Source organism: Onychostoma macrolepis, chromosome 01, assembly GCF_012432095.1.
Source record: "Onychostoma macrolepis isolate SWU-2019 chromosome 01, ASM1243209v1, whole genome shotgun sequence".
Classification (NCBI taxonomy): domain Eukaryota; kingdom Metazoa; phylum Chordata; class Actinopteri; order Cypriniformes; family Cyprinidae; genus Onychostoma; species Onychostoma macrolepis.
The window spans coordinates 29947671-30082642 of record NC_081155.1 but is presented as its reverse complement, the minus strand read 5'-3'; the positions used below and the strand labels follow the sequence as shown (position 1 = coordinate 30082642).

Here is a 134972-nt window from a genome sequence, read left to right as displayed (position 1 = left end):
GAATAAGGTACACTTAAGAGTATACTTTTATGAATTAAAAAAGTGCCAATTTAGTCCCAAGAAGTATTGAAATGCTTAAACCTATACATTGTACATAGCATTGATTTTAGTGTATACTTACTACATAAATTGTACTTGGAAAATATACTTGAACTTTGCTCAAGTTTACTTAGTAAAACGAACTTGAAATATACTTCATTTTGTAAGGGTACTTCTAGTTCATAAGAAATAACTCTACAAAATAAGGTTTGGGGGTGCAGTTGCATTGATGCTATAGAATAACTAAATTATAATCTAAAAAAACTTAAAACTAAAAAAACTATCTGAATTTTTAATTATTACATTTTTAATAATCTAATTTAAATTTAAAAAAATAAAAGATTTCATGGATGTTAAAGGTTCTTTATGGAACCATAAATACAAATAAAAAATTCTTTATATTAAGATTACTCTCAAGTGCAATGAATGTAGTTTGTAAAGATTTACATAGATATATTTAAATTCCTTACATGTTGATGATAATAAGTTATTACATACTCAACTTACTATAAGAATTTTTATAGCAACATATGTAAGATATTCATTCTATTTTTCCAAGAGATTCATTGATTTATGAAGTGTAGTAAGGCTTTCATTTGGCAGCTGCATAATTCATTCTTTGGTGAGTGATGCTGGGGTATTTATTCTTTTCACACTCACGGTCATCTGTCATCTGTCAGTTTATACAATATGCCCAACATTTTTCATGTATATCTGTGTGTGTGCATGTGTGTAAAGTCAGAGTGAGAAAAATTTAGAATGATGAAGAAAATGAGAGGCAGAATGAATGAGAGAGAGGTGTTGAGTGAAACTGAACTCCTTGTAGTGGGTCTGGTTCATGCATCATTCATCACTCTGTAGGGTCCAGTTTTAAGCCACTGAATGGGACACACAAGCAACCCTTTCTCGTCACAAGATAGTCTCTGACCCCACATCCTCCTAGAGAAGCTTACCGTGGGACATTGAAAATTTTGAACCTGTATTCATAAATGTTCAAGCAATACATTTTATATATAAATGGAGTGTTTATGTAGCAATGTTAAGGCACATAGTGAATTCTTTGGATCTTTCTTGTCACCTGGTTTACTGGGTAACAGCTTCTCCTCAAGTCCTCATGGAGAAATTCCCCTAAGGCTTCTAAAGGTCAGAGGTTCAGAGGCCCCCCATTAAATACAGGTTAGCTGCTGGGGTTTCCCATCTTTGGGATCCTGCTGGGAAGAAGTAGTCATTTAAAGTCTTGTTTCTAGCTGTAAAGTGATAGCCCTTGGTCTCTAGGACGATAAGACAAGTTCTGCTCTCTAGGAGATCTGTGTCCTCCATTTGCCCCTTTGTTGTGTTTATGTTGTGTGTATGTGTCAATATATTCTGTCTAGCCAGAGTGGAGGGTTTACTATACTGATTACGAACCAGATGGTGTCTTCTAAAGTTTGCATCAATCATAGTCTCATTTTATGGGAATGATAGACAATTGTGATTTGTCTCTTTACTTTTGCTTAGTTACATAGAAATATCTTGGGGAAAAAAACAATTCAAAATAAATCAGATCAACTATATAAATATTCAACAATCAAATTTGATCATATTTATTTTAGCCCCAAAAATATTCTTCTGATCAAAGTTGTTATTGGCAAGTAAGAAAAATTAGCAGTTATTTTTAAAACTATATATAAAACAGTTTATCAACTGATTTAACATCAACTGTTCGATTGTTAAACAATCGAACATCAACTTAAACTTGTGTCAAACAGCTCTTAACCTTTGTGGGTCTGTGGGTTTTCTTAAATCAACTATCACCAAAATTACATAATGTTTACAATAATCATGGTGAAATGTCATGAATGCAGTTTTAAAACCATTTAATAATGGTTTATTATCAGATTTGCTTGGAACTTTTGAGCCATTCAGAGCAGAATTGATAATGTCAGAATTAAATTGAGGTAGCAAACAGGATGCAGAATTGACCCTTCGCAAAGACCCACCCCCCTTCATTAAAGTTGCTATGTCCGACAAGCCATCTTGCTCTTACGCCACACATCATGTTCTCATGCAGTGAAAAATACATCATGGAGCAAAGAAGAAGCTGACAATGTACCGACAGACAAGACAGAGCAGGTTACTTTAGGTATGTAACAAAGTCTCAGCTTTCAAATTTTGTCATTTTTTAAAGCAATTCAAACATTAAATACCGTTTTATGGCTATTTAAAGTGCCGTGACAGATCCTTGTAGAGCCTCAGTTCAAGCGGCACTCTACCACTTTACCTGTTTTAACATGAAATAAACATGAATAAACATCAGAAGGTATTTTGTTTAAACTGCGGAAAGATTTTTCAAGTTTAAATCCACCGACGTTAATCTACTTGTCAGACAAAAATGGCATATTCGGCATTATAATTGGTCAATAAAATATTTTATGAAACATGTTGAACTCTAAACCTGCTAGAAAATCAAAGCCATAAATCTAAACAAGTTGTGTTTCAAATTTGAGGTTGATATCTCAAAAAATTAGCTTTCAGTAAGATTTTGTTTGGATGCTGTACCAAATTTTCCCCTTTAGATGCCAGCAAAACTCTGGTGGTTGGATTTGTGATTTGCAGTAGAATTTTTCTCTCTCAAATATTACAAGAACACACACACGCACACACACACACAATTTTTTTATGACACATACAAACCACACTCTGACATCCATACCAACACACCCACGCAATTATATCTGCATTATTTATCCAATTGGCTCTATAATATGCAGAAGCAGAAAACAGGAATAAAGCGAATATTTGCTTTATAGGCCAAACCTGAAAGAATGGTACCATCTGGTAAAAATGAGTAAAACATTTAATTTTGAAGTGAAAGTGAAAGCCTATTAACAAAAATTGCATAATTTTACAGTTAAACGGCACTAAGATTAAAAATAGCGGTTTTAATGGGTTTCAATGGGGACATTTTTGTCCAAAAGGTCCTGAGTGTCAGTCCTCTGTCGTGTGTGTCATGTGTTCCCTTCCTCTTGTGTCCATATTTGGTCTTGTTCCTGTCCTTGTTAAGTGTGATTATTAGTTAAGTCTTGTCCAGCTGTGTTTAGTCATATTCAGTAATTGTCATGTGTATTTAGTTCCTGCCTGTTTAGTTTTCGTTTGGTCTACTCGTTATTCCCCGGTGTTCCTGTCTGTGTCTGCCTTGCCTTGTCTTGCTCTGTCCTGATGTCATTATTAAAGACTATTATTTTGAAGTTTATCCTCGTCTCCGTGTTCCTCGTCTCTGTGTTCCTCGTTCCTCCCTGCTGTGTGCACCGTGACACTGAGAGGAACTTTTTTGTACCTAGTGCAAAATAAATTTATTAAAGGAAATGGGGGTGAAATAGTAAAACTCCAATAAAAATACACACCTGTGCCAAACTTTTTGCACCTGCCAATAACACAGGCAAAATGATAAAAAAAAAAACAAGACTGAAAAGGACAAAAATGTCCAAAAGGTTGCACAAGGGTTAAGTATGTTTTGATAAACAATGTATGACTAAAGCTAAAGGAATAGTTCACCCAAAAATGTAAAATTGCTGAAAATTTACTTTCCTCAGGCCAAGTTTATTTCTTGATAGGGACAGATTTGGAGAAACTCCGCATTACATCATTTGCTCGCTATATTAGATCCTCTGCAGTGGGTGCCATCAGAATGAAAGACTAAGCAGCGATCATCACAATAAACCACAAGTAATCATCAGTTAATGTCTTGTGAAGTGAAAAGCTGTGTGTTTGTAAGAAACAAATCCATCATTAAGGGTTTTTTTCAATTTAGACCATTGCAACCACTTGACATGATATTTTCAAATAAATCCAGTTCCCCATCAGGGAACTCAAGCTGCGTCGAAACGCTATGGGAACACCTCTGCGTGACCACGTTGTGAAGCACATGTGTAATCAGTCCAATGGAGGAGTGAGACATCACGGCCAAGCTGACGTAAGTGACACAGAAACATAAGAGCGCATCTGGAGCAGGTAGCGTGTTGTTGTGTGTGTCTGTGGAGTGTTTACTCAAGCATTGTTTGCGAGTCATTTTGCCTCTGTTAGTAAGTTATCAAAATGTCAAAGTGTAAACAAAAATCGCCTACTGATGCTACCCGCACAAGGCGGCGTTGCAAGCGGTGTGAGAGAGGACGGAAGCGCGGTAAGCACGGTAAGCGTGGAGGTATACGAGCCAGGCTAAGGGCTAACCCCACAAGACTTGCTCTTCCAACACTCATGCTCTCAAACGTTCGTTCTCTGGAAAACAAACTGGACTTAATTCAACTCAGTCGGTCTACACAGCATGAGGCAAGGTATTGTTGTGTGTCTGTTTTCACTGAAACATGGCTAAACGACAACATCCCGGGCTAACCTGCTACCGAGCGGACAGAGATTCATCACTGTCTGGTAAGACTCGCGGGGGTGGCTTGTGTGTGTACGTCAACAAAAAATGGTGTAACAATGCTGTGGAAGTGACAAAACACTGTTCATCACTGGTGGAGTTTATGTTTGTGAAGTGTCGACTTTTCTACCTGCCGCGGGAGTTCCCGGCCATTGTTATTGTCGCGGTTTACATCCCCCCGTGTGCAAACGCTAAAGACGCGCTTTGTGAACTGTACAGCGCCATCAGCGAACAACAAACAAATAACCCTGATGGCTTTTTCATCATAGACGGTGACTTCAACCACTCAAACTTAAAGACAGTTTTGCCAAAGTTCTACCAACATGTGAACTTTGCAACAAGGGGAAATAACACACTGGACTTTGTTTACACAACAGAAAAGAATGCATACAAATCCGAACCCCGCCCCCACCTCGGGTACTCGGACCACATCTCTGTTATGCTAATCCCAGCATACAGACTGGAACATGTTTAAAGAGGCAGCCACCTACAACAACCACACAGACCTGCGGGAGTACATTGAAACTGTGACTGCTTACATCAAAAAGTGCACTGATGATGTGACAGTCACCAAGACCATCACCACTCGCGCCAACCAGAAACCATGGATGACAGCAGAGGTTCGTGGGCTGCTAAAGACCAGAGATGAAGCTTTCAGATCAGGAGAGCAGGGAGCAGCCCTCAAAACAGCAAGAGCCAATCTGTCCCGCAGCATCAAAAATGCAAAATGGTCATATGCTCAAAAAATCAACAATCACTTCACAGACTGCAGAGACACACGGAGTCTGTGGCAAGCCATTCAGACCATCACAGACTACAAGCCCCCGCCACAGGCCTGTGATGATGACATATCCCTCCCAGATACACTCAACCACTTTTATTCACAGTTTGAAATGCAGAATGACACACCTGCACAAAAACTGCCCACACCTCCCAACGACCAGGCGCTCTGTCTGTCTCCAGCCGACGTAAGGAAGACCCTATCTAGGATCAACCCACGCAAGGCTGCGGGTCCCGACAACATACCTGGCCGTGTACTGAAAGACTGTGCTGTACAGCTGACAGATGTCCTAACAGATATCTTCAACACCTCGATGAGCCAGGCAGTCGTCCCCACATGTCTCAAATCCACAACAATCATACCGGTACCAAAGAAATCAACTGTGTCCTGTCTAAATGACTACCGTCCCATAGCACTGACTCCAATCATGATGAAGTGCTTTGAGAGGTTAGTCATGCACAACATCAAAACCAGCCTCCCCAACACACTCGATCCGCTCCAGTTTGCATACCATCCAAACCGCTCTACGGACGATGCAATTTCCTCCACCCTCCACCTAGCTCTTACCCACCTAGAAAACAAAGACTCTTATGTTAGAATGCTGTTCATTGACTTCAGCTCAGCATTCAACACAATAATCCCACAACAGCTCATAAATAGACTAAACCTGCTGGGCCTTAACAACTCCCTCTGTAATTGGATTCTGGACTTTCTAATCAGAAGACCTCAGTCAGTCTGTGTCGGCCACAACACCTCGAGCACTATCACACTGAGCACAGGTGCCCCACAAGGCTGTGTGCTCAGCCCGCTGCTCTTCACGCTGCTGACCCACGACTGCACTGCCAAGTCCAGCTCCAACCACATCATCAAGTTCGCTGATGACACAACAGTGGTAGGTCTCATCAGCAACAACGATGAAACACACAACAGAGAGGAAGTGGCACAGCTGGTGAAATGGTGTGGCACTAACAACCTGTCCCTCAATGTGAGTAAGACAAAGGAGGTTGTGATGGACTTCAGAAGAAACTTCGGTGATCACCCCCCACTGACCATCGACAGCTCAACTGTGGAGAGAGTCAGCAGCACTAAATTCCTGGGGGTGCACATCACAGAGGATCTCACCAGGACCACCAACACCATGTCACTCTCCAAGAAGGCACAACAGCGCCTACACTTCCTCCGCCGGCTGAAAAGAGCAAGTCTCCCTCCACCCATCCTCACCACTTTCTACAGGGGCACCATTGAGAGTGTGCTGACCAGCTGCATCACTGTCTGGTACGGGAACTGTACCGCAGCAGACCGCAAGACCCTCCAGCGGACAGTGAACACAGCTGCAAAGATCATCGGTGCCCCTCTCCCCTCCATCCTGGACATTTTCCTTACACGATGCTCCAGCAAAGCCAATAGTATCGTGAAGGTCTCCACACACCCCTCCCACAGTCTTTTCCAGCTTCTACCATCAGGAAGACGGTAACGGAGCATCAGAGCCCGCTCTGCCAGACTGCTCAACAGCTTTTTCCCCCAGGCTGTGAGAGCCCTGAACTCAAATCACCCCGCCCCTCTCTGAACCCCCATATAAACCCCCTACCTCCTGAAAAATGGACCATCTGAAACTTATGGAACTTTTTTTTTTTTTGTGCAATCGAAGTGTGCTACACACAGGTGAGTGGGCCTGTACAAACCACCTGTAGTAGCAGACTCTCCTCCTCTATGCGCACTAGTCACTTTTCACACACACTGCTGTGTGTATACAAATCCCACAAAAAGACTCAGTAATATATGTATGTTTACATGCTCATGGACTACAAATCATCCTGCACTGTTCCCCAGCCAGCTGCTGACTCACAATGTTTCTCTTCGCACATGTACAGTATTTATCTGAAGCACTCGTATAGTTTGTATAGTTTGTATTTTTTAGTTCATGTATAGGTAAAACATTGTTTTATATATAGCATATTTATAGTCAAAATCTATCAGTAGGATAGTTGTGTATAGGTTTATATTGTTTTACTTCATTGCTGTATGCCTGTATTTATGTAGCACCATGGTCCTGTGAGGCACGACATTTAGTTCCACTGTATGCCCCCGCATGTAGCGGAATGACAATAAAGCTCAACTTGACTTGACTTGTTTTTTTGGGAGCGGAGCACGCACGGCTAGATCTTGAGTGAGGTAGCCGTGCCCAGTGAGAGCAGCTCCCACTGCGTGTGCTCCGCTCCGCTCCGCTCCTGCCTGACCTTGTTCGATGAAAGTGTGGTGGAATTAGCAGAGGGATCTGAGATGAGTTCGTCCTTTTCTCGGTCCTCTCTCACTAGATCCACAGCTCCCTTTCAGGAGTCGGAAGCATGCTCTGCAGTTTCTTCCCCCGGGGAGAGAGTCAGGCACTTCGTCTGTTATCCTCCGAGGAAGTTGACGTGATGAGCTTCGATACTGAGGAGACTGTGCACTTAAAGCTACATCAGCACTAGTGGGTGAAGCTTATGTGGCAGCAGGTCAGGCCTGGGGCATGTCTGCACTCTGTGGCAGTGTTGCAGGCATACCAGGCAGACCTGCTTAAGGACCTGGAAGAGGGCCAGGAGGCGGATCTCTCTTTCCATGCAACCAAAGAGACGGCCAGAGCCCCAGCCACAGCCATCATCCAGCTCCTCGTACCACCAAGCTCAGAAGCAGAGCATTGCTACTCATGCTCCCCCAGCATTCTCAGCCAGTGGCTTCAAGAGAGAAGATGGATCTGCAGACTGTCAATCTCTCACAGAAGTACTCGGCTAAGAAGGCCTGACGCCACGAGTGTCAGGCTTTTGAGGACAGACCCCTCTGGGGAGGTACACGCCTCCTCCTCCAGTGCTCTGTTAATCCTGCCACCTCCGGTCCTTTAGGGCACAGCAGTCTCCAGTAACCCTAACCCTAAGCGCCCGGCAATGGTACTGCACGAGAAAGCTCATCACCTCCAGCGGGGGCACTACAGTTGTCAGCCTGGTCGTTCTCTGCCGGTCATCCGCTTCAGGGCACTGGATTGACTACTCTAGCTGCCCCAGAGGCCAGCCTCGAGAGGCTAGTTCCCTTAGCAGACTGTTTGGCAGTGTGAAAACTTCTGCCAAATGTCTCACAATGGGTCCTGCAGACTGTAGAAAGAGGCTAGAGAATCCAGTTTGGTTCTCGCCCGCCCCGTTTCAATGGGGTTGTCCTCAAACCAGTGGGCCCCAAGTAGGCTCTGGTAATGGAACAAGAAGTAGACATTCTTTCGAGAAAGGAGGCCATAAAACGTGTTCCTCCTCCTCTCTCAAGAGTTTCTGGGTTCTACTTCATCATTCGGAAAAAGAAGGGGGGGTTGTGTCCGATCATAGATCTGTGTCTGTTGAACTGCGCTATCAAACTCTTTCGAGGACTGGTTTGCCATGATAGATCTCAAGGACGCATACTCAACCTTCCTCAACACAGGAAGTTCCTGAGTTTTGCTTTTGGGGGCAAAGCATATCAATATCGGGTTCTTCCCTTCGGCCTATCATTCTCACCCCGCAATTTCCTCAAGTGTGTGGATGCTGCCCTGACTCCGCGGCGACTCCAGGGTATCCACATACTGAATTACATCGACGATACCACCCTCGCCCATATGAAAGAGCTGGCGTTGAGGCTGAATGCCAAGAAGAGGGTGCTTTCTCCAGCTCAGAGAACCACATATCTTGGCGTGGTGTGGGATTCGACAATGATGCAGGCATGTGTGTCTCCTGCTCTTATTGAATTGATTCTCACAGCCATAAAAAGAGTGAGAGAAAGCCAGTCAGTCACTGTCAAACAGTTTCAAAGACTGTTAGCTCTGATGGAAGCTGCATCTAACGTGATACCTTTTGGCCTGCTGTACATGAGACCTTTTCAGTGGTGGATCAAGACCAAGGGGTTTGCCCTTAGGGGCAACCCACTTCACATGATCACCTGGTGATGGCTTTGTGCCTTAGACATGTGGAGGAAACCTTGATTCCTTTCTCAAAGCCTGGTGTTGGGGGTTCCTTGTCGTTGTGTAACACTAACAATGGACCGGAGCCCCGCCCGGAGTCATGGAAACTGTGGGGGTGGCCTCAGCTCATAGCTTCCGGTCTCTCCACTGAGGTTGTTGAGACCATACCCCAGTCCAGAGCTACCTCAGTTAGGAAACAGTAGGCTTTGAAGTGGAAGCTTTTCACTTCTTGGTGTGGACAGCGACTGCAGAACCCAGTCAACTGCCCGGTCAGTACAGGTCTGGAGTATCCTCAGAAGTGTTTCTCCGCAGGGTTATCTCCCTCCATTCTGAAAGTATACGTGGCAGCCATAGCTGCTTACCATGCCTCTCTGGGTGGTCAGTCATTGGGAAGAGACCCACTCATTACTCATTTCCTCCGTGGCACTGTGAGGCTGAGGTCTGCACAACATTCTAAAATACCAACCTGGGACTTGGACGGCAGTTCGATAGGACCTGTGCAATGCCCCCTTTGAACCTTTTGAGGAAATGCCAGATAGGTTCCTGACATTAAAAACAGTTTTTCACCTTGCTTTGTCCTCCCTTAAGAGTAGGGTACCTTTAGACACTCTCAGTCTTACCTTCATGCCTGGAATTTGCCCTTGGCATGGTCAGAGCCTTCCTCCACCATAGACATGGGTATGTCCCTAAAGTGTCCACCAACATGCGAAAGGTTCCCTGGGCACCAAGCAGAAGCTGAGCAGGTGGGTGATCGAGACCATCACACTTGCCTACGAGGCCTCTTACCGCCTGTTACCTCTGGAGGTCAGGTCATACTCAACACAAGGTATGGCAGCCTCTAAGGCCTTTACTCTGGGAACTTCCCTGACAGACATCTGTGATGCGGCAGGCTGGTCCTTTCTGCACACATTTGCCCACTTCTACAATTTAGACCAGGCTTCCTCCCCAAGTTCTCAAGTCCTCATATCCTGAATTGTGTTCGCCTGACACACACTGGACAGGGAATTTGTCATTCTGGTGCAGTGGGCATTCTTGTTCCCAAAGCATTTCGACGCAGCTTGAGTTTCCTGATGGGAAGTGTCTCGGGTTGTGCATGTAACCATGGTTACCTAAGGGGAACAAGATGCTGTGTCTCTCTTCCATACTTTCTGCTTCCCTGTCAGTGCTACTTCAGCCTATCAGAAGCTTACATGTGCTGCTCTGGATGCACTTTTATGCTTCCTGGTCACTTATGTTACCCCGCCCTTGAAGTCTTGCTCCTACATTGGTCTGATTACACATGTGCTTTAGAACATAGTCATGCAAATGCGTTTCCATAGTGTTTTGTCTCAGCGTCTTGTTCCCCTTAGGGAACCATGGTTAAATGCGTAACCCGAGACGTTTTGTTTTGTAGTGTGAATTGTATGTATTTTTTAGGCCCTGGTCAGTTGTGTTTTTCCAAAGAGTCAGTGCAGGGTTAAAACCTTTCATCAGACCAGTTTTGAGATATATAACCTTCACCTTCAGCATTCATAGCTGACAGCAGGTTCTCATTAATGTGCCCATGAGAAAATGAGAGCCAGCTTGCAGGAGTTCAGCATCTTACATCTGTACCTCTCCAACCCATCTCTCTCTCTCTTTCTTCAACCCCCTCTCCCTTACTCCTCACTATTTCCCTAACACATTTTTTTATCAAGATTCACAGGTCAGGCCACTGCCACAAATAATTAGAGGACGTATGTTTTCTCTGGCAGGAACCAAGGGTCCTTTGATAAGTAAAAACCTCTTCTAGCGTAAGTTCAGTTCTTCAGCACATTTATTTCTTTACATTAAAGTACTTTTCTCTTTTCAAAGAGGAAAGTCAAATAACAGGAAAGTATGTTGGCTCACACGAACTGTAAATGCAGACAGCAGTTGTTATTATAGGGTGAATATTTTGTTTCCCAAAGGACACACAGCATTCATACTTTCATGATTGCACATTTTTCTCATAACTATTTCTTTGAAATTAATATTCGGTCTTTGTGGTAAAATAAATAAAATTTCCGATAATACAATTCTGTAGACTAGACAGCACAAGAATCATCAAATGAAATTTTACTTTTGTGACACTAAAATAGATTCACAGTAAGTTGATATTTTTAAAAAAGGGTAACTTTTTTCAAGGACCAGAAGAAGATACATGGGTCATTGACATGATGCTCCTTTTGTTGTTGTTGTTTTTGTTGTCCGGATCTATTAATTTATTCAAAAATACAATTAGTATATATTTTAGCAAAATGTCTTCACTGTTTAATATAAAAATAAATAAATAAATAAATAAATAAATAAATAAATTTTGTCTACCAAATCATAGTCATGTCGTGTGACTAGAATGAAGAAACATGCAGAAAAGAAAACATTAAACAGAAAATGATATCACAAAGAGGATCCCTATAGACCCTCATGACTGTGTATAAATGTTTTTCAAAACCATATGAAACCAACATGAATGCAAATATTGCTTTTCTAACAATGTGGAGCGTGTTTTAAATAATTTTTTATTTTTAAAATCCATTTCATTGAACACTTTTTTTTGTCATTAACTGGGGATGAAGCCTAAAGATTCAGCAAGAGGGCATTAATGCTCATGTGGACTGTGTCTCCCCTGCTGGGAAGGAAAAGGGCAGTTTAGAGAGAGAAATAAGCTGCAGCCCTAACAAGCTTGTTAGTGTCAGTCCCAGCTCTGCACAGCTTGAGCTGAAGAATTCAATCACACAGAACATGTATTAATGTAACTGAAGTTCCATGTAGTCACACAGATTGTGCTTACATGCTGTAATTCAAAAATACCCCTTACCAACACATACAGAGAACTGGGAGGTAATTGAGTCAGCATGTAACCAATGGCAGTATAGACTGAATGACTAATGTGGGAAAACTTTGTCTGCATGTGTGAGTGAAAGTGTCTGTTTTCTAATTCAAAAGCAGGCCTATATGAGCATAATTCAATGCATCATATTCTAGTGATTTATTTCGTAAATTAAGTCAAAGTCTGGCCCATACTGAAAAAAGTGTGTATGCATTGTTGTTCACTGGTTAGTGAAGTATGAAATTACGTAAACACGAAACAGGGACTTATAGACATGTTTTCACAGTTCAGAAGTAGTACCAGGCCTAGCTATTTGTTCTTGGCCCACAGATACATACTCATACTTTTAGCTTCCCTTCAAATTATTCTGAGAGTTTAGTATGCAAGTGTACAAATATCATACACTAATATCAACAGTAAAAAAACAAAAACAAAAAAAAAAAAAACTGTTAACATTTACAATAAGATTTATTAACATTAGTCATCCTGAACTAACAATGAACAAATTGTTACAGCATTTATTTATCTAGTTTAATATTCATATGTAAATATACCATTGTTCATTTTTAATTCATATTTTATAAAAATAATTATATTTGTTCTTATAATTGTCACCATTAATGTAGAACGGTGTTTTGTGTTGCATTTTCTATTATTTAGATAATCTTTATTGCATTATTTTAGTGTCATGTATGTTACCCTGATTATGTTTTGGCCATGTTTTATGGCTAAAAGCATATGTTAGCATGGTAAATTAACATTATATAACTTATATACGGTGGTAATTTGTAAAATATACAGGCACTATGCCATGCAGTAATGCCTGAAACATTGTCAAATTTTTTATTTAGTTTTTACTGTGAATTTCTTGTATCCAGCACTGTGTTTTTTTAAACCATAAATTTAACAGGATACTTTATACACATTAAATAATGTTAAAGGAACACTCCACTTTTTTTGGAAATAGGCTCATTCTCCAACTCCCCCAGAGTTAATAAGTTGAGTTTTACCGTTTTTGAATCCATTCAGCCGATCTCCGGGTCTGGCGATAGCACTTTTAGCATAGCTTAGCATAGATCATTGAATCCGATTAGACCAGTAGCATCGCGTTCAAAAATGACCAAAGAGTTTCGATAGTTTTCCTATTTAAAACTTGACTCTTCTGTAGTTATATCGTGTACTAAGACCGGCGGAAAATGAAAAGTTGCGATTTTCTAGTCCGATTTTGCTAGGAACTATACTCTCATTCCGGCATAATAATCAAGGAACTTTGCTGCCGTAACATGGCCGCAGCAGGCGCAGTGATATTACGCAGTGCCTGAAAGTAGTCCCCAGCCAGGTACCTAGTTATAATATAGCTGGGGACTGCTTTCAGGCGCTGCGTATCACTGCGCCTGCCGCGTCAAAGTTCCTTGATTATTACGCCGGACTGGGAGTATGGTTCCTAATCATATCGGCCTAGAAAATCACAACTTTTCATTTTCCGCCGGTCTTAGTACACAATATAACTACAGAAGAGTCAAGTTTTAAATATGAAAACTATCGAAACTCTTTGGTCATTTTTGAACGCGATGCTACTGGTCTAATCGATTCAATGATCTATGCTGTTATGCTAAAGTGCTATCGCCAGACCCGAGATCGCTGAATGGATTCAAAAACGGTAAAACTCAACTTATTAACTCTGGGGGAGTTGGAGAATGAGCCTATTTCCAAAAAAAGTGGAGTGTTCCTTTAAATATGTTATACAACTTGTTGAAAATGTATTAGTATATAAGGAAATTAACACTAACCTAGAACAACAAATGCTATAAAACAGATTGACTAACTAATGGTAATGTATACAACCCGAATTCCGGGAATATTGGGATGTTTTTTTTTAAATTTGAAAAAAATGAAAACTAAAAGACTGTGAAATCACATGAGCCAATATTTTTATTCACAATAGAACATAGAGAACATAACAAATGTTTAAATGGAGATATTTTACATTTTTATCCACTAAATGAACTCATTTCAAATTTGATGCCTGCTACAGGTCTCAAAAAAGTTGGCATGGGGGCAACAAAGGGCTGAAAAAGCAAGAAATTTTGAAAAGATTCAGCTGGGAGAACATCTAACCACTAATTAAGTTAATTGACATCAGTCTGTAACATGATTAGCAATAAAAGGGATGTCTTAGAGAGACAGAATCTTGGGCAGAGGCTCTCCAATCTGTGAAAGAGTGCGTAAAACGTTCCTCAACGTCAAATTGCAAAGGCTTTGCAAATTTCATCATCGACAGTGCATAACATCATCAAAATATTCAGAGAAACTGGAGAAATCTCTGTTGCGTAAGGGACAAGGCCGAAGACCTTTGTTGGATGCCCGTGGTCTTCGGGCCCTCAGACGACACTGCATCACTCATCGGCATGATTCTGTCATTGACATTACTAAATGGGCCCAGGAATACTTCCAGAAACCACTGTTGGTAAACACAATCCGCCATGCCATCTGCAGATACCAACTAAAGCTCTATCATGCAAAAAGGAAGCCATGTGTGAACATGGTCCAGAAGCGCTGTCGTGTCCTGTGGGGCAAGGCTCATTTAAAATGGACTGTTTCAAAGTGGAAAAGTGTTCTATGGTCAGATGAGTCCAAAGTTGACATTATTGTCGGAAATCACGGCGTGTCCTCCGGGCTAAAGAGAAGGGTGACCTTCCAGCATGTTTTCAGCGTTCAGTTCAAAAGCCAGCATCTCTGATGGTATGGGGGTGCATAAGTGCATATGGTATGGGCAGCTTGCATGTTTTGTAAGGCACTATGAATGCTGAAAGGTATATAAAGGTTTTAGAGCAACATATGTTCCCCTCCAGACAACGCCTATTTCAGGGAAGGCCTTGTGTATTTCAGCAGGACAATGCAAAACCACATACTGCAGCTATTACAACAACATGGCTTTGTAGTAGAAGAGTCCGGGTGCTGAATTGGCCTCCACATCTTTCACCTATAGAGAACATTTGGCGCATCATTAAACGAAAAATACGTCAAAGATGACCACGAACTCTTCAGCAGCTGGAAACCTATATCAGGCAAGAATGTGACCGAATTCCAACACCAAAACTCCAGAAACTCATAACCTCGATGTCCAGGCGTCTTCAAACTGTTTTGAAAAGAAGAGGAGATGCTACACCATGGTAAACATGCCCCTGTCCCAACTATTTTGAGACCTGAAGCAGGCATCAAATTTGAAATGAGCTCATTTTGTGCATAAAATTGTAAAATTTCTCAGTTTAAACTAGGGGTGTCAACGTTAACGCATTAACGCATGCGATTAATCAAAAATTTTTAACGCGTTAATATTTTTTAACGCAAATTAATCGCTTGATAAGGTTTGACCCCAACTTCTTCCCGTCATCGCAGCGCAGAAGGTTATCTATCATTGTGTGATGAGGGTACAGCGAACCAGTGTTGCCAGGGTAACGGCACAAGAGGGCTATTTTGAAAATACAGTTGCGGGAAAAATTACAGAGCCGTGGTTTGCAGTTTTTTGGGCTGCTTTTAATGTACTGCGACCACCCCAAGGTGTATATAGACAAATAAAAATTAAAATAGATAATTTTACTAATGTGTATTATACTTGGAATGTATCCCTGGCAACTTAAGAACGGAGAGGCGGTTGTAACATCAAACAACGTGAATTTCAGCCAGAGCACATGTTAAGGCTTTTACACAGCAGAAATAAACATGACAACAGCCAATATAGATTATATAAGATAATAAACACACGATTAAGATAGGATATGGTCTGTATGTGATTTTTTTTTTTTAGGCGAATGTGTACATCAGAAATGCTAATTTGAGCAGTGATATAAAAGGCTATAAATAACATATTTTAACAACAGTAAACAACCAAATTCCACATGTGATCGCAAAAGGAAGTTATTACAAACACTCGATGGTGGTTTGAAGTGAGTTCTGAGTAAAAGTGTACTATTAATCTGATAAACTGTCTTATGTAGCATGATGCTAATGTTATCTCTAATGCAGCTGCAGAACAGGTCCAATTCTTCTTCATAATGCATTTTGTCATAATACTTCACGTAAGGTCGCAAGAAATGTTTTGTTGTATTTATTTAGAAATACTTTTGATAATAGTTGGGTAAATGTATACTGGGATTGAAGCAATGTGGCTTGGTAAACGTGTTATTGCCAGTATAAAGGCTGATAATGGCTGAATAAAAACAAAAGAATAATGATAAAAGAATAATAAGGATTATGTCTCATACCTGGCGGAAGTGTGAAAGGTTCTGTTTCCTTAAACTAGTTTGTCAGGCATTTCTTTTTCAACACATTTACAGGTAAAACCTAGTATTTTAAATTTGTAATTAATCATGATTAATCACAGTCCATGACTGTGATTTACGCGATAAAATTTTTTTAATCGATTGACAGCACTAGTTTAAACATTTCTTATGTTATCTGTTCTATTGTGAATAAAATATTGGCTCATGTTATTTGAAATTCTTTTAGTTTTCATTTTATTCAAATTTAAAAAACGTCCCAACATTTCCGGAATTCGGGTTGTAGAACCCCATAGTACGAAACACTCCTAACAATGAATTTTTTTTTAAATATGGTCTTTGTCAAAGTATGTCACAGTGAAATGTTCTGAAAGTGGCGTTAGACATGCTGATACACAAATGTCTGTGACCTCTCGCCTGTGTGTTTTCATTGTGATGAACCCAAGCCTACGGGTGAAGAGATCTCAGAGATGTTTGTGAATGACTGTGCTCCTTAAAGGGTTAGTTCACCCAAAAATGAAAATTAGCCCATGTTTTACTCACCCTCAAGGCATCCTAGGTGTATATGACTTTCTTCTTATAGATGAATGCAACCGGAGTTATATTAAAAATGATCCTTGCTCTTCCAAGCTTTAGAATGGGAGTAGGCGGGTGGTTTTTTTTGTTCAACAGTCCAAAAGATGTCAAATAAAGTGCATCCATCCATTTTAAAACGTGCCTCACATGGCTCCGGGGGGTGAATAAAGGCCTCCTGTAGCGAATCGATGCGTTTTTGTAAGAAAAATATCCATAATTAAAATGTTATAAACACTTTTCAATCACTTCCGCTGACTGTCATACGTGCAAGCTGTTCCAGACGGAAGAAGAAAGTCATATACATCTAGGATGCTTTGAGGGTGAGTAAAACATGGGCTAATTTTCATTTTTGGGTGAACTAACCTTTTAACATATTTTACTTGAGATTAGCTCAAATCAGGTAAATCAGAAATGTAACTAAAAAAACAAAAACCTTTTAACTTACCAATTTAACCAATGTAAGAGAAATTGAGGAGTTCTCTATTAAAATGGAGGATTCATAGCTGTTTCTCCCTTTTCTATATCTGTTTCCTGAGGTGATGTGCTTACAAGACAGTTTTTCATAGAATAGTCTGGAATAGTGAATGTCAAAGTTCAACAAAATCATCCACTGCATATAGAGTGTTACAGGGGCTGCCATGTGACCCAAGGTGACCCGGGGCATTCCAGAGAATGTCTTTGTGGGTAAATAAAGCCTGGCATCCATAGGAGTCTGCCTGGTGGCAAAAAGGGTTTACAGGCATCAGCCAAATGACCTGGTGATACATGAGGCAAAGCAGACACGCTGTAACCCCCACCTACTGTCTCACACATGTGCGTACATTTATTCCTACTGCATTTTTTTCAATGACTGTAATGCATTTAAACAAAAGCTACATTATACTATGACAGTAGCATAGTTAATATGAACTAACAGTGAAAAACACTTCCAAAGCATTTATTCATCTTCGTTAATGTTAATTTCAACATTTACTAGTACATTTTAGGCTGTATCTGTTAATATTATTTAACAGACCTGAGCTAACATGAACTAACAATGAAGAGTTGTAATTTTATTAACAAACTTTAATAAAGATAAATAAATATGACAACAAATAACAAATATAATATTAATAGTTAATATTAATTAAAGCATTAACCAATGTTATTAATGTAACCTTATTGTAAATTATTACCAGTGTATTGCATTTTGGTTTTAGGTTTAGTTGTTTTTGTTCTCTAGATGGGGCTGCTGGGGTTTGTAGGACTACATTAATCAGACTAATATAATGGCAAAGCTTTTAATCTATTATGCCCCAGATAATATTGTTTTAAAGGGTGAAAGTATGAGCAATTTACAGAAAAATATCTTTAACCAACAGAAATGGAGGAAAAAACTCTCAAGATAGAAATCTATGTGGAACCAGCTGTATCAAGTAAATAGGAATGTTGCACGCTCTCTGGAACATGAAATAACAGGCAAGATTGTAATCAAAGAAATTTAGAAAATAAGCAATTCCCCACAAATGAAAGACAGGAAGATACAAGAAAAATGTTGTAAAGTTTGAAAAGGGGATAGTTTTACATCTTGGAAAGCAAAAAAAGAGGCTTATACATTTTTCCTGCTGTTATTTTTAATGCAAGACACATGCAAAAACGTAAGAATGGACTCCACTTTAAACAAACAGAAAAATGCAGCCTATGTTGCTATACCATCACTGTCATGAATTTAGTTGTAATGGGTGCTAAGATGTGTTAAAGACGTCGTGGTTCATTGCCGTTTTAGAACTTGTGAGCCAGACTGAACTCGTAAAAATACTTTTGGTCTGGGGACATTTTCCTCTAATCTTGGGTCCAGTGTTTTGTAATCAATGTTCATGTTAAGTGCTATCACAAGGTCACCCTTTTCCTCTTCTGTATCATTGCAAGTCAAATGTTGCACGTAATGAAACTTGCTTTCATCAAGCTGCTGCTGCATGTTGAAGTGTTTGAGGCAAAGTGGCTGTCTGATTATTTTGACAAGGCATGATGAATGATTTTGCAGTGGCTTGAAGTCCCATAGCATGAAGGCTTATGGGAGTCTGGGTAATTTCTTTGTTGTTTTTCGTTAGCCAGAAGGCTGCATTTTTAACTAAACTTGGTACATATGGGTAGTATGACAAAAATTCATGCATGAAATATTAAATGTCATCATTTAATCATTTTAAATTCAACATTCAACATACTTCAACATACTATTTACTACATACTTACTCTCCAATACAAAATGATAAAACACAGCAGTAAAAATGTCTACTTTAGTGACCTTACCAGGAGGACTACATTATGACTCCTTTTTTAAATGTCAATGGCATATATTCAGCATTAAGCAGCTTGGATTGACAGATAATATTATTCCTACTTAACCTAAAGAAGAACATGCTACTATTACAACTGGCATATATCCAACAAGAAAAGTTTAAAACCACTAAACTTTGTGCTTTTTTAAACGTGTTGCACCTGCAGCTTGTGACCTTTCAAAGGAATCTCAACATTAAACACATGACTAAAATGTATATTTAACAATATCTATGATCTAAGTACTTAAAATTATATCAAAATTCTGTTAACATTTACTCATGTCATTCCATATCTGGCTTTCTAAATGACAAAATATATTTTTTTCGTTTTATACAAGCGACCAGCAGTTGAAGTAAATCCATATTACTCAACATTACTCAAATCAAGTTGCTATTCTGTGTATTAAAGGGTTAGTTCACCCAAAAATGAAAATTCTGTCTTTAATTACTCACCCTCATGTCGTTCCAAGACCCTCAAGACCTCCGTTCATCTTCGGAACACAAATTAAGATATTTCTGATGAATTCCGAGAGCTCTCTGACCCTCCCATAGACAGCAATGATCCTTACATGATCAAGGTCCAGAAACGTAGCAAGGACATCGGTAAACTAATCCATGTAACATCAGGGGTTTAACCGTAATTTTACGAAGCTACGAGAATACTTTTTGTGCGCAAAAGGGAAAAAAACAACAACAATTCGTCTCCTCCGCGTCACCCTAGTGCCATTTTGCTTCAAATCACATCTGAATTACCCTTATTTGTGAACAACAGTAGATATTTCAACTTTGTGTATCACAAAAACTTGACATCAAACCTGTTCATTTAAATACAACACTACTTTGAAAGCTGCAGTGGAGGGGAAGATTTTCAGTCAATACGGACTTAATGCATAACATTAATTTTTCTTAACAATACTTAAAAGAAAGCCTTGCGCACAAAAATGAGTAGCACTTTCGAGAATGAGATTAGTCATATCAGTAAATTAATAAAAGCTGTTTTATTTTACATGGAGTGTGTCACATATGGGGAGCAAACTTGATCTCAGTACCAAAAGTAGGGTCAGAGAAATGTTGGTGCAAGAAAGCACTATTAACATTCTTAGTAGACCTTATGAAGAACCTTCAAAAATAAAAAGTTTATTATCACTTTATTAAATATCTCTATGGAATTGTAACCTTCTCATTTATATACACTCTTAAAAATAAAGGTGCTTCAAAAGGTTCTTCACAGCGATGCCATAGAAGAACCATTCAGTCAAAGGTTCTTTAAAGAACCATCTCTTTCTTACCTTTTTATAATCTGAAGAACCTTCTTTCACCACAAAGAACCTTTTGTGAAACAGAAAGGTTCTTCAGATGTTGGAGGTTCTTTATGGAACCATTTAGACAAAAAGGTTCTTCTGTGGCATCGTGAAGCACCTTTATTTTTAAGAGTGTAGTTTTTTTTGAAAATTAAAATGGATATAATAATTTGCCGTACTTAACCATCTGCATGTTATTAGAGCAGTGCCAGTCAGAGGCGTTATACCCATTCAAAGTGAGGGGGGATTTTTGAGCCAAGTGGATTTTGAATGCAGCTTCCAAAAGACAAAAAATAGCCGATTAATATTTTCAATATTTAATACAATCACACCGGCGTGATTAGAACGTTCAGTGCGTCATATCATCAGCTGCTAAATTCAAATCTGCGTTCGCTGGCGCTGAGCCAGATACAGACGCGTTTGTACAGCACCAATCACACACGATTCTGTTGAGCTTATGAATGCAATGACCAATCAGATGCGTTCAGATGAGTCATCGCTAAAATGCCGGTGTTTTCTTCACTCCCTCGCTGACTGAATACCTCTTTCTGGCAAATTCTCTCGTCAGAAACAACAAAGTGCAAATGTGTGTACGAATATGTAAGTAGGATATTCATTTCATAGTGTAAATTTGATTCAGTGATTTTAATGGGAGTTTTTGAGAGTACTCTAGACTGTCAGTAAAAATGTTCTTTGATAATGTAAACGTTCTTTGATCTCTTTCTGTACAATGAAAGTGTTATGATTAGTAGCCTAACTTACAATGTTTTTATTCACATTAACTTTCAATGTTAAATTCACATTAAATATAAAGCCAGTCGTATTAAAATATGTTATGGCATGACACCCATATCTGTTAATTAAGTAAACAGACAGGTTTTTATGCATAGTTAATAGATTACATTATTAGGTTACTTTGACCATCGCCCACTAGATCAAATAACATAATCTATAAAGGTGAGAATCAAGATATTTCATGATATAGTTAATGCGTTTGGGAATGTTTCAAATAAAAAGGAAAAAAATAAATAAAACATGAGTGCTGCTGTGGCTGCTGTGTGTCAGTGTGTCACATGACAACCCGACCAAAAAAAAAAATAATTTAACTACACTGAAAATTTGTTTTATTTAAATAAATATTACTTAGCACAACTGAGTCTGCCTAAATACACTAATTTATACCTACAAAATGTTTTATGAGTTAAATCAGATAAATTGCTCTCTAAGGTAACAATTGAAGGTTACCTCTTTTCAGTGTAGTTTACATTGTAACAAACTCACAAAAGATAAACCTAAAGACAAATATAGCTACACATTATTGAATATATAGTTAAAATATAAATACTATATTTGCAAAAGTGTTAGAATGCCGTTTACATTCTCAGAGGTAACTGTGATCGGGAGCCAGTGTTTGTGTCTGTACGTGTGTGTGCGATCTGTATTTGGTTAATGATGTCACTGTCTGATTGAAAGTTGGCTTGTCTCACTGCAGTTCCTGGCCAGCCAGATGTGTTTTATGCTTTAAAGTTGTTAAAGAAAACACAATAAACTCTTATTAAACTCTAAAACTGTTTTGACTACATTATTTTGAAATGACAATATAATCCGAAATGTATTTATTGCATACCTACCAACTACAGAGAAATTATACAGTTTTAACAGTATATAACACCCCACTGATTAGAAACCCTGCAAAGATCAGACATTTTTATTATGAGACTCTTTGTCCTAGTTAACTTTTTCCATTTCAGTCAATTCAGGCTAAATAAATAAATGAATCGATCACTAAAGGCCAAGAAATGTCCTGAATGAGTTATAAAAAGTGGTCTGGACTGAAATGCCTCTTTCTCTCCGTCATGGACATCTTCTAATGTGACCTGTGAAAATGAATTATGGGTTGAACATGCTGGACTGAGTTGATAAAGAAAAATTATGCGCTGATCTGTGTAGGATGACATGACAAATATGTTATCTGACCCATGTCTACAATACACTGTATGTTGTCATATGTAAGGCATAGTAAAGACTGAAGAAAAACAATACAAATATCTTGTGGTTTTGCTCTAACTGTGACTTGGAGAGGATTTTTAGGTCTGAATCACAAAGTAAATTTAAATAAATAATATATCATTCTTTTCAGCTTATCAAACCATTGGAAACAAATGTTACAAGGCAGTATTTGCACTATTAAGTTGCGGTTTTGCTCAATACCTGTGATTTTCTATAATTGTGGCAGAAAAAGAGTATGTTCACCACCAGAATTTTAATGTAGGCTCGAACATAACAGATTTAACCCCCTGTACGCTGCTGAAAAAGGCAGCAATTCCAATGAGAAAGAACCGGAGAATGCATTTTAGTAATAACTTATAAAATGTTAATTGCAGGCCTGCTGTGAGCTACGAGATTGTTAATTTATGGTGTATATGTTTTGTTGAAGTCATCAGCCCACATTATTTCAACTTACTTTTTAAATAATCATGTTTAACAGCAGAATGTGTGGTAATAAACTATACATTACCTGTCATGCTGTACTGAAAATCCCACGAATCAGAGAGTAAATCATGTCAAAAGAGCTTGCAGGGAATGCCCCCTCATGAACCAGAAGCTGTGTGATGTTGCTTTAAATCAGCATGGCTGTGACTGTGATCACAAATCACCATCATTAACACACAGACCACTTCTCAATACTCAATACTATTTTGAATTAAATACTAATATTATTTATGTAAAATATTATTTATTGAACAATAATATTTAATAAACATCAGACATTACTATCCGCAACGCGACACCGTGATGCGACAGAATCAATCAAATATCACAGCCAATCAGAAGCGTGTGTGGACGGGCTCTCTCTGTAAGCGCGCTGCTCTCACAACGAAATGCATGTTCATAATCTAGTTCATAAATATTAAGCCTTTTTAACATTATTAAAAGTACACACTGAGTGACTCATACCATCTTTGTTATGGAATACACTCGTTGATTCGCAGTGAGTTCACAGTTTTAACGTATATCTTTGCTTTATTTTATTTTCAAGATCTGAGGTAGGCTACTGTCTGTCAACAATTGTCTGTTGTTGCTTCAAGTAGGCCTATGGCTATAAATGCCATGCAATATGATAGTCAAACTCACATTAGACACTTTTAACACTGAATAAAGCACATAATCTGTACCTGAGATTATAACTGTCATTAGTTTGTGGGTCATTCTACAGAAACATCCACTTTTCTGTCCCTAGACTTTAAAGAAATATTACAATTGAAATACACATTAGGGTTACAATTTTTTTATATTTTAAAATGAAACAATATGTTATTTGAACAATTAAACCTTCCTGAGCCATCAATGTGGCATTATTATTTTTGATTAATTATATAGAATTCCAAGTACCACAAAACTGCTTGTCCCCACAGCCATGTACAGCAGGAAAGTGCTTTATTTCGAGGTCAAAAACAGGATTTTCTACCATTTAAAATACAAAAGTCTATTCATAACTATCAAATACATGATATAAATGGCATAATAAAACAAAATGCCAAATAAATATTATAAAATATATAATGAAAACAGTGGTCCCCTGGAGTTGTGTCACTGGTGTTACCGCTTAACAAAAGTCTTTTATTTTGGAATAAAAAAATCACACTGATGACATCACTCGACTTCCTCCTTCCTATTTTCTAAACATCTATGAAAAAAGGCCCATATTTAGTCCACTGTTTCTTTTCAGTTATGATAAATTTTCTCATTTATCTCATGATTTCATATGAAGCTTTTAGTTGATGTCACTGGTGTGACCTATTTATTGTTAGGGAAATGTAAAAAAAAACTATAATACAAATGGATTAAACTACTTCATTTAGTCAGTATACCATGATTGACAACATGTGGCTTGATACCTTGCAGCAGACATTTTGTAAAATGCATTTTTATGAAAATTGTCACTGGTGTTACTGTCACTGGTGTTACCTTCCTTATGGATAACACCAGTGATGATCAGTATATCAGGTCTAATGTATGTCACTGGTGTTACTGTCACTGGTGTTACTGTGCTGTGTTACTGAGTTACTGTACTGTTTTTGTCTGTCACATTAAATAAATAAAACATAATCTCCTTATTTCTTGCATTTTCATTATTTTTCTGTAACTCTGAGTACATCTGCTGAACATTTTTTTTTTTGAAATAATATTTCATAAAAACTTTTAATATTGCTAAAGAAGGTAACACCAGTGACAAAAATATGGTCTTGAAATAATTGCACAAAAAAGCTAAAAAATATATAATTAAGCTGTCATTTATATGTATTCATAAAGTCAAAAGGTAATCTAATAATGTGGTCTAAGTTTAAATGTAAAAAAGAAAAAAAAAATGTTAAGACATTTTGCCATACCAAGAGTGGACGTTTCTGTAGAATGACCTTTGTATGTTGTTGTTCCAGCTGCGATTTAGTGGAAATAGAAATGTTTCTAAAATAGAAATTTTGAGCGTTTCTAGTTAGGACAAAAACTAATTAACCAATTAACATGGAAAGATACCTTTTATCGCGTGTCGCGGCGTCGTGTCGCGTGTAGTTAGGTCACGGTGTCAAAGTTATATAAAAATATAAAATTATGAAACTGCCTTCTGCCAAAATTATTTGCTCTGGAACAAATAATATACTAAAAAGAACAAAAGATCACCTGTTAGATATACCTACAACAAATTATATTTCATGTTTAACCACTATAGAGATCAGAGCCAGTGGCAAATTCCAGAAGATCTGGCTGAAGTAAAGCTGCTCTCGGCGGGTTCATGAGCGCTGAACGACCGCGGACGCCCTGGAGCTCACATCTCCGAAAACGTTGAAGCAAATTTTCAGATAAGCACTCTCTTAATAAACAAACCGCATATTTGGAGTTTAAACAGCTACTTGCCTAAAAACTCTTAAAACTACATTCCGAGACACAACAACATTGATATTTCTAAAATTATAGTGGGTTTGGTTGTCCACCATGACACTTGCTGTGAGAAAAGATGCAAGCAGAGTATTACAAATGGTGAAATGGTGAAAGACCTCTAACTTTCCACCTTCATACTTTTAAGATATAGTGTTGCTATAGTCAACAACTTTAATTAAATACTTTTATGTTTTACCTTTATTTTTTATTTAATTATGTCAAGTTCTTACACTCCTTCACTAAATCTTTACTCCTTCACTAAATCTGAATGTACATGGTCTGGTACCTTTGACTTTTTTTGTCTGATTTTATCAAATACTTTTATGCTTCAAATAAAAGTTTGCAATGTTGTAATTCACCTTGTAGCTGGCTGGCTTAGTTCGTGGCTTAAAACTGTTTAGTGATTCCTTTTAAAAATCCCAATCTGAAAAAATACTTCCAGAACCAAGGCTGCTGAAAAAGTGGATGGAAACAGGTGCAGTCTGTACTTACTCTACAGTTGTCAATGCTGTTTATTCAAAACATGTAATACAAATGATACCTGTAAATTGAAAGAAAGCAAATATTTAGTTTTTCTCTTTTAGACATCTGGTTTTAACCGTTCAGAGACTTGGTTAAGGTGGTATGAAGGATATATTCACTTCCTAATTACAGTGTAATTCAAAGCATTTGTTGATTTAGACTCATATATATTGCTCTTATTACTAGATTCTAGGAAATTAGTTCAATTAAATGCAACATTGACAGCTATTTGCCTTTAAAGGCAACAAAAGTTCCAGTCCTGACACAACTTTGATGTTACATAAACAAACTTACAAAAATAAGAATATCAGCCTGAAAGAAAAACCACTGTGAACACAAAGCAAATCTCAAGGGAAAAAGAAATGACGGAAGCATGTGAGCCAGCAGTACACAACATCACCTTATAGTCTAAAAACACTACCATTCAGTAGTTTGGGGTTGGTAAACTTAATGAATACTTAAAGAAATTAATAATTGTATTCGGCGAGATGCAGTAAATTGATCAAAAGTAACAGTAAAGACCTTCATATTGTTACAAAGAAATTGTACAATTTAGAATATATTAAAATAGAAAACAGCTTTTTAAAATTGCAGTAATGTTTTGTAATCATAATATTTTAACTGCATTTTTGATCAAATAAATGCAGCCTGGTGATATAAGAGACTTTAGTTACTTTAGTTTAGTTATGAGTTAGTTTAGACTTTAGTTTAGTTACATAGTAACACTGCTTAAATAAAAAATCAATGCTAAGTGGATCCACTGAGGGCTTGTTTGCACCAAGGTATCACATCTTAAAAACTGTACGGTGTAACTGAGGTGTTTGAAACGTGATCCCATAGCAGCACAAGGCCACCGATAATGTGTGCCAAAGCTGACTACATGTTCCAAGGCTCTGTTTAGTCCTGAAGTCTTTTTACAGAATGTTTTGTGTAGCTTTATTGATTCCAGGCATAACTAAATTTGAGCTGTTCATGTGTGCAGAAATGAAGAGTAATGTAGTGAACATGCGCTGAACTTCACGGCATCTTTGCATTAATAAATCTAACTGTTTTATGTTGATAAATATTCTGAGTTCACATTCAGTATGAAAATGATTTTCCATTGCTTAATGGAAAATTAATTTACAGCAGGAATCCTGGTTTATGAACCAAATCAAATTCATATTATGATCAAAGTCGTTAGCTGTCACAAGATTTATTGGTTGAACAGTGGTTTCTGTAGCTATATTGACTTATTCAGTCAATAAATATATGAAGTTTGTTACTGAAGAACAAAGAAAGATCTGGGTTCCTGTGTGGGGTCGCTAAGCCATGCTTATGTAACACAGTGCATGTGCAACCAATCAAAAAATGAACTTCCTCTCCATATAGTTTGGCTCTGGAGCATGTGGTAAATTATGCCCTTGTTTCACCTTCTTTTTTGTTTAAGTCAGAAGCTATTAATGATCAAGTACATCATGAATTGCTTACGATAACTGTATCTTTGCTTTCAAATGCAGCTTTTTGCTTGTAATTGGTACTTCAAACAAAACTCCTATGATGCATTTGCATAAGTGATTAATCCCGGCCCAGCTGCGGTCTGATGCCTCTACATGCCTTTGGAAGATGAAACTTGTTCCTCATTCTGCACCAGGTCCCAATTGGGATCTGGCAAATGATTCCTGAAGTCACCATGGGAGAGCTGGAACAACTTGACCTATACTGTATGGAGTCTGTGACCCTCCGTAGAACATAACATATGGATTGTTTCCTGCCTAATTTAGGCATTGTGGGCCGGTGCAGTCATTACCCTTGTCAGTCACACTCCAGCATACTGCTCAGCCCAGCAGGTCTTTTGAACCATAGACTGCTTGGATGTAAATCAAAAGCTTGCTGGCCTTGACCTGCCACCGCCCTGGTTGAAATGCATTCTGACTGCTAAAAGCTGGAGTACATGGGTCAGTCTAGGAATTCCATTGTGCACAGAATGACTGTGATAAATGTTTGTGGGCCTCCTCAAAGCCAAATACCCCACCTTCCCAAACTTATCTCCCCACTGGTTGCCTGATCCCAAAAATTTGCTCTTCAGCAGAGGTCATTTTGGCACAGTGTCTCATTTTTTAGTATTGGTTAATCTATCAGATGGGGAAAAGTGACACTGGGCCAGTACCATTTCAAAGGGTGTATGTATGCTTGAAGTACTAATATTACTAATGTGTACTTTTATGTACTAATATGTACCTTTAAGATACTATTATATACCATTTAGGGGTACAAATATATACTTTTTATCTTTTGTACCTTTGGGAACTGCCCCAGTAACAGTTTTGTACCTTTTTTTTTTAGAGAAAGTAGTTGTAAGGCAGAGACTCTATGAGTTACGTAGAGTTATAACACCATTTATTATTCAACAAAACTTTCAAATCATTATAGAATTTCTTAATTCTGTTGTCTTTGAAATATGGTTAAAGTGTAAAATGTACTGACATTTATGATCAACTAAAATATACTTCAATGTCATTTCTATTTGAGTTTTTATGTCATGTATTTAAATATATTTCTAATTATCCATTTGTAACTATGAAGTTGCAATTTAGTACATGAAATTATAACTATAGCAAAATTAACTATACTGACTTAAAGGGTTTTTTCCTACCACATGACAAGCTAATAACATGGTTGTCAGAATTAAATGGTATAATTGCTGCTTTTTGCGGTGCAAATTTTGTTTGTGATGAAATAACAGTAGCCTATGTTTTCGTCAGTTATAATTTATCCTACGGATCCATGCATTTCTTAAAGATTTCTGCTCATTGGAAATCGAATACAGATGAAGCAGCACTGTAAGATTACATTTTGAATGCATTATTTGAGAGAGCGACTGCGTGTGAATAAGTGTTTGTAGTACTTGTTTAAATCATGCTTTCAGCTGAAAATATTCAGAAGGAACAAACAAATTCCTTGAGAACTATAACTTCCTGCTCATGTCCATTGCTGTCATCATAGCCATAGTTGGCATGAATTGTACTCGTGATGGAGCGGTGGAGCGTTCTTGGAGCGAGCAAAACCACGACGCTCCGACTTTTAAAAAATCCACTCCTTGCTCCATTCAAAATGCCACTGCTCCGCTCTGATTGTGAGTAACTGTTGCTATCATGACAGATCTATTTCAGAACCAGCTGCTATTAAAATAAACTGGCCCGCGGTGTTGCCGACCACTGGCGTACGCTGTTCTGTGTCAGCTGTGCCACACGGATACGTTTTCTACACTTTGGGCTAATTCCAAACGGCTTTTTTGCACCCTTGAAGGGCACTTCACGAAGGGGACGCCATTTGTAGGGACGTTCCAAACGAAAGTGAGCAACTGATTCCCTTCACGAAGGGCCCTTCCAGAAGTCCGTTAGTGAAGGGAACATGCGATGGTCACTTCACGGAACTGATTTCCATTTGTGATCATGTGATCTTCCCTTAGGAGATCTTGCAATGCATTTTAAAGCAAAGTTGGGGTTTATTTTGACTTTACATACAAACGTAAGTAGAATAAGCTAATTAAATTTTTCTTTATTTTTATGTAGCCTAATACAAAATATTTTTGTCATTGATAAAAATATGATTTAAGACTGTATTGTTAGCAAGTTTAAGCAAGTTTAGTTTGAAAAAGTTTAATAGTAAATAAGACACAGTTAGACAATATTTGAATAAAATAATAACAATAAGAAGAAATAGTTATTTGCAACAATTGTTGGAGCGCTGAATGCTGCACGCACGCGCAGCGTTGTCAAGGTAACATTTTGTCCTCATTCCCTTCACCAAGGGAGTTCCAAACGCTTATAGGAGACCGTAATGCCCTACTCCCTTTAAAGAACACACTTCAAGGGCTCTGCCCTTCGAAGGGAGTAGGGCATAGGGATGCTCACTTCTGTTTGGAATTCGCTCTTTGATTTGAACAAAAACAGTGTATCCGTGTGGTGCGGCTGACACAGTTTGTGTTCAGTGGATACTCTCCAAAATGGCGCTACGGAGGAGGAGACGGATTGTTGAATAAAGTCGTAATTTTTATTTTCTTTGTGTACAAAAAGTATTTTTGTCACTTCATAACATTCAGATTGAACCACTAATGGCAGATGGACTATTTTGACAATGTCTTTCATACTTTTCTGGGCCTTGACAATTATTTACTTGGCAGTCAATGGAACAGTCACAACTCACAAGCCTCCCGGTTTTCTCCTTTGAAAACAGACACATTTAGTTTTTTTGGCACTAGGGAGAGAAACACGCTAAACCTCTCCTTTACCACAATAAACCAAGTCATATTGCTCTATTTATTGCAATGCTGTCAAGACATTCTGACCACAATATAATTCATTTCATTCCAACATGCAGTCAGAAGTTAAAATCTGTCAAACTAGCTGTTGCCAAAGTGAAGAGATGAATCATAAAGTCATTGGTTTCATAAAATCATAAATCAAGGTTCCTGTGAAGACAGTTGCAGTCCCTAGTTTTCCAAAAAAGAAAAGAAAAGCCTATTGCAGAGAATAGGGATAAAACCTCTACAGGGGAGACAAGTATGAACCGGATAAGTAAATCAGAGCTGCCAACCAGGATTACTCTGAGACAGCTGAAAATGTTGAATCTTCCTCTATCACTGAACCTGTTGACACCTCATCCATAACTGTGATGAGCCAGACTTTATAGTGTGTTATCTGATCAGCAGGATGATTCATTGGCTGTGGTCTATCAAGATCATCAGTGACTAACTATAACACTTACTCTGATCTCAAACAGTAAAGAAACATTTCTGGATCATTAAAACAACCAGTGGTCAACCAAGTTTCTTGCAACTGGGAAGTGTCTGTCATCAACAACCTCCATATTTTAATACATTCAGGTACAGGCACATATTGTTATTTAGTGTTAAATTATTGATTCTACAGAACAGTCAACAGTCTTTTTTTAGGTTTTCTTACTTGGTTATGAACTTTCTTAGATTTTTGCAAGCAACGTGCAAGAAACAATGTGGTTTCAAAAGAGTTGATCACATCAGTGCTACAATTTATAATGTCTTGCACTATCTATAGATTGCACATTTTAGAATGAGATTAGTTTATAGCACAGAAATCAAGATATATATGATTAAATCTGTTTTTCCATTTTATATGTATATGTAATAGTATTGCCATACACCCAAAGTGATTTACAATCATGTGGGGGGGGGGGGCTCTCCTTAACCACCACCAGTGTACAGATGCGATGATGCGAAAGCAGCCACAGTACAATGGCGCCAGTGCACTCACCACACACCAGCTACAGGTGGTGCAGAGAGAGATAGAGCCAATCAAGTGGATGTGGATTATTAGGAGGCCATGATAGATAAGGGCCTCACTAACACCTCTTCCAGTAACAACCTAGTTTTCCCAGGTCTCCCATCCAGGTACTGACCAGGCTCAACCCTGCTTAGCTTCAGTGGGCAACCAGTCTTGGGCTGCAGGGTGATATGGACTGTCAATCTATAAATGGTATACTTTACAAGGAATTTAAAACTTGTCTTAGATAATAATGAAAACTACAACAATTTAGTTAGTCTGAAAACAGACAAAGTTTCTAGTTGTCTTCTAGTTGTCAAATTCAAAGTTTCCAAGTTTGACGAACACTTTTTGACAGTGCGCAAGCATGTCTGAGAAAAATAATCTGAATGTCTTTTTTGTGCGTAAAAATAAGGCATTCCTCTTGCCATCTTCCCAAGGTCCAAAGAGTGATTTGGAGCACATCTGAAAATCATAGAGTTTGTGTTCCACATGTTTTTGATAAGGCTTGACGCAAACAACAGAGTGTGAGAGAAGCTGTGGCCTATTGTACAAAAATACATAAAAAAGTCATAAAGGATATGTACAGAGATTTATTGTATTCACAGTCACACAAAAAAATAAATAAAAAAAATACGGTAACACTTTACAATAAGGTGTCATTTGTTAACATTAGTTAATGTATTAACTAACATGAACAAACAATAAACAATGCATTTATTACAGTATTCATTCATCTTTGGTAACATTAGTTCATAAAAATTCAATCATTCATTGTTAGTTCACGTTAGCTTACCAGTGCATTAACTAATGTTAACAAACACAACTTGTGATTTTAATAATGCATTAGTAAATGCTGAAAATAGCATTAACTGAGATTAATAAATGCTGTAGTAGTATTGTTCATTCTTAGTTCATGTTAACTAATGTTGTTAACTACTGTTAACTAATAAACATTATTGTAAAGTGTTCCCAAAAATACTTTAGCTTTTAACTTTGTAGTAATCATACATGTATATTATGTACAAAATTAATATATATATATATATATATATATATATATATATATATATAAACACATGCTCATAAAAAATAGAAACATTCCAAGACCCATTCATTTACAGTCTGTTTAGTTTGTAAATCTATTGTAAGATGACACACAAACCAAAAGATATGCAGTTTAGAGCATTATTATTATTATTATTATTATTATTTATAGCTGGTATGTTTTATTTTTGAAGTATCATATCTTTATTATTTTCATTTAACTTATTGTCATTTAACAAACACACACACACACACACACACACACACACACACAAATAGGCTAAATATGGACTTCTTTCAGCTTCAAAATGAGGCCAGAGACCAGCAGACCGACGCAGTGGGCTCAAAGAGAACCAACAAAAATAGAGCTCAAATGAACTTGGGGATTTTGGGGCAAACCTTTGACCCTGTCCTTATTTCCTCAAATGTCTGGAGTTGTGGAGATTGTTCAGTGATGAATAGATGGCATATCGTTTGTGCAGTGCTCTACTGTAGTGCTGAAAGACAGTAAACAGAGAACTGGAGCTGCTGTAAAGTCTGCTGTCTGTCATTTATCTGCATTTAACGCATCACTCTAAGCTGGCTGAAATCTAACACAGATGTGTAGTTTCCATTTTTTCATGTTGGCTGCTTTGTCTTAAAGGCCCGGGAGTTTTGTCGACAAATGGCATGATTCAATAATTTGGGATTGTGAGGTTTGATTTTTACCAACAAGTGTTGGCAAGTGGCTCAAAACTCGTGTAATAAACTTTTGATGGCTTCTGCACGAGCTGAAATGAAATGAGGGTATTCCAGGGAAGGGTTGGATGGACAGATGAAATCAGAATTTTCAACGGATGGATTGGATGTATATGTATTTTTCTCCATGTTTAAGTTCCAGACTGCACTGCCCATGGCCATCTATTTTTTTTCTATTTATTTATTTATTTTAATAATAATACTTATTCCAACAAGTTACATAAAACAATATTTGAAAATATCAAATTTATTTTTAAGTCTTTATATTAAACACACAGAGATAAACAAGAAAATAAATGTAGAAGATTCCGTTAGTAGTACATGATGCTGATTATGGATTGGAGGAAAATGAAAAAGGAAACATTCACAGATGGTTTGTTTTGATGCTTCTGTGTGTACTTGTTTTCTCAAGTCTGTTCAAGACTGAAAATTATCCATGTTGTCCACCTTGGAGAACATCTGTTCACATTTAAGAGTATTGCTTCACAGTGTTTTGTTTGAAAGCAACATTAAGCTCTGTGTAGCATCCTAAAATGGATTTCAGGCTATTTTCAGTAAACAAAAGTTTATTTGTTGTCTTTCAACACCATGGTTAAAACACATGCAAGAAAGTGATGAAATTTCACTGTGGCATGATAAATAATTTATTGATTCATGTGCTCCATGAATTAGTTCTAGAGTTTTAATGAAATGTGTTCATGAGGAGAAAGAAAAATAAGAAATCATGCATGTCTTGCAATGAACTGTATAGTTTTCACACACATGCACACACACACACACACACACACACACACACACATACTAAAGAAGGACCCGTAAACCAAGCACATCAATATAAGTAACACTAATTAAAAATCATAACATATTCCAAACTTATTATGACAGCTTTCTTTCTCTGAAGATAGCATAGTTACTTTGTTGTTAGCAGTTCATTATTTTTAATGTACAGATCTGATAAGGAGAGAAGATTGATGGCTTAAAGCCGCTGGAGTAAAGCATTCAAAGTACATCACATACGTAAGTTAAAATGATGGTAAAAGGTGGGGGTGATTTGTGGGAAATGTGGTCATAGGCTTTTACTGAGTTTGGATTATAGGAGTTGTTAAACTGGCTAAGCCATAGCTGCTACCTCACTCGTGGTTTTGGAGGCCCTTGTCATGGTTCTGGAACTTAGAATTGGCAAACAGGTGGCCACATTTAACAACTCAGCCATAGGAAAAAAAAATTCTGCCCCTTCGTTCCAACAAAGCCTTAGTTCCACTTCTTCAAAGTAACACATAAACAAAATATTTGGCCACAATATTTTGGTCAGTTTGACACACTGGCTTGAAGAGTCTTGATGTTGAGGTTCATACTTTGCATAAGGCCTTTTCTGTAATTTCACTAACTCGCTCAATGTTTTAACATACTGAAAATGCAAGATGTGAGACAAATTATAATTACTGAGAACATTTTCTCATAACAGCAAGCCTGGAAATGTGGGTCAGTCAATACATCGGTGCATCACTAATAACGTAATGTCATCTTATGGGTATTTTATAGATACAATATGTACAATAAAGTGCTTGATTTAACACACACACACACACACATTCGCACATTCTCTCTCTCTCACACACACACACACGTTTGTTTTTGTGAAAAGTGGGGACATCCCATAGGCGTAATGGTTTTTATACTGTACAAACTGTATGTGCTATCGCCCTACACCTAAACCTACCCCTTACAGGAGACTTTGTGCTATTTCAGATTTTCAATACACTCCATTCTGTGTGATTTATAAGCATTTTGAAAAGTGGGGTCATGGGGTAATGTCCTGAAAAGTCACCTTCTCCTTGTAATACCTATGTCATACCCTTGTCATTATACAAATTTATGTCCTCATTTGTCACAAAAACGTACGCGCACACACACACACACACACACACATAAATAATTTCAGTGTACTTAGAGAGATCCTCGCATATCTTTCTGTTTCCTAGCCCCCACAATTCAGGATTTTGAAACTATTTGGCAAAATTAAAATTAGATAATGAGAACAACATCTACTTTAAGTGAATCAGCAAAATCAAACAAACAAAAACAAAACAAAATAAAAAGCTAATATAATACAAATGTGTGTTGTATTATGGTTATAACTTTGGTTATTAGCATTATTTATCAAAAATAAAATGTCTTTACAGTCATCTTGATTCATACAATAAATCCCCCAAAAAAACACTAAAATTCAAATATTACCCTAAAACACAAAAGCACATTGTAACTTAAAGAAGTGAAGATTTTACATTTGCTTTGAAAAAACAAAAATATTTGAAATACAAGATTACACTTGAATCTCTGCTTCATCCAAGATGTCTCTTGGCAGTGTTGCAACTTTTGTGTAGCATCCCAAACCTGTTTCTGAGACCACTGGAGAGGTACTAGGTGTCCTAACGGTAAGTACTGACAGAGAGGGGGAGAAACTAGGAGTCATTGCTGAATGGGTCAATGGCTCTGTGTTTCTAGTGTGAGTCTTGGTGTATGTGGGCAATCTGACCAGTGGTGATCTTCTATAGGGCATTCTGGGAGGGACAGCACGTATTCCTGATTGGGCAACTGCTGTGATGAGAGGAGGTGGCCGTAGAAGGCTCTGAGACTCTGGCGCCAAATCTCTGGCCCTCATTCCTTCATCTGGAAGCATCCCAATGTCTGTAAAAACAGAGGCCAAAGATTGGAAGCGTGGCTGCCAGTTGAGAAAGTAGTCCCAACTGTAGCTTCCATGCAGCTGTTCCTCAGAGGAAATCAGATTGGTGAGTGAGCCCTCAACTGAACCTTGGTCATCAGACATAGACATGCACCTTCTCATGACTTCCTCCACTTCCTTCATGTTTACCACCTGAGGGAGCATCCCCTCACCTCCTCCTTCATCCTTGAAATTATGGAGACTTTCAGAACTGGGCATGTCCACTATTTGGACTATACCTATATTGGCACTGGAAGATGGGTCTTCATCTACCGAGTGAAAGGAGAGTTGGTCTGAGTCCCCAGGGATCCCTGAGTCTGAGACTCTTGATGCCTGTTGTGCTGTGACAGAGCTGAGCTGTTTAAAACATGCAAACTTGTTGATCATTTTGATCTCTTGATCTTCAGTAGTCTCTTCCTCCGTAGATCCTCTTCCACTCGAGGTTTTCGAGTTTGAGTTTCTTGAAGGGATTGGGATATCCATTCTTTGCAACATGCCTAATGGTTCTTGTAAATCTTGGAGGTTAATATCGCTGATACTGCTGTGAAGGTTCTCACCTGTTGTTTCTAAAGAGTCAGACTCATGGTTGAGGTTAGCAGATAAGGAAGTTGATTTCTTTGCAGATTTCTCTTTGAGCCTGTACCTTAGAACAATGTAAATAAAGCTTATTAAAAGTAGGAGGAACACTATCAATGACACCGTGAGACTGGCAGTGTGGACACTGAGATCAACACTTGTCAGAGCCTTTGCTGAACTGGATATGTTCACAACTACATGACAGATTGACGTCCTGGAGTCTAGTTTGGGGCTGCTTGCTAGAACAGTCAGGTCCTCTGTTGTCTCATTTGAGATGGGGCTTCTTTTCTGATACACAGAGTTTGAGATATATAGGTAGCCAGTTGTTTTGTTGACACTGAAAAATGGGGATGGGTTGACTAAAGAGTATTCCACCAAACCATCCATACCACCATCATGATCCATAGCCATCAGCTGGCCTATACTTTGGCCAACCCTGACACTGGTCGGCAGAGAGAAATGGTACACGTTCTGTGTGAAGATGGGGCTGAACTCATCAATGCCTTCAATTTCAATTCGTACTCGCAAGGTTGCCACTTGATCTCCTTTGTCACGTGCCTCAACCACAAAGCAGAATTCACTCTCTCCTTCATAGTCAAACGTCTGTTTTGTATGGATGTCTCCAGTAAGAGGATCAATACCAAAGGCTTCTTTCTTCTCTGGGTTGCTACTGTCATAATCCACAAAACAGGCGGTTAAAATAGAATAAGTAAGAAGTCCGAAGGTTCCTGCATCTTCATCAACAGCATGTACTGTGCACACATGGGTAAAAGCTGGCAGGTTTTCAGGCACAGAGCAGTTGTGGGTGGGGAACATGAAGAATGGGGAATGATCGTTCTCATCCAGTACCAATATGTAAACAACGGCAAAAGATATTTTTTTGTCACTTGGGTTACCATCTGATGCTTGGACTGTTAGGGTTAATTTGCTATCCTCTTCATAGTCCAGTGTACCATTAACTTCAAGAATGCCTGTTGAAGAGTCCACTCTGATCAGGCCTTTGCTGTTACCTGAGATAATGTTGTACATTACAGTCCCGTTTTCTCCTATATCAGGATCATAGGCAGAGATATAGATAAGGGCTGTACCTAAGGGGCTGTTCTCAGTAACCTGTGCATGGTATTCTGGACTACTGAAAACAGGTGCATTGTCATTAATATCAAGGACTTTGACTGTTACCACAGTTGAGCTGTTAAGGGGAGGGGTTCCCCTGTCCGTTACAGTCACAGTCAATAAGTAAGTGTCTGTGGCCTCTCGGTTCAGAGTATCACAGAGCACTATTTGGCCAACAGTTCGGCTTTGGGCTTCACCTGGAATACTAACAACATCAAGGCAGAACCGCCTCTTGTCATTTCCACCTATGATTGCATAATCCAAATGCGTGTTTTTATTTGAGTAGTCCTTGTCCTCTGCGAAGAGAGTGAGGAGAGTGCTTCCGACAGATAGATCCTCAGGAACACTCACCTCGTATGAGTTCTGCGTGAAGAACGGGGCATTATCATTAAAGTCCACCACCTCTATGTCCACAGAAGTGACACTAAATAGGTTTGGGTCACCACTGTCACGTGCCTCCACCAGTAACCGTAACATGTTTCCATTTGCAACATAGTTCAGAGGTTTGTTGGTAAACACTGAACCTGTAGGCAGTATAAAATTCACATTAATTCTTATTTTACACAAAGGATTGTTTTATATAAAGATGCAATAAATATGACTATTTATACTACTATTTCTGTCATCTAGTGAGTTAAAATTTCTTTATTACTGTAGTTTGTGAGCGAATAATTTTTGCAGAAAATTACCATTGTAAGGATCAATGTAGAATCCTCTCGCTGGGGAGGAAAGAAGCCTATAAGAAATTCTTCCATTTTGGCCAGAGTCTTTATCAGTTGCTGATACAGACACAACATATGAGTCTGCTGATGTCTGCTCAGGCAACACAACCTGGATGTATGTAGCAAAAGATGGTCAAGTAAGAAGGGCATGAATAGTGCATGATAGTATTCTACAATACTAATATGCATAATGAGATAATGCACAGCCAGTTGGTCATTATTGCAAAGTAAACATTGACAAAGTAATCAAGGCCCCTTACAATAGTTTAATATTTTACCTTGTATGACTCCTGAGAGAAGACTGGAGGGTTATCATTGACATCCAACACCCTGATGGAGATTTCAGCCTCAGTTTGATGGACAGAGTCTGATGCTTCCACTCTCAATGTATAGACAGCTTGATCTTCATAGTCCAGACTTTTAGTTGTGGTAATTACTCCTGAGTACTGGTCAATTGCAAAACGTCTGCTGGTCTGATCCTTCTCTATGAATCTGTATGTTGCAGAAGGGCTAAGGTCTACATCATTTGCAGTCACTTGGGTGACAATGTAGCCAACAGGAAGATCTGTGCAGATTAAAAGGAACGAATATTTTCAGCATGTTGTTCTTCAACACAGTGAAACTTATTAAATAAAATAAGAAAGGTGTCAGAATGCTGGCATTGTACCAGAACAAATAGATACGTTTCATACTTTCTGCAATGGTCACTGGTTCCATGGATGGAATTGTAGGACTATTGTCGTTCACATCTACAACCTGGACACGGACAGTGCAGGTGCCTGTAAGGGGAGGACTTCCCATGTCCTCAGCCTGAAGAATTAACCTGTATTTAAAAAAAATAAATAAATACAAAAAATAGAAATTCCTAGCCTGTTGAGCTACCAAAAAAAGGACATCCATGATTGGTCAAACAATTTCCAATAGACCATTTCCACATCAAAATTAAGTGATAGTAGAAGAAGCCAAGAAGTGTGTCATACTTGTAGGATGAGACAATTTCTCTGTCCAAAACAGCATTGGTGGCAAGAATCCCACGAACAGAATCGATCACAAATGCATTATTGTGGTTCCCATCCACAATGAAATAGCTGATCTGCCCATTTACACCACTGTCAGAATCTGTTGCTAACACCTACAAAATTAAATTATGTTTGTTAAAATTGGGTCTGGTATGTAAATTGAAAATAATTTTGGTTTAACTAATGATCATACAGTCCTTGATTCAATTTGTATTCACAATAGTTACTTCTATGATTGTGAAGTTATATAAAGTCTCCTTGTGTGAATCAGTTTTATATAAAAAGTAATTCCATAAAAAATGATTACCATAACAATCATGGCATTGTGAAGCAAAATCGCAAGATTATTACCTGCATGACATAGGTGTTATGAATCTGTCCCTCCCATACAGCTGTTCTATAGTAGCTTTGCTTGAACACTGGTGCATTGTCATTGACGTCCTGTAGAGTGATAGCCACCCTGGCGTAGGCTGTTTGGTGTCCGTTTTCAGCCAGAACCACTAGGTGAATTTTATGCTGTACCTCAAAGTCCATCAGTCTCTGCTCCCTAACTGTGATATCACCTGTCAATGGGAATATTTCAGAAAATAAAAAGCTTTAAAATGCCCCTAGATCACAAACTTCCTACTACAAAGCAGCATGATAAAGTTTATTCTTCTAGAACAACTGTTTGTTACATTTACTTTCTCAATACTGAAATATATATACATTTTAAGAAATGCCTAACCGAAGGATGCTTAAGTTTTCTTCTTTTTTAATTTTTATTCTATTGTCAACAAAATGGCCAAAATAAAAGATTTTTTGAAAACAAATGTTTTTTTAGTGATACTTTTTTTTTTATTCTTATTATTCATACAATAAATTTATAGTATATTGCTATTATCATCATTATTAACTAGAAATACAAATAATAATAACAATGCATTATCAATATATTACATTAATAACAATTATTATACGCAAAATTATGGTGCGTGTGATATATATATATATATATATATATATATATGTATATTATTATTTTTTTTTTTAATGAGAGAATTTTTTTTTTTCTTAAAACACTATTAAATTATGATGGTGGCTATACAATTTTCACCTGTAATTGGGTTAATAGTGAAGGCTTCATTGTCATTGCCACTGAAAATACTGTACTTGATCGCTCCTTCATCTGCTGCCTGGTCATGAGCTACAACATTTGCCACCCAAGAACCTTATAAATAAGAAATGGTATAAACAAACACAGTCAGTCTGGCATCCACAAATAATGATTTTCTCAGAAATATACACCTCTAATTTGACAACTAAGTAAATCAATTGTGAAACGTCAAGAGAAAATATCTCAAATTCGTCAAGTATACCTGTCTTGCTGTTCTCTGGCATCGTGACTTCATAGAGTTCTTCAGTAAACTGTAACGGTGGCTCTGCACCGTTAAGCTGAATGAGCACAAGGCAGCTAGAGGTGAGGGAAGGTCTACCTAGATCCGCAGCCCGTATACGGAGCACCTTTGTCCCATACACCTCATTACTCAGGGGGGCTTTCAACCTCACAGCTCCAGAATCATCAACCTGAAACATCTCATCTTCTTCTGCTAAGCTAAAAACTACTGTCCCATTGTCTCCCTGGTCCGGATCCTGGGCTGTAACCGTTATGATGGGTCGACTGGGACGTGTGGTCATGGAAGACACTGACACCTGCATGGACTTGTTAATACATGCCGGTGGATTGTCGTTAATATCTTCCACTTGTATTGTAACCGTAGCGATTGAGCTGCGTGGACCCTGGCTGCAGCTGTCAGTAGCTACAGCACGGAAAACATGCTGGGAACGAGTTTCACGGTCCAATGGCTTTGTAAGCCTTATCACACCAGTAGAGCCATCAACATAAAAGTTTCCAGAATTTTCCTCCTCCAAGGAGAAGGTCACTACACCATTGGGCCCCTCGTCGGGATCCCATGCTATCAGATGTAGGATCTCTGAACCTGCAGGGAGCCCCTCGCTAATGCTGGAACGATAGCTTTTCCGAGTGAACGAGGGGCTGTTATCATTTTCATCTGAGAGGGTGACGTGCAGCAGTGCAGTGGAGCTCAGAGGTGGATGCCCATGGTCAGCTGCAGTGATGACGAGCGAGTAGTTGGATCGCTCCTCTCGGTCCAGGATTCTCGTGGTGCTGATTGCTCCAGTAACAGCATCAATGCTGAAACACTCTTCATCGTCTAATAGTAGACGAAAAAGAGACATAAGCACTGATCCTCACCTTAGGATAGGTTTTCTTTAAGTATACATTTTTCATATATACACTACTTTTCAACAGTTTGGGTCAGAAAGATTTTTTTAAAGAAATTAACACTTTTATTCAGCAGGAACAAAACTTATCAAAGAATCCTGAAAATACAGTTTCCACAAAAATATTAAGCAGCCCAACTCTTTTTAACACTGATAATAAAAAGAAATGTTTCTTGAGCTTCAAACTAGCATATTAGAATGATTTCTGATGGATCGTGTGACACTGAAGACATTAATGGCTGCTGAAATTTTGGAATATATGAATTTTTAAAATATATTAAATTAGAAAATAGCTATTTTAAATTTTAATAATATATCAGAACATACTGTTTTTACTGTTTTAATTTTTTTTAATAAAAATGCAGCCTTGATGAGCAAAAGTGAATTCTTTCAAAAACATAAAAAAATCTTACCAACCTTAAACTTTTGACCAGCAGTGTGTTGTACAAGTTGTTTGCACATTAAGTTGCAAATACAAATTTGGACACTACAATTCCAATATATCAAGCAGGCATTAGAAATGGTTCAACAAACCATTACAGTGAAATTATTTTTTTAATTGAATAATTATTTTTAAACAAATGCACGTGTGTTAAATTAGAAGGCCAAATGAAATTGCGTACCTTCTATGGAGTACTGAATAGTTCCATTTAGTCCATTATCAATATCTGAGGCCTGGAGGATGTGAATGACTCCTGGTGGCAAGTTCTCTGGGATAACTATATGCAAGTCAGGCTGAGAAAATTCTGGAGTGTTGTCGTTATCATCCAGGACAGAGCACAAGACTGTGGCAGTGCTGGACAGAGACGGAGTCCCACTGTCCTCTGCCTGAACTGTAAAGCAGCCAAAAATACATGAGGAGGTGACCATGTTATGTTAAGATTTGTGACTCTGGACCACAAAACCAGTCTTAAGTGTCAATTTTTTCAAAATAAATAAGCTTTCCATTGATGTATGGTTTGTTAGGATCGGACAATATTTGGCCGAGATACAACTATTAAATATAAAAATCAAAATATTGAGAAAATCGCCTTTAAAGTTGTCCAAATGAAGTTCCTAGTAATGCATAATACTAATCAAAAACAAAGTTTTGATATATTTACAGTAATGAATTTACAAAATATCTTCATGGAATATGATCTTTACTTAATATCCTAATTATTTTTGGCATAAAAGAAAAATCTATAATTTTGACCCATATTTTTGGCTCTTGCTACAAATATCCCTGTGCAACTTAAGACTGGTTTTGTGGTCCAGGGTCACATTTTGAAATGAGCATACAATTACAGCCTTTTGAAAACACTGCCAATATGTCCTGAAACAAAGAAAAACAAATCGGCTTAACAGGGTTATTAAAGGTAACTGAAACTGAAACATTTTCTTTTCCTGAAATAAACATGAAGTAATATATCACACCGTAAGCAAAAAATGGCTTGTAAAACATCTGAAACCATTTACTATGCATATAGCCCTATTCCAACCAATTACAATTCTACAAACAATATTAATACAATATAAAATGTACTAGTTAATGTATCACTTAAGCATGAAAAGAAAACAAATACTGAACAGTTTTAAAAAAACGCACCATTCAAAACATGCATGTTAAAGGAAATAAATAGTGGTCTGTGCATGATTTTGGTGCTTGTTTTCTGGAGAGATGAGTGAGCTGCAGTAGTAGATACAGGGATAAGAGGGAGGGAGGATGCAGGCAGACAGTAGATCTCACCTCTGAGAGTAAAACTGGATTGGATCTCTCTGTCTAGCTGAGTGGAGGTGCTGATCTCACCAGTGTGGGAGTTTATCGTAAAGAGCTCATATCCAGGACCAGGTAACAAGCTGTAGCTAACAGCAGAACTCGCCTCTGTGGGAAATATAATTGGCTTTTTAATGTGCATTTTCCTTCACTTCTGTGTTGAGGGTGCCAACAAATACAGAAATGACCAGTGTTTGACAGCTGAATGAGGTCTGTTTATCATCTTGTCTGGCAAAGTGCTATTTCTGAGCTTCTTATCTGATCTCTGAATTGAAGGGAAAAATGGGATAAAAGAGCTGGCCCAGCATACAACCATCACACTGGTGGAGAATTTGGATTTGTGGTTTATGTAGAGCAGAAGTGTGAAAACACACACACACACACACACACACACTTAGACACATTGTCAGACAAAAACACAGATTTAAAAACACAGTGTTTCCACATTGACCCTCATTCAGACACACTTACAGTTACATACAGACTTGGGACAATGAGTTTTAATGCTGGTTTCATATAGTTTTGAAAAACCTTTCTAGGTAACATTTTATTTTGATAGTTCACTTTAGACATTCTACCAACTATAAGTAACTTTGTTTCTACTGACTATCAGGGTTGGGAAGGTTTTAAAATGTATTTCAATACAGATTATAAAATACATGCTTTAAAAAAGTAATTTGTAACATTTCATTAGATTACAAAAGTTTTTTTAACTTAATCTAAATATTTTTAGATTTACAGGGTAAATTGTACTTATTTTTCTTCTGGAAAACATGTTGGTATTAGCTTCTGAAGGTCAGTGCTAAATGAAAAAAGATGTTTTTCCAAGACAAAATAAGATAAATATACACATTATCCTGTTCAAAAGTTTACACCCCCTGCTCTTAATGCACTGTGTTTCTTTCTTGAGCATCAGTAAATGTTTTAACCATTTGTAATAATTGTGTACGAGTCCCTTAATTGTTCTTTGTGTGAGAAGATGGATTTCAAAATCATATAGTCATTGTTGGAAAGGGTTCAAATACGCAGAAGATACTGGAAAACCAAGGAATGTCCAGAACCTGGAGGATTTTTCTGAAGAACAGTGAGCAGTTTAACTGCTCAGGACAAACAAGGGATTCACAAACAACTATCACAAAACATGAAAACAGTTGTGGATCATTCATGTAACAAGACAATGTTTATAAATTCAGTCATATTGTCTTGTGGTGTATATGTAAACATTTGTAGCTTATTCAGGGCAGTACTAAATAAAAATAACATTACATTTTTATGATCCCCTCATTAAAATTTTGCATATTCCGCAAGGGCTATGAAACTTGTGAGGATGCTTTTCAAGAGTGTCAAACAATCACCAGTTGCTGTTTACATTAATTGCCGTTACAGTTACATGAAAGAAATACAAATTATGCCACACTAATATATAATTATGTTTCCCTTTTCAATAATGTCATTGTTTTAATGAGGCTTTTTTCTTAGGATATCAGTTGTATCACCTTAACATGTTTTGTTTTGTGCTGGCAACAATATCGATATTTTAATAAAAAATCTAAAAATTGCATATGGCATATGTAATGTATTTTTAAATAAATGAATAAATAGGACAAAAAATGAGTGTCAGGTCACTGACCCACATGATGACACACTCAAACTCAAGTAGACACATAAGCTGGAAAATTCACAAGCAGCCACAAACGTCATATATCAGCTTAATGAGTTTACTAAAATCAAACTGCATTAATGCAACAGCAAGAGAAAGTTGAATCAATTACTAACAATATCAATCTTCATCTGATGAACATTTGGCACAGCGGTTTCATGGGGTTTCGTGAGGTTTAACGTAATGGAAGATAAAATCAAAGAAAAACCATAGACCACACTGCTGAAAGGAGTGAATTCTGGGAGAAAAAATAACTGGCCTTTATTAGCACAGATGGCTTGAGTTAGTGAATCATCACACACAATTTCAAATATCCTGCAGGAGGCCTGACTGCTGTTCTAGAATAACGTCAGAAAGCAGAGACAAGCAGACACTGATATTGCGGCTGAGGTATTTTAAAAGGGCCTGGTAGATTTGCGAATATTTGGACTAGGTACAAGACGCACAGAATAACACACGACGTGCGAAAAAGAACACAAAGAGCCGTTGATTTATGTTAGCAATCAAGTTCGACGAAACATAATTCAGGTGGATGTAGGTTTTTAACAGAAGTCTGCTAACTAAATAAATTTCAAGTCTGATGACCAAGGCCATCTGGACTTCCAGACTGAAAACATGATGAACAAATATGAAAGAAATCCACTACCTTAAGCTACTCATGCTGAAATGTTTTGCACACTTGAAGCTACATGGAGACTTGCTTCTGTTACAGAAATGTGTAACATCAAACAGTAAATGACAATACTACACTATCGGATAAAGAAAACTGTGTATGTATGCTGACATTCATGAAAGTGGTTATTTCAAAAGCTAAACATTGATTAAGAAAATAATAAGGCAAACTTAATGCAGCATGATGAAAATTTCTGACATAATGCAGAAACTATGACAATTATAATTAAACCATTAAAAAAAGCATGGAGGAAGTTGGAAGCTCTGTGTGATGCTGTGTCTGTGAGTAACCATACTGCCATCTTGTGGTGATTTCTGCAACAGTTTGAATATTAACTGATATTTCATTTACAATATATGTTGTTTGACCGAGTTAAATGTTAAACCCAGTTTAGCTAAAATATTGAAAAGGTCTCATGATGAGATTTTGAGGTCTTACCTGAATCCAGGTCAACTGCAGTGACTGTGACAATGATCTCTCTGGGTTCTCTGTTCTCCATGACGGTGGTATTGTAAATGTGCTGCTGGAAGGCAGGAGGATTGTCATTAACATCCAAAATCTTCACTGTGAGCGTCTGAGTAGAAGACAGAGAGGGGATGCCGCTGTCCCTGGCCTGGATAGTGAGGATATGGACATTCTGGGATTCATAATCCAGGGATGAATTCAGGTACAGATGCCCTGCAAGAGAGAGAGAGAGAGAAATATTATCTATCTAAGATTTTCCAGATAGAGTGCATTAAATTGACTAAAATTGAGAGTACAGATCTTTACATTGCTACAAAAAACTAAAGCAGTCGAACTGTTCTTAACATTAATAATAAGAAATGTTTTTTGAGCACCAAATCAGCATATATTACACTGATTTCTGAAGGAGAATGTGATTTAAAAAAAAAAATAGATTAAAATAGGAAACAGTTATTTTCATAAATTGTAATAATATTTAACAATATTACTGTTTTTATTTAGCCTTGGTGAGCAAGTCTTTTTTTTTTTTTTTTTTTTTAAATCTGACTGACCCCAAACTTTTGAAAGGGAACAGAGACATCTATAGCTAATCATGACAAGTAAGGTTATGTCAGGCATTATAGAAGCAGAGTAAATTAAATAAAAAATTTAAGAAATGTAATTCAAGATTTAAGAGTAAATTAAATTTTATGACTTTTCTTTATTTTGAATAATGTGTAGTGATTAATCATGCCAAATAAGACCAAGGACATTTTTATGAAGGTAAGCTAAACTTTGCGTTGTCTTTAACTATAATTTTATCCTAGACCTACATTAATTTGCATCCCTAAACCCATCCCATAATAATTCATTTATAATTCCCATGTAATAAATAATAAATTCTGCTTCTCACATTCAAGGCGCTTCACAATCTTGCTCCTCCATACCTTACTGATCTTGTTCATATCTACACCCCTCCTCGCACTCTGAGATCTTCACACTCACTCTCCCTGGTGTCACCACGTATACGATTAACTACCATGGGAGCTAGAACCTTCAGCCATGCGGCCCCTCATCTATGGAACTCTCTCCCTCTCGAAATTCGGAATAGTAACAGTCTGCATACTTTCAAATCCCGTTTTAAGACATATCATTTTTCTATGACCTGTTTTTTTTTACTAGCCTGTATTGTATTATACTGTTTCTATGATGTTTCTATGATGTCTTTATCTATTGCTTGTAAGTTGACCTTGGGTGTTATGAAAGGCGCTGTTAAATAAAATGTATTATTATTATTTACCTGTGCTTTCCATATGAAAGTAGCCCATCTCATTGCCTGAAATTACACTGTAAATGACATGCCCGTTACTCCCTTCGTCTTCATCTTTAGCCATCACATGATGAACCAAAAGTCCCACCTCTGTGTCCTCTGGGACACAAGCCATTTCAGTGGAGACAAATGTGGGATTATTGTCGTTGATATCCAACAGAATCGCCTGAGCTATGACTGATGTTTGTTTCCTATCAGCAGGCTCTTCTGCGTTGTCACTGACAGTGACTCTGAATACAATGTTCTCGGTGTGCTCACGGTCCAACCGTCCATTTGTTTTGACAACTCCAGTGTGAGGGTCGATGTGTAAAGGCAGTCCCTCTATGGCAGGGTCGGGGTCATAGGTCAAAGAATAATAAAGCTCACTGTTATGCAGACTTCCATCACCATCATGTGCATTAAACACATACACCGCCGTTCCATTGGTAACATCCTCATAAACACCGAACACAACAAAGTTGTCATTACCAGGAAACCAGGGGGTGTGGTCATTGACATCAACAACACTGATCACCACAAATGCAGTGACATTATACGTGGGAGGGGCTTCTGCACGGACAACCAGGAAGTAGCGCTGTGTGACTTCGTAGTCCAGATGTTGTGCCACATAAAGCTCGCCACTAGAGCTTTTGATGCCAAACTGTAAACTACCATCACCCTCGACAATAGAATATCGTAACTGCATATCTGGTGCATTAGAAATCCCAAGTGATCCAACGACAGTTCCCAGTTTTACATCTTCCCCCACAGTGAAGTATTTGTGGCTCTGAAAATCCTTTGAGTTTCCGTTTTGTTGGTCTAAGGCATAAACCTGGAATAAAAAACAAAATTTGTTTAACTCTTCTTAAAACATTTACGACAAGACACTACAGGTGAATTAGCTACAGGTGTTTTTTATGCTCTGCTTATTATTTAGACTAATAAACATATAAGTGTTTATTTTTATTGCACTTCATCTATATGTGTCTGTAGATGTCAATACATATAATTAAAGACTGTTTTCTCAAAATGATTTTTTCTCATGCACTGAGCCAGAAATCTCCACTTAATTAGCACCTACATACACCAAACTTTCCAGTTCAATACATCTATATTCTGAAGGTTTTTGCAGAGGGGTTTGTTCATGTATTATTTACCTGATTTACATGACACCTTGTTCCTGAAATCCTCATAACTCTATTTGACTCTATTTATCCTCTATTTAACTCTATTTAGCCATTTAAATAATGCAAATTACTGCATGTTTACCATCTTCAAAAAAAAAAAAAAAAAAAACAGCTAAAAACACATCTATTCCATCTTTATTTGACCCTCTAACATTAGCTTTCTCAATTATTTTCTATACTTGTTTTCTTTTTGTTGTATGTATGTGTATATACATCCTAAATAAATAGCTTCCAAACAGCCTTCTTTTTAAAATATTTTATAAAACTGAGGTGTAGAGTGCAAAACTGGATGAGTAGACACTGCCAGAATAAGCATCTCATCCATTGTGGATTTTGTTTAGTTTCTCAGTTATGAATCTCTGTTCACTTGTTATTGGTTGGCCTTGCAAAGTTCACCAAGGTCAAAAAACTTGAACCTGACTTGAAATTTTATTGGCACAGGAAGTCCTTATTGTGCCAGTTCTCATTGAAATGACTGGATTTCGCACACATTTCACAAAATGATAAATGTGGCAACAACTTTTTTTTAGATTGTACACAGAAAAGACAAATCAATAAGCAAGTCTTCAGCCCTACTTTGACACACACACACACATAGACACACACACAGTGTTGTTATATGCCAGTACCAGCTCCACTAACCTGTATGTGAATAACTGCAGTCTCCTCCAGAGGAAAAAGACCATCGTCTGTGGCAACAACTCTCAGGGTGTAGCGCTGCTGTGGGTTTGAGGAGAACCGTGATGTCACCCTGACATCACCATTACGGTTATCAATACTAAAGTGGTCCAGTCGATTATCTAAAAATATGAAGAAACATTAGACATCTCGTAATGAATCACAATATTTTTCTTTCGAGCAGGGGGATATAAACACAAATGACCATGAATTAAAAATAAATTGTCCTCTCCTCATCAGTTTACCTTTCATTGTGAACTTGACGGTTCCATTCTCTCCAGCATCCAGGTCTTTAGCAAACATAGTGATTACAACAGAATTCACTGGAATGCCTGCCCACACCTGCACAAAACAATTAGCAAATTATATATGCATTTGGTTGATGCTGTTATCCAAAGTAATTTACAGTGCATTGAAGTTTTTTATTTAGTGATTTTCTTTAGTCTTCAGTGTCACGTGGTTTTTCAGAAATCATTCTAGTATGCTGATTTGGTGCTCAAGTAAAATTTCTTATTATCAATACTAAGAAAAGTTGTTAATCTATTGTTAAATTCAATTAATTTTGATGGATATAAATTTACAATAACAGATATTTTACAATAACAAGTTATTAAGATATTTTTTTTAACAATGTACAAGTCTTTACTGTCAGTTTAGATCAATTTTATGCACCCTTGCTGAATAAAAGCATTGATTTCTTTAAAAAAAAAAAAACACTTACCATTTACAATATAAAGACATTGTACTTTCAGAATTACAAAAAACATCACTGAAACATATTACTTCTTGTGCTCAATGTACATAAACTCTATAATTAACCTGTTAATTTAATTTAAATAAAATCTACAATTATATTTTGTATTGCTTGTGTTTTCTAGAAAAAGTATTATTATGACCTGCAAGTTTAGCTCTTTAGTGGCAGGTAGGTGTGTGAACTGTGGGGGGTTATCGTTGACGTCTGTGACAAGGATGTGAACAGTAGTGGTGGAGTTAAGACGTGGTCGACCCTGATCTGTGGCCATCACCCTCAAAACATGCTGTGCTTGCTCCTCACGATCCAAAGCCACCATGTTTATGATCTCTCCTATAGCCAGAGAAAGAAGACACAGAACTGGTGTAGGATTTTTGCTAGGAAATTTCACAAATAATTACAAAGAAATAGCAAGTAAAACATAGAATTGAAGGTGAAATTTTGAAGTAGAAAGACAGAAATAGTATTTTCTTGTAAAACATACAATAATCTGTTTTTACAATGTAGAGCATTTTGTATAATGTAGAACAATATCCATAAAGAAAAGGTTAGAAGGTTATTTTATTTATTATGGTTATTTTATCTTGGTTTATTTCAGTTTAGTTTAGTTTATTTTTATTCAAAATACAAAATCATTTTTAATGAATTTTTGGATTGCTTTTTTGACAAAGCAGTGTATGAAACATAGCACTAATTTGAAAGTAATTCTGACCTGTTCTGGGGTTGATGCGAAAGTTTTTTCCCTCAGACAGCAGGATGTAGGACAATACTCCATTGTTACGTGAATCTCTGTCTGTAGCTTTTACTGTCCCAATCATCCCATGAGGAGACGGTCCCTCCTGCAAACTGAAGAAGTACACATCCCTACTGAACACAGGTGCATTGTCATTCTCATCCTGAACCATGACAACCACCGTTGCTGTGGCCTCCGTTTTGCCATTTTGTGCCTTTGCACACACACTAAATCTGTAGATGGGTTCAGTTTCATAGTCAAGACTCTGAGATACAAACATCCATCCAGTTTCTGGGTGGATTCTGAATGGTGGGACTCCAGAGAGGGCTTTAAGGGAGTAAGTAATGACAGGGGGCGCTTTGCCAGGGGTCCCTCCATGCTGGGATCTGGTTCCATGAGCACGTACCTGAATCATTCTAGTGTCTTTTGGAGCGCTTTCTCCAATTTCCACTTGATAAACCAAAGTTTCAAAGGCCATTGTATCTTCCACAGAGCCTAAGGAATCCATCTCTATCACAAGACGTAATGTAGAGCTCAATGAAGGATGACCCTCATCCTCAGCTATGACGTTGAGCTCGTACCTCTGGCTGGAATCTCCAGAGAGGACGCCATTTAGCATGAGAGTCCCAATACGTGGGTGAATGGAAAACAAGTGGCTCTCAGGACGTAACATATAGTGAATTCTGCCATTAAGGCCGCTGTCAGCATCATGGGCATGTGCAATGAAAATTGGCGTGCCTGGAGGGGTGTTATGGGATATGGTGATGTGTTCTGAGGTCTTCTGGAACACAGGAGGGTTGTCATTGACATCAGTGATGGAGATATTGACCTGTGCACTGCTGTAGATAGGAAGGGTTCCCATGTGGAACTGTATGTTCAGAATAACATAAGAGAGGGACTCGAAGTCCAGTGGCTGGCCGGTGGTGATGATGCCCGACTGGGAATCAATTGAGAAAAGCCGCTGAGGGTCACCTGAGGATATGATGTATGAGACTAGCTCCACTGAATCTGAAATTACAGGGACAAAGACCACAAAAATATCATTAATATGACCTGAAAAATAAGATACACAGTAAAAGTTTTTTTTTTTTATAAAACAAAAAATAATGGAGTATGTTTTATAAGTAAACACTATTTCAGTCTTACAACATCAATATTTTACATTTTATTCAATGTGTTTAAATTTACTAGCAATTTCTGAGTGAAACTTAATAAAATAAATCCTACACAATTTTTGGTCACAATTTATTTTAAGGTACAATTCTCACTACTAACAAACCATTAACTATGTATTTTGCCTTAATGAACTCTAAATTGCTGCTTATTAATAGGTAGCCATTAAGTTAAGCATTGGGTAGAATTAGGGATGTAGAATATGGCCATGTAGAATAAATGCTTGATAATTAATAAACAGCCAAATTTTTAATAATAGCTAATAAGCTAATAAGCAACTAGTTAATAGTGAGATTTGGTCCCTATACTAAAGTGTTACCCATTTTTTTTTCAGTGTGCTTATACCTTTAAAGGTATAGTTTACCCAAAAATGAAAATTATGCCTTTAATTACTCATGTTGTTCCAAACCCATACTCTTTTATTTTTCCATGCAACTCAAAATGAAAGTTTCTGAATAATAATTTTGAACAATTCACCATTAATTCTCCCTTATATCAGAGTTTCGTGAAAAAATAACAGTTTGCAAATTTGAAAAATAAAATCAATATTTTTATTCTATGGGTGAACAATTGCTTCACAGTTTTATTTAAAGGATTTTCAGGAATTTAATTGGCTGGTCAAGTATGAAATGATCTTATTAAGAAAATGTCTGAATGTTTTTTTAATACATCACCTATTAACTTTAACATAAATCTTTGTCAGTGTCACACAGACGGTGTGCTTATAAATTTAGAACGTAATGACACACTTACCCCTAACATATATATTAAAAGTGGTATTGTCATTATCCTATTGTTTGACAGTTGAGACTTTGAAACAGCTGGAGAAAACCAAAGCCCCCAGAGATTAAGCGACCTGCCCCCCTCTGCAACTCAGAATTTCTGAACCTTCATTTGACTTGAAGAGAGGGTTAATCAGCTAATCTAAACGTTAACCTCAACTGACTGTCTACTGTTGAAGTGCACTCTAAACATTTGTGTGTGCGTGTATGCATGTGTGTAAGCCAAAAACCGCTGCAAATCACTTAAATAAATAAAAAATGGAATGTTTTAAGCGAGTAATTCAATCACACTTAATTTTATGATTCGAACCAGTACATTTTTTACTGCAAAACCAAATCATAATCTAACAGTTACCAGCCTTTTATGTAACTTTTTAGGCATTTCCACAAAAGCACATATCTACTATATACTTTGATAACAGCATACTATTATAAAATCAAAATCTAAAATGACCTCAGACTAAGTAGATGTGAATCACTGAGTACGTTAAGAATGTGTGATTAACCCTAATACCTTAATGGGCATAAAATACTGTTCACTAAAAACAATTGATTGTAGACAAGGAGAAACAGACCACAGCAGATCTCATTATCTATCCTAACAACCCTGCCAACTAAGACTGATATTTAACCCTCTGATCAGCTCATCCCTGACCCGCAAACTGGATTAGCCACTGGGGTAACAACGACTGGAAATAGTAGGTTATACTTAGTGGAAAAGCAAGATGTTAAAAAAAGGAACTTGTATTTGTTGCAGGGCTTCCAAATGAATTTCATATTTAATTTATTATTGATACTGGAAAAAATAACGAACATATTTTCAATAAATACAATGTGTGATCTACACACATTTCTTGAAATAAATTAAACATGGTTTAATATTATGTCTATTTTCTCTACCTGTACAAAACTTTACAATAAGATTGTATTTGTTAACATTAGTTAATTCATTCGTTAACATTAACTAACAATGAACAATATCTGTATACAGCATTAGTTAATCTTTGATAATGTTAACTCGTCATTTCCCAGCATTAAGGGCCAGATTTACTAAACAGGGCAAATTATCATTAGAGCGCAATTCCATGAAAGCGCCGATGGGAGGGGGAAATTCTGCGCGTGATTTACTGACAATGCGCACATTAAAGAACACTGGCGCAGCCGGTGTTCTGTCGATTTGTGCTACCTTGTCAGATTTTGCTACCTCCCATTAAAACAGTAGGTAGTACAATTCAACAATGAAAAATGCTACCTGTCACATTATGATTTATTAATGTCTACATCTACCACAACCCTAAACCTACCCTTACAGTAATGCAAATACAGTAATTATGTGTTATATTCGCGGTTGTGGCTAGAAGGGATACAGCTACCGGAAACCAACAATAAATACTTTTTTCTACCTATTAGATTGTGTTTTATTAATGTCTACACCTACCCCAACCCTAAACCTACCCATACAGTAATGCAGATACATTAAATAGGCTATTGTTGTTCAGCATGAAAAAAAAGACGCAATATTGATGTGCGCATGGAAAGGAAAATCTGACGGGTAGGATAAAATGTCCATAATGACCAGCGCAATCTACCAAGAGCAGCGCAAATTACTGCCTGCTTTAAGCGCTTTAAGACGTTAAATAATGGCACAAATTCCAGTAATTTGATGAGTGCAAAAATTTGTAAATCGGGATGCGTGATTAATTTGAATAATCTCCTCCCATAAATTTTGCGTCTGAAAGGGAAACTCCTACAAATGTACAGGCCTATTCAATAAAGTCGGGCACAAAAAATAGCCGTGTATAACCTTTTCAGCGTTAATTCTTCACTGTGCGTCTTAGTAAATCCTGACAGTACTATTTTAACACCAAAAGTTAGTAAATCTGGCCCTAACAGTTTTACATTATATTACATTACCATTTAGTTAATGCATTAGTTAACATAAACTAATAAACAAGATTTGTTTACAGCTTTAGTTATCCTTTGTTAATGTTAACTAGTATATCTATATTGAATTTCTCAACATTAATAGGCCTATCTTACATTTTTTACATTTGTTAATTCATTAGTTAAAGGGATAGTTCAACCAAAAATCAGAATGGTAATTTACTCACCCTGTTCCAAACCTGATACTTTCTTCTGATGGTATTGAAAAAAATGTTGATAACCATTGACTTCCATACATAGTATCCAAAAAAAGTCAATGGCTCCCCAACAATTGTTTGGTTACTAACATTCTTCAAAATATCTGCTTTTGTGTTCAACAGATAAAATAAATTCATATAGGCTTGGAACAGGATAAGGGTGAGTAAATAATGGCAAATTTTTCATTTTTGTGTGAAACATCTCTCACCCTTTAATGTGAAAAAAAAAAAAAACAATTTAGCATTACAATACTTGCTTCCCAATGGATCCTCTGCAGTGATTGAGCTTGACTCAGTCCATCAATTAATGTCTTGTGAAGTAAAAAGCTGAGTGTTTGTAAGAAAAAAAAAAATTCATCAAGGCTTTTTAAATATAAACAGCTGCCTCTGGCCAAAATACCAGTCCATAATCTATTATAACACATCCTCCAGTGACAAAGTCCATCCCCCTGTTGTCATCTCACATCAAAATCCACTGACTTGTTTGTTTAGTACAGTTTTAGACTGTCTTGACTTGTGAAGTGGTGCTTGATCTGTCCATATTTTGTTCAGATGAGATGACTTTTCTCATGGAGAAAGCAATTTCTATGAATTAGAAGACTTCAGCCATTTAATTCATATTTCAACCAGAATAAACGATTTAAAGTCAAAAACATCCTAATGATAAATTTATTTAAAAAATGCTGTTTTTCAAATGGTATTAGGTCATCGCATGATTTGTATTTGGATTACATATTTGCCTCCTTCGAACAATTAATTCAGAGATTTGCTATTCCTAACACACAGTTTTATAGGTATTTACAGCTTAGAAGCTTTGTATCATCAAAATCAAACTGTTTCCCCTGTTGTCCTCATCGATCTCTCATTGATTCTATTCTCGAGCATAGGTGTGGAGTAAAACAGTCCATTAGCAAAGTTTATGGACTACTTAATCTGGCCACTTTAGAAACTTTAAAACAAAAACAAGAAAAAGATAAAAAATTCTGACTGGTATATAGGGTTGGGTTTTTTCTTCTTTTTTCATATTCTCTTTTTTCTGTTTTATTGTTCTATGTTAAATATAAAGAAAAAGATTGGAAGTAAAATAATGCTGTTTTTCACCTCACAAGGCTTTAACTGATGGACTGGAGTTGTGTGGATTACTTGTGGATTAATGTGACATTTTTTATCAGCTGTTTGAACTCTCACTCTATAACCCCATTCACTGCAGGATCCATTGGTGAGCAAGTGAAGTAATGCTACATTTCTCTGTTCCGAAGAAGAAACAAACTCATCTTTTCAGCAAATTTTCATTTTTGGATGAATTTTATAGTAGTTTATGTTCATTTATAGATGAACATTTCTTAACATTCAAAGTACATGCTCTGTGTTTACATTACTTAAAGCATTATGCTATGAACTAACAATAAACACTTTATTAAAGTTACTTAAAAGTTACTAAAGTTTGTGTGTGTGTGTGAGAGAGAGAGAGAGAATCTCACTGCAAAGTGAAAACCATTTCAAATGTTTGTAGATTCCTTAGTAACATGATTCATCTTTAATAAAGAATTTATTATGCACTTTGTAAACCTTATTGTAAAGTGTGACCTATTTCACATGATGTGTTACAACTGTTTGTAGGCTCTCTAGTCTCTACTAATGTTATTTAACAGAAAAAAAAATGATTAGGGTTATCACTGGATCTTATTGTAATCTGTATACATGTGTTGTTCATAATAAATTGATGTCAAATAATTAACACTAAAAAAATTAGCTATAAATGGTAAGAGATACATTAGTATGTATGTACAAGGTAACATCAACAAAGATATAATACTGTATAAAAGTGTTGTTCATTGTTAGTTACTGTTAACTAATCCATTAAAGGTGCCATTGGTGATTGTCTTCAGAAATATTTTTTGTTATTCTGGTTGAAAGTCTCTTCACATCCTGATAGCAATCATTAAGTTAAGTGGTCTAAATGTATCTATCTGTATTTATATATTCTGTGGAAGGTGTAGGACCAAGAAATGTTCGTCCAATCAAAATACTCGGTCCGAGCGTTTTAATTGGCTTTCCTACCTGCCTGTCAACGTATGTATTTGCATACCTCTGCACACCCTGTTCACGCAGACAGGATACATCATCAGCGCGTTCACGCACGCTGCGCAGACAGAGCGAATGGCAGACAAACATCAACAACCCGATCTTCCTTCCTGCTATTGTAGTACTTTTACTAACTGTGCTATAAAGTTTTCTCACTGGTGAATGACACGATGTATCCCAGTGGTTCCTAATTCCAGTCCTCGCACCTCCCGCTCTGCATATTTTGCATGTCTCGCTTAGTTATCACACTCTGTTCAGATAACCAGCTCATTAGAAGTGAGCTCTGTGCATGAACTGTTTTCCGATTGACATGCTCCCTACACAGTGTTCATTGCTCCCTACTCCCTGAGCAGGAAAATCCGTTGAAGTTTATTTCACTTCGGAACATTCATTCACGGATTTGCACAGCATCTTCACACACAGACGAAACTTACTAGAGAAGTGTGAAGTGTGACATAATATACCGCTGTAAATAAATACAATTTAAATTCATGTCTCGCACACTTTAATGCCCTTTGTATGGAACATACGCTTTGAACTGGAGGGATATCTGGTGATGTCCACTTCGTAGGGAACTTATTACGTCGAACAGAACAACCGTTGGACGTGATAAGATATACATATGAAAAGTGCAGAGCAGGGAGGGCGCGAAGACTGTAATTGGAAACCGTTGATGTAGCCTATTGTAGTAATTTAATGTTGTCTCTGGTATTCTGCTCTTTGAGCATATGTGAGTTCAGGGGGCGTGGCTTTGGACGGCGATTGCAGGGCGGGTGGGACGTTTACTTTCAGTGCTATCAGGCTAAAGTTAGCATTTTCGAGATCTCCTACTGCACCTTTAACTAATGTTTAACTTATTGTAAAGTGTTAACAAATAGGTTTCTTCTTCAACTAAACATAGTGTCACACTGTCCAGCCTCAAATAGGGCAAAGTGTGAGAGTCATAACATTTCTCAGAAAAAGCAAGGAAAACTCACTGGCAGGGGTAACAGCCTGAACCAAACCAACAGAGGAGCCCACGGGTGCATCCTCAGAGATGGAAAAGGTGTAGTGGGCTTTTTGGAAGAGGGCAGGAGGCTGGTCGCTCTGCAAGATGTTAACTGTGATGTTAGCAGGATAAACAGCAGACATGCCTCCTCCATCCTGAGCAGAGACAGACAGCTTCACACTGCTGCTGCGCAGCTGGGAAAGTGAAGCGTTCAGGCAGACAGAACCTGAGGAACACACAAAACCTACATTAACATCATAGAGGACACATGCACAAGGTGTTAGCTATTATTGCCACGCAGATGTTTGATCAATTAAAAAAGAAGGTTTAACTTTAAGTACATTACAGACTGAAATTTAAGGGTCCTGAAATTAATAATCTTAATGACAATATCTTGATTTTAATGTGTAAAAATAGCTAATTCTTTAACTGCTAGATAACTTAGAAACTTGGTAAGCACAAGGCCATGATGGTTTTATTTTTTTATTTATTTATTTTTTACTTATACACTATCTCCATCTCTTTTCAAATCTTTTAAGAAAAACATCCCGTCACTGATGGTGACATGGTGGATATGTTTGTGGCTAGCTCCACTTTTGACAGATGGTGGGGGGCCTGCTAGATTCTGTCACCTTGATCTAACTTAAAATCCTTAGCATCTGTTGATTTAAACCTGGAGTGTTTAACCTTAGACATGCGTGCCCCCACTGGTACACAGAACGGTAATCACTGGCATGCAAACAAAAGAGATTAATATGTGTGTATTTTATTTGGTTGGTTGTTTTAGAATTTCCTAGCACCTGCATGCCAATAATCAAGAAATAAAATAAAATAAAATTAGTGTTCCACTGATATTTAGTCAAAGCTGACATGAGGTGATATTTGGCAACTTTTATTTTGACAGCACTGAGAACCGTGCATCTAAGTCAGGGGTCACCACACTCGGTCCTGGAGGGCTCGTGTCCTGCAGAGTTTAGCTCCAACTTGCCTCAACACACTTGCCTTGAAGTTTCAAGTATACCAAGAAAGACCTTAATTAGCTGGTTCAGGTGTGTTTGATTAGGGTTGGAGCTAAACTCTGCAGGACACCGGCCCTTCAGGAACAAGTTTGGTGACCCATGATCTAAGTCAAAATAAGTCATAATAAAAGTCAAAAATAAAAGTTTTTTCAGTCAAGTTTCAGTTGCCCATAAGTTTCATAAGCACCCATGTTTGAACACAGCTGAGTGGCCGCAGTGTGTGAAAACAACCAGCCTATAATGGTACAAATCAACCCACTCATTGTTTTATAATCCCAATAAATTATAATCAGTCTCTCCAAACAAGCAGTTCCAGATTTCTCCCTATGTACACGTCACCGAGGGGAAAAAGTCCCACCCATTTGTGACACTCTCTGCCCTGTTAGCATAGATACAGGCCTGAGTGAGAAGCAGCAGTCCGCCATTACTGTTTTCAAGCTGTAACGTTAGCTGCTGGAGATATACAATAGCCGTGTCCGAAATCGCTCACTCGTTCACTCATTCACTCATTCACTAATCCCTATATAGTGTAAGGCAGTTGAGTGCACTATATTAGAAAGGAGTGAACGAAATGAAGCGAACGGATTCGGACGGTGATGTGTACACTGCGTGTGAGACTTGGCTGTTGCAAAAATATCTTTAGTCACATATGTACTTTTATATTACATGTACCTCATTTTAGAAAATAATATTAATAGCAATAACATTTAAAATTACTTTATATTGTAATCAGCTTTGTGCTTTCATTGATGGTATATTATTAATTTGTTTTGTAATGCTTATATGGTCATAATCATTAAATACTATTAAAATATTGTCAACAAAAATAAACTCACATTAGCACATGTTAATAATTTTATGTATTTACTGTTTGTAGTATCTTGAAACTCTCCTGAGCAGCGTTTTTGCACTTTTGCAATAAGATGAGGTGCATAATAGGTCCCCTTTAAGAAATTGCTATTTGAAGTACAAATCGGTTTATTTTTAAGATTTCTTTTTTAATAAATACTAGGGATGAGGATAGCAGATGTGGCCAGGGCAATAAACTTGCAATGCCCATACTATAAGTGCTACAGCGAAACAGGAGACAGAGCTGATCATCCTTGCAGTGAAAAACCATGCGTAACCATGTATCTCCCTAGATGTGTTCAAGAAAAATGCCTTGGTGGAAGAGAGGAGGAACATCTCTCAAATCTGCTGCAGTCCATGAGAATAAGATGCACTGTAGCACTGTAGCAGTCCCTTTTTCAGGGACTCATTATTCCATTCCTGTTTACCAAATGCCTGTTAAACTTGTTCAGTTTATGTCTCAGTTGTTAAAACTTTTTATGTTAATACAAATATTTATGAAGAACTTTATGAAGAAAACATTAAGAAATTGGCTGGAAATAAATGCAGATGAATTTATTCTCTGATGAGTCCAATTTTTAGCTTTGCCCAAGACCTGGTCATCTAATGGTTAGACAGAGACCTGGACAGGCCTTCAAGCCAACCACTGTGAAATTTGGTGGAGGATCGGTGATGATCTGGGGGTGCTTCGAACTGGAATCGGACACATTCATCTTCGAGAAGGACCTGATTCTTTGAAGGAATCAAGCTGCAGACAAGGTTGTCCTGGAAGACAAGAAACTTGCTTCCTTCTGGTCTGACAATGTTCCCCAAATCTGAGGACAGGTTTTTCCAGCAGAACAATGCTACATGCCACACAAACAGGTCACTAAAGGTGTGCATGGAGGACCATCAGAGCAAGACCCTGTCATTTTGGCTCACATTTAACAAAAACCCACCAATTCACTATCTCAACAAATTTAGAATATGGTGACATGCCAATCAGCTAATCAACTCAAAACACCTGCAAAGGTTTCCTGAGCCTTCAAAAGGGTCTCTCAGTTTGGTTCACTAGGCTACACAATCATGGGGAAGACTGCTGATCTGACAGTTGTCCAGAAGACAATCATTGACACCCTTCACAAGGAGGGTAAGCCACAAACATTCATTGCCAAAGAAGCTGGCTGTTCACAGAGTGCTGTATCCAAGCATGTTAACAGAAAGTTGAGTGGAAGGAAAAAGTGTGGAAGAAAAAGATGCACAACCAACCGAGAGAACCGCAGCCTTATGAGGATTGTCAAGCAAAATCGATTCAAGAATTTGGGTGAACTTCACAAGGAATGGACTGAGGCTGGGGTCAAGGCATCAAGAGCCACCACACACAGACGTGTCAAGGAATTTGGCTACAGTTGTCCTCTCCTGAACCACAGACAACATCAGAGGCGTCTTACCTGGGCTAAGGAGAAGAACTGGACTGTTGCCCAGTGGTCCAAAGTCCTCTTTTCAGATGAGAGCAAGTTTTGTATTTCATTTGGAAACCAAGGTCCTAGAGTCTGGAGGAAGGGTGGAGAAGTTCATAGCCCAAGTTGCTTGAAGTCCAGTGTTAAGTTTCCAGAGTCTGTGATGATTTGGGGTGCAATGTCATCTGCTGGTGTTGGTCCATTGTGCGTGAACAGGGTGTGCAGAGGTATGCAAATACATACGTTGACAGGCAGGTAGGAAAGCCAATTAAAACGCTCGGACCGAGTATTTTGATTGGACGAACATTTCTTGGTCCTACACCTTCCACAGAATATATAAATACAGATAGATACATTTAGACCACTTAACTTAATGATTGCTATCAGGATGTGAAGTCACCGCACCCGTTTACCAAGAAATTTTGGAGCACTTCATGCTTCCTTCTGCTGACCAGCTTTTTAAAGATGCTGATTTCATTATCCAGCAGGATTTGGCACCTGCCCACACTGCCAAAAGCACCAAAAGTTGGATAAATGACCATGGTGTTGGTGTGCTTGACTGGCCAGCAAACTCACTAGACCTGAACCCCATAGAGAATCTATTTTCATTGGTCTTATGAAGTATTGCAAATTGTTGAGATGTGAATTGGTGGGTTTTTGTTAAATGTGAGCCAAAATCATCACAATTAAAAGAACCAAAGACTTAAACTACTTCAGTCTGTGTGCACTGAATTTATTTAATACACGAGTTTCACAATTTGAGTTGAATTAATGAAATAAATGATAATAATAATTAAAAATAAATAAACTTTTCCACGACATTCTAATTTATTGTGATGCACCTGTATATTTTTGCTGCGCTGCAAGCGCTGAATTAAAGTAACTGAGCATTGTTTGCGGTAAATATGAACATGGATTGACACGAAAATGTAGTAATTACACCATAAATGCATATAATTAAAGTCTCATAGTAATTAAACACATAGACTATGGGTTTTTGGCTAGGTTTAAAGTAAAAGAGCACTTTTAGATAAACAAGTCAATAATAGATGGCACTCGTGGCGGTAGGAAAACAGAAAAAAGTTGTTTATGAACTGCAGGATTGCTTGTAATAAAGAATTAAATGCAAAAGAAAGGCAGTAGAGCTGACTGTTTCTGTCAATGGTAAGTTTGAATTTAGAATGTTTGTGATAATGTAAGAAAAGTAGTTTAAATGTTTTGCCACTTGCTTGAACAACTTATATAAATCTAGAAGTAGCCTAAATGTAAAAAAGTAAAAAGCACCGAATAATGTGTTTCTTATTTATTGTGTTTAAACACGTCTATGAAAGATTATATTACTGTACTGTGTAAAAAAAAAGAATCACAATGCTGAAAAAGCATTTTCAATAACAATGTTTGGATTTGAAATCAAAATAATAGATAAAAGTTGTGTTTGTGGTAAACAGCCATGGATCAGGAACAGACTCCTGTGTGAAAGCACAGTCAGTGCTGCTTCTGCACCGCTTGAGTACCACACATGGACTGCATACACACTGCAAACGGAGTATGTGTGCACCTGGTGTAAAAGGCCACCTCACATACACCTCATGAAATCAGGCTTGTGCTGTGTGTAAGCTATTGTGCACGGTTGTCAAAACAAAAATGCAGTGCATAATCAAACATTTAGGTGAGATAAATATATATTTTTGAAAAATGTCTAAAAAATGCCCCTTCCCCCCCTCAAATTAAAAAATCCCCTCTCACAAGAGTTACATAAGAGGGGAATTCATTTTCAAAAATGAAATTCAGGCTCTGAATAAATGTCTAAAAATCTTGATTGGATCATCATAAATAATTCTACATGATAAAAAAAAGGCTTTAAAATAGCAATAAGGCCGAGCTGCTTGAATTTTTGCACCAGGACTGACATAAAGTCACCCAACAGCAATGTGAAAGATTGGAGGAGAGCATGCCAAAACACAAGAAAGCCGTTATTCCACCAAATATTGATTTCTGAACTCTTCCAAAGTTAAAACATTAGTATTGTGTTGTTTAAAAATGAATATGAAATTGTTTTGTTTTCTTTGCATTATTTGAGGTCTGAAAACACTGCATCTTTTTTTTGTTATTTTGACCAGCTGTCATATTCTGCAAATAAATGGTCAAATGTTAATTTTACTCAAACACACACACACACACCTATAAATAGTAAAGCAAAGTCTCTTAATTTTTTCAGTGCAATATATATAGCAACATCTGAAGGCACATTATGTCAAAAAGGTAGTAGCTTCTGAGAAAACGTCACATCAAAAATCTAAACCAATGATGCTAAGCAGGGATACTGGCGAAGTGAGAGCATGCAGACACCCTAAGTTCTCTTTCCTACAATTTCCTCTCTCACAGGTAGCACTGGGAAATTTGATTAATTGCAGTGAATTAGTTTTATATCATGTTTTACACATTCATGTTTTAATGTAAAAGGAGGAATATTTACTCAGGTTTCTGAGCACTACTTAAGAGTAAACACACTACAGGGCAAACAGTAAAGCATGCTTGTTCATCTTTGCCACTGCTGCATTAATGAGAGAGAGAGACATATATGTAACAATTAACGGCAGAACAGTGATTGTAATGGGATTATGGAAAAATAAATCACAGCCCTCCAACTTCATTACAGAGTAATCTGATTACTGTAATGCGTCACACCAAACAACACAGCTCAGCAGGAGCTCTATGTGTGCGAACAGTAAAGGACACTGACAGTAACATGTACCATACAATTAATTTTAATAATAACAGTTATCTGTATTTCCCAAACTACTAATGCGATTTTGATATTCGACATATATATATATATATATATATTGTATTATAGACCGTTACTTGAAATAAGTTAAGGAAAAGTAAATGTTTATATATCTATGTCATTTTCAATGTACTATAATTATAGATTTTATGGAATATAAATTATAGAATTGCTCAAAATAGCATGGCATATTGGTACTATATTGGTTCCAGATTAAAAAGGAAACATTTTGGCAACATTTAATTTTATGGATCGATTCAGTAACTGGAAATTTTCACTGTATGTGCTTTACTTAGCAACAATTGCAACATTTTATAATAAGATAACTGAGTACATCATATAAAGCACAATCACAGATTTCTGTAGACACTCAGCACTGCACTTCACACAATCTGCACTCATGTTTAACCAGGATTTAGAAAGGTGCTGTGTAAATCCACAGGCCTCCTACTGAGATGTGACAAAAGCAATTACTGTATCTGTTACAGAAGGCTCTCAGTCTGACCGTCAAGAAAAGCATGCACTATGTTGTCTAAACAAAATATATCAGTTATCTATGCTGTCCTATGGACTACAGTATCGCACACATCTGACTTGTTCAAAGTTAAATTTTAGCTTGATATTAACAGTGACAGCACAACAGTTTCCTTCTTTCTATTTAAGGTTATTTCATTGTAAATAAAAGATTCTCGGAAGTGAACATTGTGTTTTGGCAACCCAGCATGTTACCTGTTGACTGGTCCACAGTGAATAAAGAGGCAGAATCTCCTGGCAGAAGCTCATAGGTGATTTTTCCATTGTTCCCAGAATCCCGGTCAGAAGCAAAAATACTGAGTAGCTCAGTGCCAGGTTGGGCATGGATGCTCACACTCGTGACATATTTCTCAGGACTAAAAACAGGAGCATTATCATTCACATCCTCCACATTGATGTGAACAAATGTCTGCGAACTGAGCCCATCCTATTCAGAAAGAAAACATATTTACATATTTACAATTACAATTTACAATTACTAGCTTCTTTTTCCATTTAATGTCAATTTCCACAATGCCAGTATTAACAAAACTCACTTGATCCTCAGCTTTAACTGACAGGTCAAAGGTCACAAGGCCAGCTTCATGATCAATATCTTGAGACACACAGATTTCCCCAGTAACAGAGTTGATGTGAAAGTAAGGGTGGTCATCCTTGCTGCTGAAGCCATCATAGAGGGAGTATTGCACTGATCCAAACTCAGCATCATCAGCATCTGTGGCAGTGACCTGGACCAGATGGAAATGTATAAATAAAGTAAATCTTATCTAGACCTGCAGCTGATACAATTTCCTTGGCCTCCAGTGCCAGAATTACTCAGAATCCCATGTAATGTTGTGGTCATACCAATACGTTTTTGAGGTATTTGAAATTTAACACCAATAAAATCTGTAACTATCCTTAACATAGATTATACATGAACGGCACCATTCTTCCAAAACTAGGAGCCTGTAATCAATCATCTGTGTATGGGGAGCACCAAAATGACCATGCAGGCAAGCATTATCTCATTAACACTGGTTATGGTGTTGGCTCAGCAAAAGGTGTTTCAGATTAACGTTTCCAGATTTACTCTTTTAGACCACTAAAACCTTTTGCGTGGAAAACATACGTGAGTAGTTTCTGAGTAATTTGCAGGTGATGAACAACTGTGTAAACACAATAACCTTGTTTTCCTCATGACCCTAAGACAATTCACACTGCACCAACAGATGCAGACGTAACAGACATACGGCAAACCTGTTTTTCGTCAGGTTTTGTCGGATCAGTGTGTTGGCGTCTGTTGCCATTGGTCAGCGCTTGTCTTAGCCGATTGAACATGTTGCGTCAGCATTTGTCGGGTCTTGGAATGTCTGAGAAGTGACGTGCTATAATTGGTTGACTGCGTTTGTCTGCATCTGTCGGAGAATAGAATTGGTCTTCAGACTAATTGAAGAGACTGGAGAAACACTAATGGCAATTCGTAACGATCGTACATTTTGGTGAATCTCATTTGTACATACAGTATCAACTGCGTATGCCCTACTGACATGCATACCTTCTTATAGAGTTTACTATTAATCAAATTCTATGAATTTGGTGTCAAGTTGCTAAAATGTTAAACAGTTGAGTTTTCTGATTTCTGATTGTGGCTATATAGACAAAAAGAGAGATATCTAAAATATCCCCTGAAGACACAAAATTATCTGAAAATATAGAGTACTGTGTAGAAGTGTTTTTTGTTGTTGTTGTTGCTTGTTTGTTTTTTACAAAAACATTTGTCTAAATTAATTTGACTAATTCATATATTTATATAAACAACTGATGTGTTTTGGTGTGGGGTTAATGTGGACCTTCATGCATACTTATTTTTATAAAAAATAATATGTTTTCTATTAATCAGATTCCTTTTTGTGTTAAAAAGGGAATGTGTCTGAATTTCTTGTATTATTAGGAAATACATCAAAGAATGAAAAATGTGCTTGTCAAGCTATTTCATGGAGTCTTTAAGATTTACACTAAAGTTTACTATACCATAAATATCAAAAACATCTAACAAAGTAATGTTTTTGCAATTTGAAAAAAGAAAAAAACCCAGACATTTCCTTTCTCTGGGGAACCAAATAATGTGTATTGACAGAATTGAACTAATAACAAATCAAATACAAGTCTTTTTTAAAGTAGATGAATTACACAGAGTGGAAAATGTTGCTTAGTTATTCTAATTCAAGTTTTCTGTTGCTGAGTCACTGGAGTAAGATTTTATGTGTTTTAGTGTTCTACATGTTAAGCGGTGGTACTGATTCTTATTATCATCTGTCGTATCTTTAGCAGCACCTTATGATCAAAGCCTTTCTGTCATAAAAAAGATATCATACTAACATTTATGAGCCCAGTAGTGGGTGGATGACTGAGACCTCTGTTCAAAGTCTAAAAGCAACTGTCTGAGATCATGAATTCCAGAAACACTCTTTGCACGCAGAGCTGATTGCGGCTATGATCAAAAAGAGAGATATCTAAAAATATATCCCTTGAAAATATGGCAAAATTTTTATGGACACGGAGTCCTACAACAGATGGCACAGCACCCAGTGCCCTGATCTCGACATCACAGAATCAGTCTGGGATTATATGAAGAGACAGAAACAATTGAGACTAAAGCCTAAATCCACAGAAGATCTGCTGCCACCTCTCCAAGATGAAAACGTTCTTAAAAACCGCACAAGTGTACCTAGTACTGTTTGTAAAGCAAAGGGTGGTCACACCAAATATTGATTTGATTTGATAGTTACTAAAGTTCATTGATATAACAAAAACCATCCAAATTATTGTTTTATACATTTATACCTAAGTAATATTACTATAATTTAAAATAACTTAATATATTTTAAAAAAGTAACTTATTCCTGATGGCAAAGGTGAATTTTTAGCAGCCATTACTTCAGTTCTCAGGGACACATGACTCTTTAGAAATCAATCTAATATCCTAATATTATTATAAACGTTAAAAATTGTAAGTCTTTTAATGTCACTTTGGATCAATTTAATGAATGTTAGGGATAAGGAAAAAGGGTTTTAAAATATGGTCATAATAATTAATATGTGAAGAGTTCAAATGCTAAAGCCTCTAAGTGCCATCTGAAATTTTCTTCTAAAATTAGCATTTTTCTCAGGCTCCTATGTTTATATTCTGTTATTTCACTTTAATGGAAAAGAACCTATTCATTTCCATTAAAGCGAAATGACTGAACCTTCACATAGGCGCCTGAGAAAAATGCTTAATTTATAAGAAAATTTCAAACGGCACTTAGAGGCTTTTGCATCTGAACTCTTCATGTACTTTATACGTACTAAACAGCCAATATGCTATTAATATGCATGCTAAAAAGCAACTAGTTAATACTGAACAGTGTTCCCTAATCTAAAGTGTTTCCAATAAAATATTGAGACTGCCAATGAAACTGTTTGATTTGTCACGCCGAGTGCACTTGTGCCAGGCGACCGTTTCACACACAAGGAGACAAAGCAGTGAGCGGTGTGTTGTGGCTATTTTGCAACACAGCTGTCTTTGTCTCAACAAAAAGTCTTAGTACTGTCTCTGTTTTGAGAGGGAGTGTGTGTGTGTGTTGTTGTGATAGTAATTGAGTGTTTCTTCTAACCTTGTGATCCCTACAATGATTTATTTGTTGTGCACAGGCTTCATCCACAATAGCTGTATAGTTAGTTAGTTAAAGCGCTTACCAAAATTAAAACATGCCTCACACCTGTCTTAGCCATGTTGCACTGCATTTCTTATTTTTGCTTCTTTGTTTACAACTAGGATAGTTCACCCAAAAATGAAAATTCTGTCATCATTTGCACACTTTCATGTCTTTCCAAACCTGTATGACTTTCTATCTTCTTTGAAACATATTAAGAATTTTTTTGAGAATGGTCTTTTTTTGTCCATAGAATGTAAAAAAAAAAAAAAAAAAAGATTTTTCAAAGTTGTCAAAAATTATTCAAAGTTTATTGTAGCAGATTTTACAAAACAATACTATTTCAGTCTTTCTACTTTAAAATGTAATGTTTAATTCAATGTGTTACTTGCAATTTCTTTGTAATTAATTGTGAAATTTACTAGCAATTTCTAACATTTTAAGTTTACAATACAAGTCAATGCTTACCAAAACTTTTTGGTTACCAACATTGTTCAAAATATCTTCTTTTGTGTTTGCAGAAGAAAGAAAATCATGCAGGTTTGGAACAACATGAGGATTTGTAAATTATGACAGGATTTTCATTTTTGGGTGAACTTTAATGCTGACTTTAGGTTTGAACTTTGACTAAGACATTGTTTTTTCTTACAAGACAAAAAACATGAATGAATTTGACAAGAGTAATAGTGGCATATTATTTTTAAACTGGTTGAGGTACAAATTCATGAAAAGGAGTGTAATAATAATTTTTACCTGTAAGATGCATGTCCCAACAGCTGTGTGCTCTTTGACGGTAACGTTATAGAATTTTTGTTTGAAAATAGGTTTATTGTCATTGACATCTACCACATGGATGGTCACAGTGGCTGTAGAGGACAGAGGGGAGGAACCACCATCGGTAGCCACCACCAAGAACCTCAGCTCTGTCTCTCTCTCATGGTCTAGGCCTGCAGCAGTGGTAATGAGACCTGATGTTGCATCTATATTCAACAACTGCTCCTGCTCTGGCTGCATAATAGAGTAGATGATTCCAGAATCTCCTCCTAGATCTCTGTCTGTGGCCTTGACTTGGAAGAGAGCTGTTCCCTCACGCACATCCTCAGGAACGCTCTCCTCATAGATGTTTTGGTCAAAAACAGGTGGATTGTCATTCACATCTGTGACCTGAACCTGAAATGTTGTTTCACTGCTTAGAGGAGGAGAACCGAAATCTCTGGCTGTCACAGTGAGTTCATACAAGTCCTTTACCTCTCGGTCCAGTGGACCATCCACACAGAGAACATAAAGAAAATCATCAGTGGATCTGAGGGAGAACGTCCCATCCCCACCTTGGAGGTGCACATCAATCTTCTTGACATCTCCTAAATCTGGATCTGAGACTGCAATCCTTGCAACATAGTCTCCAGGTCTCGCCCCCTCAGATACTTCAGGTGCTCCGGCCTCATTAAGAAAAAGGATGCTAATATTTGGGTGGTTGTCATTGACATCCAGGACTTTAATACTTACGAATGTGCTGGAGGATTCAGGCTGAATCCCAGAGTCCCATGCTGTCACAACAAGCTCAAAAAATGACTGGTTTTCATAGTCCAAAAATTTATTGACACTAATAATACCTGATGAACTATCAATAACGAAAAACTCATTTGGGTCACTTTGACGGCGGTTGATCTTATAGGTGACCCAGCCATTGCTGCCAAGATCTGGGTCTGTCGCAAATACCTGGCAGACAGGTGTCATTAATGGGGTGTTTTCCCATACAACAGCATGGTACTCTGTCTGATTGAACACAGGCTGGTTGTCATTTTCATCAAGTACAGTAATATGCACTTGCAACTGGCCTGTTTTGGGTGGCAAACCACCATCGAATGACTCAATTGTGAAACTGTAGAAGCTTGTAATTTCTCTGTCTAATCTCGCTTGCAGAATAAGGTCAAAACTGAACATACCACCTCCACTATTGCGGATCTCGACTTTAAAGAGTTTCCTCATATCTCCGTCTGTAATTCTGTAGCCCTGGATGCCATAATCACCCTCATCCTGGTCCCGAGCTCCTTCCAACTCAAAGCAGGTTCCTGGAGGGCTCGATTCAGACACATTCAACTGGATTGTTTTTACAGGGAATACAGGGGAATGATCATTCACGTCCTTCACCTCGATGATTACTTTAATAACCTCTCCTGTTAAAGTGGCGGCCGCGAACTCGTACTTCTTCGTGCGCTCTCGATCCAACACCACGGCGGTGGAGATGATCCCGGTGTCTCCATCGATCTCAAAGTCTCTGAACACATCTGAGTCTCTGCTCTCAGATATAAAGAATCCAGAACTTTGGGTTTTCGCCGGCAGTCCAGCTCTTATGTCCCCGACAATAGTTTTTGCAGGTAAACCTTCCTCTATGGACAGACTGAGATTGAACACCTGTGCGCAACCGTCCTCACAAAATAATGTAAATAAGAGAAATTGAAGTAAAGTCTGTACGTAAAACTCCATTTTTCATTTGAAAACATTAGTATAAGTTTGTTGCATTCATTGTAAAGAGGAAACAAATCTTCGCACTATCGCTTCTGGATGAAGTTCACTGTCCAAAGCGCGTTTCTTTAGGGGCGAATGTTGCTCCTTGTCTTAACAGCTTTACAGCCATCGCCCCTCCGCTGTGTGTGTGTGTGTGTGTGTGTGTGTGTGTGTGTGTAGGTTGAATACAGCATCGCCTACTGAATCAGAGGTGAATGCGGCGAACGAGAAAAAAGTCAGTATGAGCTGTGTTACGTAGTGAAGCACGAACGCCTAATGAGTCACGTGATGCGAAGTATCTTGAAGAAGGTGAAAAAGACCTTCTGCCAATTGCTTAATTACTATATTATATTATATTAGGCTTTATTATGTCTTGTTGCGTCATGCAATACATTAGGCAAATAAACTTATAAATATGACAGCAATTTCATGTCTGGCAACCAACAAATAGGCTTATGTAGCCTATTTACTATCATTAAAAGTAAGGTTCTATGACACTTTGATATACAGGTTTTTTGGACACCTCAGTTTTATTTGCAAACGAATTATATTAAACTTAGGAGACATATGTGTGCCATGGTGGTAGAAATTAATTACTTTACATCTTGTTTATGTGAACCCATTGAACCATACTGAAACTAAACTACGAGAACTAGAAAAACTATGAGACCTATGAGAAAAGCAATTCTCATCCTGTGGCTCCTCTTAGTGGATAACATTAGTATTACATTAATTTGTGTCTTTGAGCTTGAGTATGACATCTGAAAAATGTTGATGCATACCTATAGGGATATTATGATGACACATAGAAACTTTGTAGAATTTTCACAGTTGTATTGTAGGAATGACTTGGATGAATCACAAGTTGCGGTATCAGAAGCCAGCAATAATCAAAGACAAATAAGGAAATGAAGATAATCCAAAAATGAACAGAATTATTTCCTATATAAAGCGGTAAGTTATTTTAGGGAGGAACAGCAATTCCTCCATAGTCTATAGCAACATTTCATAATCGTGACAAATGGCTTATTTAATAAGCCTAACAGTCTTCAATGTTTATGTTTCTCAACTTTTTTGACTCCAAAGAACAAGTGAAAGACAATATTTGAAGGCACCATATTTCTGCTACTTCTGTTGTAATGATAATGCTGCTCATTTTCAGATCAAAAATAATTAAATTCCAAAATTACACAATTTATTTTCAGGTAGGCTACTGAGTGTTCTTCAGGGTTTACACTTTTTATTACCAATGCATTTACAAGACTTTAGCTGTTTGTGAATACAGAGTTTTTAAAACATATGTTAGAGACTTAAAATGTAGTAGCCTATATTTAAGTTTATTATTTTCCAGGACTTTTTCAGGTTTACAAATCACACTTTTTAAATGACCTCATCTAATGAGTTAAAATAAGAATTTAAGAAATATGGTGTCAGCTTATATTGACTTTTAGCTGGTTTCACTTACGTTTTGGCTTGTTTTGTTTTGCTTGTTTTTGTAAACCATTTCAAAATATTGTGTGACCTGGGAGTTGTGCTGGGACCCCTAGTGCTTCCTGGCCCTCTGGTTTAGATAATATTGTTGGCATTCATCTGGCATGTATAAATTTGAGCTCCTATATAAAATTGAGCTCTGTTCTGACTAATCAAATCCTGTCTTTAAGGGAATGTAAACAGATGCTGACCTCACCTCGCTCTCTGTGATGATTTCTTCATCACTCCACCTCCACCTGGATTCTTATTTGCTTTTTATTGTAGTTTACTATGCATTTTAAGCAAATATCTCTATGAAGCCACTGTTTTTTCCCCAATAACTGGATTAAAATGATCAAAACATACTAACTACTTAATATTTAAATTTAAATATAAAAAATTTAAAGCTGCAGTCCGTAACTTTTTTGTGTTCACAACTTACAAAATTTATGTAATAAGCAAGTACACCATGAATCCATTTTCCAAAACGAGTTTTTGGCTTGTCCTGAATCACTACGGTACACTTATAATAAGTGTTTATATTCGGACTATTTTAGACTGGTTCGGGTAGGTTTCGCTGCGGAGTAGCCCGGTACCTGTGTGATTCGTCATATACATAGACAGAGAGAAGTAGTTCCGGCTACAATGTTCTTCCGCAGCACGCACGCAGTTCTGTTTATTACCGCCAGAGCGCCAAAGGTTACTGGCTGCAGCTTTAAAAAATATTAAAAATAAGTTTTTATTCATTAACTGTGAAAGTATATATGGAAGATATATAAGCAGACCAGGGTTTTTTAAAACAGGTCTATTACCCCTTTGGTAATAGCTATAGATAGATAGATAGATAGATAGATAGATAGATAGATAGATAGATAGATAGATAGATAGATAGATAGATAGATAGATAGATAGATAGATAGATAGATAGATAGAGAAATTTGAAATTCCTTGCAGTGTAGACTAGGCTACTTGTTTGAAATTTTAATTTTCAAACAGTGAATTATGAATTATGCTAAAATATGTTCAGATTCAATTTAAATCTCAAATATCAATTGCTTTGTAAAAATAAATAAATAAATTTAAAAAATACAAAGATAAAAATTTGTCCGAAATTAAATTAGTATAATCAAGGACGATCAAAGCTAAACACTGTATATACGGACATGAAAAACAACCCTCGGCAACAAGACTTGGCTACACTGGAGTAAACGGACTTCTTGCGTCTTTCTGACGTAACGCTCTACCGGAAGACGCTTTGTCGCGCCAGGAAGTCTTGTGTTTTTCACGTCCGGTTCAGATTGTGATTGTTTGGTGTGTGGTGAAGCTTTAAGTTTTTTTTTTAGTTTGACCGCCGAGCCGTTTTTTTAAGAAAACAGCAAACATGACTGAGGTAAACTGGGGTTTTTGTTTCATTTGCGAATGTTTCAGATTGATAGTCTAGCCGCATAGTTCCGTGTTTGTGCATGAAAGCGGCGTGCTGTATTATTTCACGTGTGATCATCTGGATATGTGTATATCCAGCTTCTAATAGCTTATAAGTTGTTATTTTTGCCTGACTGATCCAGTCGTCTCATATTGAATTTCGGTGTTTTTATTCCTACAGGAAGTGCAGAAGCACTCTGTCCACACGCTTGTGTTTCGTTCTTTGAAAAGGACACATGATATGTTTGTATCAGATCATGCTAAACCAGTATCGCTGGACGAACAGAGGTAAACACTCAACCCTTTTGCTCCGTCTTATAATACCGAGAATCTGGCATGTTGGTGATACGATGTAGCTAACAAACATTATTGGTTTTGTGCAGGTAGTGTAACTCAACAGGAGAATAGCTGAAAGACTGAAATTTTACATTTAAACATTTTACAAGTCTGTTCTTTATGAAGAACCTGTAATTATTGTTTGTGAGTCTGTATATCAAGCTAAATGGCTCGTTAATACTACTTATATCTTACTACTTTATCTTTAGCTACAAGATGAAGATGACTGTGAAGATGAGAGCAGAATACAAACCTGTGTTACACATGCCTGTGTTGAAAGAGGGCAGAGACAGAGGGCCACTCCATGACTCTGACCCATATGGCCAGCCGGGATACCCACTGCCTGGTATAATGTGTCCCATTTCATTTTGGAATTGATTTACACAAACTGAACTCATGGTCCTTTGTGTTTTATTATATTAATGTTTTGAAGGACTAAACATCTCAAAAACGTTATCAGTGTAATTAGCAACATTGACTTTGACTTTTCATTTTGCTGTAATTGTTGGACTTATTTTATGCAGATGCTGGTCCAGATTACTTAGTGACAGGAACTCATCCGTATCCATCGGCTCCAGGTAAGACTGGAAACCGAGATGCTGAACATTTAAATTGATTGCACAGAACTGTATTTTCCAAAGAGGCCTAATTATTTATTTTTTAATGTTTTCAGGAGTGGCCCTCACTGCAGATACACAGATGCAGAAGATGCCCAGTGAAGCAGGTGTTCACTCAATGGCTCTGGCCCTTCCTCCCTCTCAAGCAAGGTGATAAACTAAACACTAATACTTCAGATCTGATTTAGTGCTGCCCAATTTGGGGCCAAACTCTAGCTTCAGGTTTGCAGTGCTTGTTTTTATGGCTGCACAAATTGACCCAAATATATGTTATAAGCGACTCAAATGCAAAGATGAGCTTGTTTGCATTTACTGTGAACCAAGTTACTTTGAGACATTGAAAATGCAATCTCATGAGCTGCTGTCATATAAAGAACAGCTCTTCACCCTAAAACACCCAGTGGGTATCGCAGATCACAGTGTTTGCAATTTGAAAATCACACTAAGCCATATCTTGATTTGTTTTCAATATACAAATGTAAACAAGATGTTTCAGTTCCTGTCTACAGCCTTAAACTGAACTTGTCATATGTGGATAATTCAAGATGCACATATCTTATTGAATCAACATGGAAATTTCTTCACGGGTGCTTTAGTCTTTGAACTGCAAACATTTTGGACCATGTTCTACTCCTGTATGTAATGTTGTTCACCTGTGATTAGATTCTAATACTAAATTAAATATAAGTTAGGTTTTTGAGATGTTTTATTCCTTGCTGTGTAGGCAAGAAGCCAGTCGAACTGCAGCCAGTGTGGCAGATATCCACAGACATGCAGGAGGTGCAGAGAGATCTCAACCCCCACAACACATGCTGGTGAGCATCAGCTTTTATTTTTATATCAATGATTAAAATGAATTGTTTTAGATTTAGTTACTTTTTCTTAGAATGTAATGTCAATTCATGAATGAGAGATGACTGCTCCTAACCCATGTGTATTTTAGTAGGCTACCTTAAATGATTTTGTACATCTGTGTGTAGATGGTTGCACATTTTTTTCAAAGATGAAGTTCATATCATAAATTTATGTTTTTTGCCTTGTAGTCTCTTATGGAAGGAGGAACAAAGACTTCTGCACTGGTGCCAAGAAAAGCTCCTACCATGCCTAAACCTCAGTGGCATCCACCATGGAAACTGTACAGAGTGAGTGCTCTGTCTTCCTCCAGGAGTTATTTAGCATGTTTATTTTATTCCTGAGTACTTGTGAATAGAAACTGTCATTGTTTTTCATTTGTTTTATGTTTGGAAAGCATGTGTAATGGTTTCATTTTAAAGGCCATTATGATACAGACAAAAAAAGGGCATTTTACAATGATGGAGTTTCATTGGGTATGATGATGTTCTTTGGTTCTGTCTCTCAGGTGATCAGTGGCCATCTAGGCTGGGTCAGATCTATAGCAGTGGAGCCTGGAAACCAGTGGTTTGTGACTGGATCGGCAGACAGAACTATAAAGGTGATCTATCTGATTTTAATCGAACTGAACTGATTGAAATTAATCGAAAGAAGCGACATGACAAAATAGCTTAGTGTGATTATCATATTGCAAAGACTGTTGTTTAATATATATAGTTCACACTAAGACATATCATAAATTCTGTAGTAATATAAATCCATTCGTCCATCCGTTTATTGTCTATCTGTCTGTCTGTTTGCATATTATCTACAGATCTATTTATTTATTTTTATGTGTATACTGTATATGAAGTGCCGAATTGTTCAGCCCTACAAACAAGTACAGCAAACCTAGAGGTTTTTTTTAGTTTTTATTATTAGAAAAATCACAATAAAATTTTTTCCCCCACAACATGGAGCCCTAGTTAAGATAATTATTAACTTGTATAGAATGTTATGGATCATGAATAGTGTTAAGCTTTTGTTCTGTAACGCTAGATCTGGGATCTTGCCAGCGGTAAGCTGAAGTTGTCTCTGACGGGTCACATCAGCACGGTGAGAGGGGTGGCTGTCAGCACACGCAGCCCTTACCTCTTCTCCTGCGGGGAGGACAAGCAGGTTAAATGCTGGGATCTAGAGTATAACAAGGTATAAACTGTACAAACAAAAACAACGTGCATTCAGTCTAAACTTTACTTGCAGGATACAGGCATGGATGCATTTTTCAGATTTCTGTGTTGTCTTCCGCAGGTTATTAGGCACTATCACGGTCATCTGAGTGCGGTGTATGACCTTGACCTCCATCCTACCATTGATGTACTGGTGACCTGTAGTCGAGATGCCACAGCGAGAGTAAGATAGCAGTCCTCACACTTTTTTTTTCCAGCTGATTGAGCATGAACCTACTGTACAAAAGTACTAATGTGGTAGTGTGTGGTAGGTTTGGGACATCAGGACCAAGGCAAATGTCCACACCCTTTCTGGACACACCAACACAGTGGCTACAGTCAAATGTCAAAGTGCCGAGCCACAGGTTGTTACAGGTATGCATCCATCTTTTATTAATTTTTATTTTTTTGGCTTCTGCCTTCTAAACAGATGCTGCTGCTGTTACATTTCTTAAGGAAATACCTTGTTTTTATCTGTTATGTTCATGTTTAGTGTGCTTTATATTTCTTCTTTAGGAAGTCATGACACCACCATAAGACTCTGGGATCTGGTTGCTGGCAAAACAAGAGCCACGCTGACAAACCACAAGAAGTCTGTCAGAGCATTGGTGCTCCATCCCAGACAGTAGGTTGCTTATGTGTAACACGATTTTAAGCAAACAAAAAGTAATTCTGTAAGAAACATGATAAACTAATATAAATATAGTTGTAAACAGTATAAAGTCATTTAAGTTGTAAATTACAGCCCTATGAAATCCATTTCCCAATTCCCTAAGCAGTGTATATGCAGTGTAAAAAACAAGATGCTTCAATTTATACGGATAATCAATAGATTCCTCAATTGCTCTCCAAGACACAGCAGTGTCAGGATCAAACCAAACTGATAAAGGGTGGAGGGAAAAGGCTTGAACATAGTCTAAAATTGGGGAAAGAAAGACCTCCATGTAATCTACATCATTGTAAGGTAGACAGTTTAATACGAGGACGTTTCCCATCCCATATATACCGTGAAACGCATGCATCAAGTTTGTTCGAGTAGCCAACCGGTGGAGCGAGAGGAATCATGGAAGAAAATAAATGAATACATGGGAGGACATTCATCTTAATCACCAATATACGAGCCTGAAAAGAAGTAAGAAGACGAGACCAATTTTCCAAATCTAAGGATACTTTGGCTAGAATACTATTATAGTTTTTTGAGACGATTTCCTGCAGGGAAGGAAAAACATCTATTCCCAAGTACTTAAAGTTTTGAACCAATGGAATAGATATAGAAAGAGACATGGAATCAGTTTTAGAATTGAGGGGAAATAGACATGACTTACTCCTTTGAGCTAAGGGTTCGGAGGAGAAAGCGGGCAACCCTGACGAGTACCTCGATGTATAAAGAATGGGTTAGAGCGAACAGCACCTGTGAGAACAGTGGCTGCTGGATCGGAGTACAGAACTTTTATCATATTTATGAAACTTGATCCTAGACCCAGATGCTGTAGAACCACCCATAAATAGTTCCATTCTAGCTGGTTGAAAGCTTTCGTCGCATCTAGAGATAATACTGCGCAAGCGGAGGACGAAATATTTGTTGAATTAATAATATGATATAACCTGCGCAAGTTATCTGAAGCTGAGCAAGATTTAATAAATCCTGTTTGGTCATAATAAACTAGCCTGTTCATAAATTTCTCTAGACGACGAGATAGTACTTTAGCATATAATTTAACATCAGTCCCTATCAAAGAAAGTGGCCAGTAATTAGAACAGGAAGTCGGATCTTTATCTTTTTTTAACGAGAGAAATGGGTGAAATGAGCCTAGAGTAAACTTATCATATCTAACATGAGGGGTCATAAATCTGACCAAACAGTAGTATACAATTCAATTGGAATACCATCTATGCCTGGGGATTTAGAGGTTAGAGTAAAAAGAGTGGAAGGCGATATTAAAGGGATAGTTCACCCAAAAATGAAAATTCTGTCATCATTTACTCACCCTCAAGTACTTCCAAACCTGTATGAATGTCTTTGTTCTGCTGAACACAAAGGAAGATATTCTGAAGAATGTGGGAAACCAGTTGAGTCTACCATTAAACCACTCCCTACCCCCACCCTTCCCATCACTATTCAAAAAAACATAAACACATTCCCATGAACTATGGCAGATCAAACCAAGAACAAACCTTGATCTGCCAGCACACCTTAATATGATCCGTGGCGTCATCAAAAACATTATATTCAGTAAGCGGTACTGTATGCACAATGAAAGCTTCTAGTAATTGAATTAAGAAGTGAACAGTGAAAGAAACAGTCACCCAACCATTAGAGCATCTCTTCTCCAATTAGACAGCAAATTGTCCAGCTGAAGCTCACTGAGAGTTGGTGGATAAATGGTATTTGAGAAAAACCATTGCTTCTTCGGGGGGAGTATAGCATTTTAGGTTCACCTTGATTGAGAATGACCTTCAGTGTTGCAGGATAAAGAAGAAAATTCTGGATGCCAGCTTCTCTCATTTCCTTCCTGATTGGCGCAAATGCACTTCTTCTTTTGCGGTGATCGGAGAAAAATCTGGAAAGAAAGACAGCGTTGCGCCGTCGGATGTTTTCACCGGGGCATGAAGTCTGGTGGCCCGCAAAATGAGCTCCCTGTCTGTGTACCGTAACAGTTTAAAGATGAAAATCAGTGGTTTAGCGCGATCTGAGGAGAGCCTTGTGTACACGTGAAGTGCTCGCTCCACTTCAATCTCTTTGCCCGCCAGAGACGGGATCCACTTCTGTAGCGATCTTTTCAAAAAGCCCATAGAGTCGTCCTTTTCGGAACCTTCAGGCAATCCAACCAGATGCAGATTGCTGCGCCTATTGCAATCCTGTAAGTCCATGACCTGTTGCTCGAGCGCGGCTACATGCCTATCGTGATCTGTGACAACTTTTTGTTCTCTCATCTCCCCTGTAAGAAGATCCAATTTAGAGCATAGCGACTGAACAACTGGCATGTGAGAAGCGAACTCATTCCGCATCGCCGTCAACTCGGGTCTTAGAATGTCCTCAAAGTGTGTAACAGTGTTCACCATCTTGTCCATCATATCACTCGCGATCTGTAGCTTGGATTTTTTCTTAATTGGAGAAGCCAACGGAGACAACTCCTGCTGTTTCCGATTGTATGTCATCAGGGAAAGTATTATTAATGAACAAAACTTAAAATTAAATTAAAAAATCAGTAAATAGGGGCCAAACGTATGGAGCTCTACTCCAGTGCGACTAGGTTCATGAGCACGTCACGTGACTCTTCTATTATTATTATTATTATTTTTTTAATTTTATTATCCTATTTTGTTAAAATTTGTCAAATGTTTTCATTAAACTAACAAATAATCTACTGCATTACATTGCATTTTTTCCACAAATGTTACAATACATTTTATTGATTAGTTGTTGCAGCCCTAAGTATAAATCAGCATTATTTCAGTATTTATATACTATTTTAGTATTTATTCATATTTTGAATGTGCTTTTTTATATTTTAGTTTCAATTTTATTTTTTAGTGTTTAGTCATTTGATGTGGTTTTGTTGTCTTTTTTATATACATTGCTTCAGTATTAATAATTACAGTAAAGCAAATTAAACTTATTTCAGTTAGTTGGCAGGGTAACGGATATACATTTTCATTTTTAGCCATAATTTAATTAATTTAATGAGTAATTTAGTTTGTTTCCCATATCACAAAAATCATAGGTCTCAAATAAAATAAAACAATGTTACAGATTGTTGCTTGTCTCGCAAACTAAATTCCAGCTCCATAAATCTGATTCAAGTAATACTTTCCTTACGTAACCCTCTCTTTAATAGGTACACCTTTGCCTCTGGTTCTCCAGACAACATTAAGCAGTGGAAATGTCCTGATGGGAACTTCATCCAGAATCTTTCAGGACACAATGCTATTATCAACACACTGGCTGTCAATTCAGATGGAGTTCTGGTGTCAGGAGGTGAAATACTCCTTCACTCTTTTTATGTTTCAAAGCCAATCCTGCTAAAAATCTGTTGTGTATATAAACACTTTTGAATTTTGTCTTCTACATTTGTTCCCATTTTTTTCTTGATACCTTCTCTTACATACCATTGTTGCATCTGTCCTTGGTTATCCTTTTTCACATCAGCTGATAACGGCACTATTCACATGTGGGACTGGAGGACTGGCTACAACTTCCAGAGGATTCATGCAGCAGTGCAGCCCGGTTCTCTGGACAGCGAGTCTGGGATCTTTGCGTGTGTGTTCGATCAGTCTGAGAGTCGGCTCATAACAGCAGAGGCTGACAAAACCATTAAGGTTTACAAAGAGGATGACACGGCTGTAAGTGCTTGGTTTATTATTAATTCTTACTCTACTCAAATTTATTACTGATAATAATAATAATAAAATCAATTTATTGACTGAAATATTCATAATGGGAAAAGTTTATGGAAAAGATGTTCTGCTGTAAACTCTAAAATTATTTTTTTTTCTGAAAGATTTTCAAATATTTAATTGACTTTTTTTTTTCTCTCTCTTTTAGACTGAAGAATCCCACCCGGTTAATTGGAAACCTGAGATTCTGAAGAGAAAAAGATTTTAATTTTTGCTGTATTTTTTCTGTATTTGAAGCCTTTCATTTTGTTACATTTTAGTAAGCTGATTTCTAACAGTTTCTGCTTAAGACATAAACGTAAACCGTACATTCACAGTTTAAGTGAAGTCAGGAGACTTGATATCAGATGAGACATTTGGCTTTGTTCTACCTATTTAAAAACAAAAAAAAACAAAAAAAAACATTGCTGTTGTATACATTTCTTGTATACACTGTTTCTTCCCTGTCTACTCTAAACGGCATAAGCAGGTCTGTGTCACCAGGCCTGCCAATTATTCATTCTGAAAGGCAAGAAATACTACGCTCTAATTGCAATGTCAAATGTTCTTTTTCACATCTGATCACTATTGCTGCTCTATCAGAGACGCAAACAAAACAACTTTGTAAATATTTGCAAATGATAGCTGTTTATGGTTTGCCAAGTTTAAATGAACTGAGCAGTTGACACATTCATAACTTGACATTTTTTGACAATTTACACCAAATCCCTATGAATTAATAAAAAAAACTGTCTACCACAGATTTTTGTCTTGAAAATTGTATTATGTTTACTGACATAATTTGTAAAGTAATGGAAACTTGGTTCCCTCTCGAGCTTTCACGAGACATCACGGAGAATTTCTCCGTTATGGGAACTCCTTCCCTTCAACCTTTCCTGAAGTCCTATTGGCTCACGCCAGTCAAATGACTGGCCAATTGTCGCGAAGCATGCAACTGTATGCAAATACTGACGAGCTCGAGAGGCAGTATAAAATGCGGTGCCCACGACAATTACGTCAGAATCTTCTACTTCACCTGTTGAATTCATTATGGCTACAGTTTGCAAGATCTGCGCGGGACCAATTGAACCGCCGGATCAACACGATCACCGCGTCGCCTGCCTGGGCCTGGCCCACGCCGAGGCAGCGCTGGTCGAGTCCGACTGCGGGCATTGCGCGGACCTGCCGGCCCGCGTGCTCCGGACCTGCTGCGATATGATTCGCGGCCTATTCGGGGTGAGGCCCACTGCCGCCAGCGTGCCGCTGGTGGGCCCCCCCTCTCCTGGTGACAGGAGCGTCGTCTTGCCGCTCCGCCAAACCCAACGGTCGCCCCATTCCCCAGTATCCTTCCCCGAGGACTGCTTCCGCCCTCCTTCCAACATTGGGGAGTTTGTGTCCTTTGGCCAGGAGGAGGGGGATGACACTATGTCCATTTCGGCCTCGGAGAGGGAGGATTGGGCGGGATCGGAGCCCGATCAGACAGACAGCTCGGGATCCCAGACCTCCAAGAGGAGCTCATGAGGGTTCTGTCACGGGCTGTCCAGGAGTTGGAGCTTACCTGGAGCCTGCCAGGAGTAAGCTCGACTCCTGGTATTTCAGGTCCACACGGAAAGCTGACTCGAGGGCGTCGGTCCCCTTCTTTCCAGACGTGCACGAGCAGCTGGTGAAAACGTGGTCTGCGCCCCAATCGGTGCGCGTCCACTCTGCCACTCAGGCCATCTTTTCCCACGTGGATGGGGCGGAGGCCCACGGGTACGTGCGCTCTCCCCCTGTCGAAGAGACTGTCGCTGCGCACCTTTGCCCTGCAGCAGCCAAGACCCTAGGCTCCGACATAAGCCTTCCCTCGAAGCCATGCAGGACCACCGCCCACCTCGCTAATAAAGCGTATGCCTCTGATGGCGAGGCAGCTTCCGCGCTGCATGCCATGGCGGTGCTGCAGGTTTTTCAGGCAAAGCTCCTGCAGGCGGCGGAGGGCGGAGTTCTCACTGCGGAGGCTGTGAAGGATCTGCGTGCGGCGACGGACTTCGCACTGATGGCGACGAAGCGAGCGGCCCAGGCCGTGGGTAAGGCCATGGGTTTTATGGTCGTCCTTCAGAGGCACCTATGGCTAACCCTGGCTGATCTTAAGGATGCTGATCGTAAGGTGCTGCTGAACGCTCCTGTGACTCCCTCTCGCGCTGGCTACTCGGTGTGATAAAGCGTGGGTATACCCTTCAATTCAGACGCAGACCACCCCGTTTCAACGGCGTGGTGCGGTCTCTAACATTGCCTCGAAACGCCCTGGTTCTGAGACAAGAGGTATGCAATCTGCTCGAAAAAGGAGCGATAGAGAAAGTCCCTCCGAGCGAGCTGGAGTGCGGGTTTTACAGCCGCTATTTCGTGGTACCCAAAAGAGACGGGGGGCTCCGCCCGATTCTAGATCTCAGACCCATCAACAGGGAGCTTTGCAAGCGTCCGTTCAGGATGATAACGCTGAAACAGATCCTGGCGCAAATTCGCCCCGGGGACTGGTTTGCGTCCGTGGATTTAAAGGACGCGTACTTTCACATTCAGATAGCACCGCATCACAGACGTTTTCTGAGGTTTGCTTTCGAGGGCACAGCGTACCAATACGCTGTTCTCCCGTTTGGGCTGGCTTTGGCCCCACGCACTTTTTCGAAGTGCATGGATGCAGCACTTTCCCCCCTCAGAGCCAGCGGGATGCGCGTTCTCAACTATCTGGACGATTGGCTGATTCTAGCTCAGTCCCGGGACACGCTAACCAGCCATATAGAGGTGCTGCCGTCACTTGGAGTCCCTAGGGCTGTGTGTCAACATGCAGAAGAGCTTTCGCCCGAGCCAGTCTATAACATATCTGGGAGTGTGCTTGACTCGGTGGAGATGCGAGCCCGCCTCTCAGGAGTGCTCGCGGCCATTTTGTCTTACCTGCGCCATTTCAGACTAGGCAGCTCTGTTCTCTTGAAAGATTTTCAGAGGCTGCTGGGACTCATGGCATCCGCTTCAGCGGTATGTCATCTGGGCTTACTACATGCGCCCGCTGCAGTTATGGCTGAAATCTCGAGTCCCTTGGACGGCGTGGACTTCGGCCGTCTGAGCATCGCGGTCTCCAGCGGCTGCATCGAGCTCTGAGGCAGTGGCGCAACCCAGATCTCTTCAGCCGGGGTTCCCCTGGGATTGGTGACGCCGCGTTGTGGTCACGACGGACGATCGACTCGCGGCTGGGGAGCAGTGTGCGAGGGTATGCCGGCTTCGGGGCTGTGGTCAGAACCTCTGAGCCGGTGGCACATAAACCGCTTGGAGCTGGAAGCTGTGTTCTTAGCGCTAAAGGATTTTCGACCGCAGCTGGAACAGCGGCATGTACTGATTCGCACCGACAACATGTCCGTGGTCTCGTACATAAATCACCAAGGAGGCGTTCGCTCCAGGGCTTTGTACAAGCAGGCAGCGAGTCTCCTGCTATGGGCGGACCAACACTTTCTATCCATCAGAGCAGCGCACATCCCCGGTCTCCTAAACCGCGGGGCGGACATGCTTTCGAGGAAGGGGATTCCCCAAGGAGAGTGGAGGTTGCACCCCGAGTCGGTTCGGATGATTTGGACTCGCTACGGGAGAGCGGAGGTGGATCTGTTCGCCACGAGCGAGAATGCGCACTGCCCGCTGTTCTTCTCCCTGTCTCACTCTCCGCTGAAGGGGGACGCTCTGACATCGCACTGGCCAGCAGCCAGGCTGTATGCATTTCCTCCGATCAAGATATTGCCACTGGTGCTATGCAAGATCAGGGAGGAGGGGCTTCGATGATACTGCCGCCCAAACTGGCCGAACCAGCCTTGGTTCCCGGACCTGACAGAGCTGCTGGTGGCGCCGCCCTGGCCGATCCCCATCAGGAAGGACCTGCTATCTCAGGTGAGCGGCCCGAACCCGGAGTTGTGGAGCCTTCATGTGTGGCTGCTTCGGGATATCAGAGGAGCTGAGCGCCCTGCATTCTCGTGTGCTCGACACGCTCACGGAGGCGCGGGCACCCTCTACGAGGCGTTTGTATGCTCTGAAATGGGGAGTGTTTGTGAAATGGTGCAGTCATGCTCATATCGACCCGGCTACTTGCTCTGTGTCGGATGTTCTGAGGTTTCTACAGTACAGACTGGATAGTGGATCTCTACCATCAACACTGAAGGTCTATGTGGCAGCGATTGCCTCGCTTCGCCTTCGCTGGGCGGGCAATCGATCGGGAGGCACGCGCTGGTGGTGAGTTTTCTTAAGGGAGCGAGGAGATTGCATCCTCCGCGTCCGCCTTCAGTCCCGTCTTGGGACTTAGAGGTGGTGTTAAGAGCTCTTTCACAGCCACCATTCGAACCTTTGGCATCCGTTGATTTGAAGGAGCTATCTCTCAAAACTGCACTTCTTCTTGCCCTCGCCCGCTAAGCGCATAGGGATTTACGCGTTTTCTGTGAGCAGCGACTGTATTCGCTTCGGACCCGGTGACTGCAGCGTCACTCTCCGGCCGAGACCGGGCTACGTGCCTAAATCGTTATCTACCCCCTTCAGAGCGCAGACTGTTTCGTTGTCTGCCCTGTCTTCTGAGTCGTCGACCTCGTGTGATGCGGACGCTCAGACTTCGGTGTGCCCCGTCAGGGCTTTGAGGATTTACATCGACCGTTCGGCCAGCTTTCGGCAATCTGACCAGCTTTTCGTGTGCTACGGTGGTTGCGCGAAGGGCCGGGCCGTTTCAAAACAGAGGCTTTCCCACTGGATTGTGGACGCTATCACGGCTGCTTATACGAGCCGAGGTTTGGAATGCCCTCTGCACATTAGGGCCCACTCAACAAGGGCTATCGCCTCCTCCTGGGCATGGTCGAGAGGTATGTCTATTCAGGATATATGCTTTGCTGCCGGCTGGTCTTCTCAAAATACCTTTGCCAGGTTTTACAAGCTGGACGTTCAGTCCTTAGCCTCCCAAGTGTTGTCGGTGAGTGACTGATTTATGTTTGCTACCGCTATTGTGGGACATGTGTGTTGCTGCCTCGCACAGTAATTACTCTGCGCAGCCTTCTTGCTATCGTTGTTGTTGTCTGCCCTGTACTCAGTGCAGTTCCAGTTATTCGTGTCTATTCACTAGTGCTACCATGATCATGTTATGCTTCTGCTGCTTAACACAGCTATCTCTGTGCAGCCCCTTACAATGCTATTGTTGCGTCTGTTCTGCCCTGTTCGCAGCGCAGCCTGCAATATTATCGACCAGATATGCAAATTTCGTATACCTGGGGTGTAGACGCTCATTGGCTTACCTCCACCTATCAGCTGCGAGCTCGCCTAACAAGCGTCGCTATTGGTGGGAATTGTGTGTGTGTGTATTCTCTCTTCGCTGGGTGTGTAGCTTGTACAGGCTGCTCGTAGCCTCTCTCACGGCGGGATTGAATATCGTTCCCATAACGGAGAAATTCTCCGTGATGTCTCGTGAAAGCTCGAGAGGGAACGTCTCCGGTTACTGTCGTAACCTCGGTTCCCTGAGAGCGAGATCGAGACATCACGGTGTTCGCCGTGCTCGCTGCTCGACCAGCTAAGCGGCGTTCAGTATCCGATTCTGACGTAATTGTCGCGGGCACCGCATTTTATACTGCCTCTCGAGCTCGTCAGTATTTGCATACGGTTGCATGCTTCGCGACAATTGGCCAGTCATTTGACTGGCGTGAGCCAATAGGACTTCAGGAAAGGTTGAAGGGAAGGAGTTCCCATAACGGAGAAATTCTCCGTGATGTCTCGTTCTCGCTCTCAGGGAACCGAGGTTACGACAGTAACCGGAGACGTTTTCATCATATTTGACTAGTCATCATCATTTCATGAAAATCATACATTTAAGAACAGGGAGTGCAAGACAAAAAAAAAAAAAAAAGGTTTACAACAGATCCTCTACAGCCCTCATTCACCAAAGTGTAAGTTTATTTTAAATATATAGTCCGATTAGTTCAAGAATGAACTGTGTAAAAAAATATACGCATACAGGTTTTGTTCATTCAAAAACGATTATCCACAGTATTGTGTATATATGCTGTATTGTTTCTTGGGTGGCTACATATGGCTGCCAACCTGAGGCTCCAGAAACATGATTGGGAACAACTGGATTAGTTGAAAATGTGTGCTGTGGCTAAAGAAATCTGTCAGTTAACATTACAGAAAACATCCTTGTTTGTATGTTAAAAGCGGATTATTTGCATTGCTACATTTACATTGGCTAAATAGTCTGTCAGTACATCAAGGGAGCTGCCAAAAATGTTTCATGACCCTTTAAATTTGAAAGATTTAGCTCAGGGGTGGCGAAAGTCGGTCCTGGAGAGCCGCAGCCCTGCAGAGTTTTGCTTCAACCCTAATCAAACACACCTGATCAAGCTAATCAAGGTCTGAAGGGTTACTAGAAAGCTACAAGCAGGTGAGTATTAATTAGGGCTGGAGCTGAACTCTGCAGGGCTGCGGCTCTCCAGGACCGGAGTTCGCCACCCCTGATTTAGCTCAGTAGAGAAATGTATGCAATCATTTTGAGTAGCTTATACATTTTCATGCATAATTTGCTAAAGGAATTATATATAAATTATATATGTTACAGGAACTTGATGAAGAGTTGCAGGAAAAATAAGGAACAGTATGATGTTACTGTGTTCAGAGGACCGTGTGTGTATGTTCATGCAGACAAGCTGATGTAAAAATAGTTGTGCATTAAGTGATGCAGAATAAATTCCAAGTAACAAAAGTGTAGCAACAAGTCTGTGTTGGCTGAATATATTTAGCAGCTTCTACAGTTAAAGATAAAACTTAAATCACTCTTTTTGATATGTCCTTTTTAAGACAATGTTTTAAAGTAATTAATTTAAATTAAATCTAAAAATATTTCAAAATATTTAATGCATTATTTAATTATTATACCATTAATAATTAACTGAATTTGTAGTTTAAATGACATTATACTTTGTGACTTCCTGCACTTGCTATACTTCATACTTCAGTACAGTAAAATAACTCAAATGTAATTTTAGTTATTTTATAGTAAATCCAAAAGCACTAGGGCAGTGGTCTCAAACTCAATTCCTGGAGGACCACAGCTCTGCAGAGTTTAGCTCCAACCAGCTCCAAATCACACCTGCTTGGAAGTTTCTAGTGATCCTGAAGACCTTGATTAGCTGGATCAGGTGTGTTTGATTAGGGTTGGAGCTAAACTGTGCAGAGCTGTGGTTCTCCAGGAATTGAGTTTGAGACCAATGCACTAGGGAGCGGAAATGGCAACAGAGCTAATGATTGATCCTCTGTTCCCATCTACTTGTTATAATGGTGATTTCATGTCTTTTTCATCTTAAAAATTTTAATTTTCCACCAGGAGACACTTTTTTTGGCACATTTTTTTTTGTCATCTTCACGAATGAATTTTACTGCACAACTGAGTTTTAAAAAAAAAATAATAAAGGCTTTGCATCTTTGTCACCTTTTCCACTCATGCTGAGTTTGCATCCCTGAAGACTGCAGTACTTTGATCATGAAACTAAGCATTATATATCATCTTACCATCCCTCAGCTCCCCCCTTCCGTTCGCAGTCCCCGGAATTCTGATCATGCACACCTGATGCCATTTACCTTAATCAAGGGCACTTTTTAAGCACCACTAATATTATCTTTTGACCATAAATATCAGCAGCTGTACCAAATTGCATATTTTTGCTCAGTTTGGGCCTTTGAATAAAACTGATGTTTTTTCCCACACTTAACCACCATGGCTGCAACAGCATTTCACGAGTTCGTCTGCTCACATGATCTTAACATTAGTGGAAAACAGATTTGGCTTGATGTCTGCAATGGAGGGCTCAGAGAGACTATTCTACTCGAGCTATGATAGCCCCCTATAGACAGAAAGATAAGTAAATAATTAGATATGCATAAAAGGAGGAGGAGGGATGACGGAAGTGGTAAGAGGCTGTCTTTTATACTTGGATATTAATTGGAAGATTAGATGGGCTTACTCCTCCCAAAATTACTCCCCCTTCACTTTGCAGGGACATGTTATCCCATCTGGTTTGCACTTAGTGGGGCCATCATTTGTTTTCCAACAGGACATGACCCCTAACATATCTCTAGGTTATGTAAGAGCTATTTGTTCAAGAAGGAGAGTGATGAAGTGCTGCATCAGATGCCCTGGCCTCCACAATCACCCGATCTAAATCCAATTGAGGTGGTTTGGGATAAGACCAGAGACCAGAGAGTGAAGGAAAAGCAGCCAACAAGTACTCAACACCTCAGGGAACTCCTTCAAGATTGTTGGAAAACCATTCCAGGTGACTTCCTCATAAGGCTGACTGAGAGAATGCCAAGAGTGTGCAAACTGTTACCAAAGAAAAAGGTGGCTATACTTTGAAGAATTGAAAATATAAAACATATTCTGGGTTATTTAGCACACATTTGTTGACTACATAATTCCATATTTGGTCTATCGTAATTTTAATACCTTCAGTATTAATATACAGGTTGAAGATAATAATAATAATAATAATAAAAACATTGAATATGAAGGTGTGTCTAAACTGGTAGTGTATGTCAGGCTTTACAGGGTTAAAACAGGGGTGTGTTATTGCCTGAATAGGAGGTGTTTCCTTACCTATGGATCAAAAGGCTAGGACTGGCTCCAGCATCTCTGCCATGCTGTGACCATGAATAGGACAAGCGGTTTGGAAAATTGATGGCTGGATGGAAGGAGAGTCAATCTACGCTCACAAATGTTCTGCTCTTAAATTCTGGCACTCGAAAATTGAGTGAATTAATGTGCAGCAAGATTTGGCTTTGGACCAAGATATGTAGAAAAGCATAAATATCATTCACAATTTCACATCTTCCCTAATAATTAAATTTACTGATTGACCTGACAGAATACCCCTAATATGATGTTACTGAGCAAAAATTAACAGTGATGATAAAGTTCCCAATACAGCAATATTTCTGACACAAACTACAGGTACATGTCTACTGGTCCATTCATAATGGATGAGATACAAAAGCTAATTGCTATTAAAGGAATAGTTCACTCAAAAATGAAAATGTACTGAGAATTTACTTACCCTCAGGCTATCTGTTTTTTTGTTTGTTTGTTTTTTGTAACAGATTTAAAGAAATTTAGCATTACATCCCTTGCTCACCACTGGATCCTCTGCAGCGAATGGGTGCCGTCAGAATTAGACTGTTGATTTTGCTTCTGATCTCTCTCCTGATTCAGATAAGATAACTTTTTCACTGGAGAAAGAAATATTATGGATAGACCCATATTTTAGCAAAGGTTTCAAGTAAAACGTATTAATGATGGATTTGTTTTTATCAGCTGTTTGGGCTATCATTTCTGATGGCACCCATTCCCTGCATGGTGAGCAAGCAATGTATTTTTCCAAATCTGTTCCAATGAAGAAACAAATTCATCTACATTTTGGATGGCATGAAGGTGAATACATTTTCAGCATTTTTGTGTGTGTGTGTGTGTGAGAGAAATATTCCTTTAACTCAATGACAATAAACCGTCCACACATTTTCATTCAAAGATAATGATGTGGAAAAAATTATAATCACTTCACTGTTCGACATTTCTGTAATTTCCACAGTTATTTACTGTGTATCACCCAGTATAATACTGCAAATTCCCTTTACAGTAAATAACTGTAATAGCCTTTGCATCATGGGAATCTTCTGTGACGTCAGACCCCACATACAGAGACTTACTGTATTTAATATATATAATGGGTTCTATGTTGATTTTTATCGAGTCGCGCCTCGCCGCGCCGCGCCACTCGCATCCGAGGAAGACACGGAAGCAGCGGGCAGCGCTGCGGGTTTTGCCCGGGGATGAACACGCCAGAGTGGGAGAGCTCCGGAGAACATCTGCGCTGTGTGTCGATGCACTTTACAAGAGAAAAAGACCAGCAAGCAAGGTAAAAATATATGTACGTTTGTCTGTGTGTTTGTGTCAGATTTTTGCACACCAGTTTACCTAACATTAGTAACATTTACTCGTCAACATGGCGGTTACAGAACTTTACTATGGTAAACTGCGCTGTCGTTTCAAACGACTTTTGTCAGTTTATTGAATTAAGTTACCGAATTAAAAAAAATTTTAACGAGCAACGCTTATCTTATATTAACATTTGGTTAACTAATGTGAAATTTAGTTCAGGTGTTGGTAGTTAATGTTGGCCAGTAGCCTGAGAAAATAAAACCGTATGTTAGCTAGGTTAAACTAGTTTTATGGCTAGCTGTCTGTCTAGTTTTAGAATCAGTTTGTTAAATAATGGAATTTAAGAATTGTTGTTTAATGGAATTTAAGATTTACTGCATTTTTTTTTTTTGTATTTGTGTTTTAAAGGCAACTGCAATGAAGCATCAAGAAAGACATGAGCAGGCCAGCCACCCTGAGACTGATAATTCATGGTAAGAGAACAACTATGGTTTTGAGAGATTTGTGTACTCTATATGAGGTTTGCTTTTTAAAAGTGTGCTATTTCTTCTACTTGTTTTTCAGAGAAGACATTTCTGTCAAAGTGGATGGTGAGCAAAGATGGTGGCCACGTTTTGGAGCAGCACCTGGGTTTTGCAGGCCGCTATGTATTCTTTGGCTGTTTGTCTTTTTTCCCCATTATGTTTCTGTTGCCTAAAGATTCTTTGTGATTATAAATCACAACAAAATGCACTGCAAAACGTCCTAAGACAGGAGAAATGGTGAAGATGCACTGTTCCAGCATTGGAAGACTGTATTTTTAAGTGTTATACATGCAATGTTTTAAATAAAGAATTTGATATTTTGTAATTGTGTCTGTTTTAATTGAATGCCAGTAGTACCTATGTAGAGTAAAAATAAAATGAATTCTATGTAAAAATTATAAAATCTAATGAAATCTATATTAAAATGAATGAATTACAGTAGTATACTGATAAATCAAATACAGTTTGCTACTGTAAGTCTTAATTACAGTAGCTTACTGGCAACAGTGTTGCCAGTAAGTTAGTGTAAAAACCCTTTAAAGTGTCTAACAGTGTTGTTATCATCTATTTTGTATGTCAATAAATAAATACCTGAAAAAATACAATACAAACAAGAAGGCACTTTCCTGTGTCGAAATAGCTGACTTAGTATTTATTGATTAATGCACCACAGTACAGATGATGAAATCGTCTCACAACAGGGAGCTTGGAGTGCAGCCTGATCATCCACATGGCAGCGTTCTATCATGACAGTGGGGCAATATTGACTTATTGACCATGTGGTCCACAACTCCTACACAGAGGTTAACACAACCTGAATAACAAACCCTGATGCACTCCCACTCTCATATTTTTAATGGGGTTGACGTTTATACATTTTTATAATAAAAATCCTTAATAACCTTTTATCATAAGGTTTCTTGCTTCTGTTTTACTACTTTAACAGGAAAATAAAAGGCAGGAAACAGAAGCAATAATACCTTTTCTTATGGTTTTATTGACTTTTTTTGTCAATAAAAGTGCAAATTTGCACTTTTCTTTGTTTGCCCCTTTTGGACACATTTTTTTGTGTCTTTGTTAAAGAGTAATTACATAAATGAGTACTGAGATTTAACTTACTGGAATTTAATTACTATAGCTTTAGGGTAAAGGTTTGGTTTAGTGTTAGCTTGAAGTTATGCATAATTTATTACTATAGTTATTACTAAATGTAACCTGTGTTACATGTACCAGGGACACATTAAAGTGTTGTCCAGTTATTTATTATTATTATTATTATTATTATTGTTCCATGTGTTTATTTATGTACCTCTGTAATATACCTGTTTTAATTTTTACCTGACCTACATTTCCAGTTCTTACAATATTTAAGTAAAGAGGACTACAAAATACCTTTCATTTACAAAAGACAGAGAATTTTATTCACTCATTGACAGTGCAGTGTGTTAGACCAGCAGCAGTATAAGAGAGTTGATCAAATTTTTTTAAATGACCAGTATGATTTGTGTATGAAGCTTTTCCAGAATTAATAGGTGTAGAATGGAGAATCTCAGAAACCATTAGACAGATGTTTACACTCACTTGAAAATGCCTTGCTCATGTCATTCCCATGTACTTTTAGCTTCACAATAACAAAATGATAGCTCAAAACAATGCAGGGAGCTTTGGTGAGGTCTTTAAATGTCTCCCAGGCCTCCAAACTGCTTGGCACCACTATGCTGACCATCGGTACTGATTCTGTTGATGGGAATGATCTTCATGGTGGTCTCCTTCAGAGAATACCAGCGACTGTGCCATGTGGCCCAGATGATGCCATTGTCATATCCATTCTGTGAGTCCTTTTCTGTGTACTTGCCACCTGTGAAGACAGAAATAATACATCAACAAAGAGACTCCTGCATGTATAGTATTGACGTTTGATGGATTTATGAAGACGGAAGGGTGGAAGGGTTTACCCGTGTAGTATTTTCCGTTGAGATGAGCAGCATGGCAGCGGTTCATCCACCAGCCAGACCCTTCCTGAAAGGCACAGTTTTCATGGAACTTGTCATTGTCTTTGTCAGGTGTGCTGAACTGCATGCCATTGTGAGATGTGTAGAATTTGTCACTGGGATCATCACCAAAGTCATGACCATCAAAGGCATCACCAGCATCTCCACCAAAATAATAAGAATACGTCAAGCGGTACGCATCAACTTCTGGTCCAAGTTTGAAAGTGGCGTAGTCAGCATACCTAAGAAAACAAGTTTAACAAGGTAAATTTAAGACAAACACTCCTATTGATTGTTGTGCGCCCTAATGTTCAGCAGCATGTTTGATCTGACTGAAAGAGTCATGCAATGTGACTTGGCAAGAATCAATTTTGGTTGCAGAGCAAAGTCCTGTTTGGTGACTGCCGATAAGGAAAACCTCTGCTTTGGGAATTCATGGATAATTCTTCCTCAGGTTTGACACCAAAAGCATTCCTGTAACTCAAGCCGTAGAGCATGGTGCTAGCAACGCCAAGGTTATGGATTCCCAGTGAATACATGTACTCATGAAATGTATAACCTTGAATCCAATGTAAGTCAGTTTGTATAAAAGTATCTACCACAGGGGTGCCCAATCATATTCTTGAAAATCTTTCTTTTCAGTGCCAGCCCTGCTCCAACAAACCTGTCTGCAAGTGTTCCTGAAGATCACAATAAGCTGGTCCAGGTGCATTTGATTATGGTTGGAGCTGCACTTTGCAGGAAGGAACAGTGGGCACTTCTGGTCTACCGAGTGTGTGAATGTGAAAATAGGTGATTTGTGAGCTCTGCTTGTGAAATTAAAACCTAAAAATGTACAATATTAGGCAGAAATGTGTGTGAGAGTAAGAAAATCAGTTTCCATGGTTCATTACTTTTTTTTGCCGTCCCAATCGACCATCTCTATCCTCAGTACATAAGGAACACTGGACTGAACAGACAGCAGATGCATCTTCTCATTCCCCAGCCAGAACTCTGTTTTGTCATCTGGTGAGAGGTACCCAAAACCTTCCTTATACTGAATCCAGTTTTTGTTGAAGTCAACACTGCCATCACGTCTCTGAAAAACATACAATGGATTTTGATCAATAAAGCTGAACGCCTTTGTAACTCGTTCTACTTGCACAGTTCCGGGCAGCTTTCGTACAAGTAGCATAACAAGGATGTTAAAGATCACAATCAGTCTTTAGTGGCCTCTTGAGGCCAGGGTATAGTGAAGTTTACCTGAACAGCTCTTACTAGCTGGACTACGTTATACTCACCCTCCCTAAACCTCACTCCCATCTGGGTCACGACACCAAAATACTGGTCTTACTCGCACTACTCTGGGCTTCTTATTTCTTAGTAATGCACTGATACTTACACTTACACTGATGCACTGAAATTTTGGCTGATATGATAATTATTTCATATTTTCTTATTATTACTCTCAGATAAATGGCCAAAGACAAATAAATAAATAATTGAATAAATAATTTAATAAAATCAAGACTAAAATCTATTGTTTTATATCCAAAAACTATCATTTTTAACAAGTGCATGTAAGCATCACAACATGTACTATATATTATGAATTTCAATCATTTAAATCATGACAACTCTCTGAAGATTTTAGCATGGTAATGGTTATGACAATGTTAATGTATTTGGTCTTGGAGGAATAGACCTGCTACTCTGCTACTATACGGTGCTGTGAGTATTTAAGACATACTGCTGCTGCACAAATAGCATATAAACGAACCCGTAGCAGATCCATTCAGGTGGAGCTAGGGAAGGTGGACGATTCCAGAGGAACTCTGAAAGCGCACTGCAAAATGCTCAAGGGGATGCTAACCAGCCATTTAAATGTAAAGCATCAAGCTCATTGGCTGCGTATGCAACATGAACCAATCAGCTTCTGCCAAGTCGATTAATGCTGAATATCGTCAATTACGTTAATATCATCAGCCTGCGTCATCTAGAGTTTCATGACTATATATATAATTGTACATCCTTACATTTACACTGTGCATTGTCTGTTGTGCCACGTACCCTCTGAAGTACAGTCCATCCACGTCCAAAGCTGTCTATCTCACAGTACACCAGGAACGCCTCAGGAGCCCTAGCTGGTTTCACATAGTAGAGCCCACTGACCTTACCACCTTTGTTAGCAATGTCCTGACAGTCTGGGGGAAAATAATCATTCTTCAGCCCTCTAATCTCATGTACAGCAAATTCAGTGTGTCAGTTGTCATTAGGATGTTTGAATTTGCTGGTTTTACCTTTGCCTGTGACTGTCTGAATCTCCACAGTGTCTTTGCAGGGCTCTTTGCACATCTGGTCGAGCTGGGCAGACATCTGCTTCAAATCGGTTATTCTTTTCTCATTAGCCTGTATGATTGACTGCAGTTGACTGGGGAGGGGGGATTAAAAAAGATAAGAATACTTTTAAAAAGGCTATACGTTTATATAATAACATTTACTAAACTTATGACCATATTTAAGATAAGTGGTATAAAAAAAGAAGAAAAATGCTCACTATATTTGATCTTCCTGAGCGAGAATGCTCTTCTCAAATCGCAGTATATCATCAAGCATGCTTGTAGATTTTTTGATGTATGTGTCTGACAAAAAGATGGTATTTATGAAAAGTTTCACATTTACTTTAAAAATACAGTTCAGACATACAAAGGCCTGAATATACCTATTCAATATTAATCATGTTTTACTTTCTGTATTAAAATTCATTTTGATATGTTTTGGGAGGCATAAAAGGTACACAGTGATACAACTGTCCTAATATCATAATGAAGAAGCCCCTTTAAAATAATAAAAAATAATAATTATTAAAGAATCATCTTTATTATTTCTTTCACTTTTAATTAATATTTGAAAAAGGTTTTCTCCTATGGTCCTGTGGTGCGAAAAAAAAAATCATACTCTGACCTCATGACTCTGACAATGTCAGTAAGTCATGAAATGTCATGTGGTGTGACTCCCGTAATCTTATTTATGAATTAATAATTACTGATGTGTAAAAAATAAATAAATTAATAACATTTAAAATTATATTTTAAACATTTTTAAAATATGTACATTCACATGTATTCAGGGTGTAAGAAAAATAATTTTTACTTGATCTATTCTTTTTTTAAATAACAGAAATCCGCATTATTCCAAAAAGCACCTGAGAGGTCATCCAAGACCTCTGTACACATTTTGCATTAAATAATTTTTTCAATCCATAATTAATGATAAATTGCGCTACCTGGTGCTTGTTTCTGTGCTTGTGTTTCTGAATCTCTCAAGTAGACCACTTTGTCCTGCGCTCCTCTGGTAAGGTTGGCGAGATCCTCCAAGTCCTGTTCCATTTGATCCAGATCTCTGTCCATAGGAGGCTTGTACCTCTGTAAATAATCAGCAACTCCACATGTGGTTGGGCAGTATATCCCCTGAGAAAGAGAGAATAGAAAGTTACTGTTAAAATAGTGACTGTTACCATGAAGCTTCTTAAATGCAAATATATTACATGAAACAATCCAGAACAGACAATCTGTACTTACAAACCCATCATTCGGGTTACATATATCTTGTGCTGGTGAATAGTCCCCTCTCATTTGCTTAAAATGATAAAAGGAAGAAAAGACGTTTAGTAAAAATTTTAAAAAAAAATTGCTAGCAATAATAGAACATTTTTATGTTGCTCACCGCTGACGTTAATGTGGACAGCAGCAGGATGGAAACAACCAAATGCACGAAGGAGGCCATATTGGACCTGCAACCAGTCTGGTCCCTTGAGATTGTGAGTGACTGTTGACTGCTGCAGGATATTTATCCGATCAAGGTCCTGCTCAGAGATGGAGATAACGGTCCACTATACAAATAAGAGCTACCTCCACCCCTCTCTTACTCACGGTGTGACTCAGATCTAACCGTAAATTAACAGAGATTGGACAACATGTCCATCTTAATGCTGAGAACATGCTAATGAACATAAATGGGCAGAGACAATCATACTGTAGCCTACTACTGTATTTACTCACTTTTTCATGATGTTGATATTGCAAAGCCAATAAATGATCATTATCGATGATAGAGTCACGTGTAGCTTTTTAACTTTAGTTTAATAAGGAAAGGACAATGAAACAGTTAGCTACCCCAAACAAACAAACAAACAAACCAAAAAGACAAACAGATCTATTACCATGACGCAGCACGTTTCTATTGCTACAGAGCCTATGGGTCACTATCCACTCTATTTTAAGTTAATGATTTGTAGCGTTCGTCTTGTCCAGTGCTGGGAGACCAAATGTTCCACAAATCTCTATATGACATGTACACACAAGCACAGACAAACAGACACTTGTGCTGACATACTCTAATCCCCACCACCTGAGTCATTGAGGCAAAAATGATGTCTTCATTTTACTGGTAATGACCTAAGTCACGGATTGCTAAATATTGAATATTAAATTTAATATTAAAAACAAAACAAACAAACCTTAACAAGACTGGTCCAGTGAACCACCTGAGGCCAAAAAATATTGTCTTTCATCATTTTACTGGTAATAACTAAAGATCAGTGTGATATGAAATTGGTCATCCATGTTGGCATAATATTTATGATCAAGAAGTTACATTGCATTAAATATTCACTACTTATTTAAGCAGTGTTGCAGCTGTTTTCCACAGATTTTTAAGAGGTGTTTGAATGAATATTACTAGTAAATATTTAATCGCTTTGAATATTAATACTGTTGTGCAATACTTGTCTATGTTTTCAGGGCCACAAACACCACTACCAAAGGTGAAAAAGACTTTGAACCTGTTTTTACCAATTGAACCACTAGGGGATGTTGCACATCAAAACTATTACATGGTCCAGATCTTTGTTACCAAAGAAGCAGTACACACATCAGCAGTTGTTAAAATATTACTTTATATACTTGTACAATAAACTAAATGGGTAAAATGAATTAGTTTCCCTAAGCTAATTTGGGTTCTGGAATTAGGGGAGGGAGAAAGTTTAAGCAGAAATGGTTGAGCTTCATAACAAAATAAGCATCATTGTTTGTCTCAAAGCAGAACTGTGTTTAGTGCAGTTTTCGGACAGGACTTGAATTCTCAGGGGTCCCATGGCCTGAAACTATTAAAAAATGTAAAATATCACAACAAAATTCTATGTTTTAACACTAAACAATTATGCAAACTACTGTTCTTGGTCTTCAAATGTTAGTCTAAAAAGTAAGCGTTCCCCGTTCTATTTATAGAAAATAACACATGCCATTTATCAAAGAAGCCTATCTGGTAAAAATATATAAAGTTGAATTTTTTTTGCATTTGACTATGTTGCAAATTAATGTTGATGCATTTTACTCACAAAAGTATTGCTGCATGAAGAGTTTGGTGACAAATATCCAGCTGCTGTTGAAAAAGATTAAACTCTTATAAACAACAAGTGATAAACAAGATTCAATGAGTCAAGCAAAGGCCAGCTCTGTTTTTCTTCTTTAACTGCGGTAGCAGTAAAGGACAGCTGAAAGAAGGCTGATCTCAGTCTGAAAGCTCTTCATTATAATTCTTTTTTTTTTTTTAACAATCAGCTCAGAAATAAAACTGCTGGATTCAGTGTCTGTGAATAAATAGCTTAAAAAAAAAAAGATAAGAAAGCTGATCCACAGAGTTGACCCAAAGCTTCCTTCACTGTGGATTTACAAATAGCAGATGAGTTTACTGGGGCAGTGGGTCTAGAGAGTGACATTCTTTACTTTTATATTACAGAGGTCCCCAACAAGGTTTCTTCATCGTGTTTATTTTCTGCTTAGGTGTTTCATGGAGCTGTGACTCTGCCGATAACATCGTTAATGTGACCAGGCTGTGACCCGATTTTATGGTGTGAAACCATATTGAACGTGGTAGACGACAGATATAAGACTTGGCTGACCTGAGAGTCAACTTCAGCGTCTGTGAACTTAAACAACTCTGAACTCTGCCTGAACCTCTCTAAAAACCAGATGGAGAGCTGCTTCCATTTCACAAGTCCCAAGATGCAGCCTGCCAACTCTTCAGTCTCCCAAACAAAAGATAAGAAATGTCACCACCATTGAAGCCATCATGGGAGGTCATTGCCGTCTAAACTGTACAGAAATGAACAGAAAGTCTTAGGTCATTTTGAGGTTATTTAGTACAAGGCCTGAACTGGGATTCCTCCAGTTGTATATATACCACGATGAAATTTGTAAAACTGCCAGACCTTCCCTATTAATATGCTTGTGGTTTTTATTGGTTAGTATACAAATATTGTATTGAGAGGATTATTAGACCTTGTGGTATAGAGCTAAACAGTAGCTCAGCAATGCCCTATCAAAACCCAAACGGCCATATAATATTCTAATGTGTACAAATGAGGTATTTCACATGGGGCCTTTACATAAGTGAAACAGAAGGATGGATTTGCTGAACACAGCTTCAGAAGTGTTTGAAAGTGCATTTGGAAAAAAAAAAAAAAAAAGGCTGGTGTCAATGCCATCCATCTGACTTTAACCCTATAAATTCTACTGTATCACCCAAATTTTGAAATACCTGTTGTACCCAGTCCACTGCATCTGTCATCTTAAATGATAATTCAATGATAGTTTACACTTTTAGTATTATTAGTTTTAGTCATTTTTAAAATGTCCCCTTTCATGTCTTGGTACATGTGTCTTGAACTGATTTTTATAAAGTAAACCTATAAGAAAAACGTTTTGTTAGAAATATTTCAAGATAAACAGTTACTAGTCTGAAGTAAAGGTTTAGTCTTACTGTAGGTTTACTTGATTATATAATTTTTTGGGAAAATGTATGCTAAAATGTGAGCATTAAATATGATACATCAGGCTTTTGAGAAACGTTTGCTTGTACTTATCTCAGTCATTATTATATTGCATTGCAATATATGTTTTCTCTCCCACATTAAAAAATACAGAGCTTCGATCATAAATTATTAGGATATATAATGATATTTATGTGCATTTTATGTAAACAATCTGATCTACTGTTATAAAGAGTTCATTGATTACATTTCAAGCACTTCATTTTCATTGGTAACACTTCATTTTAGGGTCTCTTAACTAGTTGCTTATTAGCATGCATATTACTAGAATATTAGCCATTTATTAGTAGTAATTAAGCACATATTAATGCCTTATTCTACATGACCTTATTCTACATCCCTAATAAACTTAACAACTACCTTACTAACTATTAATAAGCAGCAAATTAGGAATTTATTGAGGGAAAAGTTGTAGTTAATAGTGAATAAGTGTTCCCTATTCTAAAGTGTTACTGTATTTTTTTTGTTTAATTTGGGCTTCTTAATAAATTTGGTGCCCTTTTTTTTTTAATGTGAGCTCCATATATTCCTGTTTCATTCTATATGAGCTATTTTTTACTTTTCTAACTTTTATTTCATGCTTTACATTGTTAAAAATGTAGAGATATTTTGAACTGCTTCTAATGCTTCTCATTGGGATTGTTCATGTGCATAGTCATGCTAAGCAGTTACTCAGGTTTATGTCTCCTGTCCATTTGATTTACTGAAGTTCTCTGCTCCTCTGTCCTCAACATTAAGGCACTCTGCTGATCCTTTTTTTCCCCTCAAGGTTCTCTTCAAAACTTTGTAAACAGGATTGGAATAAAATAGTAATCAATAAATGCACAAAAATGTGATAGTTAAGTATAGTGCATTTCTCAAGAGTACTCTTATCTGGCATCCCGTAAATGTGATCATAGTGAATTTGTAAGTGGGGAGGTCATAGCGAGGGCAGTGTAAGTTCAGCAGCCGTCACTTCAAGTGTGGTTCTGCAATTACCAGAGTTTCACATCTGCCCTTCAGACCTCAAACAGCCTGTTGATCACATCTGCCAAATATTCAAAACAAAATAAATGTCATCAAAGGCTAAAATAATGATTACACAATAATTATTTATGCTACAAAAAGCATTTTACAAAACGAGGAATGCATGTGATTTAGACGGAGGACACTCAACATGATCACAAATGCGAATATATATTTTTTTATAAAGGATCTCCATTTTATTGCATCACAGTGCGCTCTGGTGATTATTATTCCACTGATGTTTTAACTATTGCACTTACTAGTTATACTGATTGAAATCTGCTTAAATGAAGAGTTATCATAGCCAAAAGCCTGTAGTAAATATACTAAATATACAGCACCTTTAAAACTGTTTTAGGTACGATGACACATGTCCAGTTCTATCTCAACAAAGAAAAACAAAACTGGCCTATAATCATTACAGATATCTTGAGAGATTTATTGGGTCCATCGCTGATGTTACCATCTGTATATTTTTAGACCACTTTAGACCTTGTGATTACTTTATTACAGATTTATTCACCTCTCCCAGTTTGTCAACTCAACTGGCAGCAATCTTCCACAAAGTCAACAGTGTATCAATATAGGCAGACTTTGTGTGCTGAAATACAGCTGATTTAAAATTATGTTTGAATATTTTTATGCTCATGCTTAAAAGAATAGTTCACTCAAAAATGAAAATTTGCTGAAGATTTACTCCATACAAGATTGGCCATACAAGATTGTAGATGAAATTGTTTCCTCATTCAGAACAGATTTTGAGAAATGTAGCATCATATCACTTGCTCACCAATGGATCCTCTGCAGTGAATGGGTGCCGTCAGAATGAGAGTTCAAGCAGCTAATAAAACATCACAATAATCCACCTGACATTAACATCTTATGATGTGAAAAACTGCATGTTTGTAAGAATCAAACTGCTTCTTCTGGCTAATATAAGATTGCTTTCCAGTGAAAAAGTTGTCTTATCTGAATCAGAAGAGAAATGTGCACAGATCAAGCACTGTTTACAAGCAAAAACTGTCCAAAACAGTTCTATACAATTTTGTCTGTGGATTCTGATGTGAGAGGAAAAAAGGGGACTTTTTTTTCACTGTAAAAAGTGATAAGTTGACTTAACTTAAAAAAATTGAGGAAACCCGTTGCCTTAAAATTTTTAAGTAAATGATAATTAAAAAAAAAAAAAGTTATTTGAATCGTCAAGTTTTTTTTTTGTTTTTTTTAATTATTATGTACTTAATAATTTTAAGGCAACGGATTTCCTCAATTTTTTTAAGTTAAGTCAACTTTCACTTTTTACAGTGTATTTATTGAAAACATCAATTTCTTTAACCAAACACTTGAACAAACATAATTATCTAGTTTTTAATGTATTGCACATCTCATATTTAATAAAAGTAACATTTCATATCCAGCTGTTGCTCTCACAAGTATAACTAAACTTTCATATCTGCTATCAAAACAAAACATTATAATCAGTGTTGTTTCAAAGTAAAAAAAAATAAAAACCATCATAACCTTATAGTAATATGCACTTTATTCTTACAAGCATGCACATACTGTCACGGATCGGCCAGGCCCGACCTTCCACCAATCACAACGCTCCACCTCACCTGAATACTGATCACGTCCACCTGCACCTCATCAACTCATCACCAGCACTCAAGATATAAACACCATCTCCACACACACTCACCGTCCGATCTCGTCGACACGACCTGGACTCCTCTTCAGCTACCTGTTGAGACAAAGAACAATATCCTTAAAATTATACCTACCTCGAAAGTCTTACCTTCTGTGTCTGCTCCTTGTGTTCCTCTCATCCTCCTAGATCGTTCTCCCCTGGATCCGTCTGTCTGTCAAGCCCCGGTCTCCGCTCCTGGAACAAGATATAGTGTGTGTGGATTCAAGATCATCTCTACCTCCTTGCCTTTTCCTCTTAAGCTCATTGTGTCTAATAAATCTATATTTTATATACTCATCCCGTGTCCGACCCATACTGTGACACATACACACACACACAAGCACATGGATGCAAAATCTCTTACTTCACTAATGACACCTCATTGCTTGTGAAAGCTGAGGAAACAATTATCATAATATGTAATATGTAAATCATAATATGTAAAGATATAGTATGAAAATTACTATTCTTGCAAATGCATTACAAAATCATGCGAAAATTCTAATACATTTAGATAATTCTAACCCTTTTCCTTACAAATATCATATACTTGTATTCTAACCTAGTATGCCTGCATGGCCTTATGCGATTCCATTACGGTACAATGTTGCCTTGAGGCAACATGCAGTTTTTTGTAATTTCCCATGCTACATTTGATGAAATTTTATGTAAAGTTTTTGAAAATACTTCTTTACTTTCCAATGAAGGTGATTAAGATTTTTTGTAGGCAATTATATGTATGGAAATTGATGAAAAATGCACTTTTCATTGGACAAAATACGGAGTCATGTGACTTGTGCACATGTCCTGAAAGTGGAAACAAAATGGACCCCTGTGGGTCATGTGACCACTTTTTTTGTATGTTCATTTATTAGTACTTGACTTCTACTTCCCCGAGACAGCATTGATCAATTAAATGAGTGTCTCATTTTATTAAAAAAAAAACTAAACAAAAATATGTTGTGTTGCCTGGAGGCAACACGGTACCATAGAGGGTTAAAAATGCATTCACATTGTGAAAAGAATTGGCTACTGTTATGATTGTTGTAGACAAAAAAATCTCATAGTGTTTCTGTTTAAGATGTCATCAAATGACATCTTCTGCTGTCTTTTCTGATTAGCCACTGATATGTAGGTTAAATAGCACTTGGAGCCAAACATTGTGGAGGAAGAATAGTGATTCTGATTTCATGCACTAGATTGGACAAATAGGTCTAATGATTAAAACAGAAACAGGATCTGGACGGATCTGGGTACAAAATATTTCAAGATTATCCGATGACCTGATTACGACAAAGAATTGTTATTACATGCCACTGCTAATTAAGGCCACTTTTTTATTGAAGCTTGCAGAAATCTTTTGGGTGCTTAGGAGAAAGGCCGGGAGGACCAGTCTGTATGAGAACAGCAAGTGTTATTGTTAGAGGATAATCAGCCCCTGCCTCTTATTAAGGGGCTCACGTTTCACAGACTAGACTACAAAATCAGCTCAAAGGGACTTCAAAACATGCTTTGAGCTGAGGGGAATAAGGTTCCGGATAAGCTTCTTCACATGTTTGAAACAGACATGTATGAAAAAGTATAGAATGTACTATATAGTGGCCACAAAATATATGAATCTGAAAGTCTTTTTAAGCAGCGATACATACAATTGTTTAGTTCTTGGTTTGGTTTACTTGGTATGTTAATTTACAGTCACATAGTTGAGTTAATAACCACATTTAATTATGTTGCAGAATTCTTGTACGTGAATAATTACTATGCAAAAAGTATAAAAAGTATGTTTGTCAAACTGTTTCTATATATAGACTCTTAAAAATAAAGGTGCTTCACAATGCCATATACAGGAGAACCTTCTTTGAACATCTGAAGAACCTTTCTTTGACTGAATGATTCTTTGTGCACTCACCTTTTATTTTTAAGAGTGTATATATATATATATAGATAGATAGATAGATAGATAGATAGATAGATAGATAGATAGATAGATAGATAGATAGATAGATAGATAGATAGATATCAAGAATGTTGTATAGCCTACCAACCTAAAAACAACCTATATTAATCAAGATTTCTAACATTCTTTTTTTTCTTCTTCTATGATTGTTATTGTAAAGTGCTACCAATAGGCTTACTGTTTATTTGCGAAAACTACACAACATTAAGTAATCAAGTGTTGAGCATTAAAGTGGTTTAGTGTGGGAATGTAACTTCCAGCCAATCAGAATGCTGGGGACCTCCTCGGTCCTGAAGCACATGCCATATATAAATTCTCCATCGACTGAGAAGTCTGCAAGTCATAAAAATGCTAGACTCGCTGACGCTTCTATTTGAGAAATTCTTTCTTTTCTCAAACTTTAATATTTTTAAAAGTCTATGGCAGGAGGAGCCGGAGCGTGCGGCGAAATGGCCAGTGCTGAGGAGAGGAGATCTACTGGAGGTGCAGCGCACTCTCTTCATTCATTACGGCATCTATCTGGGCGACAACAGGGTGGCGCACCTGATGCCTGACATCATGCCAGTATTAACCAACGACAAACAGCTCATCAAACCAGTCGTCACTAACAAAAGACTCATATTAGGCTGTATTTACAGAAACGCGAGTGTACGAGTAGACTCGGTTGAAGATTTCGCGTATGGAGCTCAGATTATGGTGAATGATATGGATGTGAAAATGAAGTGTCACGCACTGGTGAGCGAAGAAGTCGCGAGGAGAGCAGAGAAACTGGTCGGCGATATTCCGTACAGTTTATTATGGAATAACTGTGAACATTTCGTGACATATTGCAGGTACGGGACACCTGTGAGCCAGCAGACAGAGAAGGTGAGTTGGACAACAAATATTATTTTAGGCTATTTAACATCGAATCCTTTAATATTATAATATAGCCTACAAAATATTATAATCTACTTATTAAAATATCATAGAATTAATATACAAAATATTGTAGGATTAATACCATGTTATCTAAATGTCAATGTTGCCTATATATTCTTTAAAACCAATATTTTGGTTGGAGAAGAAACAATTGAATTTGATTTGGACGAAGTCTGATAATGATATGTTTAATGCATTTTCTTTTGCAGTTCTGTGACTGTCTGAAAACCATCATTCGGGACCAAAGAAGTGTGGCCTTAACTGTTGGAATAGGAGTGATGTACATCCTGTGCTTTGGCCTGGCACCTTCAACTACATTACCCACAATCCTTGTTCCCTTCATTCTGTGGATGGCTGGCTGAGAGACACTTTCACTACATCACATTAAACAACAAAGCTCTGTTTTAAAGGGGACAAGTACACAACAATGCAATGCATCAGTGCCGCAGTGGAATATGTGTAAACATGCAAAGTCTGATTATGCAGTCAAACAATGTTTGAGCATCATTTGCTTTTTTCTTCTACATATGTTAAAAGATAAGTTCTGTCATTTAAATACTTCATGACAACATGCTGTTAACTCTGCCTTTACAGCAATGCTATATATTTCTCATTTTAAACCATATACCTAAAATTGGTAAAGCCAATATTGTTGTAGCTTAAAGTTACAGATTGCATGTACTGTTCACTAAAGGTGTCTTATATTTGTATTAAGCAGAAGTGTTTATGATCACTGATATGGAAATGAACTGATATGATAAATTTGAATGTACTATGGACTATGATTTAAGACATAACATATATAAGTAGGCCTGCCTGTAGTTTTTTTATTATTATTATTATTGTTATTATTAAGCTCTGACGATGCTTGATTGTGAATTTGTACAGTTTCGATGTATATTTAACACCGTAAGTTTCTGAACGAGAACCAGAACAAGAATATGCAGACAGAACAATTTGATGAATGTTGGCATTATGTATAAATAAAATTATTATTTCTGGTTACTGCTGTAAACAGTTGATTGGATTTATTTCACTATTTTCAAATAAAGCTTGTCTGATCTGTAGCGTGTGGAATTTGCACAAGGCCGGTTGCATATAGGTTAAGACTAGTTAGTTAGTCAGTAAAAGTTAGTGAGCTATTTTATTTATTTATTTTCTTTTAGACTAGGTCATATATATATATATATATATTTTAAATTCAGTTACATAAAAATCCAAATGATAAGACTGATTGGCCAACTGCTAGTTTGTCAGACTAGTTCTAAAGACACTGTCTTAACATAGAGTCTAAGTTTATGCAACCTCTTAGTCTGATTTGCCATCACTAAACTTTTTTAGGCCAGGTCAGTTTTCTCTTCATGAAAACAACAACAACAACAATGGGGGGAAAAAAATATTTCAAATATTTATTGCAAACTTCTTCCAAACATGAATTCATATTGGGAAATATGAGGAATAAAATAATTTAATCAATTAATAATGGCACTAAAGTAAGGATGTGAGCTGAATTTAAGAAGTTTAAAAAGTGGATCTCAACCTTATTGATCCTCCAGTGTTCAAGACAATATTAAGAGCCCTCCTCATTTAGAGTAGATCTTAGAAATAAAGGTTAACAAAGGCCATAGAGGAACTATTTTTGTCTTAGTATGAAGAACAATTTAATATTCTTAAAAAAACTATAAAGAACCTTTTGTTCTTTATATAAATGAAAGTTGCCCCCTATATAAATTAATTTATTTTATATCAGCAAATAGCCCACCATTATTTGGTTGGGTCAGATAAAATAAAATGATAAAAGAAACCAGTCTAGCAAAAGGTAGATTGGCTTGAAGAGTAAACATGCTTTTGATGCAGCCGCCCCGAATTGAATCCATTCTCCTCCCCGTTCCCATTGCATATAGATGCATAATGCTCAATTTGTTATCACACTAAAAAATTACCTGGTTTTGAGGTTCTCATCTGCAAGATTTTACATACTAGAAGTGCAAAGCAACCATCATTAGGTCAGTCTCAGGCCACTTGACCAAAATAATGTGTATATAAATGACATACTAATGATACAATTGGTCAAACATTCTTCAGGATTTGTTTAACCTGTTTCAACAAGCAAGCATTATACAAGCATTAATCTTGCTACTGACCCAGGACTTTCACCTCCTGGCAATTAAGACTGACTTATTCAGCAGGCCATTTAAATATCTATTTATACACAGTGTGGCTTATATAAAACTTGTGAAATTACCTTGTCACAGTCAACACGTGATGCACAAAAGCTGCTTTATTCAATGAACCACATCACTCCTCCCAGAGCAAATCAAATAAATGTGAAGTGAACAGCATCACTGTAGACTGCTTAATTTCTTCTTCATCACCTCAACACTGGAGGATGAAAACCTACGACGTCTCTCTTTACAAGCGTGGTGACATTTTGGAGGTATCCAGGACTCTTTTTATACATTTTGGAATCTACTTGGGTCGTGTTGCTCATTTCATCCCAGACATCCTACCAGTGTTCATTAAAGAGAAGTCCATTGTTGAGGGGGAAAGGGGCGTGTGGCCAAGTATGGTGACCCATACTCAGAATTTGTACTCTGCATTTAACCCACCCAAGTGCACACTCAGTAGTGAACATACACCTGGAGCAGTGGGCAGCCAATGCAGTGGCACCTAGGGAGCAGTTGGGGGTTCGGGTGCCTTGCTCAAGGGTCTCACCTCAGTCATGGTATTGAGGGTGGAGAGAGTGCTGGTTATTCCCTCCCCCCACCTACAATCCCTGCTGGACCTGAGACTCAAACCCACAACCTTTGGGTTACAAGTCCAACTCTCTATCCATTAGGCCACGACTGTCCCAGATGGTGACTAACGAAAGACTGATTTTGGGAGTTTTGGCCAAAGCAGCCAGTGTCCGTGTGGACTCTTTGGCGGATTTTGCATATACGGTGATCAGATTCAGGTCAATAAAACAGACAGTATGGTCAGTGTACAGCCACTAAATGGAGAGGAAGTGGCACGACGGGCGGAGAAGCTGATTGGATCTTTCTCCTACAGCTTACTGTGGCACAACTGTCAACATTATGTCATGTAATGCCGCTATGGTGTTGGATTTAGCTTCCTAACCTTTCAGGTAAGAAAACAAAAAAAGGTGGAGGGTGGATATACAGACAATTTGAATATGGATGCACTATAAATCTTTAAATTTTTGAAATAATCCTTAATGCTCGCCAAGGCTGCATTTATCTAATCAAAATACAGTAAAAACAGTTATATTGTGAAATATTATTACAATTTAAAATACATGTATCTATTTCCTGTATGCAGTGAATTGGCAGTATGAGACTAAGAGGAGACATGTATTGTGCAGGAAATCAATGAGCCTAGAAATAACATTTTATTTCAATGACAAAGCAGATTTTAACATAAATTAAAAATGGACACTAGATTTAAGCACCTTGCGTTCTATGTCTGGACATAACAGTCACACTCTAAGCCTCCCACAGCATTTATTTACTTTTGTTTCCAAATTCCAAGCAGGATTTCACAATTTCCTCCTACACAAGCACAGATTATCTCCTATTTGAATATGTCAGTGAACTCCTCTCCTCGTGGTTTATTCCCCATAAATAGAGCTGAGAAAAGACGAAAGGCATCTTGTGCATTTTGTAGTAACCTTAACCTCATGTGCCATGAAAAACTGCTAAATGCAAAAGAATGAACAGGGTTATTTTCAGAGCACAAAAGCCTCGTTTGAGCTATAGCTACAGTTCATAGCCTTTTATATGGAGCCAAACAACTCAAACTATGAATATGATTCATTGGTCCATTTTGAATTTCTAATTTCTTGCTGTCATAGGCTGTATATATATATATATATATATATATATATATATATATATATATATATATATATATATATATATATGATCAATTAGGTCTGAATAGGTATTGTAAACTAACACTGACAATATTGCAGTAATCTATAGGTTAATGTTAATTTTACATATACTAAAACATTTTTTGTTTAATTTGTCAAGTTATAAATGATGATGAAGTAGGCTATAATAAAAACTGTACATTTCTAACACTAACATTAAAAATCTATTAATAACACTGACAATTAAAATGATTGTTAGTTAGTGAAAACTAATGCATTCCCAACGAATTTAATCTTTTTGCAAAATATTTTAAAAATATATATATTTATACAACAGTATTTAATAAAATAATATAAAATGAGCATAGCTATTTCCTATTAAATGTGATAAGCATCATGCTACTACATATGCATGAAATAGTTAGCCTATAATTAAATTTCAGTACAGGTTACAATGCAATACTCTTATTATATTTGGTAATAAGGTAAAGTTTGAAAATGTGACATTCAAAAATCCTTTTATTGTGCATTTTGCAAACTCATCTAACAACAGTAGCAGCACCATCTAGTGGACAGTGGAGTTATTAATAAATAACAGATAAACATTTGATTCCATGCTAAACAATGCCTTTCCCGAGTCCCATCTCTTTCAGTTCTGCAAAACTGTAAGGACAACTCTCTTAAGCAGAAAGATGGCCTTCCTGTCAGCTATAATCGGGGTCTTCATCATGTTGTGTCTAGGCGCTTTGACACCTCTCACCACCCTCCCCATTGCCGTCATTCCCTTTACCATCTGGATGGCATCTTGAAGACACTCCGGGAGGAATTTGTCCTTTAATGTTGATCCAGAAACAGCCACAAAAGCATCAGAGCATTTACTCTAGTCAACAACTGCTGACAGACTGTCCTTCACTACATGGCAACAAAATGCCTTGGTATCTGTGTCTAGAATATGTGTCTGTTATGCAAACTATAAATGTTAAGAAATGGCGATAATGATACCATCATGAAACTTTTCATTAAAGAAGTTAATCGCATGTCATGTAATTATAGGATATAGGCCCCTACATCTGATGCATCATGAATGTATGTGATCTTTGATCATTATGATGATCAGTTTCACTTAAACACTATTTTTGTAATAAAGAAGGAACACTTATAATGAGGAAACAATAGACTAGTGTAATGTGCTTGAAGATAACAAGCCAAAAGCTGAATTATACCCCGGAATAATTGAAATAAAAAGTGAGAGAGAGAGAGAGAGGAAATTTCATACATGACTGAAGGGAAAAAACAAAACAAATATCCAGGACATCTTAAAGTGTTTCCACAATTCCAACATGCACTGACAGCATGACATGATAGCCCTTATTTCTTTCTTTACATAATCAGTAAATTATATATATTCATATATGATGTATTGAAACGTGTATTAATTATTTATCTAATTTCTAAAAGCTTCATAAGCAAGATAACAAATTCAGTGTAATTCATATGCAAAGTTAAGGACAGTACTTTAAGGACAGTCCATACTAATTCTATTCAGCAATTATGGATTACAATGAAACAGTGAGTAATATTTGGACGGCCCCGAGTGCCATAATGTAGTCAAAGAGCACAGTAATGGGGATAATGATGATGAATAGTTAATGGAAAGATGCTGCAGACAGCATTTACATTAGCTAGTGTCCTGCAGAGTCTGCATCCAGTTCAGTGCAGGGGGTAAAATTACTTGGGGAACATTCTTACCGCATCCACTTGAGTAGTTTAAGGAACTATTCAGGCTTGTTTGTTTGCATAATGCAGGCATCCTTCAGTTATTTTTAGATTAATTGAGCAGACAGGTACTATTTCATATTTGAATTAAGAAGATAATTTTTTTTCATACATACATACATTTTTAAAAGAGCCAATAAATCAGCTTCCTTTGTTTTTACATGTGAGTGAAACCTCGCAAATATCTTAAAGTATGAGGCCATGAATGTCATATTGAAATAAACAAAACTGTTATGTTACATTGCAGATAAAAAAAAAGCTGCTTTGGTAAAATAAAATCTTCAACATGCATCTCTCTCAACACTTTAAAACTGCAAAATGAAAAGACCTCCAAGTTAGAGCAAATTTGGACAACATCTTACTAATAAATAAAATGAATAATAAAGAATTTCTTTAAGAATTTATCATTTTTATTCTCAATTTGACAACAATACATATGTATAATCTTAGTATTTCATGGCATTAAATGTTTACTGTAAAGTAAAACAGTTGTCAGCACTATGGATCACAGGACTAACATCAGAAACAGTGCTTCAGGGAGCTGGTTATTTCTGTCATTGTGTTCTCTGTAGTGTTGTTGTACTGCTGCTTCTATTTATGCCTATTTGCCTGGCTGGACATTTACCTCAGTCTCCCTGAAGTGAATGAAAATCTATACCAATTAATCACACAGCCAGTAAGTGACTAAAGCTGCCAGCTCAGTTCAATTAAAAAGCTATTGCACTGAGATTTAGGAGGGTTTAGGTATCATACTGTATTTAGATCATTTCTTCTAATTCTTTTTTCTACCCAAATGTGTCATGGCAACCAAACTGCAATTATTGATTCAACAACATATATTGAAGAAAACACATTCCAAAGGTCAAAAATAGGGGTTGTTTAAACAGTTGTCCCTCCAGTTACTAATAACATGCTGCAGTTTGGTAATGTTGTGCCAAGAATATTCAAGAATATAAGTCACTATGATTTTCCCACATGGTCTTTTATTATCCACAATGGTAACATAAAAAGCACATATTTTGCTCTTCCAAATGATGTTTCTTTTATTTTTTTATGGATGCCCCCAAAATGAAATTTATTTCACATTTCTGAAATGATTTATAAGGCATTTTATAACTGTATAGGGCATTTTATAAACATACAAAGCATTTAAATTGCTAGTAAACTGCACAAACATGACAAAGAATCAGGAAGTACATTCAGTTAAACATAAGTTTGTCTTAAAAACATCTTCATTTGTCATGTGGGTTTGGAACAACATGAGGGTGAGTAAAGGATGACTTTCTTTCCCGTAAATGATCACCTTTTTTAATTTATGCTCTTGGTCTTATTGTGAACAGTTGATTGGTGCACATTATACCAAAGACAGGAAAAAACTAAATTATTCTTAAACAACAAGTAAGTTGCTCTGGGTTGCAAAAATCAGACCATGTTGACTTTATCTTTAATCAATATCCTTAATGAAGCACAGCAAAACTAATTTAAAACCAGAGGGCAAGTGTAAATGAACAACCTTATGAAAAAATCCATTATACAATCAAATTCAAATTTAGAAACTGACGCAATGGTGGACAGGAATTGGAAAATGCTATAAATCACTCAAGGTCACTTAATGCTGTGATACTTAACTTGAGAGCAAGACAAGAATTTTTAGCATTTATAGTGCAGTGCAGTTCTGCATAGTTGAGAATATTAATGCGCTGGCAGTTTGTGAATTTTTAAGTCGAATTATTGCAAGCAGCAATCTGGCTCCTAACAGTCGCTCTGCGAGAGTATATCATAATTGTTGTCTCACTTAAAAATAAAACCTAATGGATGAAAATTTTGAGGTTCTTGCATTTCTGTTTCTTAATAGTAGCCAGCCGGTTAAATCTATTAATGATGAAATGATTATCACATAATTATCACAATCTGAAGATAATAAATACATAACATATCTGTATTCCATCAGATGAAAGAGGTCTAGTGTTATATGAGAGAATAATTCTAAAATACTAAGACATGACACCATCTTCACTTGACAACAGCCAAAATCAGATCTTATGACCTACAGCAGCAAACCACAAAGGACTATTGCTAAGGGTAGTGCATAAATTTGTCTGACAACAAAATGGGGAGATTCTTATCCTGATTATTGACTACCTGATGTGGATCAGGAGAACAGACAATTGTGCTTTTGTCTTAATGATTACATTTCCTGACATTTGAAACCTCTTTGTACCTGTGCCATAGGCTAAATGTAAAATTATAATGTGAAACAAAGAGCTGAGCAAACATGTGAATGACATTAAATTATTTATGAGTAAATCAACTGTAATTTGTCGCAGATCAGAAAAGGAAAGTGATAATTGAGTTATTTTCATGCTAATAAATTATCTTAAAACATTTGTTAACACTTTGTAATAACTTTAATCAACATTAGCAAACATTGCAAATTTTTATTTTTAACATTGTAATTGTAAAGCAAACTGTGGTTCATTATGAAGTCGGATGTCAATCAACAATCTCGCGAGCACAGCTGGATTTGCTCACGTAAAGATCGTGCAGAGGCAGCCTGTAGACTCCCAGCAGACGCTCAGGGAAGCTCTGTGCACCGAATTCATTCCGACTCGTCTTATTGACACTTCTTGACGACTGTCGTTGAGTTATCCGTGATAAATTTGTTATGGATTCGGTCTTTTTTTTCTCTTCTGCAAGATACGTACGTGAGCTTATATTGCATGAAACTTGACAACTTAAAGAAGGTAAGACACTTTAAGGACATACTCTTTTCAAAAAGGATTTCATTGCTAAATTCGTTTTCTTTCTTTCCTCTGATCAACCCAGAGTTGTTGTTTTTTCCCCAAATTATGAAGTTTATACCTATAATTTATTGCCGCATGTTATAAGTGACAATAGGTGCAAACGTGCATATGCAAATAACATTTATTAATATAAAATATGAATTAACGTTCATCAAATAGTAAAACATATCGTGCATGGCATTGTTGCATGAAAATAAGTTTTGAACCTGAATTTTTAATCACTGATGACATAATAACAGGACATCCAGCATTTCATAATTTATGGGTTATTTAATTATTTATTGATTAATAATAATTGATTTTCTGTTTTGAATACAATATACATTTTAATTTAGCCTAATGTTTCATTTTCACTTTACTCTTTTTTTCCCCAGAGTAATTGACTTAAGTGAATGAATGCTAAACATGGATATAAGAACTGAAATGAACATATCTGAAGACGAAATTCAGGCTGCAAACTTCTCTACACCAGCCACTATCCAAGTTGAGGGTGTCTTTCTAGACGGTCTGGAAGACAGTACAAAACTGGTGGGTGTTCAAGTGATCTTGATTTTGGCTTACAGCACCATCATCATCTTTGGCGTGACCGGGAACTCCTTGGTCATATATGTTGTGTACAAGTTTAGAAATTTACACACGGTGACTAACTATTTCATTGTCAATTTGGCTGTAGCAGATCTGTTGGTCAACACGTTGTGTTTGCCGTTTACTTTGATGTACACACTCTATGGAGAGTGGAAATTCGGACAGGTGATGTGCTACCTGTTGCCGTACGCACAAGGCTTAGCGGTCCACGTTTCGACCATCACACTCAACGTTATAGCTCTGGACAGATACCGCAGCATTGTCTACCACATGGAAACCAAGATGTCAAAAGACATGTGCATAGTCGTCATCGTGATCACATGGGTGGCAAGCGCAATCCTTGCCAGTCCTCTAGCCATCTTTCGTGAATACGTGACCTTTGACTTGACGCCTCACCAGACGATTCAAGGTTGCGCCGAGAAGTGGCCTGGTAGTAGTGCGGATGGGACCATCTACAGTATCGCCATGTTTTTTCTACAGTACGGCCTGCCGTTGTCAATCATTTCATTTGCATACACTCGGATCTGGAACAAGCTAAGAAATCACGTCAGCCCTGGCGGTGGCCGTAGCGACCGTCATCAACGGCGACAGAAAACGACAAAAATGTTGGTTGCTGTAGTTGTGGTCTTCACCGTTAGCTGGCTACCCTTTCACGCCTTTCAGCTTGCTGTGGATATTGATAGTAGTATATTGGAAATGAAAGACTTCAAATTGCTCTATACAGCTTTCCATATTGTGGCCATGTGCTCCACGTTTGCCAATCCCATTCTCTATGGCTGGATGAACAGGAACTATAGAAAATCTTTTATGGCTGTGTTCAAGTGTGGACGGTTAAACAATGGGATGAAAAGGGTTTGTAGCAGTGAGACAGTAAGGGAGAAATGTACACGCAATAAGCAAAGTACAATCAGTGTGGCCTTCACACAAGAAAACACGCTGCTGTGAAGGCTGTTTGCTTTTTACAAAATATGGACAAAAACCCAAAAAGTCTACTGTAAAGAAGGATTGTATGTAAATCTAAAGACGGAACATTGACATTTGTGGTGACTTTGTGACTAAACACTAGTTTGAGATATTTTTTGTTGTTGTTGTAATGTAGTATGTATTTGGTTTTATATGATCTGTAAAAAGAGTCAGTGAGGGATCTCATGTTGAATATATTCCAATTTGTTTCCTGTGAAAGTAAATGTTATTTTATGGAAAACTGTTAATTAAAAAGTTATATAAATCACTCATCTTGTGCATGTGATTCAAACATTTTGATTACTTGAAATAAAAACAAAGCATTTTCATTTAATGTACTAAAATTAAAACAAAATAAAATACTAAAATAAAACTACAATAAATAATACAGTATATAGGCATATAAAAAGCAAATAAAATGACAAATACTCAACAAATTTGGTAAAACTAACATTTTAATGAAAATACAAAAATAAAATCTAATAATAAACATAAAAAAAAACGTATAGTATCTCAATTATACTAAAATAACAATGGATTCAACAGACCACCAAAAGAATAAAAATTATATCTAACAGCGCAGTAAAAAAAAATTTGTTTATTTGCTTTTTTCAACTGATTTAATTTCTGAGAAAAAAAGCACTGTAGTCAAAGTATTTGCTTGTTTTTTTTTTTCTCTAAAAAACTTGAATTTAATATATTGGTGCCTTTAAAGCTGGTCTGAAACAAGTTTAGCAAAAGTATAAAAGGTTTATACAAAAATGCTGTGTGTGAATCAACAATTTTATTGGGCAGCGAGGCAGCAAGCCAGCTGCTTTCTGTTTCAGACACCTCACGTCTCGCAGGTAATCAGGTTACTTGGCCTCTAATACTTCACATTGTTCACAATAAGAGCTCTCACAAGCGATGAAATAATACGGAACCATTTTGATTCCAAGGGTGAAGTGTTTTGTTTTTGAAATGGAATACTCTTAAAACAAATATTCTCATAAACAGCAACAAGTCTGTCTGGTGGGCAGTTGTCTCAACTTGTTTGCTATGGATATTCATGTTTCGTATTACTGAGCTCTTCATTATCTAGAATTATAAGATGACCAAATTATTGCATTATGAATAAGCCTTTTGAAAGGGCTTGTGAATTTTTGCCCACCAAACAAGCCTACAGAATATTAAACAATCAAGAAATAAGGTTTACAAATGTAATTTATTCCATCAAGACCCACATCCTAATTCTGATAGCCACTGACCCATGAAAGATCAATCAACTGACAGGAGCAGACCAATCAATAATTACTGACCACAAGGGGACAACATAAAAATAGAATAAGAGGGTCTCAGAGTATTGATTCTGTCAATTAATGCCCGGTCTGTCTTTGAATGTCCCAAAAGCCACTACTATTATATCTACAATTTAATATTGAATTCCTGTCTCTGCACAAAATGATTTATCTATAGACATCTTGCTGCATTAGGGATTTTATTTCAAGCAGATGGCTTTCAGCCTTAAAGCTTCAGGATGTGCATTACCAATGGTGCCATCTCATAGTCATTCATTGGTGATTTGCTCTTATCGCATAATAAACATCATAAAATTACAGGTTTAATAATAAGCTTAACATTATAGTTCCTAGTACTTTTCTGTGGATGGCAAATTTTGCTCTAATGTAAAAACTCTTAGGCCATCCAAAATGTAGATGATTGTTTCATTAACAGTGAACGGACGCCATCAAAGAGAGCTGATAAAAGCATAACAATAATCCACACTACTGCAGTCCATCAATTAACACCCCATTATAATAAACACATCCATCATTAAGATGTTTTTAACTTAAAAGCCAACTCATCTAAATCAGGAGAGATATACAAGCACAGTTTACAAGTGAAAACAATCCAAAACAAACCAAAATGTTGGTGGATTTTAATGTGAGAAAAATAAAAATAGGGAATGGTCTTCACTAGAGCAAAATGTTATTATGGATAGAGGACATGTATTTTGGGCATAAGCAACAGTTTAAAGTTAAAACTCCTTAATGATGGATTTGTTTCTTACTATCATGTAAATTTTAATTTCACAAGACTGGATAATGGACTAATTGATGGACTGGAGGGGATTGTTTTTTTTTTTTATCAGCTCTTTCTGATGGCACCCATTCACTGCAGAGGATCCATTGGTAAGCAAGTGATGTAATGCTACATTTCTCCAAGTCTGTTCTGATGAAGAAACAAACTCGTCTAAATCTTGGATGACCTGTGGCTGAGAAAATGATCAAATTTTCATCTTTGCTTGAACTATTCCTTTAAGGACCTTGCTGCTGCTGCACAACTGCAATTTCACCTTACAGGGATAAATAAAGGTTATTATACTATACAATCTACTATAGGGGAAGTCGTGGCCTAATGGTTAGAGAGTCGGACTCGTAATCCAAAGGTCTCGGGCCGGCAGGGATTGTAGGTGGGACACCTCAATACCACGACTGAGGTGCCCTTGAGCAAGGCACCGAACCCCCAACTGCTCCCCGGGCGCCGCAGCATAAATGGCTGCCCACTGCTCTGGGTGTGTGTGTGCACGTTGGATGGGTTAAATGCAGAGCACCGAGTATGGGTCACCCAAACTTGGCCGTATGTCACTTCACTTCACTTCACTTGATGGTGTTGCTGGTTTGTTCCTAGATGAACCCATGAGTTGTCGAAACATTATAGCACCATCTGTGAAGGTGATTACCTTTGTAGACTACCTTTGAAGAGATCACTTAAGCAAAGTACAGAGACCCTGCATGACTCAGAAGGCAAAAAAAAAAAAAAAGGAGTTGTAGAGTAATACAAGACGATGATGATGAACAAGATATGTTTTATAGGAAAAAATAACCCAAGTTTATCATCAGATCAAACAATAAAAGGTCCAAACTGTGAATGTCATCAAGTAAACAAATTCCATAAAAGTTAATAAAAAGCAACTGAGCACATTATTACAAAAGGAATTAAACTGATTTATTTTAAACAAAGGCTTTGTTAAACATATAATGCAATACTATAAACAGCACTGTTTTAACTTTAGTTAATGACAAACTTTGTGATATTTATACAAATATTTTAAAATTGCTTTTCTAATGTGTTTTTATGGAATCTTAGAATGTTATGGCTCATATAGTATGATATCGGAGAGTATGAAACACATAGTTGAAGTGAAAAAACACCTCAATTTTATTTAAATGCCAAAACTGAGGAAAAAATATGCAATTTTGTGCAGTTGCTGATACTGTATTTATATATAGCCAAAAAGTAATATGAAATGTTGGTATACTATAATGTAAATCAATTGCATCTTTATAACAGTACAGCTATTTGCTTATATAAAATGCATATACATATCAGTTACCACTCTATATCTCCCAATAAAAATGTCTTAGTAAGAGGGTATTTGAATGTTTTGTAGATTTTATTATTAAAGCTCTGTCATTTTTATTGTGGGGGAAAAACATATAATGCAATGCAATACAATGATTGAGAGCTGTACAAATAAAAGCCTTCAAAGGCCTGTTCTATCATATTTGATACATTTAAAAACATTATTTAAAAAAAAAAATGATGTATGGACAAACAAATAAACCTAAGTTACTTCAGTCCAGTAAGTGTTCATATTGAAATATCACTAACAATATAATAGTTATTCTTATGTTCACTTTATGAAATTTGATAAAGGGGTACGTTTTTAGAATTATAGTAAAAAGCCTTATACTTGCTTTTAAAATAACAATTATCAATCAGATGACAGAAGACACATAGAATATTGTGTACAGCATGTTTTTTTCATGTTGATAATTTAAAGGCCTTAGAAATTTGCATATCAAATATGATACAGTATAGGCTTTATAGGGTTAAGGGAATTTTGATTTATTTATGGTTTGAGTCTTTCTGAAATGTAGTTATATCAAATGTCAAAGAACAGGTTAAAAATAAAAATTAAATAACGCTCATTTTCCAAATGGGATAGTTTTATTAGGTGGGCTCCAGGGTGGAGGGGGCTCATCTTGAAGAATAGCCTGTATCCTCTTTTCGTTTCTCTCTCTTTTTTGTTGAAACTCTTTTCTTTTCTGTAATAAAACGACCAGGACAATATAAATTCAACATCAATCTAACAAAGGAAAACAATCAAAAGATTTTGTTCACAATATGTTCATTGAAAACTAATGTATTTTAAAAACAGATATTTAAAAAATATGTATATCTCAGTCTCAAAGCATCTGTTATAATAATTATATTCTGTATAATGACATCTATTAATTGGCAAATGACGTTTGATAGGTGATTTGGTTATTTTGATCTTTTAGTTTAAGAAGAGCAACTTCTTAATAAGCATAAACAGCAATGTCATGGATATGTATTTTCTAAAACTCTTTTTATAGAGCGAATTGACACATGTGATTGAGAAATAGCATGTAAACTTCAAGGCAGGTCGTCTATTCATTAACTAGTGCAGAAATTTGCTGTAACATACCAGCCATTTCTCATACATCTCCAAGGCCATTTTTTCTTTTTCCTCCTTTTCATATTTCTCCTCCACTTCCTTTATCTTCTCCTTCCTCTGTTCTGCCCTTATCTTCTCTTCAATAACATCCTTCTTTTGGTCACTCCTGTAATATGTAAAGCAATTAATGCACAACAGCACAGTTATTAATGTCAGTCTAACCTGAGGCATTACAAAGAGAGCACATTTACATTTTAATCAATACATAATTGCTTGAGTGACTTGAACATGACTAAACGTGTGCTAATTAACAAAACAAACTAGATTAGTGTTATGTATATACAGTGCCGTGAAAAGGTTTTTGCCCCCTTACGTTTTTTTTTTTTTTCATTTTTGCATATTTGTCACACTTAAAAGATTCAGATCATCAAACAAATTTGAATATTACACAAAGATAATGCAAGTAAATACAAAATGCAGTTTTTTTAAATGACGAGTTAATTTATTAAGGGAAAAAAACTGTCCAAACCTACCTGGCCCTACGTGAAAAATTAATTTCCCCCTCCTGTTAAATCATGAAAGAACTGTGATTAACCACATTATTTTAGAAAGCTGAGTTAAATTTCACTAGCCAAACACAAGCCTGATTACTGCCAGACCTGTTGAATCAAGAAATCACTTAAATAGAACCTGTCTGACAAAGTGAAGCATGTTTAAAGAGCAACACATCATTCCGCGATCTTAAGAAATTCATAAACAGATGAGAAACAAAATAGTTTACATGTATCAGTCTGGAAAAGGTTATAAAGCCATTTCTAAGGCTTTGGGACTCCAGCGAACCACGGACGGAGCCATTATCCACAAATGGAGAAAACTTGGAACAATGGTGAAACTTCCCAGGAGTGGCTGGCCTACCAAAATTACTCCAAGAGCACAAAGACGACTCATCCAGGAGGTCATAAAAGAACCCAGAACAATATCTAAAGAACTGCAGGCCTCACTTGCCTCAATTAAGGTCAGTGTTCATGATTCAACAATAAGAAAGAGACTGGGCAAAAATGGCATCCATGCGAGAGTTACAAGGCAAAATCCACTGCTGACCAAAATGAACACATATGCTCATCTCACATTTGCCAAAAAATATCTTGATTATCCCCAAGACTTTTGGGCAAATATTCTGTGGACTGATGTGACAAAAGTTGAACTTTTTGGAAGGTGCGTGTCCCGTTACATCTGGCGTAAACCAACACAGCATTTCATAAAAAGAACATCATACCAATTCAAACATGGTGGTGGTAGTGTGATGGTCTGGGGCTGCTTTGCAGCTTCAGGACCTGGACGACTTGCCATAACTGATGGAACCATGAATTCTGCACTCTATGTTCAGCCATCAGTTTGTGACAAGCTCAAGCGCACTTGGGTTATGCAGCAGGACAATGATCCCAAACACAACAGCAAGTCCACCTCTGAATGGCTCAAGAAAAACAAAATTAAGATTTTGGAGTGGCCAAGTCAAAGTCCGGACTTAAATCCGATTGAGATGCTGTGGCATGACCTTAAACAGTCCATTCATGCTTGAAAACTCTCCAATGTGGCTGAATTAAAACAATTCTGCAAAGATGAGTGGGTCAAAATTCCACCACAGCAACGTGAAAGACTCATTGCCAGTTATTGCAAATGCTTGATTGCAGTTGTTGCTGCAATGGGTGGCACAACCAGTTATTAGATTTAGGGGGCAATTACTTTTTCACGTAGGGCCAGGCAGGTTTGGACAGCTTTTTTTCCTTAATAAATGAAATCATTATTTCAAAACTGCATTTTGTATTTACTCAGGTTATCTTTGTGTAATATTACAATTTATTTGATGATCTGAATCTTTAAAGTGTGACAAATAAAAAGGAAGGGGGCAAAAACCTTTTCACGCACCTGTAATTAAACATTTATCTTTCTTACCATTCAGCGAATGCAGAGATGGAGTCCTTCTTCTTCTCTTCTTTCTCTTTGACCTGCTGTAGTTTCAATCTTCTCTCAGTCTGTTTCTTTTGCCTTATTCTGTCTTTAAGGATACTGTCATGCTCCTCTTTCCACTTCTCAAAAACCTGATTTTCGAAATGTTTAGAGTGTGATATATTTATTGATTATTTATATAATAATCAATGGAGTCATGAATCCTGCATGCATGATGGTTAAAATTAGGGCTGGGCTTTGACACAAATTTTACGATTCGAATCGATTCTCATTCACAAGCTTGTGATTCGATTACCAATTCGATTTGGTTCAATATCGATTATTTTGAATATATATCAGGTACAGTACAAGCCAGATTTTTCTCAAGGAAAAAAAAATCTCTCAACTAATGCTGTAAAATATACACGAGAGTCAGTTGGTACTACATTACTATAATATCGAAGGTTAAAATTGACAATGATAATTACACTTAATGAAGTTTTTAAAATAATGAAGTTACAATTGACCTACATAATATTTCTACTTCAATTAGTTTTTTTGAAATATAAACATAATGGTGGCAGTCATAAAAACTTGATGGATTTATTCAAACATAAATTAATCATTGAAGAACAGTAAATGAATGTTATATGGTGCATATATTTAGCAAAATGCCCCTCTCTACAGTTTAATGTGATGTTACTTGACATTGTTTACAAGCCAAGTTATGTTGACGTCTTTGTGCGGCTGAATCACAGATTGAGCGATTACATGAGACAGGATACGGATTGTAAAGTTGTACTCTTTCTTTTAACTTACCTTCGGATGTTTAGTCATGTTAATTTTGTGCTGAAACTGGTATTAATGTGGAGGAGGTGATCGGTTCACTTACGCTACGTGCTGCCGCGTCTGTTGAACTGAGGCGCTACAGCGATCTGTCACTCCACATTAAACAGCGCCAAAATGGCATTTATTGTTTGAATACTGCAATACAATGAACATAATTTGAAATCTTTGTCTTTGTTTCATATTAAAAGTACCAAAGCACAATGCTTATTGCGATATATTGGATGGGCGGTGCCCTTCAACGTTCCATCCAGTAACTGAAAACAGACTAGACTAATCGATTCTTGGGATTTAAGAATCGATATCGTTCCGTAAAAATGAGAATCGATTAATATCGAGATATCGATATTTTTTACCCAGCCCTAGTTAAAATAATAAAGCATTAGCAAAAATTTTAGTTTAAGATAATAAGTGTGTCACACTACAAGACATGTCAACTTATATCACAGTATTTCAGGACAGATACTGCTTCCTCCTAAGCTATAATAACAGAAAAACTAATGATAAGTGTAAAGACTGCAGACCTGAAAGCCCTGCAGACATCAGAAAAAAGAAAAAGAAAAAAAAAGACATGACTTAGTAACAGCGTTATTTAAAGCAGAGATGGGATTCTGCAAGGGGATGCTAGTTTGAATAGAAGTGAGAAAATGAACACCTCCACAAATGTCTGTTCCACAAGGCTTTTAGTAAAGGGGTTCAGAGCAGTTTACTATCTAATACAGCAAACCACATTCGCAAACATAAAATAATCGGTTCTAGTGTTGTGGACCTCATGTGCAGTGGATTTTTTGTTTGTTTTTTCAAAATTATAATAATAACAAATCCCTAATATCTTTTTAATATAGTAAAATATTTACAGTATTTCTAATATTTAAAAAATATATATTCTAATAAACAATGAAACATGCCGTTTCCTTTTTTCTTGCTAATAAACTGAATTTTAAAAATAATGACCTGTTTTGCCGTTTCCTTTTTTTCTTGATTTTTATCCATTTCCATTTGTTGTTGCTTGATGGTCTCCTGCTTTTCTTTTACTTTCTTTTGGATGACTTCACTTTTTTTCTCTTTCCAGGCATCATAAGAGGCCTTTGCATCTGCAATTTTAGAAAGCTTTTCCTAGAAGAGAAATGATAAATATTTAATAAATCATTCCAGGACTGTGGTTACTAAGGAATTCAATTAAGCATTTGATTTATCTTACCTCTTGCAACTTCTCCTCTTTTAATTTCTCTTCCTGCTTTTTTGCCTTCTTTGTTATTTTTAAAGTTTCTTCTTTCTTTTTTAGCCATTCCTTTTTAGATACATTAAAAGGGTTTCTTAATAAATCATAGGCCAGTCTCTTGACATAACTTAATTATGAACTTAATATGATTTAATTCCTTAAATATTATGATTAATCTAACCTGGTACACAGCAGCTCTTAGTGAATCTGCAGCTTCTGGAACCTGTTGGGTCTCCTGTGTCCTCTGATCCAAAACCTTCAATGTTCCCAGGTATTTAGATTCTGCTGTATAGGAGCTCTTTGATTTTCTGGAACTGGATGACCGAGAGCTTGAAGGTCTAATGTCCAGAAGACATTGTTCTTTGAGTTTTCGATGTTTGATGCATTTGAGTAACACTTTTAAGTTACACTGAGTGATATTTTACTCATTAAAGCATAAAAAAACACAGATATGTTTAAAATCATGAGCATACCAGTGACCAAGTAAAAACTATTTTATTATATTAAAAATATATACCTCCAAGGAGGCAAGATAAAAAAAGCTTAACTTGACAAAATAATTACCAGAAGTGTTAAGAAATGCGTAAACATGATGAGATTTTCATGACCCAGTTTGAATAAAAGTATGTTAATGTAATGTTCTTCCAAAAATGAAACTTCTCACTAAATTCATATGGACTTTGCACAGTCTTTAGAAATCTCAGAACTCTTTCAGGTTTCATTACAAATATCTTCAATTGTGTTTCTAAGATGAACGAAAGTTATATGGGTTTGGAACAACATGGGGATGTGTAAAGAATGACATGTTTCTTTGTGAACTATTCCTTTAAGTATGCTGTAACATCCTCATCCAAATGCTGTGTAAACATCAAATGGAACATGATTTTACACTTTAAAAAAAGAGAGGAGACTTTGCCTCCTTGAGAAGTCCACCACATGCACATATACAGCATGAGGTATTAAACAAATTCACTAACCTGTCTGTTGATTTTCTAGACATTCGGCTTAGTGTGGTTGACGTGTGGTCAAAATCACCCTGGGAACTCTCCTGATTGGAAAAGTGTGAAGACAGATTTAATCAAGAATTACATTAGCATTTAAATTTGACATGGCATTCAATTGACCTTCATTTGTAGGGTACTGCTTCCTTTAGTAACTTGTTTCAGAAGTTGTTTAATGCTGACACTAGATGCCATTAATTAATAAGAACAAGATCTTTCACTTTTAATCTAACTTACATGCTTTTCTTCAAAGGATGTTGAATAATTTCTCTCTTTGCTCTCTTCTGAGGCAGCTAGAATGAAAATGACATATTTAAAATTATTAACACTATAATTTACCCTAAACTATTAAATGTCAGGTCACAGATGACCAATACCAATATAGTCAAATGTAATCTCACTATTACAGAATCTCTGAACATTAAAACGGTCTAAATTAATTTCCGCACATACCACTGCCTACAGTGTCTGGAAACTCAGACATTTGCTCTGCTGTTGAACAAGACTGTGTCTTGGACTTTTCTGACAAGCTCTGGTCTTCATCTGGACACTGTAGTAAACATAAGGTTGAAAAACAAAACAAGAGTCTTTCAAAACATCTCCTGGATTTGAACTGATCAGCTTGTTTCTGTTGGGAGATATTATCTACCACTAAAAAATAACAACAGATTCTACACTCTTAAAAACAAAAGGGGCTTTACTGCGACACCTAGATAAATCATTTTGTGTTTCCCAAGAACATTTTAGTGAGCAGTTCTTTATATAATATTTTTTTTTTCTTAGCGTGAAGGACATTTTAATGACCTGAAGAACCCTTTTACACTATAAAACACCTTTTGTGCAAAGTTTTATGTAAAGTTTCCATGGATGTTAAATGTTCTTCATGAAACAATTGGTGCCAAATGCTGCCAATAAAGACATATTTGTTTTTAATACTGTACATATGGCTTCACTAAATTCATACTTGTAATTAAAAAATAAAAAAGTAACATCTCTTAGCTTGGGTTTTAGCATTTAGTGTTTAAATGGGTTTTCTGCTGACACTTTTTGTCTTACTATTATTAAGGCATTCTCACCAGAACACTATCATTGGTAGAGGTTTGACTCTTCTCAGTAGAGAATGTGTTGGAGAAGGCTATAGACATAGAGGATGTGGCTGTTCTGCTGCAGGCAGTGGTCTCTGCTTGTGTTTCCTCTTCTAACAGACCAATATCACACATGTTTGCTGTCCTCTGCCTGGGTTTGGGTCTGGGTAACATGTCTTGAGCAAGAAAACCTGTTTACATTAAAGAAAGTGTATTTTAGTTTCTGACACTTCTTAAGCTGATTTTCTAGACAGAATAAAAATCAACCCCAGCTCTGGAAACCTTTCAGAAGTGAATAATTGGGGAACAACCATTAAAATTTAAATTCAAGATATAAACAAATCAAATAGTAATATTATTGGTAACTGGTCTTGCAAAGATCACAGACCTTAAACAACTGCACACATGCAAAGACTGCACTGACCTGTGGAGAGTTTTGGTTTAACACTTCTCTCCCTGGGTTGAGGAATGGGTAGTTCACCATCTTCAATCATTTGGTTGTCCTCATCTTTTTCTGAAGGCAATGGCAATGGACTGTCCCACTGTGAGCCATCTGATGTAAGAGGGACAGACGATTCCCATTGGCTATTCTCAGAATTTAGTGGCAGTGGAGATTCTGACAGGCTCTTCCTCAACTTCATTACTGATTTTGACTGTTCATCCTTCTGGAGTGAAGTGGATTCTGGTTGAAACTTGTCAGATAAAGAGGAAAAATGGGAATCTGACTGTTGGTTTTTCTCTGGAGTGTAAGAATTGCTTGGACTTTGAGAAGTATTCCTGGACTGGGTGGAATGGAAAGAAGTAGGCTGGTCATCTGCACTTCCTGTGGTGTTCAGCTGATCAAAGTGCACAGGTGAGCTGGTCCTTTTTGTTTTCATAAAAGATACTTTTTTGGGTTTGACATTTTCCTCTTCATCATCTGAAAGCTTGAAATTGTTGATTTTGCCTTTAGTCTTTCCATATTTAAATCTTTCTTTCTTCTGTTTTTGTATCTTAAGGAGTTTAAGTATGTCTGCTGAATTCAAATATAAAGGCAAAGAACAATAAGAAAAACTGAATTACAAACATTGCTAGGAAAATAAACAAACTGATTCAAGGTCTGTAGCTCTGAGTATGCCAGCAGTAGTATACAATACACTGAACATATTTTTGATAAGCATGGCATTGTAAAACCTACCATCATCATCATCTTCATCATCGTCAAAGTCATCAGAGTAACTATGCCTGTTGCCTCTAGCAGACACAGCTTTCTTTAGCTCATCCTAAAATTCAGCAACATGCACGTGTCATTGTGAGTATTTTTGCGGTTACAAACCTTCAATTCTAAACGCGCCACAACTGTCTAGAATAGATAGGCAGCTTGAGACAGAAACTGATGTGTCTGACAACAATCTAAAGAATTTTTTAACGTTGGAGCACACTAATGATTTGACACTAATACCTGAAAAGTTGTTCTTCTGGATGCTTTAGGGCTTTTCGTGTATGCAAGCGTTGTAGAAAAAGGCTCGTCATCCATCTCCTCGAACAGACTGTTTAAATATAATAATGTATTATACAAACAAACATGCTCGTTTTAGATATATCATTTGGCCATCAAACGTTCAGACGAGTAATACCTACCGTAGCTTCAAAACAAATGAGCAAGCGCTGTTCAGATCATCTTGGACGCCATTTGTTTACGCAAGTTACCAAAGCAACTAACGGATAAGAACGTAACGTTACGAATCCTACTATGACAACGGCTTGGCGTCGTGACGTTGCGTGCTGTAGCATACAACGGCAAACGCTTTTTTTTTTTTTTACATCGAATGCCCTAAGGTTTATTTAAATCTTAAAAAAGGAACAGCTCCAGTTCAAGAAAGATGTAGAACCTTTTGGATCACACACAACTTATCTCCATCTCTGTGCGTTACCGAGACTCCCTATTAAAACAGAGAACAAAGGCGCTTAACAGTGTTCTGAAAATTCGATTTTTCATGCCTGTCCTGTTTCGTGGTAAATCATAATAAACAACTTTTGCAAATTTATAACACGATGATCCATGTGAATTCTTATTATTTTGTCTTAAAACTTCTTAAGGACAGTATTCTACTAATTATAAAATAATAAGATATTTAAACAAAATATGAAAAATTTACATCGGTTTACCTCATCTTTAGTCTGCTGCTTTTTGAGCATCAATGAATGTTTGCATCTTTTGTTATAGTTGTGTATAAGTCCATAATTTGCCCTAGGTGTAAAAAAAAAAAAATTAAAAATGGATTCCAAAATCATATCTGTTGGATAGAGGTAAAAAATGTAGAAGATGCTGGAAAACCAAAGAAAGTGGACCTTTCTTACAGTATGCAGAACTACAGACAAACATATATAAGAACAGTCATAGATCATCCAGGTAACAACACAAAGAGTTACTTACAAACTGTAATCCGTTACTGATTCCAAATTACATGACACAAATTGTAGTTAGTAACATAATCCATTACATTACACATTTTAGGTAATATATAATCAGACTACTTTTAGATTAGGCTACTTTTGACCGATCATGTTTTTCACATGGATTTAAATAGGATAATCTTGTACCATACTGATATAAAAAATACAAAGAGTAAGAAAATATATTCCATTTGTTGTTATCAACAGTAACAACAAATGGAATATATTTCATTTAAAAATGTTAAATGAAAACAATTTGAAAATGAATCAAAATAAAACACTTTCTGAAAAAATAAATATTTAATTTGTTTACCTGCATGTCATGTGACCATACCATATGTCAGAGAACCATGAACATGCAAATGTCATACTTAATTATTAATGTATTTATTTTAAAATTTCAGGGGAAATTTGAAAAGTTGGTGAATTTGTTTTTGCTTTTTTTGTGCATTTTAATGAATTTGAAAGAGAAATGCCTTCTAAAGTAATGCATGATAAAATAACCTACTTGGTAATTCAAATAGTTAAAAACGTTAATGTGCTCATCAGTAGCGGATTATTGAAAAATGATTGCCATTGTGTAAATAATATGTAGGCTAGTCGTGTAATCCATAAAAAAAGAGGCTAACCTTCAGAGGCTAACCAGTGACACGATGAGAGACAGCAATGATGGAGGATTGAATACAATGCTGTCAGATTACCTTATGTCTCATTCACCTGCGAGAAAACATTACAGTACAAAGCACTTAATATTACAATAATAATGCCTCCCTTTCACGCTAGGTCTGCAATAGCATAATGGAACGATGACGTGTCATGTCTGTGAGAAGGTTGTCTGGAGGTATATAAATACATATGTTGACAGGTGGTAGAACAGCCTATCGTAGTCCTCGGACCGAGGGATATGACTGAATGAACATTTTACGGTCCTATGCCTACTATACAGATGACATAAATACATATAAATACATTTAGACCACTTACAGTAACTTAGCAATTGCTATCGGGATGTGAAGAGACTTTTAACCAGCATAACAAAAGATGTTTTTGAACCAAATCACCTACCCTGCCTTTAAGAATCAATAGTAGGCCTATGTAAATGTCTGAACTGGATCATTGTGTAAATCTAGCCATTATTTTATCTTGTGGATTGTATGTAAACTCCTACTATGTAAAATAGCTTAGGGTAGGGCACATTTAGCAGATTCTGAAATTTTCTGGTTTGTGCTAGTGTCTGGCTGAGTGCCTCCTTGTCATGTCTGGACCAATTGCTGAATATAACTGAAAATATAATACCACATATACCCACCAGGGGGAGGTAGACATCGTAAAATATTCCTGCACTGGGTGTAAACATCTGCATCTGTGAGCTAACTGATCAAGGTCACGGACAATGGAAAAGGGAACAACAGAGTAATATTTGTGAGTGATAACTAATTTGTTACATTTCAGTATTCTTTTAATCATTGAAATACAGCAGAAATCACCATAATGAAAAAGCATTTTAAGAAAACTCTCTTTTCTTGCAATTGTTAATGTCAGTCAGCAGTGCTGAGTAGTAATTGATTAGGCCTACCTTAATCCGATTCTAAAAATCCTACTGTGTGTCATAACATTTAGCTTTGAATATATTCATAAATGTTGTGTAAATAAATTTGCAAACCATGTTTCTAAATTTGAGGGGAAAAGCACCTCTCAAGCAATTAGAATATGTATGAATCAAATAATTATGCAAGTTACTAAACACTGGTGATGTACAGCTGTGAAACACTATGTCGTCATCCAGAGACCTTCAGTAATCGTTGATTCTGGATGTCTGGACAGAAATATTTCAAATCTGGAAGACTTTATGCATGTAATGTCATTGGTGTTTTCATGTTTATTAATGTTTGTTCATCTAATGCAGGGATTCCCAAATGTTTTTGTCCGCTAAACCCCTCAAAATAAAATATCTACTTGAAAAATCTCTGAGGAAGTTAATATTTCAAAGAATTTTTTTTTTTTTTTGGTTAATAGTCATATAGTCATATAGTCATATAGTTTTTGGATAATAAACATGAAGTCTTCGAGTATTAAAAAAAAATATATATATATTTTTTTTTAATGTATTATTATTTTATTTATTTATTTATTGCATTTTTATAGTTTAATTAATTATTAGCTTTTTATCAACTCACAAACCTATTGCAGTTATTACAATAAGCATTTTTCAGGAAACCCTAGTGTAAAATAGTGTTTAATGCATTTTATGATGTTGATGGAATTGACAAAAATGTAATATATTTTCTTTCTCTTTGCGAGAAATAATATTGGTATGTTTAATGTTAGTTTAAAATAAGTTTCATTAAAAAGTATTCTGAAAGTAATCTAAAAGTACTAAGATTACATTACCTAAATTGAGTAACCAAGACAATGTACAGTTTCTTTATGTAATATGTAATCAGTAACAGACTTAAATTCGTAGGTAATCTACCCAGTTCTGTCACTTAGTAAACTTTTTTGTTTTACTGTAAGAAAACATCAGTAGAAAAAAAGATAATGCCCTTGCAGAAAATTACCAGTACATTTCCGTTACATTTACTAACATTTCCTTCAATACATAAGTTCTTCATATTAACACTGTACATATTTAATGTACTTTTCTTATTGTGTATGTTTGTCTCACAAAAGGCAATGTGATCTTTCCAGCCATGTTTTCCAGTCCATGTTTCTCTTCTTGTATCTTTTTTAACAACCTGCAAGCACCACAAATGTCTTCTTAATAAGATCTTGACCTCTGTATGACACTATCTATTTCTCCATCACATTCTTCTTTTTTCTTTCCTGTTCCTTTCCTTCTGGCCTTTTTTTTTTTTGTTGAGAAGAATGTCTGTGATTATTCACACCACTCTCATCAGCTGTGTTTGGACAGCAGCTGTTTATATCACTTCCATAAAGTGTATTTGTCATGACAACTCTCTGAGAGTTTAGCATGGTAATATACATGACAATGTTAATGTGTTTGGTTTTAGCAGAATAAATCTGCTACACTGCTGCTGTAGCAGAGTAAGTACCGAGACTTGCTACTGCCAATACATCCACAGACATGCTGCAGTGAGAATATACTGCTCCTGCTGCGCATATAACATATATGAAATAACCCCCACATATAACATACTGTACATGAATCATCCAAGTCTATACAGGTGGAGCTGGGGGAGGTGGAGAGTTTCTGAAGTGTGACTCAACTGCTACAGCAAACACTAGCCAAATATTTGAATGTTGAGCAGCAAGGTCATTGGCTGCTGATACGAAAAGAAACCAGTCAGCTGTGCCATGTGTCATTATGTCAGACTGAGTTAGAACCTATCAGCCTGCACCATCTGGTTTCATGACATAACTTAGAATGTGTTGGTATTACTTCATAATGACTTCCATTAATACATCATTAACATTATTAATTTGTGTCTCATTAGAACATTTCATACAGCCGAGACAACTATAGAGCAGAATCATATATAAATATTAATTTGGAATTTATAGTCAAATTTATCAAAGGGCCAAGTAAAATAATACTAGTCAAATTACTTAGCAATGTCACAGTTTTGAAAGTCTTGTATTCCAGGTTTAATACAAGTTAAGCTTAAATCGACAACACTTATGACATGTTGATGATTATCACAAAAATAAATTTTAATCAGTCCCTAAAAAATAGAAATATGGGTTACAGTGAGATGCTTACAATGGAAGTGAATTGGAAAAATGCTTAAATGTTAATACTTATTGTTTATTTGTTTTTTAAATAGTCTGTGTGTGTGTGTGTGTGTGTGTGTGCTATTGGACCTTAGACCTGACAATAAAGTTGAACTGAACTGGACTGCAACAATATGCTAAATAAAATTATTTATGTTTGAAAAAAATGCTTATTAACATTTTTTTTGTATGAAGATATAGTATTGTACAACTTTGTTGCTATGATAATGTATCGTACGCCATAAACTAAACATAAAATAATTTAATCAACAACACCTTTTTTAACAGAACAATGAATATACTGCAAGCGCTTTTTTAAACTTCTAAACTGCACATTTCTGCTCTTAAATAAGGTATATGAGAGTGTGCGGTACGCAATATGCTGCAAAACCTGCTGATTGATCTTAACTTTTATATTGAACCTGGAATATTCCTTCAGTCTTTCCTCTTATTTGTATTAAAGTGCATAGAGAATGACTGTGTATTGCTTTTCTGTAATCATTCTTATATGGAGGGTAAAGTGCATATACAGAGGAGCATCAGTGGCCTAAGGCACCGTAGAGGAAACCCACTTATGCCATCTACTTACTCTGGCAGCTGTGCCCATCAGCTGTTACACAAAGATTAAAAAAAAAAAACTAAATAAAAATCACAGTGGTTATGTAATATCTGAATCTTACACCAGTCTCAGCCTGTCCTCCAATAATTCCTTTATACTGTTTATTATTGGTCTTTTGTACTGTTTATTATTGGTATTGAGTTATTTTTATACTGTAGAAAAATATTAGACTATTCCATTTTTCAGTATCCTTTATAAACATCATATCTGTTTGCATGTTCTGATTAAACTAGTAAAATGACTTAAAAGAATAATGTGTACAAAATAACCTGCTCCAAAAGTCCTGCGGACCTTAGGTCTGAAGCGCCACAAGCCTTGTTCTTTCAGGGAAACTTTTGAAAAATAATCAAGCAATAGCAGTACGAACCAGAACCAGCCAAATACCAGCCATACTTTTTTTTTTTATGTCTGTAGGAGGTAGGTACTAGTTGTCAGGTTTAAAAGACCTGCTTATGTCAGTGTAACCAGTAGGTTTTATTAAGTTACTTTTACAGTTAAAACGTGGAAAGTTTTAAATGCTCCAGCTGGATGCTGCAACAAATGTAGAGGTTCCTTATTAAGAGGAAGTGACTTTTTAAATGTCTGTGGTTTGTTTGAGTTGTGAGTTGTAAGCTGCTTGCTGGTTTGTGTCAAACAGAAAAAGGGGGATGATGGGGAAAGATCAGGTTGCTGGAAGATGACTTGGAGCACCAACAAAGCCTGAATGGTTTTTGTCAATGAAATATAAAGCTATAAATAATACTGGTCCTGGTGATGAAGAGAGAAGGAAAAAGGATGCAATAAAATGGAATTCAGTGTGTCAACGATAAACGAATTGTTAAAACAATTTGGTTTTCCGGTGTTCAACATAGGGTTGCAATTTTGAATGTGTACTTATCTCATTTCCTAAATGTTGTAAGAGAAAGAAAACATGCTTTCCATAAATAATAAAAGGTCATTTGTTGACAATATGATAAATTTGTGATTTATCAGATTGTTGGTCATATTTGTTTGCTTGGTCAGTGTCATAATTTTCAGTTTCTTTTTTTTTTTTTTTGCTGTTGTAGGCTGTAAGTTTTCTCTTTCATTCCATGTAATACAAAATATTTCATTTCATTATATGTCATATAAATACATCTAATAAAATGACCCAGTGGAATGGACATCAGTGTGAGCAAAGATATAGAAGAAGATTAGAAGGAGATATAAAATAGCTAATTACATTTGAATGTTTTTATATTCATGTGTTCGCAAGGGAACAGGTCTGAAAGTATTAAAGAAATCAATTGCAATTGGCAATTACATTTTGCTACTATGGTGATATTCCAACTACTTTACCTGACTTCACCTGCTCCCTACTACACAACATGCACCCCATCCGTTCTGCTTTGAAATTTACTGAATTCATCAGTGGTGGCATGCTCCCAGCAGTCTTGCCATTTATAAATGGTAATTCCTAAAGAGGTAAAGAGAATCCAGCCTGGGCAGATTGAGGATTCATCGAACAACACTGACTAGAATATCAATGTCCTTACTACTTGCAGAGTAGATATCAGTGCCAATTTGTCCACAGCTTTTAGAGCAGTGGCTCTTAACTCCAATCACACTTTTGTATGTCTCATTTTGTATGCCTTATTTAACACACTTGATTCAGGTCATCACCTCGTTAGAAGAGAGCTCCGTGAACTCAAATGAGTGTGTCAGATAAAGCCGAGACTGATCTGCACATTTTGTATGTCTTTCTTATGCCCGAGACACACAGCACGATTTTCGGCTGTACCAGACGAAAGTTTGGCATCGTGAAACAATCGTGGTGAATCAGAA

The 134972-nt window shown here is 37.3% G+C and overlaps 7 protein-coding genes and 1 long non-coding RNA gene across 10 annotated transcripts; 5 read left to right on the top strand and 3 right to left on the bottom strand.

Annotated features, from left to right (window-relative positions):
- Window positions 1-35261: 35261 nt before the first annotated feature.
- dchs2 (dachsous cadherin-related 2) lies at window positions 35262-70663 on the bottom strand. The gene is made up of 20 exons (XM_058778750.1): window positions 68858-70663; window positions 64964-65155; window positions 64623-64854; window positions 57788-58024; window positions 50609-51637; window positions 50042-50229; window positions 49391-49487; window positions 49110-49267; window positions 47272-48112; window positions 45966-46205; window positions 43168-43302; window positions 42062-42271; window positions 40514-41368; window positions 40252-40365; window positions 39507-39718; window positions 39117-39268; window positions 38829-38959; window positions 38415-38701; window positions 38104-38245; window positions 35262-37938 (listed from the first exon to the last, which is right to left on the bottom strand). Exons 1-20 carry the CDS (start codon window positions 70589-70591, stop codon window positions 35327-35329), a joined length of 9798 nt encoding a protein of 3265 aa, XP_058634733.1. The 5' UTR covers window positions 70592-70663; the 3' UTR covers window positions 35262-35326.
- Window positions 70664-73272: 2609 nt separating this feature from the next.
- On the top strand, window positions 73273-81655 carry plrg1 (pleiotropic regulator 1). Its single transcript, XM_058791965.1, has 15 exons — window positions 73273-73472; window positions 73686-73792; window positions 74050-74186; window positions 74365-74418; window positions 74514-74607; window positions 75182-75272; window positions 75501-75599; window positions 75818-75910; window positions 76348-76497; window positions 76600-76701; window positions 76790-76892; window positions 77034-77142; window positions 80357-80496; window positions 80668-80861; window positions 81064-81655. The coding sequence occupies exons 1-15, from the start codon at window positions 73464-73466 to the stop codon at window positions 81121-81123; spliced, it is 1542 nt and encodes a 513-aa protein (XP_058647948.1). The 5' UTR covers window positions 73273-73463; the 3' UTR covers window positions 81124-81655.
- Window positions 81656-89581: 7926 nt separating this feature from the next.
- On the top strand, window positions 89582-92784 carry LOC131549664 (uncharacterized). The gene is made up of 3 exons (XR_009273460.1): window positions 89582-90838; window positions 91270-91334; window positions 91426-92784. It is a non-coding gene; the product is annotated as an uncharacterized LOC131549664 (long non-coding RNA).
- On the bottom strand, window positions 92779-97220 carry fgg (fibrinogen gamma chain). The gene is made up of 9 exons (XM_058792015.1): window positions 97082-97220; window positions 96937-96993; window positions 96642-96825; window positions 95913-95997; window positions 95656-95786; window positions 95426-95559; window positions 94270-94454; window positions 93341-93618; window positions 92779-93243 (listed from the first exon to the last, which is right to left on the bottom strand). The coding sequence occupies exons 1-9, from the start codon at window positions 97139-97141 to the stop codon at window positions 93062-93064; spliced, it is 1296 nt and encodes a 431-aa protein (XP_058647998.1). The 5' UTR covers window positions 97142-97220; the 3' UTR covers window positions 92779-93061.
- Window positions 97221-105147: 7927 nt separating this feature from the next.
- lrata (lecithin retinol acyltransferase a) lies at window positions 105148-106805 on the top strand. The gene is made up of 2 exons (XM_058792029.1): window positions 105148-105760; window positions 106024-106805. The coding sequence occupies exons 1-2, from the start codon at window positions 105242-105244 to the stop codon at window positions 106174-106176; spliced, it is 672 nt and encodes a 223-aa protein (XP_058648012.1). The 5' UTR covers window positions 105148-105241; the 3' UTR covers window positions 106177-106805.
- Window positions 106806-107296: 491 nt separating this feature from the next.
- si:dkey-30k22.5 (lecithin retinol acyltransferase family protein) lies at window positions 107297-110497 on the top strand. Its single transcript, XM_058781844.1, is given in 6 exon segments — window positions 107297-107307; window positions 108166-108210; window positions 108212-108343; window positions 108654-108750; window positions 108753-108941; window positions 110342-110497. Coding segments are annotated over 6 exon segments (630 nt in total).
- Window positions 110498-114080: 3583 nt separating this feature from the next.
- npy2r (neuropeptide Y receptor Y2) lies at window positions 114081-115984 on the top strand. The gene is made up of 2 exons (XM_058784856.1): window positions 114081-114208; window positions 114643-115984. The coding sequence occupies exon 2, from the start codon at window positions 114665-114667 to the stop codon at window positions 115796-115798; it is 1134 nt and encodes a 377-aa protein (XP_058640839.1). The 5' UTR covers window positions 114081-114208; window positions 114643-114664; the 3' UTR covers window positions 115799-115984.
- Window positions 115985-118711: 2727 nt separating this feature from the next.
- Window positions 118712-128127, bottom strand: map9 (microtubule-associated protein 9). 3 transcript variants are annotated; one of them, XM_058769855.1, is made up of 14 exons: window positions 128003-128127; window positions 127824-127911; window positions 127560-127644; window positions 126807-127397; window positions 126374-126573; window positions 125751-125847; window positions 125535-125590; window positions 125274-125344; window positions 124478-124634; window positions 124276-124365; window positions 124029-124190; window positions 122235-122380; window positions 120312-120447; window positions 118712-119907 (listed from the first exon to the last, which is right to left on the bottom strand). In XM_058769855.1, exons 2-14 carry the CDS (start codon window positions 127896-127898, stop codon window positions 119788-119790), a joined length of 1986 nt encoding a protein of 661 aa, XP_058625838.1. In that variant the 5' UTR covers window positions 127899-127911; window positions 128003-128127; the 3' UTR covers window positions 118712-119787. The 3 variants fall into 3 exon arrangements, with proteins under 3 accessions (XP_058625838.1, XP_058625900.1, XP_058625978.1); XM_058769917.1 differs by having other exon boundaries at window positions 126807-127394; XM_058769995.1 differs by lacking the exons at window positions 127824-127911; window positions 128003-128127 and having other exon boundaries at window positions 126807-127308; window positions 127560-127650.
- Window positions 128128-134972: the final 6845 nt, after the last annotated feature.

Coding starts and splice junctions, on each gene's coding strand:
- dchs2 (XM_058778750.1), bottom strand. CDS start 70,591: ATGGAGTTTTACGTACAGACTTTACTTCAATTTCTCTTATTTACATTA. Junction 43,303..45,965: donor TGCAGTTGACCTGGATTCAG/GTAAGACCTCAA, acceptor TATTTCCCACAG/AGGCGAGTTCTGCTGTTAGC. Junction 37,939..38,103: donor CTACATTGATCCTTACAATG/GTAATTTTCTGC, acceptor TACTGCCTACAG/GTTCAGTGTTTACCAACAAA.
- plrg1 (XM_058791965.1), top strand. Junction 76,702..76,789: donor GTCGAGATGCCACAGCGAGA/GTAAGATAGCAG, acceptor AGTGTGTGGTAG/GTTTGGGACATCAGGACCAA. Junction 76,893..77,033: donor CGAGCCACAGGTTGTTACAG/GTATGCATCCAT, acceptor TTTCTTCTTTAG/GAAGTCATGACACCACCATA.
- fgg (XM_058792015.1), bottom strand. CDS start 97,141: ATGGCCTCCTTCGTGCATTTGGTTGTTTCCATCCTGCTGCTGTCCACA. Junction 96,826..96,936: donor GTAACCCGAATGATGGGTTT/GTAAGTACAGAT, acceptor TCTCTTTCTCAG/GGGATATACTGCCCAACCAC. Junction 93,619..94,269: donor GATTGGGACGGCAAAAAAAA/GTAATGAACCAT, acceptor TTGTTTTCTTAG/GTATGCTGACTACGCCACTT.
- lrata (XM_058792029.1), top strand. CDS start 105,242: ATGCTAGACTCGCTGACGCTTCTATTTGAGAAATTCTTTCTTTTCTCA. Junction 105,761..106,023: donor TGAGCCAGCAGACAGAGAAG/GTGAGTTGGACA, acceptor TTTCTTTTGCAG/TTCTGTGACTGTCTGAAAAC.
- npy2r (XM_058784856.1), top strand. CDS start 114,665: ATGCTAAACATGGATATAAGAACTGAAATGAACATATCTGAAGACGAA.
- map9 (XM_058769855.1), bottom strand. CDS start 127,898: ATGGATGACGAGCCTTTTTCTACAACGCTTGCATACACGAAAAGCCCT. Junction 126,574..126,806: donor TAAACCAAAACTCTCCACAG/GTCAGTGCAGTC, acceptor TAATGTAAACAG/GTTTTCTTGCTCAAGACATG. Junction 122,381..124,028: donor AAAAGGAAACGGCAAAACAG/GTCATTATTTTT, acceptor TTCGAAAATCAG/GTTTTTGAGAAGTGGAAAGA.